The 136,843-nt window shown below is 40.1% G+C and overlaps 4 protein-coding genes across 9 annotated transcripts; 2 read left to right on the plus strand and 2 right to left on the minus strand.

The window, feature by feature from the left end:
- Positions 1-4,252: 4,252 nt before the first annotated feature.
- SLC25A29 (solute carrier family 25 member 29) lies at positions 4,253-13,760 on the minus strand. 4 transcript variants are annotated; one of them, XM_030950343.1, is made up of 5 exons: positions 13,594-13,760; positions 11,839-11,882; positions 9,835-9,869; positions 7,227-7,310; positions 4,253-6,607 (listed from the first exon to the last, which is right to left on the minus strand). In XM_030950343.1, exon 5 carries the CDS (start codon positions 6,572-6,574, stop codon positions 5,864-5,866), a length of 711 nt encoding a protein of 236 aa, XP_030806203.1. In that variant the 5' UTR covers positions 6,575-6,607; positions 7,227-7,310; positions 9,835-9,869; positions 11,839-11,882; positions 13,594-13,760; the 3' UTR covers positions 4,253-5,863. The 4 variants fall into 4 exon arrangements, with proteins under 4 accessions (XP_030806203.1, XP_030806206.1, XP_030806205.1 ...); XM_030950346.1 differs by lacking the exon at positions 9,835-9,869; XM_030950345.1 differs by lacking the exon at positions 13,594-13,760 and having other exon boundaries at positions 9,835-9,910; positions 11,839-11,855.
- Positions 13,761-27,722: 13,962 nt separating this feature from the next.
- On the plus strand, positions 27,723-36,713 carry SLC25A47 (solute carrier family 25 member 47). Of its 2 annotated transcripts, none has more exons than XM_030949927.1 (6): positions 27,723-27,756; positions 32,976-33,019; positions 33,294-33,365; positions 33,618-33,800; positions 35,424-35,694; positions 36,427-36,713. In XM_030949927.1, exons 1-6 carry the CDS (start codon positions 27,723-27,725, stop codon positions 36,711-36,713), a joined length of 891 nt encoding a protein of 296 aa, XP_030805787.1. The 2 variants fall into 2 exon arrangements, with proteins under 2 accessions (XP_030805787.1, XP_030805788.1); XM_030949928.1 differs by having other exon boundaries at positions 27,723-27,750.
- Positions 36,714-39,979: 3,266 nt separating this feature from the next.
- On the minus strand, positions 39,980-60,870 carry WARS1 (tryptophanyl-tRNA synthetase 1). 2 transcript variants are annotated; one of them, XM_030949849.1, is made up of 12 exons: positions 60,820-60,861; positions 60,107-60,129; positions 57,372-57,586; positions 56,078-56,285; positions 52,641-52,749; positions 51,681-51,800; positions 51,103-51,285; positions 50,339-50,439; positions 48,997-49,109; positions 47,762-47,935; positions 44,287-44,427; positions 39,980-42,151 (listed from the first exon to the last, which is right to left on the minus strand). In XM_030949849.1, the coding sequence occupies exons 3-12, from the start codon at positions 57,483-57,485 to the stop codon at positions 41,993-41,995; spliced, it is 1,422 nt and encodes a 473-aa protein (XP_030805709.1). In that variant the 5' UTR covers positions 57,486-57,586; positions 60,107-60,129; positions 60,820-60,861; the 3' UTR covers positions 39,980-41,992. The 2 variants fall into 2 exon arrangements, with proteins under 2 accessions (XP_030805709.1, XP_030805710.1); XM_030949850.1 differs by lacking the exon at positions 60,107-60,129 and having other exon boundaries at positions 60,820-60,870.
- Positions 60,871-61,130: 260 nt separating this feature from the next.
- WDR25 (WD repeat domain 25) lies at positions 61,131-120,583 on the plus strand. Its single transcript, XM_030950520.1, has 7 exons — positions 61,131-61,169; positions 64,269-65,032; positions 94,780-94,927; positions 103,713-103,843; positions 116,460-116,630; positions 118,797-118,937; positions 119,321-120,583. Exons 2-7 carry the CDS (start codon positions 64,328-64,330, stop codon positions 119,540-119,542), a joined length of 1,518 nt encoding a protein of 505 aa, XP_030806380.1. The 5' UTR covers positions 61,131-61,169; positions 64,269-64,327; the 3' UTR covers positions 119,543-120,583.
- Positions 120,584-136,843: the final 16,260 nt, after the last annotated feature.

The raw sequence follows: 136,843 nt of genomic DNA on the forward strand, positions 1-136,843 counted from the left end.
TTAACTGCTGGACCTGTAAAACATCACTGCTTCTCTCCAGCAGAGGCATCCTGAAAGGTCCAAGCTCTTCTGAGGCAGTTTGGGCCTTTGCTTCAGTCTGTTGCTGCTCATAATATGTGCAAGGCCATTGCAGAGATTGCACAACAGCACCCATGTTGCATTGGAGTCCTGCATTGCTGCTCTTTTGGGGATCAGAGATCTCAAGTAACCTGTTTTCCTCCCTGGAGCAGCCCCACAGAAAAGATGAATTTCAGAAGAATGTGAATAACTAATATTTTTGAGAGAAATGATAGAGCATGTGAAGACTGGCATATTATGTTCTGCTTGTTAAACAATGGCAAATCCAAACACAAAAGATCTTGGTGACCAGATAGGTCCTAATGTCCTTTGGCTAAAGCTCATCTTGGGGACCGGTTGCAAGAGAAATCTGTGGAAAACTGTTGGTTAGTGTTTTGATTTAAGGGCTCACAAAGTCAGGTGTCCTTCAGAGTTGCAAGGAAGGACCTCACTGACCTTGCCCATGCCAGTTCTGGCTTACAAAGGTTTTGACTGCCTCACACATGGGGCGTTATGTAGCTTATGCTTTGACTTGTTTTTCAACACATGTACTCTTTTCTCAGCAAAACAGAAGATTTGGCCTTTTGATATAGAATCCTTCAGTTTTCAGTCTTACCTGATGCTTTGACTGAGCCTCCAATGGATTTATGTGAATCCACTGACTCCCACAGCTTTATAGGGCATACAAATGTTTATGGTTTGAGAATGGATTGTAAGGAATACTTATGGGAGGTCTTTAGGTTTTCCTCTTGTGTGGTTGGTTGGTTTGCTTGTTTTTATTTTTTTCCTCCTGCATATGTTAGGGACAGGGGATTTCATCTCAATTTTTTCCAGAACGTGAAATGAAAATGTGTCCAGTCTCTTGGTTAAGAACTGGCAGGGAAGCAGGGAACTGCCTGGATTAATTTAAGGGTAGAAGTAGTTATTACATTTACCTCCTTTAACTGCAGTTAAAAAGTTTGAACTTCATTACTGGCCTGTTTGAAAGCACCTCTCATATATTCTTCCTAAGTGAAAATACCCCAGTTCACAAGGAAGAAGGTGTACGGGCTGGTGGATTGCAACACTGAAGTATTCCTAATCTACAGTAAATCTCTGCTTAAGATAATAGATCAGATCATAGAAGAAGAATATTCTGTTTTGAAATAAACACCAACTTTAATCTGGCCAAGTCAAATTACTTAGCAACACTTCTTTCTATTCTGATCTATATAAGAAATGGTGCAGACTTTGAGGTCAGGCTTCATTATGATTTTAGTATTTTATTGATTGACACATGGATGTGGCTAAAATGGTTCAAGTTTATTTTACTGTCAATAAAAATGCAGTTGTGCTTTTTTCAGTGAGAAAAACAGTCATAATAAATTATGATAGTGAATGACAACTAAGCAATTTGACTGTTAGTTGTTCCATTTTATAGACTCTAAGAATATTTTGTGAACATTAGAACTTGACATTCTTCCATTTATATCAATCTATAGGGCATTAGTGTACACTGCAGACCTTGCCTTGATTTCAGTTTATTTATTGATGAACCTGTACAGCTCAAAGTCATTTTCTAGGTCAACTCAGTTAAAACTAGTAATAAACTATAAGTAGAAAAGCTTTTACTGTATCTCTTATGTATTATTGTGCATATCATGTAACTTTTTTTTCTGTTGGTGATAACCACTTTTGCAATTATTGAGGACAACACTAATACAAAAATTGCAAAACAGTTGCACTGGGAAGATGAAAATGGCTCATTTTCCTCTGCTTGTCTCCCCTGGACACGCATGAATTCCTGAACATGGAAAGCAGCAGTTTGCTTCCCCTTGATATCAAAGGTTGTCTCCCTTGGGTTGGCCCAGCAAATTCTCTGCTTCCCTGCTCTCTTGCTGTGCCCCCAGAGTCCCTCAGATCTTTCATCTGTCTCCATGGCTGTGTTGTTTGATAGGGCATGTTGGCTTGGGTAACCTTCTATTTTCTCAGCTTGTTTTTGTGGGAGAAGAGGGGTTTAACTGCACATTCTGCTAATCTAATGGTGTTTGGCACACTTCTGGGTTTTAAATTGTTCTTTAACTATCCATGGATTAAATGTCAGCAGCTAACAGCAGCTAACATTAAACTGTTAACACCTGTTGTCCAGCATAATAATAAATACATTTCATTTCAAAGAACAAGCACCTCTTTTGTTTGCAAGGTCAACGTTTACATTTGTGTCTTAGTCTTTTCCCCAGCATGCTGCCAGTGCTGCACCTGCAAAGGACAGGTTTTCATCCCCTGAATGTCATGCTACCCCTTTACCTGAACTGTGTGGAAAGCTTTATCAGAGAATCCTAGGTTTGGGTTGGAAGCAGCCTTAAGGATTATCTAATTCCATCTAATTCCAGCACCCTCTGCCATGGTCAGGGACACTTTTCACTAGACCAGGTTGCTCAGACCCCCATCCAGCCTGGCCTTGGACACTTCCAGGGGTGGGGCACCCACAGCTTCTCTGGGCAACCTGTACCAGGGCCTCAGCACCCTCACAGTGAAGAATTTCTTCCTACTAGCCAATCTCCACCTGCCCTCTTTCAGCTAAAGGCCATTACCCCTTGTCCCATCACTGCAGATATGCAGAGAAAGACAAAGCAGAGAGGACAAAAATCTTGCCATGTTACAGATAAATAGATTTCACACTAGTTGTTCTACTACAGTAACTTAGTCAAGCAGTAGTACATGCTTGACATACAAAAGTACATGGGTACTTCTTTCCCCTCTTTTCCTTGCTGGACATGTTTGTGGCTGTAACTTCTAAAACTGGCATGACTCATCTAGTTCAAGAAAGAACAGGGCAGAGGAACTTGATAGTGAGTTCCATTTTCAATGATTTTTACCTTTTTAATCCCTTCAGTTATTTGAGAATTGCTTGATAATGGTGTGGAAATGAGGATCTGGGAAGGCAGAGCAGGTAGTTCTGTCTGAATTGGCTCACATCTCAAAAAACTATCAGGAAAAAGAACTGTATCATGATTTAAAAGGCTGAGGCTATTGTCTAGCTTGATTTAATAGTTAGAAGTCACATGGATTTCAAGCAAGTGACATCAGACTAGGCTGAAAGCTGACTTCAGCCTCTTCTCAGGCTTGTTGAGTAACATCCAGTGTCTGCTACTGATTATTTAAGTTCCAGATGGATGAATTTCTGGAAAGAACGCTTTAGTAAGCACTGCAAGTAAAACATTATATAGCCCTTTTGTGTTTTAATGATATCAGTCTTCTAAGGAGGCACTGTTTGCTTATTCCAGGTATTTGTTTCTGTTCCATAGTTCAATGTTGAACAAAATTGTTGTTCCTGCTGAGAGAACAAAAGGTACTTGACTGGAACTGACCCTGGCCATGGTCAGGTGGAGGAGGCCTTGCTGTTTTCAGAGGCAGGAAATGATGCTTGACAGGGTTTGTGTCAGCCACATGTAGCTGCCCTTTAAGATGAACTAGTGGAGCCAGTACCTGAAATAACCTCTGAAGAGGAGGACAGGAACCTACTGGAGTGAGTCCAGAGCAGGGACACAAGGATGGTCAGAGGGCTGGAGCAGCTCTCCTTTGAAGACAGGCTGGGAGAACGGGGCTGTTCAGCCTGGAGAGGAGAAGGCTGAACAGCCTTCCAGTACCTAAGACACCTGGGGAAACCTTCCAGTATCTAAAGGAGGCTAATAGGGAATGTGGAGAAGGACTTTTTCCAAGGGTGTGGAGTTACAAGGGATAACAGTTTCAAACTGAGATTAGGTATTGGGAGAGATTCTTTACTGTGAGAGTGGTGAGGTGCTGAACAGGCTGCCCAGAGAGGTTATTGATTTGGATGGGACCCTGCAGGGACCCAGGACTTGTCTCCACCAGTTGTGCAGCCTTGGTGCTGATCAGCACAGATTGAACCAAATAAATACAGAAGAGGAAGTGTCTAAGCATAGGGGTAGCTCTTTGGCTCTCAAAGTAGGATTGTTCTTTCAGAAGAGGAAAGGTCAGTTTAAAGAGGTGAGGTCAGGCAACTTCCTTTCTTTGGTGGAGCCTAAGCCAGAGCAAGGCCCTGCCCTTCTCAGTGGTGCACACAAGGCAGATACAGAGCAAGTTTTCCCTGGCAAAAACCAAAAACCCCATCCTCATGCAAGCTTGATTTAACACAAGGAAGCATCTGAGTAAAACATAAAAAAAAACCAAAACAATTTCAAACAATCAAAGGCAAAATTTTAAAAAAATTTATTCCCTCAATATATATACAAGAATTGACATACTTCTGTACAAAGGTGTAAATGGTCTTTGCTGTGATTTGTTGTGCATATGCAGCTCAGTAGACAGATTTAACATTCAATTTGAATCTCAGTGCAAGTAGGCACTAAAACATCCACCATACCTTCAAGGTATAAAAAGATACCAATTTTACAGGTTTCTCCAGCATATTTTGTTACAGTGCAAAATGCTATGAAACAACGCTTCTTTAGAAAATTCATATATATTAAACACATATTGCACTTGTCCCAACCAAAAGTGTAACAAGTTGTACTTACTGAACTAGTTTGATATGTTTGAAAACATTGCTCACACACATACAGTCCTTCCTCCTGGCTCTTTGTGCCAAATATGTGTAGCTTTTAGCTCAAATCTTAAATAACTGTTTGTAGCTCTTTGGCTAATTCAATTCTTCTTGAACAGACTGGTAAAAAAATACAGCAGATTAATGTAACAAGAAAATTCTCTAAGACCCTTTTCAGTCTTCTTTGCAGTAGCACTGTAACTAAATACATAAAAATCAGTATTGTTTAAATTCATAATGCAAGTGTATTGAACAGTAATCATTTCAGACACTTACACCTCTGTTTTCTGGAAAGGTATGAAACCTCCAGTCCTAGATATTTTATGTATTTCTAAGATACTTCAGGCTGCTAAGCTAACATTGCACCCACAAACATTTTGTGCAATACCACAGGCAGGACTTTGACTTCTGTACATCACTGGCTGCTATGGGGCATGTTGGGAGAAGTGGTGCAAAGTTGCATTAACTTCAGAGAACAAAGTCCACTAGACTGAACTACTCAATACAGTCCATGCACCCACCAAATGAGAAAGAGGTGAGGGCAAACAACACCAGTCCTACTAGATTTGAGTTTCCCTAAATCCTTACAAGCCTTGAGATTTGAGGAACAAGTGCATTTGAGTGCAGATGCTAACGTTGTGCTTAAGATATTTATTCAAAGCTGAAAGGTCAGGGAGTAACTTAGGTACAAATTTGTTTGTTTGTTTTTTACAAATCAGTATGAACAAAGTTGCTACTAAAACCCTTGACATATAAAAGCAAAGGAAAACTAAAACACAGGACTAGCTGAATGCTAGTCCATGCCTTTACAGTTCAGGGTTACCTGCAAAATGCCTCCACCACTAAACTTCTTCTCCCTTCTTCACCTTAGAGGAGTACACTGACTCCTGTCACATACAAAATGAGTATTTCTTTCATGAAAACATTTCTGCATTCAACTCAACTCAACTCAGTCATTCAGAACCTGAGAGAAAGAAAACTCGATTTCTGGTGCTAGAACACTCTCCAGAGCCTCTTCTGGAGCCACAACAGCAACTTTCTAAGGGCAGGTCCCCCTCTTACTTGAATACTACTAGATGTGGAGTCTTGAATAAGGCAAGATGCTGCTTATACAAGTAGTGAGATGAAATCCCAATTTGATACATTTAGGAATTCTTTATACAAATAGCATAAATCTACACTACCTGTGTGGGTCGAGTGTTCATGTTTCACAAAACCCAACCAGCTGGGCTTTGGATGGGGAGAACAAGGAGAGAAGGTTCACAAACTGGAAGGCTGAGGGATTACCGAGCCCGGCTCGCATTCGGGAAGGTTGTCCTCTGACTTCATGTACATCAGGAACACAGTGACAGTGGCAAAGGTAGCTGCATTGACAGGAAAAGCACGGAGGAGCGTGGAGGTGAGGCCCCTGGTGAACACCCTCCAGCCCTCCTCGCAGTAGCTCTTGCGGATGCAGTCCAGGATGCCGCTGTACTGCGTGATGCCCCCGACGCCGTCGGCCTGGAGCCGCGACTTGATCACATCCATGGGGTAGGTGGAGAGCCAGGACACAATGCCTGACATCCCCCCAGAAAACAGCAGCTTGGGAATAACATAGCTGTCCTCAGCCTCACAGCCCAAGTACCGAGTCATGCAGTCATAGGTGAGGAAGTAAAAGCCAAAGCTTGGAGTTTCTCTTATGAAGGTAGAGACCATGCCCCTGTTGATGCCCCTCAGCCCTTCCTTCTGGTAGATTTTGATCAAACAGTCCAGAGAATTTTTGTAGTTCTTCGTTTTCAGTTTGTACTCTCCCGTTCCTTGAAGCTGCATCCTTGTCTTTGCCAGCTCCATGGGGCAGCAGATGACACACTGGATGGCCCCTGCTGCTGAGCCTGCAATGAACTGGTTCAGAGGAGTGTCTTTGCCCAGAGCACGAAGGGTGTTGCCTTGCACACCGAACACCAGTGCATTAATGAATGTCAGTCCCATCATTGGTGACCCAATACCTTTATAGAGTCCAAAAGCCTAATGGAAGAAGGGAGGAAAAACCCTTTTTAGCAGTGGTGTGGATAACCTCCTTAAAGTGCAGAACACAGCCTTCCTGGCTCTCCCTTGTACCCCATCACAAACGTTTTGTAATAAGAATTTCATCTCTGCCTAGCACACAAACATCTAAGCAATTTAGCAGTACAAAAATATAGTTGAAGACATTCAGAAAATAATTTTACTCCACCCAGAGATCAGTTCTCTGGCAAATTTTATACTTTTTAAAATAGCTTACTTAAATCCTGAAACCAGCTTTTTAACAATGGTCTTAAAGTTTCAGCAGCAGCAAAAACACCTCACCAATTTCTTCACTCATTGCTTAAATTCTCAGAAAACTAGTTATTTAAATAACTACTTATTTTATTTAATAAGTTAGCCTCAAAAGACCATCTTCTTACTTAGTAATCTTCTTCCCAAAGTTTCTGGCAAAGTTCTGACTACAATATCTGCCCTAGGGTGAGGGGAGGTTCAGAGCATGCTTTATCTCTTGATCTTCAACATTTGCCAGCTTTGTTTTTAACAGCTTTCCCACCCTCCTGAGCCAAAATACACAAAAAGACTTTTAAAAAAATACACAAAGCATTAATTTTGTACTTACAGATTCTTGCTTTATGATGGACTGAAAGCAATGGAAAGTCCCGCGGTAGAGAGGTTTCTCTGCATTTTGAACTTGCAGACGGACCTATAAAAAGTTGTGTGAGATACCAGTTTGTACATCAGGAACAGCCTAAAGGGTAAGCTACTGTCTTGTACCTATGTGGAGATTTTCTATAGCAATGCATATGCAAGAGCACAGGCTGGACTCTGGAATGCCACATGTGGCACAATAATTTGAATAATCTTGTCTAAGTGTTTTGAATTAATTTAGGGAGTGAAAACGTGAGGGAAGAGGATCATTAACTTCTTGTAACTATTAGCAAACCAATAAGTGGAAGGGTACATTGACATCTAGAATTTCAAACAGATGCTTTCCAGTACAGGCTACAACAGGGACTTTCTTTACTTGCCAAGAATACTTCTGTTCACACTAAGGAATACCTGTGCAAACCTAAAGCAATTTAATTTAAAAATTATTTGCAAGTCAAGCATGAGATTAGGATAATTTTAAAGGGATGGAAACTTTCTACAATACCCATAGTGTTTCTAAATGCCAGATTTGGGACCATTCATTGAGATCTAATTTTTTTTTTTACCAGAGGGTAGCTGGGCAGTGGCTCTTAAAATGTGTACCTTTGCATAAGGGAAGGAGTAAAAAGCCATTTGTCCTTTTAAATTTCAGCCTGGTTTAGTTTTTTAGCCTGCTGAACGCAAGCAATTGGTGAGGGTGTAGCTGCTTCAAACCTTTAAATGTTAGCAGTCAATTAACTTTTCCAAAACTGAAGCAGTATGTTCTGCTGGAGAGATGAATGCTATTGTAGCTGCTGCTCTTAGGAGATCCCTTTTCTGGATGCTTTTTAACCCATAATGGAAAATTTCACTTCTGTTCTTTCATGCTTATTTGCCCTCAGCACACTTTAAAAGAGTCTTAGTTCTACCTAGCTCAGGCAAAGCTCTACACCCAGCAATGAAATAAGTTGATTTCACTAGACTGATGAAATTATAAATCTGTGTTTGATCTCCCACATGGAGGGACGGAATGATCTTCAGAAAAGAAGCTTATTAACCCTGTAATGCTGCTGCTGCTGCAACTCCAGGGCAAAAAAACTTCAGTCTCTTGTTCTGAGCAAAAGAAGAACATCTTTACATCTATGTGAAACATTCATGCATTTAATTTTTTTTCATGGTTGCCTAAAGTAATAAAAACCACCACCACAGCAATGAAAGACTGTAATCTGTGTGTCTAGCATATGATTTATGGAGGTGGTTTGTCCCAATGCTATACTCAGGTTAGCTTTCTTCAAAGCAAAAAGTAATTGACAGTTTCAATGGTTTTCCTACCACACATGTTATTTTATGCTTTGTAAATCAGAACTTTAGTTTTCAGTGTTGTTTTAGTATGTACATTAGCGTATGCTAGCCATAGTGGGAGGCTGAGATCACCTTGGGCCTTGCAACATCTCAGCATTAAAAGCAGGTTTACAGTAGGATTCAAAGAAAATAAATCCTCTGTCACTCCAAGTGACTTCTGGGGGTAGGCAGACTGTCAAAACCGTTAAAGAAGCAGGTCCACAAGCAAAGGCAAATCTTAGCAAGTTGTCACAATTGCACAAACAAAGGTTTTACTCCATTTAGAATTTACTGTTATTGTTTCAAACCTTGACTTCCACATGTAAGGGCTTTGGGGGATTTGCAGCTTAGAAACCTTCTTACTTTATCTTTTCTGCTTGTGCTTAATAGTTTAGAATTAGCCATATCTATGGGCTGAATTTCCTAGTGGTATACAGCTCCCTCTATTTTTGTCTAAATATTTTATGAAATATTAACCAATTAAGCTTTGCTGTAGGGTAGAATATTTAGAGTACTGACTACCCAGGTCTAAGAATGAAAATCCTCTTTCTCTTGAGCACAGTGCTGGTCACACAAGGGTACCCACATCAGCAAGCTGCCAGGTATGGCAATGAGCACACAAAAAGCTTGCATTTTCATGTGTGTTAATGCCATATTCAACAAGCTCCTTAGAGCTTGAACAACTACAGGAAAGATGAATCATGCGCAAAGTTTATCCACCTGTTCCCTTCATGGCCCATTTACCTAGCTTCCTTCTTATGGGAAAACACTGTTACTAAGGTTTTAGCTCCACTAACAACACCCAGTAATTTCACATCACTGAAGACTTGCATAAAGGCACTCAAGACTAAATAAAGAAACCCAAAGCACTACATCCTTAAAACAATCCAAGCATTCGATAATGTGGGAAATCAGTGACTTCAGAAGTATTTGAGCAATGAAAACATCATCCAAGAATATGTAGTGGATAAGTCTTCAACAGCAGTGTGCTTGAGATTTGGTTTTAGAGGCATTGTGTGTGGGAGTGTATACAGCCAGAAATGCATAGCAGAAAGAAGGTTCAGAATAAAACTACATTTAAAAAAAGGGATATTTAAACCCCGCTCCCTCCGTGCCATAGCTGTAGAAGAGGGACACATCAGTTTAAAATTAAAAAGGGAAAAAGCTTCATAAGTCTTTCAGTTCTTTACTTGAACTAATACATTTGGGAATAAATTAAGACTGAGAGAAACAGAAGTGTTCACCTGGGCTATACTTACTAGGTAACTCTCCCGTGATGAGGCTTATCTGTCATCTACAACAAAGTAACACTTTTGCTGTTAATGAAGACAGCCCCTAGCTCAGAAAGTAAAGGCAGTTAAAAGCAAAAAAGCAATTTTATACATTACATCAACAAACCAGGGATAAAGAGTTTGCCAGTTCTGAGATCTGCTCAGTTTCAGGTTTTGCAGGGTGACTTCACCAGCTTAATGTCTCCCTGTGTGTCCCACCATCCCCCTCCCAGCTCTGCGAAACACAAGCACCAGCCAAAAAAAAACCAAAAGAGCTTAAATGCCAAGGCAGATGTAAAACTTTGGCTTATCTAAGCAGCTTTCCCATTGTTCAGTTATATTAAAAATGCACAGTCTAAGGTGACTACCAGCTAGCCCTTTAAACACTGCAGAATAATAAAAAGTTAAGAATTAACACATATACATACACAAGTTATGCAATGTCTTTTTTTTTTTTTTCCTTAAAGGGTGGTTAGTTTTTCCACATACAGTGGTGGCTACGCCAGCTAATAATACAAACATTAGTATTTGTTTTAACAAAATAGAGATAAACACATACAATAACTTCTAAAGGATATGAAAATATAATGTGTCACATTAGATTTCATAAAATATTTAAAAACAAATTATTCGTTCTGTTGTGAAGTAAGATGCTTTTTTCCCAAGCTGATACATCTATTTTGCAATGATACATCTGCTGAAACCAGCAAGGGGGCCCCAGTTTCTACAGTTAAATGTTCAGCTTCATGCAATAGAAGCTGTTCCACTTTAAAAAGAAAAACAAAACAAACAAACCACCAACTAAAACCCACACATGGTTACCTTTAGTCTGAGCATAGAATTTTAGCAGTTTTACTGGATTCAATGAAATGATTGATCGCCTTCAGTTAAGCATGTAAAACTTGGCAGGATGGGAGAGAAAAAGACAGCTGGCCCTGTACCACCATAATAAAAATTGTGCGAGTCTGGATGATGCTATTCCTGAAAATATATTCTAGAATTCAGCTGAATTATTTAACTGTCAAATGTGCCACATTCTGAGCAACAAAAAGATTTTACTGCTTGAGCAGCTTGCAAGGAGGATCAGTATCCACTAAGTCAGGAATTCTGTATTGAACTAACCATGTGCTGGAATACAGATTGTGCTGGGGTCCTGGGTAACACTATCAGCCCACAGCCTTTGCATATCTAAATTCAGCAAGGTACAGGTGTTCCAAATATAGAACTACTACGTGGCATGCTGTCTGCTGCAGTCAAGTGACCTGATGGATTACTTGAGCAGGGAACGCACCGATATCCCTTCCATTCTGCACGGCAAGGCTTTGGATAAGGCTGCCAAAAGATGACTCAAATCGTCATTCTGTTCTGAAAAATGGGCTTGGGCTTCTGAGAGCCCTGGCTGAGGGACCCTCCAGGAGATCTCAAATCTTGTATTTATGGTAGCTGAAGTATGTGTAACACACACAACTAACCATCAGAAAACCAATTTTAACTTGGAAAGTTATAAAAATATATAATAATACTTGGAAGAAACAGCCCCCAGACAAGCTCCATACTGTGGATTTTTATTGACTTCCACCTAATGCTACAAATTAAGGAGTAATAGCAGAGCTTGAGGGGAAAACAGAACACCAACCTTTCAACACACTAACAAAGTGGGTTTGAGCTACAAGTGCAGGGAGAGGCAGTTTCAGCAGTTAGTGTTGAACAGCTGCAGAGAAGCAAGCTTAGAGCAAAATTTACTTCAATGCAAAGTTGTATTTCCAAATATGTAATTGTTACTGCACTGAATTTGCAGTTTAAGGCCAAGGTTTATGTTACTAAGTTTTCACTTCTGAAGAGCTGGAGATTGAAGAATCTAAACCAGTAGCTGTGGAGGGTTGCTCCAAGCTTTCCCACACAGATTTACATTCCTACAGCGTCTGGGGACTTTTTTGCTTGGAGAAACGAAGTTTTCTACTTAGAGATGAATATATTTCATAATGAACCCACCTTAACAGTGTCAAAGGGGTGTCCCACCAGCACACCAGCGGCACCTGAAATGAAATGAATGCCATGGTTGTTACTCTGAAGTTTCCTCCTGGCTCTGGAGCTACAGCAGGACCACCGGCCTGAGGTGTGAGTGCACAACATGGTTGGCAAACCAGTCAAAAGAGCACCAAGTCAGGAGATAAGAGATCTACAATTCAGTCCTCCAGGCCAGTACCAGGTGCCTTTATGCTTCCCAGGGAGGCTCTGAGCCCCAGGCAGGGGTTGAGCTGTGACCAGAGACTGTGCCACCATATGGAGTGTACAGCCATGACTCCTGGCCTCAGCTCAAGGCAAGTCCAGTGGGCAGAAAATGCAGGTTTCCTCTAAAACACAATATCCCATGTGCATATCGCTCTGTGCAGGCACAGAGAACATGTAAGCATCTCTGAAGGCAGCAGAGCATTAATGCTCTCTGCATTAATGGAATCTGGAACAGCCTTTCCAGCAGCACCTGCAGAGGGACCACACATTACTGAAAACCTTTGCTTTATTCTATCATCAAAGGACTTTTTAGAAGCCACATGCAGGCCTATTAGTTACACCAACCTGAACACAGGCATTTTGCACACACAGGCTGGAGCAATGAATCCTCTGTGACCCAGCAATCCCTACAATGACCGCTGGCAACAGCGAGAGCTACAGGAGCGTCCGCGCCCCTTCCCACATCCCTGAGGGAAGCAGAGCTGCCCTCCCTGCCCGGGGAACCCCTTCCCACATCCCTGAGGGAAGCAGAGCTGCCCTCCCTGCCCGGGGAACCCCTTCCCACATCCCTGAGGGAAGCAGAGCTGCCCTCCCTGCCCGGGGAACCCCTTCCCACATCCCTGAGGGAAGCAGAGCTGCGCTCCCTGCACAGGGCCTGCCCCAGGACAGTGCAGCCCAGGTTGGCCAGCACGGCAGCAACGCGGCCCAAGATAGAAAAGCAGCAATGTGCACGGTGTTGGGCACGGAAAGGCCAGCGGGGCGGCTGACCCCGAGGGAACCCTGGCAAGGCAAGGAGGGCTAGGATGAGATCAGAGAGACGCCGGAAAAAAGGAATTTCAAACATGCTCGCCAGGTTGGTAAGAAAAACAGCAAGCGCAAATACCCGAAGAGACGCGAGAATAAGTCTCCTAAGCACAATTTAACAACTGCTAAATATAGCAGGCGCAGGCCGGCCGCAGATGCGCGGGGAGCGCAGGACGCGTGTGCGTGTTCGCCCCTCTCCACCTTAACCCTGCCCGGGGTCGCTGTGCTCAGGTCGGGGTTCCCATCGCCCCGCTGCCCCTGTGCCCGCCCCACACCCCCGTCCCCATGGCCATGCCCCGCTCCTCCCGGCCCCGGCGCTGCGGCACTCGGGGGGCTCGGTGGGACCCGGCACCGGAACCCCGGGGCTGCCCCGGCCCGGGCTCGGCCCCCGCGGCAGCGGGGCCGCGCTCATCGCCGCGCACCATCCTGCGCTCCCAAAATAACAGCGCGGCGCCCGGCCCTCCCCGCCGACCTGCCTGCCCTTCTTCCGCATTTTAAAAACATTTCTCTCTATTCCCTTCTCCGCCTCTTCTCTATTTCCTACCTTTTCATTTTTCTCCCTTACTTCCCTTTTTCCTTTTAGCTATTTTTCTGCTTATTTTTATATTATTCTTTTTCTCTCATCCCCTTCTCCCTCTCTCTCCTTTCCCCTTTTTCTCCCCCTTCCCCACCATTTTTAATGATTATTTCCCCGCAGACGCCGGCACTCACCGCCGACGCATCCCGCCAGGAAATCCAGAGCCATGCCGGCGGCGTGGGCCCTGCGCTCCGGGCTCTGCCGCCGCGCCCCCCGCCCGGCCCTTTCTACCCTTGCGAGGTTCGGGCCGCGCCTCCGGGGGCGGGGGCCGAGGGACAACTCCCCCCGAGCCGCCCCCAGCACTGGCGGCCGCGCGGGGGCGGCTCCCGGCCAGCGACGGGATGGAGATGCCGGGAATGCCGAGACTGCGCTTCCCTCCGGCACCTCCCTCTCCCCCCGCCTTCAACCTGTCACTGCTCTCTCTGCGACAGCTGCGCAATGAACCAGAAGGAAAGGCTGGGGAAAAAATTGGGAGGCTGGGGAGGAGGTGGTGGTTGGAGGGGGAAGAGCATCCCTCTGGTGATGCATCAATGGCACCTCAGTTATTTTGGGGAGGGTGTCCTGGGGGGGTCTTGCTTCCTGGGAGAGGCTTGTGGTTAGAAAGCCTAAGGAGCTGATAGCATGAGGGCTTTGGAGAGGGTTCCCCTTTCAACAGGGGTAAAATACCTGCCAGACCTGTTACAGGGGAAGGCTGAGGGAGTCAGGAGTGTTCAGGCTGGAGAAGAGAAGGCTCCAGGGACATCTTCACAGAACATCTTGGGCTGGAAGGGACCACAGTGTTGGTTCTTGTGCAACCTTCCTGCTTAAGCAGGGTCACCCCAGAGCACGTGGCACAGGATTGCATCCAGATGGTTCTTGAATACCTTCCCTGAGGTATTCACCTTCACTCCAGGCCATTTCCGGGAAATCTGTTCTGCTCTGCAGTCACTGCACAGTAAAGGAGTTCTTCATATTCAGGTGGAACCTCCTGTGCATCGATTTCTGCCCATTGTCTGTTGCTCAGCACCACCAATAAGAGCCTGGGCCCATCTTCTCAACACCCTCCCTTCAGATGCTCACAGACATTGACTGAGTCCCTTCTCCATGGTTTCTCCTCAAGGCTGAACAGGCCCAGCTCCATCAGCCTGAGAGATGTGTTCCTGTTCCTGAATCAACTCTGTTGCCATTTGCTGACTCACTCCTGGAGCTCCTTGTCCCTCTTGTACTGAGCAGCCCAGAGCAGGACACAGCACTCCAGGGCTGAGTAGAGGGGCAGGATCACTCTCCTCATCCTGCTGGCAATGCTCTGGAACATGTCAGAGAAACTGTGGATGCCCCATCCCTGGAAGTGTTCAAGGCAAAATGGAATGGCATTTCAAGCCACCCGTTCTAGTGAGAGGTGTGTGTCCCTGCCCATGGCAGAGGGGCTGGAGCTGGGTGGTTTTTGAGGTCCCTTCCAACCCAAACCATTCTGTGATTCTGTTACCAGTCTCCTCCCCAGAATATCGTCCCAGAGAGGGGAGGAAGTGTTGCACCAGCAGATATGGGCCTTGTGCTGAATGCTGCCCCCATGGCACAATGGGAAGTGTGGGAATGAGACCCTGTCTTTGGTGGTCAAAGGCACAAACGAGTGGGGCTTTGCAGAGCCCTGGATCTCAGTGTTGCGCAGCACTGCTGCACTTCACCCTGCACAAGGGGGCCTCTCCCTCACCGCAGGCTTTTCTTGTTCTGCATTAATTCTGCTTTCCTGCTAACATTGCCTGGCTGCAGGGTGCCCTGATGCCAGAGTGCTTAAATGGGGAACTCAAGCTGTTGACAGTTTGAAAAGGGAGCCCTGTTTAAGCTGCTCGTTATTTCTGCAGGCAATGTCTGAGAAAGGGGAATACCAGTGGCCCAGAACAATAAGTAGCCTATTCCAGCTTTGCTTAGAGTAACAGGATCTTCTTCAGGGCCTGCACAGTCTAAATTAATTTTGGAGGGCAAATTCCAGAAGCAGAATGAAAAAGCAGATAGGTGGATTTTTATTCCTTTTTTTTTTATTTTTAATTACTTTCCATGGTGTGGCAGGTTTTTTTTTTTTAGGTGTACAATCTCCATAAAAAATCAATATGATCTTGCAGTGGAATAACACATTAAAAATCAATCCAGCTTTTACCTTCTGTGCAAAGAAAGCACCCAAACAAATCGACAAAGACAAGGATGCTTTCAAAGAGGTCTGAAACTACTAGTAGAACAAAAAAAATAAGAATCTGTCCCAGATTAAGCAGCTCTTGGACAATCATTACAATTAATAAGTAGACAAGATGTAAATGCAAAACATTCAATGAATCCCTGACATTACCCATATCTTCCAATCCAATGCTGATTTGATTTCCTTCTCATCTCTAAAAGCCATTAAATTGAATAAAGCACCAAGGTGTCTCTAGGATGATTTGAGTCCCCTCATTCACATACCTGCCCTACCTGGGTATGACCAGCTGGTACTAGAGAGCAGGTAGACGGGCTGGTCCTGCCCCTGACACAGCATCAGTGGCTTTGGGAGCTGCCCATCCTGCTCTATCACCCACCTCCCAACAGGAGCCTTAGATTTTACTGAACTCACACACCTACAGAAGGTGCTTGTGACCAGACAGAAATCCCTGACCAGTCGTTTTTCCTTAAGCATTGTATGCAAGTATAAGTGGAAACGATTTTCTGTGATTTGTATACCCTGGATCTATGGGGGAAGCTACAACCATGTGCAGAGTTTTGTAGGTGAAAATCTGGATGTCATAAGTCTCTGTGTTGTAGCACAAGACTTGGAAGGATCAGCTTTGCCTAAAAAGTTCCTGGCCAAACTGTTTTTAATCTGTTATTCAAATCCTCTGATCTCCCAAGCAGCCTGCCTCAGAGGAATGACCTTCTCTACCAGAGGTGGTTTTGTAATTCTAATGTTTGCTCACAGTTGTCAGGGAAAACATTTCCTCTCTCTTTGTAGACACTTCTAGGTTATCTGAAGATGGTTTCAGTCTTAGTCTTTTCTTCTCTGAATTATATTAATTAATAATTATCTTCTGATCTCTGAATCTTCTTAGACCCTTTCTTCAGCTGATGTAGAGTTCCTTGAACCAAGCCCTAAGGCCTTGCTGTGCTCTGGGAGATTACCCTGGGTACTTGCAGACAACACTCTTGTTCCTGTATCTGAATATGAGATCAGATATTCACAAGAGACATAACATAAAACATAACATATAACATATAACATGATATGATATTGCTCACTTATGGTCAGCCTGTGACATATGATGTGCTCCAGGTCCCTTCTGGTAGACCAGCTGCGTGCCACAATGCTCCCTACCTTGACCTTGACCTTCTGTCATCATTCCTAGCTGTTCATGCTAAATTGCTTTTTCCAGATTGTATTTCCAGTTTGTCAAGATCACTTGAATTCTAACCCTGCTGTTGATGTTTGTGCAGCCCCTCCCAGGTTGCTGCAATCTCCCAAGGCCTGTCTTGTTCCTGTATGCTTGAGCTGTTCCTAATAAGCTTTATTTAATTTTACAGAATGTTTTATTCAATGCTACTGAATGCCATTGGAGCAGGGCAGCGGGGTGGTGGCCACTTTAAGTACTGGTGCAGAGAACATCAAGGGCTCGTTGGTACAAAGTCTGAGATGTCCAGGGCTGGTTCACTAAGGCATGAGCATGGCTTTAGTCCCACTGGGGACTTTGTCCCTCGTTCTTTTTTTCTTGCTTGGGGTTTTGTTTTGTTTTCAGTTCAAGTTACACTTGTGAGGCAGCGCTGTGTGAATGTGGATGAGTTTATTGATCTTGTGCGTGGGTGGGACAGTGAGTCACTAGAGATGCTTGTATTTGTGTCATAAATGCAAGGAAGTATTAGGGCTCGTATAGCTGGGTAGTGTCACAGACATTTCTTTTATGAAAAATCCTCTCTTAGGATTTTCCTGCTGAAGCTGAGAAGTTCAGCAACCAGACATAAACAATAGGTTATCTGCTGCTGTGGAATGTAACAGGTCTGCCTGGATTGGTCCAGTTTGGATGTTTGGAGTTGGTGACCAATCCAGAACTGAGATCTCTCAGACACAGTCCGAGAGAGCTGGTTTGTTATTCATTCTTTACTTTTCTTAGGTAGCTAGCAGCTTCTGGAAACTCTCCTTTTCTTTTTCTTTTAGTATAGTTTAAATAGATGTTTATATCATAACGTAATAAATCAAGCCTTCTGATCATGGAGCCCATCTCGTCTTTTCCTTCACCCCAAAACCCTTGTGACAACCGTCAACAGGGTAGTATTTCTTAGGTCAAGTATTTTGAATATTCATCCAGGGCCATATATGTGCAGTACAGATATGGTTTTGGAGAGGACACCTAGCCTGACACAGAAGGAAAACAGATTTAGTCATTCTCCTCTTCTCTCAGGCTGTTTTCCTAGATTTTTCAGAAGCTGTGTCTGATCTTGTGTCTGCTTTGTTGATGTGCAATGCCTCTGGCTCAGAGTGTGACTCAGATGCCTGTTGGGACCTTTGTGCCCTCCAGGCTCCATGGATTGGGCTCAGCTGTGACTGCCTTCCTTCTCATTCTGCTGAGGCTGTTCCAAACACGACTTGCAACTGCTGGGATGCATCCCCTGGAAGGCTGGAGTGAGGGGTTGTGCTTTTCCTGCTTTCTCCTTCTTTGGGAGCACTGGGCTTCCTCACTTCATGGCAAAGCGTGGGCTCTCAAATAAAACAGGCAGAAAAGAAAGAGCCCAGAGCAGCTTGGGGAACATAGAGTCTACCAGCTGCACTGCCATGTGTCTGAGAGAAAAAGTTATAACTTAATCTAACCCTTCAAAAAACTTCTTACCTTTGTCCCTTTGTCTTTTAGGTGGAAGAGGCTTTGCAGAGGATGCTGGAGGGGTGAGATAGCAGAGGGAATTTCTCCTCATTCCTGTGTCAAGGAGTGACCTTGTTGGCTGTCTGCTGTCCTCAGTGGCACACAGGGGAAATCTGTGAGATGGTGCCACCAAACTGAAACCTGCTCAGGGGCATCAGGAGATTAGGGAATTGAACAGAAAAAGGCTGAGAGCAAGCAGTGTGACAGAATAAACACTGCAGGTAAGTGTAACATGAAACAGTGGGGCACAATGAAGTAGGAAATGAATAAAAATGTGGAGTTGTGATGAACTCGTGGAAATTCTGGTAGCAGTGGCATGCAATAAAATATACATTGTTGACTCAGGTGTTTCAAAATCTTTCTGTTTGCTTGTGAATTTGGCATCAACAATTGGTCATATCCCAGTAGAAAGGTCCCACTACAATGTGGAGGGTGGTGGATGAGGGAGCCTCCTCTTTGCTCCCTAGAGCTTTGCTGAGGCTTGGCCAGCTCTGGGACTACCTTGATGGGAATTCTCTTTCATGCAGCCTGCTGCCCTCAGACCCTTCCTTAACTTCTAAGGTTAACTGCTGCATCATCACAGCTTCAGCTGTCATCGTGTTACCCATAAAAATGCATCAGTTCCTCTTTCTATTTTGAGCTGTGACTGGATTTTGTTCTTCCTAGCACATTTTTTGCTTTCCTAAATCACTCTTCGAAGTCTCTTTGGGGCAGCAGCTGTGTGCCCCATGATATATGAATGTGGGTGGCCTTCAGACCATGTGCAATGTGGAACAACGCATTAAAAATCAATCCAGTGCATTTAATGCAAAAATCAATCCAGTGCATTTACAGCACTAAACTGCTTTGAAGGAAAACCTTGCATTTCCCAGAAGCTGCAGTCCAGCACAACCAGGCTTGATGATAGAGTCCTTTACAGAGTGGCTGGCATCCAAAGCACTGGCAAATAAATCCAAGTGGTGAAATGAGAGAAACACTGGGGCACATTGCACCTAGGAAGACAGCACCTTTGTCTGAAAAATAATCTTCTCCAGGTGAATTCACTGGGTCCCTTTGTGTGGATTCATTTTCCTTGTCCATTTTCTTTGTTTTCCTAAACATTCCTGTGTTTGCTGCCCTCCTTGTTGTTTGCATTGTCCCACTTGATGTTATGTTATTGAGTCAGATCAGTGGGAAACTCCAGAACCTCTGGATGCAGCTGTATTTGAAGGCAGAGCAGCTAAGACATTATTCTCAGGGGACTAGATGCCTTTATTATCCATTAACTTTATGACCTTGGGTGGCTTTAGGGTATTCTCTGATGTCATTATCCCACTGGCTTCAAAGGTACTGTATGCCGTGTCGAAACTTCCCAACCTGATAAAGTCCCTTGATAAGACTGGAGCTTCAAAGCATGAAATGCAGCTGGTGCAGCTGTACAGGAGCTGAGTGCTGCTGAGACAGAGTGCCTTGCTTACAGATCTGCTGATGGCTGGAGGCTTTGTGAGCCCCCAAATTGTCCTGGTCAGGGTCCCAGCATGTAAGGCCTCTTCTGTTCCCAGGGAAACCATGGCAGACAAACACCTGCCTTGGCTAATACCTGAAATGGAGCTTACCTGAAATGCTGAGCTTGTGAGGAGCAGAGGCAGAGGTGCTGGGGGACTGGGGTGGCTTAGCATGCTCTAAGTTGTAAGGTGCCCTGAAAAGTTCAGTCTAGCTCCAACTTTCTCTGCTTTATCCTGGTAAAATGGAGACATTTTTATTACAGGGAACACATGCCTCCTGGAAAGCCTGCCCCTCTCCAGTTTAAGCAGAATTGGCCAAGTTCTGACATGCACCTTCTGCTGTTTGTCTCAGCCTCTGCTACACGTGTATGTGGATTACTGTGGGCTGCTGGTGTGTTGGAGAAGAGAAAGAAGCATAACCTGCACACTGAACAGTCCACACCATTTGTGTTCATTCTGAGGAGGAATCTATCCCTGTTCATAGTCAGTTGGTTTGTGCTTTGTTTGAAATACAAAACCACAGCAAACCTCTGGGTGCTTCCCTAGAAGCAGATGAGAAATGAACAGACCAAAAATCAGAAAAAGCTGCCTATAGGCATTAGTCCAAGGTCTCTTTTGGCATTGTCTTTGTTTTCAAGGATCATACAGACTTTGGGGTTTTTTTTAAACTAAACTGTTGAGTTTTCTCCTTTTCTGTCATTTTTGTGGTCAGCAAGAAGGCTCCAAGAGGGCTGGCTACACATGCCCATGCTGAGTCTTGTCTCCTCTTATTACAGGTCCCATCTTTGTCTCTGGCCTGTGATAGTACTAGGATGGCTAAGAAATTATAATTTCTTTTTTATTGTGTATTTGGGTAAGGACCTGAGTCCAAAGTACTTGAAGTATTACAAGGACTATGTTCTCTTATATTTGCTGCAGGTGGAGCAGGTTTCTTAGCTGCTGGCTTTCCTTGGAGAAGGCCAGAAGACTCTGCATGCCCATGCAACCAGGGATGCTGAGAGCATGTCTCCAGCAGAACCCAGATGTTATTTAGCATCTCAGTTGGAAGATGCCAGGGACCACGAAGAGGCATGCTGACATGAGAGTGGGCACTGAGTGCAGTCACCTGAGCTAATAACTCTCTACCAGCACAGCAGCTTTACCCATCTTTCCTCTGCAAGTTACTCAGTCACTCAGCAAATGCTCTTGTGATTGGTGACAGTGGGCAAAAACTGTTGGGAAATCATTCAGGAAAGGAAGATAAAAGCTCAGTAACTGGCATCTTTATAGCATTTTTCCAGCCTGAATTTGCACACAGTATAACCTAAGCCTCAGGGTGTTTCTGTGAGGTAAAAAGGTGCAATTATGTCTATTTCATAGATAAGAAAGCTGGTAATACTGATTTAGCCCAGGGGAACAGGAGGCAGAACTAGGAGAACAATCTCCTTTGCCTGCCTTATGGCTTTGTTTTTAAGTTACCCTGTTCTTACAGGACCCTTTCTGTGAGGCTAATGGCTTTTCACTGCCAACAGATATAAAAATATACTTTCAACATCACGTATTTGAAATCCTCTGGCACAAGCTGTATTCACATGCAAAGCCAGTGACTGGGAGACTAGGTGTCCAGCTAAATCTAAATCTATGCTAGGCTATTTACCAGAGTGGGCACACAGCCACTAAGGTTTATGTCTGGACCATTTTTCAATATGTTGGCCTGTCTTCAAGGCTACTTCCCGCTGGGTCATTTGTGGGCTTCCAACTGTTACGTGGAGCGCTTGTTGTTACAACAGCCTTATAGTAAAGACACCCATTTCTTGTAAACTGAAAGAACAGGCTTGGCAGGATGACCATTGTGCCTCTACAGAAACTCCCCATAAACTCTGGAAGTGGATACTCCTATGGCTCCCGAACAAATAAGGCAGGTGAAAAGTGAGACTGTGCACTTCCTATGATACTCAGAGCCTGGTACTGTTAGTACTGGTGTCTGAGTATTCTTTGTTAAGGTTGAGAGTGCTCCTGAAAAAAAAGCTATGGAAACTTCTGGCTTAAATTTTAATTTTTCTCCTGGTCGGGCCAATGGAAAAAGTCAGGTTAATGTTGGAGGCATAGGACTGAACACTTGCTGCTGAAATGGGTCTATATCTGCACTAGGACAGTGCACACAGACAGAGATCCCTGAATTAGTATTGATCAAGTTAGGATGGGTATCAGAGGCTGTTTGCCCCCTTACCCCCAACAACAATGTGGGGTTCTGCTCCAGCATTAAACTTGCTTTGTAGCAGTATTTTTAAGGGACATACTTTGCTTTTCAGTTGTTTTCTATTTCTGCAAGATAAAATTCCTCTGTATATATCCCCTCTCAACATAAGCCCATTATAACACTGGCATTTAGAAAAAGTTCTCTTTTCTGCACTCTTTGGTGCCAGGTTTTTCAGTTAAGTAACCCTTTCCCATGTGACTTTAGCACCTGATCTCAAAGTCTCAGACAATAATGCCTTATAGTTCTAGAGCTGGGTTTTCTTTCTAATTTCCAAGTAGCTCTGAGGTTGTCAAGTCATATAAAATCAGCTAGTTATAAAGGAAGAAGACCATTGGCTAGTCAACAGTGTAGCATCTCATAGATTTTTCACTGGTGTAAAGCAGAGGTCTCAAGGAGACACAGTTTGGGAATATTGCAAAAAAAGATACAGGAACACAGACTCTGGAGAGAGCATGGATGGTGCACCAGCAACATCAGTAAATAGATTGGGAGCTTGTCTCTGTTCCTACTACAAGAGCTGTGTTTTACTGTCTAACACCTGAGGTGCCTCTGCTGAAAGGGTAGAAGCTTGCACATTAATATCAGCATTAAATAAAGAGTGCTTTATTACTTGGTGGTAGGCCAGGAAGGTGTGTGCCTCCCTCTGCTCCTGGCTCTCCCAGCCTGCTGCCAAGCCACTGACTACATCCTCTGTTCATTAAAGTGCAGAAAATGTGCAAGAGGTTGGAAGGCAACTCAAAAAGCAGTCAGAAAGTCAAAACAGTCCTGACATCCCCTCCATCTAAGCAAGGAGTTCTTTTGCAATGCTAGCAATGTAGGCTGGCAAAAAATCCTTCCTGAGAGCTTGCTGGGGTGGTGCACTGTCAGACTTCCTCTTTTAACTGTGCATCCCAGGGTGATGTAATCAGGGCCTTCCAGTGGCTGAAGGGAGCCTGCAAAAAAGAGGGGGAGGGACTGCTTACAAGGACATGGGGCAGCAGGTCACAGGGCAATGGATCCAAGCTGGAAGGGAGTAGGTTTGGGTTAGATATTAGAATGAAGTTCTTTGCTGTGAGGGTGGTGAGGCACTGGCACAGACTGCCCCATCCTTGGAAGTGTTCAAGGCCAGGCTGGATGGAGCCCTCATAAGCCTGGTCTAGAGTGAGGTGTCCTTGTCCACAGCATGAAGATTGGAACCAGGTGATCTTTAAAGTCCCTTGCAACCTAAACCTGATTCTATGGTTGTGTGATTCTATGATTTTGGGGAAAGATCTATGCAACACTTTAAATTTTCAATATATACATAATTTCACAGGGGTGTTTTTGTAGGATGGGCGCTAATATTGTTCCTTCCACCTTTTCCCATTATTTACTCCCAAGTGTCTGGATCCTTGCAGTGTCTTCATGGCAGTGGACACACCAGTTATGCTGATGAGAAGATTAGGTATAGGGAGATGGAATGATTTGCCCAAAGCCAGAAAATCTGTGACTTCTTAAATTACTGTGATCATCTTCAGTCTTGGAAATGTATTTTCCCTCCCCTTGGGAATGTGTGTAGAAACATTGAAACCTCATTTCAGCTTTCCAGAGGTGAAACCACGTATCATTTATATCTGATGCACTTACCAACGCTCAGAGTGCTTTCCTTACTGCCTCTGTTTGTTTTGCTGTGAGATTCCTGCTGTGAGTTCTCGAGTCCTTGGAATTATTGGTTTTCCTTTAGTACTTGAGATAAAGGACAATGAGCTGCTTTGATTTGAAAATCCATAACACAGCTGGAGCCAGGAGTTTCTACCTCCCCATCCCACCCGTGGCACTGGAGCCAAGGGCCAGGCCCTGCCAGCTCAGCACGGCTGGTATCACTGGTGTCACTCTTTCCTGCTCTGCAATGTGCAAACAGCCCGGGGACGGAGCAGGCGACGCTGTTTGAACAGTCCCTCCAGTCAAGGACTTTTCCAAAAGAAATTGGACAGGAGTTAATGGATGTGCATGTGAGTGCAGCGTTGCACAGTGCAGGTGGGGTGGAAAATGCAAAATATTGTGGCAGGAGGTGAGGAAGGAGCGTTTTCTCACCAAACCTGGCTGGATGAGCTGGCAGGTGGTGGCAGAGCAGAAAGAGGACAGGCTTTGCAGGATGGATGGAGTTGGTAAAATCCCGTGAGTGAGCTGTGGAAGAAGACTGTAAAAGGAGGCCTCTGCTATTTTGTCTCATCTGTATGATGCTATTTTGTTGTCATCTTATTGCAGGGGTTCCATACTGTTGTCTCCTTATCACCAAAATTTCATACCTTCTTGGTGTTTCTCATGGGCAGCTCCTCAGAGCACTGACTCTTCTTCATAAAGTAACCAACCAACTCCAGTTCCCTTCTCAACCAGCCACCCCACACTTTTATAGCACTCTGCTTCTCATTGGTTACAGCTGTGGCCTGTTAAAGTCACGCCTGTTCCTAATCTTTGGTAATTGGCCCAGCTGCAACACCTTAGGAGTAAGATTACTTTCTACACTATCTTTATTTTCTTATATTCTATCTCCCTACACTATTTAACGCTGACTGCCTGCCTGCAGGCTCCTTTCCTACCTTTTTTTTTGCTCCATCATTTGTTCCTGTCCTCTAGACCCTCTGCCACTTTGCTGTGGAGCAGTTCTCTCTGCCTGGGTGGGCAGACAGCTGCCTCCTCCTGTGAAGCAGAGTGTTTCATCCGTCACACACTGGGAAAAATTAGGGCCTTACTCCATTTTAATCACTCAGTTTCACAATTTCCTGCAGATTACTTCATATTGTCAGATCTGTGGTTTTATCTGACAGCAACTTCCATGCTCTGTTTTCTCACCCCCCCGCCCCTGTGAAACTGGCCCATTTTGAGCAAATCACTCTTGAACAGTTTGCTATTGGAGGAAAGAAGTAATGGCTTATTTCTCGTGGAATGCTATCCCTTGTGGAGGCTCAAAACATGTTTGGTGTGCGATTTCCTAGGCCCTGCTTTGAGAAGACCACCTGGGTTAGGACCAGCACTTTCTCTCCTCCCTGCATAGATGTGAACCATGGTGTTTATTTGCAAGCTAGACTAGCAGTGATCTTTGGATCTGCAGTCCTTGGACACTGTGTCAAAGTGGGACAGGAATGATTAATATTTCATCTTGGAGAAATGCCTGATAACTCAAGATTTCATTAGGTTGGATTTTCTGGACTGTCTCTACTGACCTATATAGCACTGGGTTCTGGTAAATTAATGAGGCTGGAAAATCTCTGAAATCTAGGGAAGAGAGGATGGAGGAGGAAGCTCCTTCAGAAGAAGAAGAGTGAGACTTCAAGGACTCCATCTCTGGGAGGAGTCCTGGTAGGGGAAGTTGAATTGCTGCTGTGGAAGAGGGTCCCTCTCTGCCATCATGAGGTGGCCAGGCTGAGCTTGGCAGTGGATCCTCTTTTCCCCCAGGTTCTGACTGCCCCCCAGGAGCAGAGAGTACTGTAGTGGTGTTTGCTGAGGCTCATGTTACTCTGCTAAGCCCTGGCTGAGGCAGATGTCCCTGAAGCACCTCTATGTGTGCATTGCTCCTGGGCTGGCTGTCCCAGGGATACCTTCATGGGGCAAGGTGAAATGGTTCAAGCCCCAAAATATTCTTCTTTCTTATGGACACCTTCTGAATGACCTCTGTTTGTAAAGCAACTCCAGTCAAATGGAAAACCTGACCTTTCCTGGTACACCCCATTGAAGGGACCAAAACCATTATCAAAACATTATGGAGTCAGATTCCTGCTATATAAAGCAAATGACATTTTGCTAGAAGCATTGGTGTGAATGGATGTTAAAAAAATAAACAAAGGATTCATTTTCTTTCACAAAAGAAAGGGAGTTGGGTTGGTTGGGTTTTTTTTTTACTATCTCAGGTGATTTCATGAGGAAGATTCCCTTTGAGCTGTTCAGCTCAGGTAAAGAAGGTTGGAATTTTGCTTGGTCTTTTGATATTTCATGTAAAATACTAATTAGTATTAGTATTAGATGCTTTAGTCAGCCAGAGTGAAATGCCAGCCAGCCTCTATTTTCTCACTGATATGGCTCCAGTCACTGCAATGTGTAGAAAGATCCCACCCCCCATGTGCTTCCAGGCTGCCCCTCCACAGGGGTCTGTGTCCTTGTCCCTGCGTGTCACTGACACAACAGGTCCCATCTCTGCTCTGCAAGGACAGCAGCAGAATGGGATGATGGGAGAAGAGGAAACAACAGATTTCCCTGCACTTGGCGTGCACAGACTGTTGATTAACCGTTAACAACTCCTGTATGGACACCAGGTATAACAAGGAAGAGCTACTAAATAACCCAGTGTGTTTTTGCAGCTACATTGCTACCTCTCTAGATAATATTTTACTTGTGGTTTTAAGTTTTTTGCTGTCCTTGCATGATGTTAAACTGGAATAATCTGTTCTCTTCAGAACAGAAAGCATTCAGGGAAGGACGCATAAGAAATCACAGGAAGCAAGTTAATAAAAATACTTTCATTTTCAATTCCCAGAAACCCTGCCCTCACACAGAGCTGTTCTGTCGCTGCCACAGCAGCCCCAAAACACATGCTTCAGTGAGAAATATGTTCCTGGAAAATGTGCAGGAAATGGCACTGGGTACTGAAGTGCTCAGCTCCCCTGTAAAGCTGACCCAGGGGGCAGCAGCCATGAAATTTTCTTTTTCCTTTGCTGCCAATGTACCTTGGCTCTGACCCGGGAAAACCTCCACAAGAGGGGTAAAATTCAGGTCACAGCTTGGCAAGCCCTTCATTGCATCAGGACTATGGTTTCCAGGGTCTCTCTGGGCAAAGCTTAACCTCCCACACGTAGATGAGGCACTCTTTTGTAATGGGACTGTTGTGCAAAACCAGGCAATATGACATTTCCTTGAACTCCTGGCTCCCTTTGATCAGCAGGTTCTCTACAAGGAGCTGACATTGGAAAGTGGGTTAGGAATCCGAGCAAGAAATGAAGAAGAGCTGCTCCAGGGGCTGGGAAAACTATGCTGCTGCTATCTGAAATAGAAGCAAATACTCTGGATGTGGTTAGATTAATTACTGGGGTTCACAATTTGTATAAGTAGTGAGTGGGTAATAATCTGTGGGGATATAGAAGTTGGGGTCAGCTTCATGCATCAGGAAAATCAAGAAAAATGGCTTGGTAAAGGCAGAAGGAATTTCCATTAATGGAAAGGGTGTGTGGTCCATCAGAAGGAGAAAGAGTGGGTTGGGATAGGGGAAGGAGGAATCCTGCAAATGGCCACAAATGCAGCATCTCCATGGTACAGGCCAGCAGTGTCCTCTGGCAAACGAGTGTGCAAAGCTGTCTTTGGGGCTAGTAACAACAGCAGGGCATGGTCCCCTCAGAGCCAGCCTTACCCTGAGAGCCACCCCCCCTTGGGACTTTCCAGGCAAAAGGGCACAGGGAACAGCAGCCCTGGTGCAGCACTTCAGGGCTTCACGGGATTATTTATTCACTGTGTTCCTGGAACACTTCCAGGCTTCCCAGCTCTGCCACCAGCCTACAAATTCATCCAGTACCCGCAAGGCTCACAATCCCCAGAGGCAAGGGCAGACTGTAGGAAGGTGGTTCCTGACACAAACCAGTGTTTCTGGAGGACTGGCAGGGCTCTGGGAAGACTGAACTGGATCCTGGTCCCCTCCTTTCCTGCCCAGCGCTCTCGGGGTGGTTTCGGCGGCAGCCGCGCTCTGCATGGATTTCATTGCTGGGGCCATCGGAGGTAAATGCATGAACTGCTGCTTGCTGGCCAAAGCAGATAGCTGTGTTTCCTTCTTGTTCAGCTGAGGAGCAGGTCTCAATAGCAGAGCTGAGAGTCTTAATGGGGGGCTGCTTATTAAAAATGTGTTCTTCCTTATGAAGTGGGAAACATGACCAGAGCAGGCTCACAGAGCTGCTGGAGAGGCAGCGCTGCAGCTTGGTCAGCTGAGGTCATTGCCTGCAATCTCCTCCACTCTGATTGCACTGGGACAGGGTAAAACTAATAGGAAGAGACAGAGTGTAATAGGTTTTGTGCAGATACAAACCAGCTTGTATAGCTCTGGCAGTGAAACCCTCACGTGTCTGGCATCCAGGGGTCCCAGCAGGCTGCTGGGATGGCGGCTCTGGGGGGCTGAGGATGTGATTTGTGAGACAGGAGGGGAGGAAGCACACTGCTCTTACTGCATTCAGAATGTTTGGATGAACAACCTTTGCATTAACTTGGGTTAAGATGCATTTGCAGTTGTGATGGTGATGTCAGTGCAGGCAAGCCAGGCAGCAGGCTTTGATCTGGGAGAAAGTAGGTTAGCTGTATATAAAAAAAGTAACAGGAGAGAAGTGTGATTAAATTCTAGACATTCTTAGAGCATGTACTGCTCAAACTCATCTTTGTTTTAAATGACAAAATGTACCCATTGGTCTCAGTTCTTTGCTGATATCTTGTTAGATTTAGTGGAGTATACAAGATAATATATACCTATATATATATATATATATATATATATATAAAATACACCAATAAATACCACAAGAAAAGCCTTTGGGTCACCACTGACAGAAAGGCCAGGTGAACCTACCAGGTGGCTGAGACATCCAGCCCAAGCCTGCATGTCAGATCTCATTTTGACATTTGCTGAAATTTGGCATTTTCCCCTCACCAGGAACAGCCTATGGTCCTGCTGCAGATGTGTTTGTCCTGGGAAGGACCATGCTGAGTCTTACCCTGCCCACTAATTGCTCATCATGTGCAAGTGGGGAGAGGTTTGGCATCTCAGCAGCATCCAGCCCTGGAGGTGCCTGTTGTGCCCATGCTTGGGGTGCTGGTCTTCCAGGGGTGTTGGGAGAGCCTTCCTGGGAGAGGAGGATATAACCAGCCCCACCATGATAACTTGCCTTTCTCCTCCTGTGTCCCTTCTGACTTCAGAGCACCCTGTGGAGAAGGAAGCCCTGTCCTAGGGCTGGCAGTGGGATGTCCATCCCAGAAGGATTAACCAAACCTCCCCTCAGACTTCATGTTCATGGTGGGGCAGAGATGATTGCATTTGTTGCTTGGACTCCTTTGCTTTTTTAGCACAGTTTGAGACAGATCACTTAAGGACAAGCTTCTTTTGCAAGGGAACATGAAGAGCTGAAAACAGAGTTTGAACATGGCCATTCACCTTAGTTTTCTGCCCTGGCTCCCAAGCAAAGCCAGGGTTTGTGCTGTGACCCCCTGTCCAGGCTCCAGCATCGTGTTCTGCCCAGCCATGCAGCAAGAATCTCCTCTGTGTGCCCTGGACACAGGCTCAGCCTGAGGGGATGCAGGCTGTGAGGATCCAGCTGGGACGAGAAAAGTCCCTGCTTGTTGTAAGGCACTTCACTGACCTCAGCCTCACAGAGAGCAAGATTTGCCATCCTGTCCTCTATGTCCAGCTCAGAGCTTTTCTAGGAGGGATGCTGCAACTTCTTACTGGCTGCAGAGGTGGAGCTTTCCCATAGACACGTGGGAGGTACCTGGCAGGGCTTCTGGGGCCATCATCCTCCCCTCACATAGGGCAGCTCCTGGGGTTGGACATCTGTCCTGCAAGAACTGGGATGGTTTTGGTGCTGAGCTTGTTTTGGGGTTTATGTTTGCTGGAGCTGAAGCAGTTTTCATGTTCCTAAAGAGTCTGTGAACCCAGCTAAAGAACATCAAGCAAGTTGAGGCAACATAAAAAATAAGAGTTTCTGTTTAGTAAATTACACTCTAGTGACCTAGATCTATTTTCAGAGTGTCTTGGAGAAAGCATGGTTTAAGCACCTCTGAAAAACAGCAGAGGTCATGCCCATTCAAATTCCAGCCTCTGCACAAATACTGTGCATCACCTCTGGGCAATGAATTCTGTGGCAATGAGATAAAAACTCAGCGTCTTCAGCCCAAGAAACAGTGATCTGCTCTGGCTCCAGGTAGAAAAAAAATGAGAGAAACATGCTTAGGAGACTTTCTGTAACCAGCAAACGTGGCTGGATGTTTTAGGAAGCAGTCCTTCCTGGCCAGTAAAAATTGACCAGGAGGTTGGACTAGAGACCTCCTGAGGTCCCTTCTGACTTGAATTTTCCCATGCACACTTTCTAGCCCTGCTGCAGCTGCAGCAGGGGATGGGGATTGATGGCTGGGGCTGGTGATGGCTGCAGGGTGAGGATGACTTGACTCTTATGTCAGGAGTAAAGATCTGGGGAGGCAAAGCCGAGGTTTACCCAGTGGTGGTAGTGCAGCAGGGTCTGCAGCAGGACTGGGCTTTTCCACAGCTGGCAGGTTACATGCAGTCCAAGGAAAGATAAAATAATCCCCCTCTAGCAGGAACATGCTGTCTCCTTACAGATAAAGCAGCTCCTGCTTGGGTCATGTGGCTGAATGAAGCTCAGCTCGCTTAGGGTCTGTGCACTGATGTTCCCCACTCTGCACAAAACAAAGGCCTTTGAAAGCCACTGTCTGCCCATCCAGTGCACGGACAATGATCCCTGCTTCTCCCTGGCTGTCTCAGCCAAGGTTTGCCATCAGCTCAGGGCTGTTGCAGCCTGGTGGGCTCTGTACAGCTGCCACTTGCTCCCTCGTGATTGCCACCCCACCAGAATCTCTCCTTATTTGAGTTGCTTGCCCAGAGTGACCTGACTTGTGTAGGGACTGTGAGTGATCCATTCTGTGCACTCTGTGTGTGTAGGGGATGCTGCAAGCTCTGCTCAATTCCTGGCAATATTTCAGATAAAGGAGGCATAAAAATGGCTCACTAAAACCAAAAAAGGTAATTCCCTTAGTTTTGCTATTTATTTTGGTCACAGCTGATGCAGGGTTACTCAGCAGAAGTCCCACAGGAACCCTCTCTTGTATGCCCACTGTTCATTGCTGGCCTTCTTTGATTTTGCTGTGCAAACACGGCATGTGTGGGTCATGCTGTCTTAGTGCCAGGCTATTTATATCGTGTGAGAATGTGCAGAGCCCTCATTCCTCAGCCTTTGGTAGACTTGGCTGAGCTCCTCAGCTCTGACAACTGCTTGGAGTGCTTTGTGCCCCTAAGTAGCACGGTTCATGGCAGGTTGGGTTATTTGGAGGTTTGGGGGATTCACATCTTTGCTGGGAGCAGTGAAAAATTTGCTTTTATGGTCTCCTCCCAAGTGGAGATGTTTGATCCTTACTGGAACCAAGTTGATGGGGAGCCTTTAGGGCTGAAAGAGACTGTTTAGGGCAACCTGCAACCTGCTGGGTTGCTGTCTTTGTATCTTCTCATGTGAACAGGGTGATTTCTCCAGAAGGGCAGTCAGTTCTTGTCAAACACTGACCCAAATCATCCTTGGTGTGTGATTCTGCATGAAGCAAAGCTCCTACCTTCCTCATCCAGTGGAGTGAGCCAGGGCTTAGCTGTGCATGGTGCCCCTGTGTCCCCAGCATCTGCTCAGCCCATGCCCATCTCCTCTAAGGTTCAGGAACTCTGAAAAGGATGAGATGTGTCAAAACCTCCCAGCTGAGGTGGGGTGCATGGCCTGGGGACTGCAGCTGTGAGGTCAGCACTGCCCTCCTGGCAGTGGCCCATGTGCTGCCCTTCCCTGGCTGCCAGTGTCCCTGATTACTCTGGCCAGGAGCCTGGGACAGCACAGGTGTCCCCAGATGACTTTGTGCATTGTCACTCTCTGCTTGGACCTAAGCCAGTGCTTCTCCAAGCCATATTATTGCCTGTGTATTCCCCCTTGCCCTCTCTCTTCCATCACTGTCTCTCTTCCATCTAGGCCCTTTCTCCCTCTTCATTGCTGTTTATCTGGTGTCAGATTTGATAGATGCTTTTGAAGAACAAACCTCAATTTCCTGCAAGAAAGATGCTGTTGGTTGTTTTCCTCTGAGTAATGCACTTTGGGATCGTCTCCTGGTGACTCACAACAGCAGCTGCTGCTTTTCTCCAGAACATGGGAGAGATTTCCAGAGCTCTCAAGCAGCCATGTAATCAGAGGTGAACATGCCCACACCAACAACACATTTTTAAGTAGCTTGGGCTTTAATTTTTCTTTTTTTAAAGAAGAACTCAGTGAGAGGCAGTTTTCAACAGGTGAGCCACTAGATGTGTCCTGTATCTCTGAATGCCTGGCTGCCTGATGGGATCATCCAGCAGTTCTATGAACTTGATCTCTGTCTAAATAACTCACGTGGACCCAGCTCCATTGTTCTCCAGCCTCATTTCCTCTCAGGTGCCTAGGCAGGTGGTGTACTGGGAGGCAGTTTGCTGGTCAGCACCTTTGTTACCTGCTAGCGCTTAGAGCTGAGAAATGCAGTGAGGTGAGATCTATTTATTGCTGCAACAGAGAGAAATCCGTGTGGGAGCTCTTTAGCTCTCCTTACTTGCCATTAAGCTTTGTCTCAAGGGATTAATGCATATCCAGGGGCTATTTTAAGGCTCTAGGAGTGAGCTCCAGGGGTTTTTCAGGAGGATTGACAGCGGCCCGGGGCTAGACGCGCTGCCACGGCATGTGATGCTGCGCTGGGCGGGCTCGGCTGCCGCTGGACACTCCCAGCGCTAATCCCTCCCTGCCCCAAATCCCGCCGAGCCCTGGAAAACAAAATTGCTCCGGACTCTGTGAGTGGGGATGCTTGGTCATAGTTCAAAGATGCTGTAGTGCCTAAGCTGAGAGGGGAAACAAGCACAGCCCAGTGTCCTCCCTCCATCCTTCGTGGGGCAGCGCTCTCAGTGTCCCTCCCTGTCTCATCTTCCTCAGTCTCGTTGCTCCTGATAAATTTCCCATACTCTGTTTCCTCCTCTGGGTGAGCCTTGGTCACACAGAAATTTGCATTTTTCTCTGTCATTCATGGCTCAAACGTCATTACTGGAGCTCGAGAAGTCTGGTGCCAGGCACAGCTGGGCTCTGGAGCTGTTTTCTGCTATTCCCCAGTGCCCTTCTGTGATGGGTGAAAAGGTCTGCTGTGACATGTGCTGTTAACCATCTCCTACATATTCTCTGTTTCAGGTGGTCTAAGCACAGCCGTGGGTTATCCACTGGACACAGTAAAGGTACCTGTTGGAGCTTTATTTCTTGACTATAGAACAAAAACGCCCTTTTGTTTTCCCCCTTGTTTTCAGAAAAATAATCCCATGATAATACTTTATCTGCATTACATCTCCATATCTCACTGTATTTTGTTGTGTTTGCCTCTAAAAAAATAATTAAATTGTTTGGTCATGTTATTTATAATTTTGTTAATTATCTGGTTCGCTGCTACGGCATTTGTTGTTTTATTTATTTTAATATTATATCTGCATTTTAAAGTTGTCCCTGTATTCCTAGGTGAGAATTCAGACTGAGAACCACTACAGAGGATTTTGGCACTGTGTTCAGGAAACGTACAGGACAGAAAAGGTGGGTGTCTCTCAGCAGCATTGCAGGTGCCTTGTTTCAGAGCAGCAGAGCTGCCTCTGCCAGTTTGGGGACGATGGGCACCAGTTGCATGCCAGTATCAGCTGGGAGAGCCCTCAGGGTGAAATTTAGCTTTGCTGATGAGCTGTAAGGTGGGATTTTGTTTTGACTCAGCGATGCACAGCCAGTGCTTTTGAGCAGATGCTTTCCCATGCCATTCACCCTTAAAAGTCGCCTTTCTTCTGTTTCCCACAGGTCCGGGGGTTTTACAAAGGGGTGACTGCCTCAGCCCTCGCTGTATCAGTGGTTTCCTCAGTTTCCTTTGGCACATACAAGAACTTCCTCGGCGCCCTCTGCAAGCTGCGTTACGGGGCTGCAGATGCCAAGCCTTCCAAGCTGGATGTTTCCCTGGCTGGAGCTGCTGCTGGCGCTGCCCGGGTAGGTAAACACCCTTGCTAAAAATGCCAGTCACTTGTTTTTCAAATTTTAAAAGTTTAATAGTAATAAAATGGTTATAAAAATAGTAATGCAATTAGAGTGATAATAATTTGGACAAATTGAATTAGGACAATATGAGATAATAAAGAAAAAGAGTTACAAATGTCTGGGTACCTCTTTCTGGGCAGCATGAGCCCGAAAAAGGACACCAGTTAACAAAGGATTAACCCTTAAAAACAATAGCTTGTTGCATATTCATACACTTCATACATGATGCATAAATTCAATTCAAACACAGGATTCTGTCTGGTCGTCATCAACTTCTTCCTTCTAATCCTAACAGCGCCTTCGAGGTGGGAAGAAGTTCATTGCTTCTGATAAGAGGGCAATAAATTCCTTTTCTCTGAAAAATTTAGGTGTCCTGTGACTGCTATCTGGTGCAAGTGCCGCATTCCTTTCTTAAAAAAATCCCACTAACATAGTTCTTATTTTAACTACAAAAGTCACATTTTAATTACAAGACTACATTTATTATTAAAATGTTAATACAGCACTACTAATCAATATATCAAAATACATATGGTAAATATCTGTGTAGAGCCATATAATATGCACTCTTCACACCCTGCAGGGAAAGCACAACGAGAGATCTTGTTCACAAGCACAGGTGGCTGGAAAAGCAGGGAATGTTTTTTCAGCCCGGGAGGCCGCAGGGCAGCCTGCAACACGTCTGGTGGGTTTGTTTTTGCAGGGGAGGTCATGCTCTGCCCTCGCTGCCCCTTCAGTCCTGCTGGGCAGCTCGTGCTGGATTCGGTTTGGAGCGCCAGGATGCTTAAGGACGTGCCATTAACATGACACAGACCTTGGCAGCAAACGCAGGACGAGGAAGAAAACACAGCATAGGCAGCAAACTCCCCCAGTGGCTGCGACGGTGTGTTTGTGTAAGACAGACAGACAGACAGAACTCGGAATGAAAGCACAGGCAGAGCACAGCGCTGCCTTGCCAGGATTTAAACTCAGTGGGTATCCCTGGGAAGTGATGCTGCCTGGCAAACCTGCAGGATCCTCGGGCAGGGCCAAGGCTGGGTCCAGGAGTAGTTTCCCACAAGCAGATGAGGGTGAGCATCCACAGGTGCTGTGAATGTGGTAGAGCTCATCCCATCACAGTGATGGCATGCTGGGCAGAAACGTGTGCCTGGCCACAATCCTCTTACAGAGCACTCCAGATGGTCAGGCTTCTAGGTGCTTCCTACGGAGAGTGACTCAACATGGCTTACATTTTTATAGCCTGGATGGTCTTGGTTCAAATACATGTACAAATAAGAGCCCTGATGTGTGCTTCCCTATGGCTGAGGACATCCCTCTTTCCACACCCATCTAGTTTAGCAAGTAGTTACAGGTATTTAATATCCTGTGTTGATTCTGCCTTGCCTTCCTCTCTGCTCACACACGTGTCCTGCTGCTGCTGGGTGGAGCAGCACAGACAGAGGGGAGGAGGCTGGAGCTTGCTGGAGCTCCCAGACAAGATTATTGCCTGAAAAGCTGGGAGACAAGAATTTACAGGAGGGAGCTCAAAACACTGTTTAACTGTGAGGGTTAAAATGCCATTCTCTGGTGTTGCAGGTTGTGCTGACAAACCCTAGTGAGGTGGCTAAAGTTCGGATGCAGACTCAGAGGAACCCATGCCCTTCCACCACACATCAGCCTGTTTCCAAGCCAAAATACCAAGGGTCTTTGCACTGTCTGAAGGTTATCATCAAGGAGGAAGGTTTTGGTGGTCTCTACAAGGGCTGTTCTGCATTACTCTGCAGGGATTGCTCTGCTTCTGCAGTATATTTCCTTTCCTATTCTGCTCTGTGCGACTGGCTCACACCAGATGGGAGAAATAAACCAGGTGGGTATTGGAAAGCATCTGGCATTAGCTGCAAAAATGGCTTATTTAGGCCCACACTAAGAGGGAAACCAGGCTCTGGGCAAACATCACCCAGTACCCATAAAACCTCACCCAGATCCTCATGAGGGGTTGCTCTGTGTGTGCTGGCTTTGGCCCCAGCCCTAGTGCCAGCAGCCTGCATGTGAGGGCTTCACTGTCCCCACCTTGTCCCTAAGCAGCTCCTCCTCCTCCTGCAGGAGGGGTTCTTACCACACACTCTGGTGCCTTGAATGTGGGTGTGAAATCCTGTTAATGTGAAAACAGGGTAACAAGAAATTAAACATGGACAAAGCTCCTGGGAGCCATCATGGAACTCAGACAAGGGTTAGCCCAGAGCTTGAATATGAAGTCCAGGTGGACAAAGTAAAGACACTTCAGGTTCTTAGTTGTGATTTGGCTCCAAAAAGCAACTATCCACTTTGAGAAAAGATTGAATAGGTAAGATTCATCAAAAGAGCATCTCCCCAAGAATTTTAAAAATTAGATTCATCTGAAGGAGATGTGAGTGCTCTCAGGCTGTACCACATCTAGTTGCAAAAATTCTCCGAGATCTGGAAACACACAACTGCAAGAGCTGCACAAAATAACTCCCGAAAAACACGAAAGTTACCAAAGTTTATTGTCAAATCTGAGATGGCTGTAGCTGAACGAGATGCAAGTGAACTGCCCTTCTCCCTTCACTCTCTCCTGCAGGTTTCCTTGTTGTGCTGCTTTCTGGTGGTTTTGCTGGAGTCCTGGCCTGGGGATTTGGTACTCCCATGGATGTCATCAAATCACGCATGCAAATAGATGAATCGGACCAGCACAAGTACAAAGGCCTGATCCACTGTGTGAGGGAAAGTGTGAGAAAGGAGGGGGTTAAAGTGCTTTTCAAAGGACTGGGTTTAAACTGCATTCGTGCCTTTCCCGTGAACATGGTAGTGTTTGTAACGTATGAAGGTGTACTGAGATTTACAGATCATTATATAAACAAAAAATAGCTTGTTCCACTCTGTCCAAAGTGTATTTTATTTATTTATTCATTTTGTAAGACAACATCCACAAACAACCGTTGAATTGATGGACAGCATAAGAAGCATGGACATTTCAGCCCAAAGCTGACAATTGATGGCTTTGTTTTATTCTTATAGGATTATAAACTCATCAGGGAGCCTTGGCTTCATATAAAACCTCTCTTTTATCTCATTAAGGTATTTAGACTGAAGCCACTGCTTAGGCCCTTGAAGCATTTGCGAATTTTAATGTTCTAATAATTTGTTTGTCTGAGCAGGGGTTTTGGTAAATCGAGTAATTTTGTTCTACTGGCACAGAGAATGATCCTCCCAACCAAAGGAAGAGCCGGGGGGGGGGGTGTAAGATTTAACACTCTCCAGCGTGTGCTCTATACATGCTATGCCTGCACTGCATTCAGCGAGTGACTCACATATTTGTGCTCCAGGCTGCAACATCCCCCTCCCAGCAGTAATTTTCCCAAAGCACTCTCCAATTATATTCCCTTGGCAGGAGCTGAAGCAGCAATGTCCTTTCTTTTCCCTGCTGCTCTGTATGAGTGGTAGCCATGCTCTGTTTACATAACTGTGCTAATGGTCTGGCTGCAGAGCCAGGCAGGCTGTGGGATTTTCTCCCTGAGCCCCACAGCATTAGCCCTCTCCCCAGGCCATGGAGCAGCAGCTCTCCATGGCACAGCCTCTCTTGGCACAGCTTTGGAGGCAGTCTATTCTCATCCTGGAGTGAGGGCAGGGATGGATGCAAAGCCTCTTTGCTTGGCAGTGGAAAGGCTGCCATGAAACCCGTGCACTGCCGGGATTAGGCAAGTTCGAAGAGAGCTGCAAAGTTGTAATAATAATCAAGATTCCCAGCTTTTAAAAGTGTATACTCTTCTTCCTTTAAATGGTGCTGTTAGGAGCAGCTAAATGTATTTTGCCAAAGGCGCATTTTGAAAGAATTTCACACTTTTCTATTACTTCTTTCTCATCTTCCTGCTACTTATTTTTCTTTACTTTTTCCTACTTTTTTTTTCCCATGAAAAAGACAGTTGAAAAACCAGTGTCAGTGCCATGCTATTGCTTCAGAAGGAAAATCCCTAAACCCAGAAATGTTAGTTTGCTCACTCTTCCTCATGGGCAACATATATGCTTCTGGTTTAATCCCTGGATGACAACACTTGAAGTATTCTGGATCCAACCTCTCAGATTCTGCTAAAAATGCATTGATTGGAGGGAAAGGGGAATACTGTATTTTAAAAGGAGTTCTTATATTTAGGACCCTTCTAGTCAGCAGTCACTGTCACCAGTTGATGACATGGTTTTACTACACTGGCTGCAGTTTTGCAGCAGACAGGACTTGCCAGCTGCCTTTGACATACAGAAAGAACTACAAGAAGTTTAAAGAATTCAGGTGCTCCTAGACAAGAATAAAGGGAACCTCTTCTACCTCACAGAGACCATTAAAAAGCTCCACAACTCCTTCTGAAATCTAAGCCTTCAACTGGCCTTTAAAACACATTCACAGCCATGCTATCATGTCAAACAAGCACCTGAATTCTTTCAAGGGTCCACTCACCTCTTGCAGCTGGTCCAAGAGCAGGGTGAAGACACCAGGCTGGTGCACACTATGTCACCTTAAGGGGAGTGAAATGAAAGATCCAACACTAAACTGGATTCTCTCCAAAATGCTTATGGCCTCGGCAACCTACCACACTGGTGACAGCTTTGGGTGTCAGCCCCAAACTTCCTTTAGTCAGAAAGTCCTTAAAACAGAAGATGTAACCATTTCCTTGAGGTTTGGAATTTCTCTTAAGAGTCTACTACCCTTACCTCTTTCTACAAGGGATACATTTAACTGGGTAGTGATTTACCCCTGCTCTGCCTGGATGTTTGGAACCATAACTCCTTTATGCCATGTTATTCTCAGCCAACCTTGTTCTCAGGCATTACACTTTCTGAACTGAGACACTGAAAGAATGCCTGTAAAACAGACTAAACAACCTTTTTGCTAGGCAGCACTGATACCATTCATGGTCAGCCCAAGGTTTGAATATTAAACAGCCCATCTTTCCCAGTACACTCATGCACTCAGATAACTAAAAATGTCTCCTCCTGTGGGTGTAACTGAAATACAGCTGATCCCAAGGGAGAGAAATTACAGAGCAACTGCAAAAATGATTGGAATTAACTGCAGAAGCCAGTGCAAGGGGCTGAGAACTCTGTCTTGGGGTGTTCAGCACCACGTATAAGCAGGCTCTTATGTGGTCTGAACAAATGCTACACGAGAAGCAAATTGTATTTCTAGGCAGCTTCTCTCAGGAAGGGAAGGGCTTCATAATCCTGAGAAAAAAAACCTCTACACAGTGTCTGTGTGACAACCTGAGTAAGAACTCACACCTGATACAAACAGCAACAGGTACAGGAACTGTGGGAGTTCTGTAAACACAGGCGCATGAATTTAAACCAATTTTTGTTTACTGACAGGACACATATTATGTACTTCACTACACACATCTCAACACACCTGGGTGTTCAGCTTCTGGTTTTCAGCACTTGACTACTTTATTTTCTGCTTTGTATTATCTTGACCTTTAGCTACTGTAATGATCACAGAACTATTTATTTTGATAAACCAGCCAGCTGAAGGCCAGCCAACAGAAAGAAGGTACCACATTTGCTGTGCTGGGTTTGCTTTGCTATATTGACTGCAGCTTGTCACATAGATAATTTCTTTCAGCAACAAAGTTGGTGGCCTTGAGGGAAAAAAAACTCTTAGAAGTCACACCAGGATCAGGTTCCATGTTGCTGACAGTTCCTGTTTGCTCTGACAATGCTCATGAATATCCAGGCAGGTTTCAGCTTTCCTCTTGGAGATTGTGGAAGCTCTGTGGGAAGCTATTCAGGATCTGTGCTTTTGCATAGAAATGGTGAGCACTGTGTTTCCACTCAAGCACCAGTTTACACCAAAGCCACTGAGGTGTCACTGTAAACATCCCAGAGCTGGCTGCTGTGCACAGGGACATGAACATCCAGTTTGGCTGGGGACCAGGTCATCTCTGACAACTGACCTTTTACTGGATCAGTCTGGGAGCAGTCTGAAGTCTATCTGGAAGGAGGCTCTAAGGCACCCTGTTCCAACACTTCCAAACAAGGACCAGCTATATCAGGTGACAAATCAACACATAAAAAGGTAAGAAGAGAGGTCAAAACCAAAGCAACAGTAATTTAAGGCTTAAAAAAAAAGTAAAACAAAAGTAGACTTTTATCTACATTTTTATTACAGTGAGATGGACAAAATGAGCAAATTGAGGAAAACGTAATGAACGATGTCTGGTAACATTTCAGAGTGTTTTTGAAAGCTGCCTTGTCTTGACCTTTAAAATGACTCCTGGGACATAAACCATAATTACAATAGAGTCAGGAATTCATCAAGGCTCCTCTGAGAAACTGTACCATCTCAGAAGCATGTTGGTACAAGTTCCTCAGAGGACTTGAAAACAGTGGCTGTTCAGTAAACAAATACTTTTCCTATCACCTTCCTATCTAGAACTTTCAAAACATATTTCAATTGTTATAAAATAATCCATCTGCTTATCTAGAATAGAACACAGCACTGTTTCTCCTACAGCATATTTCCCTTTGGTGAATAACAAAATAAATTCTAAGCTAATGAAATAAATCTAGCAGAACAAATCTGCATATATTTTAAACAATATATTTTCATTATAAGTCTCTAAAAGCACTTTTAAAGTCAATTTAAGGCTTATCTTTTATGTATGGCTAAAGAAGACAAAGAGCAGACTGCAAGAACAGGAAGGTCATCCTTAAAGTCCAAAGTAATTAAGACTTAGCTTATTTATTACTGGATTTAAGCAGCTGCTTCTTCCCCCTAAGAATTGCTCCACTACTTCTAGAAAAAAAAAAAAAAGTTTTTCTACTCATTGTTAAGCCCTTGCGGGCACTGAGATGTTTTGCCTGTGGGTTATGAAAACAGTCTCTGGGAAACATTTTCACTAATTCACTGAAGTCAATGGCATTAGATTAGAAATGTCAGCTCACATAAACTGTAAAGAAAAAGACAAAAGCTAAGCCTTGCTATTTCCAGCACAAGTTTGAAACTCGTGTAATATACCTAGGTTTGCCTTGCACTTCTGCCTTTTCCTTGGCTCCTGGAACAAACATAACCAGGTTAACCCATCTGGGTTATCCACATCAAATAAAATCATTTTTGCTAGACTATACCTGGGCTAGCAATTTTCTGTTCTATACAAGACAGATCTAACAGCTTGCACTCAGCACTGCTCAGATCAAAACAAATAACTTATAATTTGGATTTTTCTTCCAGGAATCATAGTGAAGACATTGAAGTTCTTTTGAAGAAAGGAGATAATTAAATATTACATGAGGTATTTTAACAAAGTGTATTTTCTCACTGGCATACATCCTAAAATAAATATCCCTAGTTTAAACCTCCTGGTGCAGTGAAAGGGAACAGACAGTACTAAAACTATCCCTGTGTCCAGTGTGACTTCAATTTTCACATCATGATTTAACACTTGTTATTTATACTTAGAAACTAAAATTTGCATTTCTATACTATCTTCCACCTGAGAATATGAAGGACCTGACAGCTTCCTGATGACCTCCTCTTTCCAGAGGCACTCAGGTAAAAAGCTCCAGAAAAAAAGTACAGTGAGATTTCTGCAACTTGCCCAATGTCAAAGAGGAAGGTGACAGCAAGACAAGTCTGATATTCTTTCTCCAGTGTTCAACTCACAGATGTCCACTCTTTCTGTACTGATCCCACTTTGTAACATTCACTACTTTTTTGTGTGCAGCATGTTCTCAGCAGCCCAAGAAGACATACAATCTAGTAAACCAAGGTACAGAGTACAAAAGAAAATGGAGCTACTATTTATTACTTTTGAGATATGACCTCTTACCAACATATTTAAAGCAATTTCCAAGTTAGCCTTTATCATCAAATGGAAATTTTATTTATATTTTCAACATGAAATACATTAAAATACAATGTTGGGCTGACATACATGCTTTTCTGCAAGAGGGATCAATTCTGTCTTGCATATTCTGATTTTAAATAGATACAAGTTGTATTTTAAACTTTTTCTGTACTCTCCTGTTCATGATAATTTACTCATTATTTATAAAGCACCGATTACAGGCTGTACATAACTAGGGAGTGATGACACACAACAGAAGACAACAATTACTTGGCTGTGGATTATGAAGTGCTAAGTTACATACACATTTCTTCAAAATTCAAAAGCCAGCTTCCTTGGAGTCATGAACTGCTTCACAATTTCATCTGTGACCTGCTTCCTTCTCTCTTGATGAGCTGCTACCAAGGGCTGCATTGTTTCAATAAGTACCTTCTTCAGCTCCCCCGTGAGCAACTCCCCACTGGTGTAGGCCTGTCAAGAAAGTGTTGGTTGCTGAACATAGTGACATTCACAAAAAGACTCAGTGATCAGTATTTCTTTAAAAGACAGATCTGGATTACTTAAAAGTAAGTACATGCCTTAGAAAATTATCTGGTATCACTCTGAAAATGAAACTTGTAGAGTTGCTTGTTGCCTGTTAAAACATTAAGGTAGCTGGCCAACTTTGTATGTGACAAGTTATTATAAGGACTAAATAAACTACATTCACTAGTGTAACTAGGAAATCCTGTAATTATTTGCAGGAAATTGCAATTTTCCTCCCCAGAATCCTAGTTCAAATAAACAGTTTAAGCCATAATAATAGGTACAAATTCTCATATTTTCTTCTCATTGCATTTGGTAAGAGACTAGATGTGATTAAAATATCCTTTTTATAGCAAAGACACTCAGAATCTATGTTCACACTGTAGTCATAGTCACAGTTGGTAATCCATTCCATTGCTCAATACTGAAATGCTTTAGCTTAGAAGCACAGGCCAAGTTTATTGGTTCAGCCACATTTAGCAACCATGGCTGGGACAGTTCAGTATATATGATTACCTCCCCTCATCATCAAGCCATTTGTAACACCTGCTCAAGGTGTAAATGCTGCTGATGTTCACTGATCAAGAGTAAAATACATTAACAAGAACGAACGGAATTGCAATTTCAGGGTGTGGTTTGAGGTCAGGATGTTTGAGGTCTGTATGGGGGTGTTTAGCCTGGAGAAAAGGAGACTCAGAGGTGACCTTATCACTCTCTGCAACTTCCTGGAAGGTAGTTGTAGTCAGGTTGGGGCTGGTCTCTTTCACTAGGCAGCAACTGACAGAACAAGAGGACAGTCTCAAGCTGCATCAAGGGAAATATAGGTTGGATATTAGGAAGAAGTTTTTTAAAGAAAGGATGATAAAGTACTGGAATAGTCTGCCCAGGGAGGTGGCGGAGTCACCATCCCTGGATGTGTTTAAGAAAAGACTGGATGTGGCCCTCAGTGCCATGGTTTAGTTGAGGTGCTAGGGCTGGGTTGGACTCGATGATCTTTAACATCTATTTCAATCTAGTCCTTCTGTGAATTCTGTTATTTTTTTGCTTGTTAGTTTGTTATAAAAACACCAATGTTACTTTCTCTGGAAGTGTCCTCTGGTGCTAGAGGTGAAGCAGCTGCACTGAGGCTGCTACAGTGGGTGAGTTCATGTTTTCTACCCAGGTTCTGAGGCACCTCTGCAGTGTTTCCTGCAAGCTGTGGGCCAGGCTTTGTGCTCTGCAGCACAATCAGGCTGACACTCCTGCAGTGAATGGAGATCAATGAAAAAAATCTCTTTAAGTCAAATGCGCTTCAGGTTTCCATAAGGAATTTACAACAGCACAGAAAAGAGTAGCTATCCAACCCTGCTCTTGTGTGGGAAGGAGTAGAGGGCTGGAGAAGAATCTGCAGGTCTTGATTTCCTTGCAGCTGTTCCCAGCAGGAGAAAGCTGATAAACCAATGTGACGTGGGTGTTATCTACTGCAGCTCCCGCCTTCCAGAGAAAACACACCACCTATTATTGGTGAGGAAAGGAAGGGAAGTGGCCTGCTACCACTCCTGGGGACAGAAGTCTGCCAGACAGGCTTAAAGAAAAAGCAACATATATGAAGCAGTTTTCGCCTGGGATCAATGAATCAATTCCTCAGAGCTATTACATTTCTTTTGACGATGATAAAAAACCAAAAAGCAGCAAGCTTTAGACATGAGCTTTTGTAGTTTTGCAGAATGTTTAGGTACTTTACAATAAGGAACATCCAGAGTGTATTATACAATTAAAACAACACCAATCCCAAGGTGACCTCATTTGAAAGGTAGGGAAGATACTGTCCCACAGAGTGTGGGAGATTCCTGTGAAAACACTGGGGATTTTTTATTTTAAATGAGACAGATTGGCCTGTGAGAAAGAACACTGCAAAGAAACAAAAACTGAGATACTAATACTGAAACTTGAAAGGGATGGAAGGCATGAGAATAACACCAAAATTACCTTCCTGGAGAAGATCCTCAGGAGGATGGAGCTACATCTCTGTGGAGGGCTGAGGCACAGCTTTGTCCTCAGAGCAGGGAATGAATAACCCTGTGAGCAGTTTGGTTACTCACCTGCTTCAGCTGCTCGAGCCTGTCATCATCTTCCAGGAAGAAAGTCAGGTACATAAAGGACACGTCAACATCACAGTTGCCTCCGTACTTCCTGTGCTCCTCAATGGTGTCCCTGCCTCCCGAGAAGGCGTGCTTGTTAATCTGAAACAGCAACAGGAGCTTGTTAATCTGAAACAACACCAGCAGCTTGTGAAAATGAAATAACACCAAGAGCTTCTAATCTGAAACAACACCAGCAGTTTGTTCATCTCAAACAACACCAGAAGCTTCTAATCTGAAACAACATCAGCATCTTGTTAATCTGAAACAATACCAGCAGCTCCTGCTGTAATTCCCACCACAATCAGGATTACTTCATTGCAAACAGAGATGTGTCATGATCCTCCAAATTCTTTACTTAGGATTAGCTGAGGAATGAGTGGGACAAGTTAAAGCAGAGCCTCAGGACTGAAAAAAGGAGGTCATTAGAACCCAGCAGGGAAAAAGGGCTGTACACATACTCCTCAGACTGCATAATCAGAATAAAAATAAGTGAAAATTAAAAATAATCTACCCAAGACCCAGGAAAAAAAGTTTTAAGTCCCTTTTGCTGAAGGTGTTGGATAGAATTTGTGCTTACAGAAAATGTACTTCATGTAACAAAAATTAAGATATTCACTTTATCAAGAAATTAATTTTAGAAGAGATGAAGAAGGCATGGAAAATCCTGCAGAAATCCTTGAGATAACCTTATCCCTTCTTGTGGAAAAGAAAAACATGAGAAAGCAAAGTTAACATTACAAAAGTCTGTCTAGAATGCTTAAAATCAGACCAATGCTCAATTGTTCAGTCTAAAAATGGAGTATTTGCTGACAGCCTCCCTCTTTTTAAGCATAGTTTCCTATAGGCTGATGAACTACTGAACAGATGTAATTGCTAATCCCATTCCCAATAAATTCAGAAGCCACTGGCCTATTTTGAGCATTTATACATATGTAGAACTCTCTGAGGATGCTAATCTTCCCACAAATTTAAAGAAAATAAATTGCTAAGAGGAGGAAAAAAAATTTCTTAACCATATGCTGAGCTTCCATTTAGCTCCTGTATCTTTTGAGATACTGTTATCAACCTGCCAAGAGACACATTTGCATATGAAGTAGGGTTTTTTTAGTTCTGGTATCCAGGAGCTGTTGTATATTTACAATTTATGAACATTCCTATTATCTGTATAGACTGTCTAGTGCTTTTTTGAATCTCTCCAACCACCAAGTTACAGATGAAGTCTTGTGGCAACGAACTACAATCAGAAATCAGGCACTGACGAATATTTTAAGGCAATGAACTGCCATCTGCCACACACATCTATTCTTATATTGTAGGGCAGCCTGAATAGCTGTAAAATGAAGTTTTTACATACTCTTCTGCACTGACCTTCCTCAGTACTAGATTTTGCAAGCCTGTGTGAAATTTTTTCAAAGCCTTTTATCTCTACAGTTTGTGGTTCTTCCTAAACAGAGAAGGATTAAATAAATACAACACCAACAACAATGTCAGGTGAAAGCAATTTTTTGTTGAAACACAAAATGATTCCTTTCCTAATCTCAAATTCATTTTTTTACATATTCTGGCATTTACTAATTAACTGAGGGTTTCAGTGACCCATCCATAGTGATGCACTGATCTTTTTCCCCCTGAACTTCTCTGAATCCCTCAATATGTCTGTAGACATAAAATCTAACTAACACTTTATAGGAAAACAAATAACTGAGTTGTAATTTGCTGATAGGTACAATAAGAAGAGTTTATTGAAATGCTGTCACTCATCTCATTAGATTACTCAGAATTCTTTTAGCCATTCCCTATACATAGTAATTTTTTATCTTCTGTAAGTTTTGAACCTCATTAATTAGCAATGCATCAATAATTTGAAAAATGCTGTAAGCAGTAATTTTTTTTGTCCAGCGTAGCATTTTCTTTTTAACCTTCATTCATGACCAGAAGTCACCTTTCCTAATATTTTTTTTTATTTATTTGCTATAACAGTATTTGGTCTTTCTCTAAAGCTGTATTTCCAAAAATACTTGTTTCTGATGGGCTTCAGAAGCTGAAATAAATCTCAGCTTGTCCTCCATTACTCAACACTTTACGTCATGTTCAGATTCTCCTTTATGCCTTTTATATTCCAAGTACTAGAATTATTTTTTTATTTTTTCAAGTAGTTTAAAGACAGTAGAATTAGGACTTATGAATGTGGATCTCATTGCAGATCACAAGTTACTTGCCAGGAAAAAAACATGGAAGAACGTTACCAGTATTGCCATTAACCATGTATTCTCTATTCTGAAATTACAGCTTTTTTTTTAAAGCAGCTCTGTAACTGTGCAAGTTAACTGGAATTATTGTAATCCAAACACATGAAGAATTCCAATTCTTCAAAACAGCACTGCTTAATCAGTTTCTACAAGAGAATGAAGCATTCTGGGGTGGCTGTCAAAGAGAATTAATCCAAGCCTGCCCAATAGAAACATTAACATGTTTTCTTCTTGTTTGAACATTTATTTAATGCCTGGTTTCATGCCTTCAAATTCCTTCCCAAGGACTGACTTTCATTTTCTTTAAATACCACAACACAGGTGAACTTTTGCAAAACTACATCATCTGACACCAGATAAAAGCAATCTTCCTTTGAACTTAGAAACAAACTAGGAACATACTCAGAAGAAAATACCCCTTCTGAGTTGAAATTCATCATAATGTTTATTTGGAAATTGGAGTGAGCAGATTTCTTGGTGAATTGGCAGCAACAGATTCTCAAGCAGCAGGAAAGGTCTCACCTGTGTTGTAACTAACACCATGCAATGTTTGGTGCACCCAGCAAGGAGAGGCAGTCAAGAGAAAGAGTTGTGTATTAGGTTTACATCATGGCCTGTCAGATTGCAAAACTATGCAACATAATATTTATTTTAATAGCACGAGCCTCCACAGCTCTTATTCTTACACCACTGCTTTCCAGGTATCAGAAAAACAAACATGTTTTGTACACTATCCTAGCTAATATTTGTACTGTCAGACTAGCTGGTAAGGCAAAAGATCATATTTGATAGTTCAGCTAAATTTGCATAACTCAGTCAATTTCTGAAGATGCTTTGCCATGAAATGTATGGAAAACCCAATTCACACATGTTCAAGGAAAACACTAAAAACTGTCACTGTAACCACAAGGACCTCTGAAGGCAGTGCCAGACAGCTGAGGGGGAATCAAAGGAGTGTCAGGTGGAGCTGTGGGCCAACCTCTGCAGCACTTTCTGATGAAGCTGGAGACTACACTACCAATATGGTACCTGTAGACATGGCTCAGTGGTGGACTTGGCAGGGATAGGTTTATGGTTGAACTCCACAATCTTAAGGCTCTTTCCTGACCCAAATGACTCTATGACTCCATGACCTCTCCTTTTTGTTGCAAAGCTTCATTCTATCAGGTTTCACAGGTCCTTACCTTTGTCTTGATTTGCTTGGGTGTATCAGTGAGGAAGATGGAGGAGTTTGGGTCACTAGCACTCATTTTGGTCTGTGCTCCTTGTAGGGCTGGGAAGAAGACTGAGTGGAGTAAGGCTGGTTTAGGCTGTCCAATTCTTGGTGCTACATCGCGGGTCATTCTAAAATAAGGATCCTAAAACAACCAATAAAAGCACAGAATAAAGTTGAAAAGTGTGATTTGAAATAAATTCTGATTGATGCTGACTCATTCATGCCATAAGAAGTGATGCCAAAAAACCAAAAACTGAAAAAAGCAAACCATGAAATATTCCAGAACCTACTTTCAATCCAGTTAATTCAGAACACCAACAAACAAAATCCCCTTTTTTTTTCCTTTTCCATAGTGTTGTACACTCTGATTCCCTTAAGTAATAGGCATATTTACAAAATTTTACATTAATTCAAATAGTTGCTAAAACTATGCTTAATATGCCTGGAGATGGATGCAGCCTAAGATGAAAGCTTTCTCCCAAAGCATTTGAACAACCAGCAGAGAATCTGAACTAAATCAGCAAGCAAGCTGGCAGTGCTGTGCTAATGACGTGACTTAAACCAAAGTGAAATTTTACTTCATAATATTGTGGCTGATTAATTTGATTACATCATCTTCCAGTGTCTGTCCCTGTGACTAAAATAGCCAAAGATTCAGACAGTGCAGGATGTGATTCCTAGAAATACCACTTATTTAAAGACAAGACCCTATTACTCTCATTTGAATCTGATGTTCTTTCAGTTCTCTAAATCTGAATTGTTAAGGTTCTGCAGCCTTTCTGGCAAACTATTTCAGTGCTTCTTTATTCTTACTGAGAGAGGGTTTTTCCCCATGGTTCAACAGAAATCTCTTGTGCTGCAAGTTGAGCTCATTCCATCTTGTCCAAGTTACCATGGAGATGGCCAAAAGTTTCTTCCTCCCCTCATGTCAGTGGGCTTTTGTATAGATGTTACAGTCCTTGCTTTCCTAGATGTCAGCTCAGTGTGAATGGAGTTGAGATCAAGAGAGATGCAAAACTGGATGAATACATGATTGCTGGGTTAAGCCTTCATCTTTTCATCTTTTAGGTCTTTCAGTTTCTACCCCAGAAAGGTGCCTGCAGGAATGTTTTACAGATGCCTTGAGACACCACCATGAAGCCTGAATGGAACAATATAAAACCAAATCCAGGAAAAACAAGTTAAGCAATATGATTTTCTTACCTGGTCAATAGCACATGGGATAAGACACTGAATATTCTCCTTGCCATTGAATATCTGTGGAAATGATGAACTGAAGGATGGAGCAGCTTGGATAGCAGGAAAGCTGATCTTACCTAAAAAACATGTTTGGAAAAGCTAAGCAATCAACAGAAGCAGTGATAAATAGAGAGAATTTTTTGCAATATGTAAAATGCACAAGTGAATTATCCAAATACTTAGCTGAAGACCAAGCTCTATCTTTATCAAGCTCTGCTGCCTTATCTGAGGAAACCTTTTCACCTTTACCTTCTGCAATGTCAACAAACCTTCAACTGACATAGAAAAGACAAGCTGGGACCACACTGACTTCAGAAGTAGTTCATCACTGCATAATCTCTTGATCATTGAACTATTTACCCTTTCCAGGAACAGAACTGACTAAGCTTTCCATTTTTTTCTTTTCTTTTATTTTTTTTTGTGAGAGAATTGCTACAGCCATCACATAAGCTTCCCTCTAAGATCTTCAATCACTGCTATAATCATTTTGTATACTCATGGAGCATCTCAGATTGCCCAGTTTTCTTTTTCATACAGGGCTTAATCCCAGTGTGGCCAACCTGGAGCTGATCAAAATCCTATTGGAACAGACAGCAAGTGCTGGACTTTTACACATATGTGATGAAGTCATAATCACAATACCATCCTTTATCAGAGCACTGCTAAAGCAAGTGGAAACCTGTTCCTTGGTTGCAGTGAAGGCTAAAGTTGTCACTGGCTTAATTATTGGATGAAGAATGATGATAATGCTCAGAAACATCCAGGATTTAATGTCATTTTTACACAGAATCTTTTCTCTTGGCCATGTAACAGAAACTGCAATTGCAGTGAAGTATATGGGAGACTTGAGTTACCCAGCACCCTGATAATTTAGGCTATTCAGCACCCAACTTTTTTCATATATGTAAATGCCTATGTGTATTAATGCAACCTTTTCTGGCAAGTTTCTTTACAAATTTGGCATAGAACTTTCTAGGAGGTAAGATTGCCTATAGCTCCAATCACTGTAACAAAATAAAAAAGAAAATATAAGAAAGTCGTTCTCTGTTTTGGACTCCTTAATGTTTGTGTTTTGTACTTTGTTCTTACTTAAGTCAAAAAGGTAGAAGTTATGCTAGAAATTTCATTGTAAAGTATGTTCTATTCTGAAGGAACATCAATAACATCAGAATCTGCCTAGAAACATAATCCTGCTTTTTCTGCCTGTTTCATGAGTGGCACACTAATCTCTTTGAACTCTTATTTAAAATAGCTCAAGTGAAAGTGAAAGCAAGCATTGTTTCTTGTAACTAGCACAATTTCCTACCAATGCAATCACTGTCTGTGAAGCCAAAGATTCCTTTCACTTGGTTAAATGTGACATGCTTCTGAACTTTGACAATGTTTTTGTAGAATCCAGCACTTGTCCTGTGAGGAAAAAAAAAAGTGGAAAAATAAAATGAGAAGAGGAGGAGAGTGTATGTACAAACTTTGACTGCAAAAGCTGAGAACATCAAAAAACTTGGATTAAGTCTCACAGTTTCAGACTTTTTGTGGCCCATTGAGATGATAATTAGAGAATCATTCAAAAACAGGAATTTTATGCCTTGAAAGTTTAATTTATTCTTCCCTTCCCCCAGTAATCACTACAAACATTCTTCTTTAAACTTCACTCAATGCTGTATTATTAAAATAATTGACCAAAACAAGTTGCTGCAATGCCTTCTGTTAAAGCCAATAAACTGTAAACACATCTGAAAGATTTTGATACCATCTTAAGCAAATCAATCAGGAAGTTTCTTGGTGGTTTAGGTATTTTTACATTTCAGTTGGTTTAATATATTTTTCATCATTTACACATTGCACACACAAGTACTTGTTCATATGTTATACAGAGAATGACAATAATAGATATAAAATGTTAGATAGTATAAAAAATAATATGCTTCCATTTCAAGTACTACAAAACTTGTCCTGAAGCTTTCAAATTTAGACACACTTATTTATAAGTGTAGTCAAAGTTAGAGGAAAAATACATGGAAAATATAGACACTTTTTTCACTATACTGCTCAAAAGAAATTCATACTTACCCTAAATAGTCTAAATCCGAAAATATAAAGGTTTTATTGATGTCAAAACCACATGCAATGATGTCTTTTGCATTTTCTCTAGCATATTCATATGCCTTCTCAATTGTCATGTCCTTCCAAAGGTATTTCTCATCATCAGTTAACTGTATTACCAAGGGAACATCAAATACTTCTTGAAGCCACCTAATAGAAGCAGACACGTTTTATCCTAAATTAAGTTAAAATGAAGATGTAAATCACGCAGCTAAAATATTTTTATATAGTTAAACAGTATGTGGAGAGGTCTGCTCTTTTCTTTGTATGCATATGCAATTATATTTAGGTGAAGAGCTGTTTTTAGGGACAGTAGAAATTCTAAGGAGTGCCACATGGCTAAGAGAGTAAGGAAAAGGGCTTTATGGTGATGCAGGGATTGTGATCATTTCAGTGAAAAGGTAAGACTGAATTAAGTTCATTAATATTCACTTCACATAATCAGATCTCTTTGCAATGTATCATTTTGGCAGTTTCACAAGCCATATTTAATGTTTCTTTTGAAAAAAATGCTTTGATGAATACAACTGGTAGAAACAGCTTACTTTGTGAACAAAAATGGGATGAGATGACCAACATGCATTGCCTGAGAGGATGGCCCTCTGCCTGTATAAAGGTAAAAGGGCTTCTTGTTTTCATAAGCATCAAGTACTTGGTCCATATCTCTAGAGAAAAAAACAGAGAAAACAAGATACAACTCTTTAGCAAGAAATATCTACAGTAAAATGCCTTTATTCAAAATCTGAGTGTTTTTAAAGCCAAAAGTATTGATAAATAAATTACAGTATGTTAAAGGTCCTAGAAATAAGAAAGTTCTTGTTAATTTAAGAAAAGCATGGTCTCCTTCAGTCTTCATGGGGGAAAAAAACTCAAAGAAAAATTAAATCAAAAGTGAAAATTTGATGTTGAAATTGTGCAGCTTTTAAAATTACTTCACTGGATAATAATCTCCAGAGCCTAGCAAAACAGCCAGGGATAGGTTCTCAAACAGGTTCAACCAAGCAGCTTAGCTGACTCTGGTGGAGGTCATGCCCTCAGCCATGCTCAGGCCCTTCTGTGCAAGCTGCTGGTGCCACAGCCCAAAAGGCCCTGTGTGCTAGCATTAAACTGTGAAGGTCACTGGCAAGCTCATGCTTAGGATTACTCCCTGAGCCCTTTCTGCACCACAAACAGATGCATGGGAGCCCTGCTGAAACCAACAGTGGCACCTGGAGTTCTCTGCCAGGCCACTGCCTCTGGCTGCTGACAGAGAGACAACATGAGCCTGCACTCTGAGCACATTTCTTCAGTTTGGGGTTCCTGAGGACACATCACAAACCCACGCAATCAAGAGTTTCAAGTGTTGCCAGGGAAAATCTGCAAGAGTTGCTAATTTCAAATGGCACAGTTGGTTTGCCTTGGCATAAAAGCACATGGTTTTTGCTAGTTACAGGCTTCTCCCAATAATTCTTGCAGGAAGTCTGCCCAACAGAACCTTTTGAAGTTTAATAAAAGAAAAAACTCACCTGTGGGAAAAAAAGATTCCTCTACGTAGAAAGTGGTGAGGTTTTTGCCCAATGGCTCTTTCTATTCGATTTATCAGATCTGTGTCAATTTTACTGCTGCCAAAGCGAACTATAATCATAAAATGTTAAAAAAAAATTAAAATAAGCACAGCATAGCTACAACCAGATGTTGGAATACCAAGAACATACCAATGCAGGCTAAGACATCTTCAAGTCAAAAAATCAAAGTCAATTTTCCTGATTCTTGCCTGAAGACCCAGCAGTCACCCCCAGTATTATCTCTATGCTAGGAGGCTCAACTCACTAAAACATGCAGTATTTCTCCATCCACAAATTACTGTAATTGCAGTCTCCTTACAGCAGAAGCATTGATATTCCAAGCAAAACACAAGAAACACATTCAGATCACCAACTTGGCCTAAGCCATACAATAAAAATGTACAATAAAAAGAGGCTCTGAATGTTTCTCTTTTGATGTCCAAATTTTGTGCTGTCAGCCAACATCTTTTGCTTTCACTCAAATGACATCACCAAACCCAAATACTCTTCTGCAAACTTAATTCTTCTTTAATATGTATATGATTACAGACACTGCTCCCCTCAAGAGGCTTGAAAAGGAAATGCATAATGTTCTTCATGGCAATCACTAAGACTTATGACTTGGTGGTTTAGGAAAGGCTGTGATAGAGTAAAATAGCAGTATTTTCCCCATTCCCAGTAATTTTGGAATTTTAACAATCAGGCCAGTGCTCTATAATTTAAATTTGTTTGAAAAAAATCTGTCTAATAATCTACTGCTTGCTACTATTCTGCTCTATTCAATACTAGAATTATTCAGCATTGCACTAATGAAATGCAAAATGCATCACAAAATGGCAAATAATAATCTGAAAGAATGCTGAAAAGAGACCAAATGAGCATGAAAATGATTCAGCACATCAACAGCAACTGGCAAGAGGCTAATCTGACATCAAAAGAAAACATGAAAATGCCCTGGATTAACTGGGACTGGCTACCCTAGAAATATTTGTGTATTGTCACAGAAAGTGATTAGAAAAGCTCTCTGGGGTATAGAACACTTCACTGGAAATGCCTGAAGATCTTTATTAAACATTTACAGGTTGCACAACTCCCTTTTCTTTGCCCATGTTCACCTTTTCTGTTAAAATACAGATAATTTTTCCCTACCTATTTCCCCTTATTTGAATGTTCAGAACATCTTAGGCTGTCTGCTCACAAAGAACCTGCCTGTCCAAACAGCTTCTGACAAAGTCTCTGCTCCTAAACAAGCTTTAAAAAAATTCCCAGTGTGCTGTTCATCACTGGTCTTCTAGCTTTTACCAAAATACAGCTTTCAACTCACTGTGCAGAAGTCCTGAGAACTGCCATTTTTGCAGTTCTTCATGCACAGCATATTTGCATTTGTTGAAAATTCATTGTGTACTTTTCCTCCTTGCCACTGCCCTGTTATAACTACATAGAGAAATATATACTCCAATATTTGTCACACAGTAACTCTGGTGACCAGGCCAGTCTCAATGATCTCTCAACAGTCATGACAACAGGGAGAGGCTCCTGGAGGCTGGAAGAATGCAAATGCCAATCCTACCTTAAAGAAGGGCTAGAAGAAGGAATTGTGGAATTGAGGTGGACAGGCCAGTCCACCTCACCTCAATCTGAAGCAAATAATCCTGGAAATCATTCCCAATCATTACATTTCTAGGGATGTTCATATCTAGTACTTAGCTGACAGAACCCTTCTTCCCAGAATATCTTCAGGCTGTTTTGTTGTGCCACCATACACTTAAGTGCACATCTAGGACAAGCATTTGAGAAGGAGACCTCTTTCAATTCACACACTGCTTTCATTTTTTCTGTGTTTGATTAAACATAAGCACAGTGGCAATTTTCTCAGGTACCACTAGTAACAGATTATAGTGGCACAAAAATTTCCCTTAGGGTAGGAGCTATCCAATGTAACAACACCTTTAATTGTTATTTTTAAAAAGGGAAGGAAAAGAAGGAAGCTTATCAATAACAACCAGCTACTGCTTCATATCCTGAAGTGGCTAGGCTAGCATTCTGCTCTGAAACATTTCCAACACAGCACTTAGAACAAGCAAAATGACTAATTTATCAAATTCACTAATCTGAGAGTAGTGTAAAGAAGTAAAAACCTGTTAGGCTAACCCACACTCTGAGGAAGATGAAAGGTCTTATGTACAGAGTTACAAGAAAAAAAGGGCATGAACTGATTTATGGTAAGTACTTTTTAGGAAGATCCTGAGATTGTGCCATCACAATTGTGCAATTCTTCCTTTTCTAAAATGCTCAGGACCTCTCCGTCCAAGAAAAAGAATCCCAAATCACTTCTCTGTAACTCTTATGCAAGTAACAAGATTATGAGAGATCTTTTCCATTTCCAGATTCTAATAAATATATATTTTTCCTTCTCTCACCCTGACCTATATTTTTCTTTGCACACTTCTCCCTTTCCCATTTTCTCTCTCCTGTTACTTCCTGCAGACTCAGCTAATGTGTGCATACATTTGACACAATCTCTCAGTAACATCACAAAGAATTAAAATAATGCTGACACAAGCAACTGTCCCAAAAGCAAATATGATTACTGCAACATAAGGGTGTATGCTCTACTGTGAGCAAAAACTACTAAGCAGACCTCAGCAATGTAAACTGAGGTACTAAACATGAATTGAAGATTGACAATAATAAAAAAGGAAAAACAGAGAAATTAATGAATAGTTCTCTCATTTGTTTCTATGCTAGACTCAAACAAGTTATTAAAACAGCAAACTGTAAAACCAATAAGGAAATTACCTTGACCTCTGTTTCCTAAACTACAAAACTTTGCAAGTTTTGTAATAACCCCATCTGAAACATTCTCCATTACACTACATGTTTTTGAATGAGCTGCAACTCCTTCACTGCAGCCAGCACTTGGCTGCCTGTAAGTGTGCCTTTGTAAGAAATTACTAGACTTAACAGATTTCTGCATTAGTTTTGGACCATTCCTGCCCTCTTTAATCTATAAGTGATGTGAGGAGTGGGTAGGAAGAATCCTTCAGGCTGGTGAAAATGCTCTTCTGCATGCCAGTCACTGAATACTCAGTCACAGTGTCTTCATTAGTGTAATTTCTAATAACAGTCCTTACACAAAAAAAGAAACCACAGTAAAACTTAGACTTTGAACTTAAAGGTTCCTTGCAAAGTATTTAAGTCTTTCATAGGAAATCTCCACCTGGGACATTTTCATCTCTTACAGCAAATTCTTTAGACATGGAAATGCTAAGATTAGACATAAATTAAATGTTACCTATGATGTTTTGATCTGGATTTGTTATGATGCCTTGCTGTTTCTGTGGTCATTAGGATCACTTTACATAAATTCCTTAGTAGCAGTGAAGGAAGAGTTATACCTATGAGCTTGTCATAATCCACGCCTTTAGCATTTGATGTCTGCACATTCCAGGGATCCACTAAATCCTCATCCTCTTCTTTAGTTGTACCATTGTTTATTAATACAAGATCTTTTGGAGGCAAGCCTGCCTGATAATCTTGTCCTGTTGTTGTTTTATATGACAGTTTTAATGATAAGAGCATCCTCACTGCTGCATCAATTTCATCCTGAATAAAGGAAAAAACCCAAACAACTGTTTGCCTTAATGTACTTAAAATAGACAATTACATTAATGTCCCAACCTTTCAAAATCCCACATCCATGCTTTGATCTGAATTGCATCATTAATAAACCCTAAACTATATTTTATTTAAATGTTTTCAGCATCAATGTCAAGCGTAGAAGAAAAGCAAATACTTATTCATTAGAATATAAATCATCACCATTGGCAAGAGATCTAAAGCACCTCTGTCTTGCTTTTCAATTTCTGCCTAGGAAAAAATTGCTTGCTTGCCTTTCAGAGGTATAACAAGCTTAGCACTTTTACCATAAATTTCTAAAGGTATATAAATAAAATATAAATTATTATCTAATTTACTTTACAATGCTTTTAGTGGCTCACCTTAAAACAATTTATTCATTACAATTCATTGACAGACTGGAAGATACACTAGAACAAGAAGTTATGGTTATAACTTCTCTAATATAAAGCTATTGTAAAATCTCATGCAAGCAATAAATAGAACAACACTTTATTTGACTCCCAGTTTTCAAGGCTCTCTCCCACAGGCAATACATTAAGAAAGCCCATTTTAAAACTGAGCTTTCCTTGCCAAAATACTGATGACACAATAGGGAACCTGAAATAAATGGCAAATTACTAAATTATTTAAGGGAGTTTAAGAAGGAACTGTCAGTACAGTTACAGGAAGACATATTTGATAATGTCTACAATAGTGCCTGGAGAAAAAGATTTTCATGAACTATCTAAAGCCAGGGAAGAATGCAAGTGACATAAATTTACTTGAGAAATAAATGCCTTGGATCCTGTCACATGGTATGGCAACTGGAGGAAGCAGATTTCAAAGTCTAGGGTTCTTGTTCTTCAAGAATAAAAACTTCAGTCTTGCCAGTGACTACCTGGCTTCAGGTATGCCACAGTTCAACAGTTCACAAAATGGACATGAACAGTTTTTAACAAGGGTTTTTCTCATTACAATGCAAAATAGATCTCAGAATGATAAAATTCTTCAGCTCTCAAAGACACACCTAAACTGAAAAAAAAATGGGCTCAAAATGTGAAATGCAAATACCTTTGGTGCTTTTCCTGCTTTCAGCGCTCTGACTTTCTCTCCTTGTTCAGTCACTCTTTCAAACAGCTGAAGTGGACTCAGAGACTTCAAATCACAGTTGGGGCTGTCAGCCATTTTGCCAGACTGTACAAAGATCTGTTTAGGTACAACTCAACTGAATTTATCCTCTTCCAGCTCTTTGGCTTGGAGATTCAAAACAGCAGCAACAAACAGAACTGCAGGGCAAACAGTAGTATGTTTTACTCTTTAGTGTAAGTCTTCAAGATTAGGTGAACAGAATAAGAAAAAAAAAACGATACTGATCCCTAAAACATTCTATTCATATCAAATTGATAAATGTGGAGACGTTACACAGTGAGCTTCAGTTTCACATAAAAATGGACAGAGACTGACAAGAGCACCAGGTAAATTTAGACCTTACTGTCTGTGTTGTCTGTCTACACATTTAACACTAGAACACCTTTTCAAAATCAAATTCCTGGCAAAAGAAAAAGAATTAAATATGTGTATATATAATTCAGAGCATCTCAAAACAACTGGTAGAGGCTATCTGATTCCTGATTAATGTTCCTGCACTGATACCCTGTCAAATTCTGGATGATGAGACTTCCATAACTACAACATGGAATTTTGTCTTAGCATTTTTAATAGAGTACTTCAGCCCAAAGAAAGATACACAAGAGCAAAGCTTAGTCATCATCTTTATGGTTTTCCTCCACAAGTTACAAAACACATTGATCATTGGTGAGAAATGTTGCTTTCCAAAGAATCCTTGGGTCAGCAGTAAGCTATAAATTTGCCTGTGTTTCTCAGAACTATGCAGGAGAAGTAACAGGAGATGGTTTAAGATGAGGAGATGGCTGAGATTAAGAACACAGCAGTCTGCCCAAGCACGCTCTGCCATGCTGTGCCCGTGTGAAAAACTCCTGACTTGCAAAGGTCTTGTCTCTCTGGAGAGTCTCCTTAGAAAATTCCTGATCCACTGCAGTGCATGGAGCACAGACTGAGTGTTGGCAAAAATTCATGTTCCTTTGGCTCCCTTTTCCCAGAATTAAAACAAACAAAAAACCCAACCAAATGAAAACCCACTAATGTAACAGCTGCATTAGCTGTTCAGCAGTATTTCAAAGCCTTCCTTCAACAAAATAATCAGTCTAATCACAACCTTGGCTATATGTACATAGTGCTTATTTAAGCTGCTACTGTAAAAAGCTTTCACCTGCCTAGCAAGCTTTGAAGGTTGATTTGGTAACCAGGTGGCTACCAAACCACATCTATCATTCCAGCTTTGTTTGCCAGCCAGCTGCAGTATTCCCACATTTCAGCTTCAGCAGAATACCCTGAAAAAGTAACTGAGAAGTGGATACATCCACTTGTTAAAGTAATTTGTTTACTCTGTTAACCCTTGGATTACCAGACTTAGATTACAAAATAATACTTAAGCTTTTAACCCAATTTGATCCCTTATAACTTGACTTTTTGCAGTTCTAAAGTGTGATTTTAAAAAAACCTAATTTGAAGCAGATCAAACAATTTTTTGATGCATTCCTGCAATTTAATTACATAGTTTTATTTAGATATTGCCTTCCTCTTCTTCATGAGTGGAGAATATTTTAAGTGTTGAAGTATAGAATAAATGCATATGAGAAAATGTTTATGAACATTAACACACACCCTTTCTGTAGGAACATGCCATTTATATTTACAGGCTTCAAATTTCACAAAATAATAAAGGCATAAATAAGAATCTTCTTCGGTGTAGAACAAATTGTGACTTGTTGTTTTAACTTAATTCCTTACAGTACAGTCTTACTGATGGATTGCCTCCATTCAGAAGGGCTGAAACAACAGCTAACACTTGGCACATATACTGGAAAGCAGCAAACCAGACTCCTTAAAATGTTTGGAATATTATGGATTTAAGCTGAAAAGAGAATCTCAAATGAAGGTGCATCTTCATTAAGAAGTAGCAAAAGTAGTGGTGCAACAAGACATGAGGATATAGTGACTATAAAATGCAAAACATAGGGACTGCTGCCTAAAGGTTATCTCTATTTACCTCAGCACTGCCCCTATTTCCTAGTGGAATCCAAGCCAGGAATTAAGTGATGTGGAACACAGGTCTCTACCTTTGGAAATTCATTAATGCAATTGTGAACCACTGAAAAAAAAAAGTCTGGATATTCTACTATTTATCAGGATTTTTTTCCTTGCTTTCTTATTGGTATTATAAAAATTAACAGTCCTAGACAGATTACACACCCTGGGCAAACAGATCTGAAGGAAAAAAATGGTGGGAATTGAAGAATGAAGTATTAGGATATTTAGGACCAGAGTCTAGAATGAGCCAGTGTGAACTTGAAAGCCAAGATATGTGTGCTTTTTCTACCTATGAAATGCAGGGAACTTATAATGAGTACTGCTCCTGTGTCCATTCCAAAATATTAAATTGCTATGAGACAAAGCTCAAAAATAATCCTTGGCAAAGGTATCAGAAAACTACTGCATCTTTCTCCCTTTCCAACTGGCTGACCATCACAGATCTATGATTATTTTCACTCTCTGCAGTCTGACTGGGTAAGTCAGAGACCTGAGAATGAAAAAAACAGGGTTTCACACTAAGTGTAGAAGACAAACATTGCATGGAAGTACATTATGACTTTCAGAGATAACAGACCAGAACACGCTTTCATGAGCAAATGAAAGAATGTGAGACTAAGTCTAAAAGCACTTACATTCCTGAAAACTGTTTTTCCTCCTGTAAAACAAATCAAAATAAAAAAAAAAGAAAAATTAAAGTAGGTAGAAAATAAGAACTGAGGATCCACAGAGATATCATGTGAAACAGGCCTTGAGAGGCGCTCAGCAGACCTACCTTCCCAGTCATGGCAAACTTCAATTCATGCACGGAATTACAATAAAAAACTGCAAGACGATTTCCCGAGATGACAGATAACATGACCATTCAAAGAATGAGGACGGACCAGCACATGAATCCTGGCTGTACTGCAGCTGTATGAGAGCAAAGCCCCCGTGCAAGGACCGGCCGTGCCCAGAATTGCTGCCCACAATGACTCCTCATCCCCGCGCTCCCCGAGCCTGGCGTCTGCAGCGCTGCTGCCCCGCCCTGCCCGGGCACGGCCACCGGCCAGCTCTGCCCTTCCATGCGTTCTGCAGTGCCCGGGACACCGCGCTGCCCTCCCCAGAGAAAAGGGCACTTTCACCTGACCCTCTGGCGAGGCGGCCCCGCAGGGAATGGAGGAAAAGCCTCGAGTGCATCACCTCAAGGGAAGGAGAAAACGTGCCCGGCAGAGATCCTCCACACCCGGCGCCTCGCACCGCTCACGGGGGCGGCAGTGACCACCCAGCCAGCCCCTGTCCCGCCCGCTGGGGTCCCACCCCGGTGCCCATCCCGGTGCCCATCCCGGCCCGTCCCGGCGCTCCTCACCCGCCGCTCCTCTGTCACCACCATTGCATCACCCCAGCCGGCACGGCCGGCGCGCCTCCCGGCTGGGAAACACAACCGCCCCGGAACCATCGCCTCACGCGGTCCTCCCTCCTGCTCCAGTCCCCAGCCCAAGGGAGCGCTCTCCATTCCACTCGTAGAGCAGACGAGGAGCTCCTTCCCGCTCCAGAAGCCGCGGTCTGACCCCGCACTTCCCAACACGCGGCTCCAGCGCGGGGGCTACAACACGCGGAACTGTTTGAGCGCGGTGCATTATTTTCAGCCGGCGCGTGTTTAGAAGCGGCGCGGCGGCGGCCGGCAGGTGAGTTCCGGGCGCGCTGCCGGGAGCGCAGGTACCGCGGGGGTGGCACCGGGAATGGGGAATCGGCGCCGGGAATCGGCACCGGGAATCGGCACCGGGATGGGAACCGGGAATCGGAACAGGGAATCGGGACCGGAACGGGGCCGGGCGATGTTGTCCCAGCAGCACAGGTGGCCTCGGCGCCTGGGGACGTTGTCCCGGCAGCAGGGGTGGCCTCGGCGCCCGGGGCTCTGGGGAGAGGCGAGGGCTCTGCGGGAGAGGGAAGGAGCCGGCCTCAGTTGCCGGGGCCCTCCCGGGACCCCCTTCCTCGGGTGTTCGCAGCAGCGTGGGGCTGGAAGGGCGCTCTGGAGGTTATCCAGGCCAGCCCTGCGCCCAGGCAGCGTCACCCGGAGCGGGTTACACGGTAACGCACCCGGGTGCGTGCTGGATGTCCCCGGACAGGGAAATCCACGCCTGCACTGAGCAGCGTGTCTCAGTGCTCTGCCACCCTCCGTGAAAAGAAATGATTTCTCGGCTTGGGGTGGAACTCTTGTGTTTTAGTTTCTGGCCATTGTTCCTCGTCCTGTGACTGGGCACCACGGAACAGAGCCTGGCACCATCCTCTGGGCACCTGCCTTTGGGACATTTGTGTGAATTGATGCGATCCCCTCTGTTCTCCAGGCTAAACGCGTCTCCCACGGTCTCTCATAGGAGAGATGCTCCAGACCCCTCACCAGCTTTGTGGCCTCCACCGAACCCTCTCCAGTAGCTCGTTCTTTGCCCCTCGGGGCTGTGGAGGGGCCCGGGGAGGGCTGTGCCCCCGTCCGACCACCCCGGCCCCGCCCGGAGCGACCCGCGGGGCTCTGTGCCTTGTCCCAGCTCTGCTGGCATTGCTGTGCCCCGCGAGCTGGACACTCTTCTTCAGTGCCTTCAGATAAATCAGTCTTGTGGAAGCCGAGGAAAACCAAAATACTGCAAACTTTTCTTTTAGCTCAATACATTGCACATCACATCCTGAATAAATTCACAGTCTAGTTACAGGATAGTTCCAGTCAAGTGGTTCCCCCTGACCCCCCATTTTTCTTTGGTTAGGGCAGTGGTTCTGGGTGGTGTTTCTTTAAAAACAGAAGTTGATGGGAAGTGTTTAGACAGAGAGATGCTTTGTTGTTACAAAAATACTGAGGTTTATGGGTGATGGAATGGATTTATGCTGACCAAATCTAATGGGACAGTTTCTTTCCAGTATCTCATGAGAAACATTTTTAACCTTGCGTTTGCAAGGCACTATCTAACACTTCTGAATCTCAGCTTGGGGTTGTTTTGTGTTAAAACAAACTAAAGTAGCTCTGTAAGTCTAACCCAATCCACTTGTGTATCTTAGTTTGTAGCTTTTAGCCAGAGGTCAGTTTCTTACTATATTTGTTCTTTGGACATGATGCATTTAGCTGGGAAATGTGTTTAGCACTGCAGTACAAACAGTAACCACTTGATACAATTACTGAAGTGAAGCCCTTCAAAGCTCCTATTTTTTGATGTTTCAATTTACTGCTAGGAACTTCAGTTTACTGGTTTTAAATTGAATTGTTAGTTAAGTTTTCATGAAACACTACTTTTTTTCCCCTTGACATTGTTTAAATGAAATATTGTAATAAATGAAGCTGTATTATTAAAAAAAGATTTTTTCCCTTGCTCTTCTTTGCTGTCACTTATAGCTGTCTTAAACTTCACATACTGACAAAATGTCCTCTAGAGGGAGATCTTGTTGCTTTTGTGTGCTGAAATGTTGGTCACCTTGTTCCAGTTAAAAGTCTTATCACTTATCTTGGGAAGGATCTGCGATGATGAATGTGTGTATATTAATAAGTGCCCATCCTCTGCATCTGTGCTTAGAAATTTGATGTCAGAATCTAGAGTCATGTAGCACCTCTGTAGGTTATGTGAAACACAGTTGTTTTAATTCAACTAGATATAATTCTGAAGTTAAATGAATAATCTTTGCAGGTTCCAGATTCCTACTCCTCCAGAAGTATTTGTGGTGTCCCTGCTTTTGTGCTGTCAATTCTGCAAATGCTCATGGAGATAACTGATGACTTTCATGTGTTCCCTGTTGCCATCAAGATGCTTTTGAGGGCAGTTTCTTTGCTGACCTGAACCAAGAATTTCAGCAGCCTGTCTGAAAGTGTTGTGGGTTAAATCTCTTCAGTGTAATGAGTGCTAACAGCTTGGCAAGGAAACAAAGCAGTAATAAAATGTCACATTTAATCAGTCATACCAGTACTTCTTGCCTATAAACAGCAGAAGTTGAAATATTACTTTGCAGACACGTTGGTTGTTTGAATGTAGTTAACTCTATACTCCACATACTCCATACAAATTGTGGGAAAAATCTTGGTGGGATTATTATGAGGGTGAGTTATTCTACATGTTACATATGCAGTCTTGACAGTCTTTCTCTTAGACACATTGAAAAAAACTCATTTCACAGTTGAGGGATCTATGCTCTCATTTTTCTGTAAGTAAATGCAAATAGTGAATTCAGTGTAGCTTCTGGCATATCTGATCTGTAAAACACATGTTCCATATGTGGAACATGCTCTGTGCATATAGTTGGAAAATTTCCTTGTACTGCAAGGCTGCTGAAGGGGTCAAAAATGTGTTTACACTTTAACTGCCAGTTGAACCTCTCCACAACTTCTTTCAAGTCATCTGTAATATTAAGAAACAGATACTGTTAGACTGATTCCAAAACAGTTGTAGTTGTATTCTTATAAATGTACATACAAAACCACTACATAATTAATTAATTTCTTCTGTGTGTGTGTGTGTGGATGTAATGCTGGAAGTAAGGCAAAGCAATTTGCTGTATTTATATTGTAAGGTTGTTTTTCTTTTCATCCTCATTGTCATTGTTTTGTGGTATGCATGTACACCTCTGCAGTGCATTAAAAATGTATGCAAAGGGCTTGGAGGCAAATTGTGGGGCTTAATAGAATGTACAGTGTGTTGTAATAGAGGAATAAATTCCATTAATAAACAGAAATAAGAGTTTTGAAATTCTTTTTTTTAAGAAAGGGATATTTATATCCCTAAGTTACTCAGATTGTAGACTCTGTAATTAATTGTGCTCTGAATGATCAATTCTTTATTTTAGATCATAATTTTGGAGGATTGCAGCACTGAGATCTCTGGAGTCTGCTGTGTCTAGCCATAATGAGTTTGGTTGCTTATGAAGATTCAGACTCCGAGACAGAAGCTGAAAAGACTGAAGCCCCTGATGCTTCTGGCAGACAAACAAACCAGCTGAGTTCTTCTGTGAGTTGTGTTCAGCACTTTGCACCTGGTAGTACAAAATCTGCACATGAAATGCACCCTGCTGGGAGCACTGGCAGATCTGGCTGGAGCAGGGTTTGTGAAGATCCCCCTGAGCATTATGCACGGAATAGCAACACTGACTTGGCACCTTCCTATTGTCAGAGGGTTTACTCTGGCCATGCTGCAATATCTGTGGCTTACAGAAACTATGAACAGGCTTCAAGCTCTTCAACAAATTCTGGAAATGGCGTTTCCCAGAAGAGAGCACATAAAGACAGCACTCCTACCCTAAAAGGAATTAGACCATATATCCCTAAACGATTGCGTCAGGAAAATTCCAGTAAGCCTGAAAAAGAAGAATCTGACCAGAGAGGTAGCTCAGACTGTGATGTTAAGTTAGGTGGATCAGGAGAGCAGGCTTTGAGAAAGATCTCTGAACTTATTAAGCCATATTTGGGATCTAAATATAAAGTAACTGAAGTTCCCAAAAGCTTAATATTTTACATGTCTAAACACAGCGGCCCTGTTAATGAAATCCAATGGTGTCCTGTACTGGAACAAAGTCACATGCTCCTCTCAGCTTCTATGGACAAAACAGTCAAGGTAATGTAAAGGAAGATGCTTTGTGGCTCAATCATCATGTTGTATTAAACAATGCTCTTCTGGAAATAACATCCTTGCTTGTGTGTATTTAACAGTTCAAACTGTTAGTAGTAGTACTACTAAATTCTGAGTAGTGCTACTACTCAAATTCTGTAGTACTCAGAATTTGAGGAGATGCTTTATAAGATTATTATAAACTTGCAGCCTAATCCTTCACTCTACCCACAGTTAGTTCCATTAGCTTGGAATTTGGTGGGGTTTTTTATTTTTTAAATTTTTTAAAAATTATTTTTAGGTTTTTTTTTATTTTAGTCATGTCAGTGTTTTAGACCTTAAGAAGTTAGATTTCTGCTAGGTCATTTCTCATGATTTCTATCAGTGTTTTATCACAATGGCCATGAGCACTAGGGTATGCACACAGATTCTGCCATGAGTCATTAAGCAACTAACTGCCAACACTGGAATAATATTTTTAATTCTTCTGACAAGCCTGTGTGACATCTGCTGGAGGAGGTAGATCAGATCGGGTGGATTTTGCATCTCAGAACTGTCTAGTCATGATCTAAGGGGTCTTCCCACTTTTATTTCTTTCAAGGGTTAATTGCTCAATACTCAGAGTGAGTTTTCCTCCTAGCTTTAATGAATTTGTCTTCAGTCCTTTGGTAATTTAGTCAGTCCAATGAGGCTCTTGTTTTTAAAATGGGTAATGGGTATATGCTTTCCCAGATATAGGGCTGATTGTGCCTCTGGGTTCAAATAATAGTCTCCTGAAGTGGCTTTGCATAGGAGCATACCTTTGATGGGAGTGCACAAAAAGTGTCCTTTCTGGTGGGAGACATGCTTTATTGCATCTAACATGCATTTACCGTGGCAGGCACAATTATTTTCCTGCTTCTAAAATTTAGGACTTTAGTAAATCTTAAGAAGAACATCCCTTGTACCAGAATACCAACATAGCTCCTTCATCTTCTTTACGAGATTTTGAAACCTCTTTTTCTTAAACATTAAATGTAGAGGGAAAAGTACCTTTATTTCTCCTTTCAGGTAATCTTTAGTATATTTGTTATATCTTGGCTTTTGCTTGAAGAACAGACTTAGAAGGAAAAGGCTAAGATATGCAAAAAGTGCCGATGGATGTTTCTCTTAAGTAGCAATGTAAATTTATATTGTACAATACTGACCTCTGGATGTCTGAATTTGACCTTTTGTCTGAAACTGTCACATCATCTGCTTTATGTTTGTTGACTATTCCAGAGCCTCATTTTTATTGACAATTGAAGTTAGGGATGTGTTGAATTTGGTATAAAAATCTAAAATCTGAGTTATTACTGCAATATAAAATTATTAAAAAGTTGAAATAATGGCCAGTCTGGTTTGTCTTCTGAGCGTAAAGAAAAATTATTTTTCTGAATCATTGTTACCATGCCTGCTTGGAATCAGTCATTAACAGTAAAGCCAGTTTTTGAAGAAATCTGACTATTTTAGGTCCCCCAAACCTTGGAAATTCAATATAAATAAAGTATACTAGTGTTGGCAACACTTCAGAGCATGCAGATCTAAAAAATTAATGATGGAATAACGTAACTCTTAGGAAGTCTGTGAAAGCACAGTTGTGTTCTGGAGGGCAGCTCGCAGGGAGCAGCAGCTGTGGATGCTGTGGATGCTGTGGATGCTGTGGATGCTGTTTCTCAGGGAACAGCGTCGCTGTCGCGCCCTTACACGCTGGCTGTCCTGGGCAGCAGAGGGCGCGGTGACACCGAGGATTCGAGGATTCACTTGGTGTTAGGCTCCCAAACTCCCTCCCTTTCTGGGATCACGAGCGCATAAATCCCTGGTGACGGTGGCAGCTCTGCTTTACCTTCTGGGAGTTGATTTTGGCTGTCGGCTGTTGCCTGAAGTTGTCAATTTTCTGGTATAGGCAAAAACAACTGATTGAAAATGCAGGTCAACTCTTCTTTTTCCTCATCCTTTTAACTTCACCCAGATTGTATATTTTTTTTCCCCCAAAAAACACCTGCTTGGGCTTGCTCATTTAAATCCAGGCAGTGGATGTGTGTCCTCTTTCCCTCTAATGGGAATATGCAGACACTCAGGATGTTTGCATGATTTACTTTCAACATCTGATTTGGGTAAAACTCAAAGCACACTTAAAAGCCTAAAATCTCTACATGATCAGAGAGAAGAGGCAATTCAGACCCTAGAAACTCTGTACTTTCAGTTAGTCACAGGAGTAACTGTGACTGTTTTTAAGAGTAAATGTCTTGGATTCAGTCCTTACACCCAGCCTATGCATTAAGACATTTGTATTTTGAAGAGTCCAGTATTTAGTGGGGATTCTCAGAGCAGAGTGTTCAAAGTTGAGATGACTGTGGTAGCTTAAGTGGTGCTTGAACCAGAGCTCTTACTCAATTTGTATATTTTGTCTGTTCTTATAATTTCCTCTTAATAACTTCCTCTTTCATCACAAACTAAGAATTTTCCTTTGTGGGAAAGGATTTTCTTTTTTTTTTTTAACTTGGCATGGAGAAGGAAGAAACACTTACTTTACTTACCTTAGTAATCATAATTTTTTTTTATTTCTGTCTAAATTATGATGACTAAGTCATTCATATCACACAGATGAATGTCTAAAATGTGTCTATGGAACTGATTATGTGGTTTTTTTACTTTTTAAGTATGTGTATGTATCCTGTTTAGATCAGGAGAAAAGTATAGTCTTCCATTTATGTTCTCTCTGGTTGAAATATGCACTTTAACACCTTTATGAATCAATGTGAGTTGTGCTAAAGTGTTTACAATAAATGAGTTGATGTTTTCAGTTTCTGTTGTCTGAAGAATAACCTAGAGCTGGAAGATCATCGGAAGCATAACTTGCATAGTTAGGAATGAATGAACCGTGTTTCTGTGCATTTTATGGTTTTCTTTAGAAGTATTGGATCTGATTTCTTTTGTATTGCTGCATTTAAAACACCTCAAACAGTTATCAGGTGGTGAAGTTGGAAAAAGTATCAGTTTTCAGTTTGGGGCAGAATTCTTTAGAGTAACGCTCATGCCAGCAGATGGGGCACCTCAGCGTGTTAGAAAGGGATGGGAACTAAACTGCCTCTGGATGAGGACTCAAAGATTTTAATATTTGCCTCTATGTTGTATGTTGAAAGGCCCAAGTTGCAGGTTTATGCATGTGTTGCTAAATCTATAAGAAAACCCCTGAGTTTTCAGAGAGACCTGAAAATAAGATAGAACCCCATCTGGGAAGTGATAGGTATTGCAAATTATCCATGGTTCTTCAAATCTGGAGCATTAATAGAAGAATATGTAATGCTAGATTTTGAATTTGTAGGGAATGGGGAACTCTTACTGTGGCAGTGCTGCTCTTCATGGTTACACTGTAACACTATTGTGAGTAGCTTATGTTTTTAGCCTAGGTATGTATTTTAAGAACTGTGAAATGTTGTCTGAACTGGTTAAATTTCTTTTATTTGAATAACCCTTCTCTACTTTCTGTTTGAATAGCTGCTGTAAATGTATTTTAGGCATCTACTGCCATTTTTGGATTTTCCTACTTAAACACCAAAATAGTGTTAATTATTTTAATATCTCATCTACTGTCTTTCTTTTTTTGGCATAAATTTTGAGAGTTATCACTGTTAAAGGTGCCTGGTTCCCATAATGTGGATATTCAATGCTTTCTGAGCATGAGACCTTGTTTAGGTATTTCTAGTTTAGAACCCCAAATACAGAATCCAGAATCACAGATTACCATTGAATACAGCTTTTTTTGTCTTTGGTAGCAGAGAACATTAAAAAGTTGTGTCTTTATCAATTGCAGAAACCACAATGCTGAATTCACATTGTCAGTGTCTTTTATTTGGAAGATCTTGTCATTACACAGAGCCACACAGATGTTAACATTTTCACTAGTTACTGATGCTGGACTTAGCTTTTTAACAATTGTTCATAACTTCAGCATCCTATGCCTTTGTTCTGTATTTCCTAGTTTACCTTAAAATTAACTCAAGGTAACATCTTTATATAATCATTTGCTAGCTGTTAATTTTGTGTTTCTCATATTTTATTTAAAGCATCACAGCAGGTGTTATGTTCGTTGCAGAGGATTTCTTAATTTTCAGCACTTTCACTCCATTGTTAAACAAGATCAAGGAACGAAAGTGCTGCAATTCTTGAGTATGCAAAATGTATATTAATAGCACTTTGTATTCTAATACATTGTTGCAAGTTTTTCTTATATATTTTGTTCCCTACAGGCCTAGCTGCATAGTCATTTAGTCACAGCTCTATCAATACAAGTAAAGTAAAAGTTTTTTAAATGAGTTTAATAATGTAAGCCTCTTGAACAGGGGCATTGCTGACTTCCCATGATTAAGAACAGAACAACCATCCTGGTTCAGACCAGGGGTCAGTCTCTGAGTGGATGAGTAAAGAAGAACAAGTCAAAGGTTTGTGGTCCCTTTAAGTCCTCTTCTGGTCTGTGCTTATTTTCAAGTTGGGATTTCTGAGCTCCTAAGTAGTTAATCTTTGTAACTTGCTACCCAAAGAGATTTCTTCCAGATACTTCTCCAATCTTCTGAGACTCTTTTGTGATCATTAGATTTAGAGTGGTATGTTACTCATACCCATTAGATTTAATGTACAGATTTTGGTTCCTGGAGTGTGTCAAATGCCGCAAGAAATACAATTTTCAATTATACTTTCAAAGTATTTTATTATTTTGTGATTTTGTGTCTGTTAGGAGAAAGATAGCACAGTAGTATATTCCAGGAATTTTGTTATTCTTGATCCTGTTGTATTGGGCTGAATGATAGAAGATGATAGCCTCAATCCATAAACTGTGTGGCACAGATAGTGCAACACAAATTTCCTAGATATTGTCCGTTACCCTGTCTCAGAGTAACAAAATCTAGTATTTTTGCTTTCAACCATTCTGTACACAATTCACTTGGAATAGGTAGTGTTTCTTGTTGTTCTGTCACAGATGTGTCTGTTTATTAAATTTAAGCTGCCAGCATATTTCCTGTACACTCAGGCATGGCTTTCAGAGGGCTGTAGCCCTATCACAGCTTGGCTGGATTCAAACTCTTCACTAAGCACAATTAGCTATCATGCTGCTAGTACCTCAAGTAGGGCAACTCTTAGATTGATTTTTAAAATCTAATTGTGGCAACATTCCTTTAACTGTAGGTGACAAATTAGGAAGTCATCCTGTTTGATACATATGTTCTTTATTTGAAATGTTTTGAAGACCTCTGTTGATACATTTTTAATACTGTATGTTAAAAATAACAAGTAGTTCTCCCTGTTATCTTGGAAGTGGCAAGGAAATGCTAATATTCTGGATATTGTGTGCTGCTTACCTAGATGTGGGAAAACACCCATTGTTTTCTTGTTGAAAAGGCTTCTAAATATTAGCAGAAATACTGAAGCAAAACTCTCTTTATGAAGATCTAGCCTTTTCTCTTCTCTTCTCTTCTCTTCTCTTCTCTTCTCTTCTCTTCTCTTCTCTTCTCTTCTCTTCTCTTCTCTTCTCTTCTCTTCTCTTCTCTTCTCTTCTCTTCTCTTCTCTTCTCATTTAGAACTGTGCATGTTTTTTCCAGTGACTTTAAGGTTGCTATTAAGATGGCAGTACACTTACATGATAGGCACATGCATGGTAATACCAGCCTTTTTTGTATACCTTGATCATCTTGTAACAAAATTATTTCATACACTTCAATGAGAAGTATCCTCCATCATGCTTATTTTTGTAAGAAAAGGAACATCATGCAGGAAGGAATGGACTTGGCCATCAGGGAAAGCTTCTGGCTGTGCCATGGGTAGACGATAATCCAGGTCAGGATGTAATGGATAGCTCTCACAATTGTTCTGCAAAAGCTGGTGACATGTATCAGCAAAGAACAGTTCATCAAAGTGGTGAATTTTGGTCTCTTCATCCCAAAAGTTTGTGTGGGTAAGAGTTGTTTCATATTTGGTATTTTAGTACCTTGATAATGTTTAGAGAGTGCTGTTAGAGAGATATATTTTTTTAATTATTTCCTTGTTTCCAGTGATGCAGTTGTCAAGGAAACAGAAATCCTTGTAATGCCTTTGTTCACTTTTTCAGAATCCACAGCTGGAGATGACTTGTATAGTTTTATTATGTTCTGAGTGTTTGACACACTCTTAGGCCTCAAAGGATTTTTTCAAAGGAGTATGTTTCTTTGAGTATAAATAGCACCATCCTCATCTCTGTAGGGTTTGATAAGCCATTGTTTCTTTCCTTCTGCACTAACAGGAGCTAAATTCAGTACTGCTTTGGATTAGAATTTATCTTAACACTTGTATGAAGACTGACATTTGAGGAAAAGGGGGAGGGCAAAAATGCAGTGAACCTCAGCTTCTGGGTGAGGTTTTTAGCTTTGTGATGTCATGAGTTTTTTTCCGCTTGGAAATGACTCCTGACTTAGGATTTCCTTAAAGAATGCAGGAGTGATACCCCCAGTGTTCTTGTGAAACATTTTTTGACTGCTTTATGGCTGTGTGAGAGGATGTGGCAGTGGGGGAGAAGAGTGGGATGGATATTTCACAGCGTAGCTAGTTTGCCTGTGTTCCCCCTCACCCCTGCAAAAATAAATTGGGAATTATTTAAAGAAAAATTTTGAAAATAAAAGTTCTTCCAAGAGCGGGGAAGTTACTGAAGCCTGTCTGTATTTTGAGTCTGACTACAAATCATCTTCAATTTCTTTCTCTGGAGCTTCTGCAGTGTCTTTTATTCAGCTGCTTAGCATGATTAAGCCTTGAGGGAAAAACACTGAGGCCTTCTGTGAAATTTGGTTGACACTGATCAACAGGTGCAAAGTGGCCACAGGTGAGGTGCACAGGATAGCATGGAGTGACAGTATTATTTCACAAACCTTTTTTTCTGTAGAAATCCAAAATTATGGAGACTGACTTCTAAATATCCTTAACAGTGATATGGAAGAGAGTTATGAAATGTTAGCTAGAAAGGGTTTTGGTTACTTGTATCATTATTTGCAGAAGTACGAGGAATTTAAAATGTTTGTCTGACTTTTTTCCTAGCAGCCCATCCGTCCCGAATGGGTGGGCTCTGCATTTCCTTTCTGCTGGGAGCTCTTCCAGTTGTTTCCTGTGTCTCTGAAGCAGCAGAGGAGAAAGCATCTTTGTGCTCCTGCCAGGGCAGAGTCAGGGCCAGGGATGGCAGTGGGGCAGTGCCTCTAATGCAGCTGAACTGGGAATGCCCAAGGGGAGCTCTCCAGTTACACCCAGCACCTGTGTGGGCAGCTGCTGGGCAGGCCAAAGGCAGAATGTCAGCTGAGATGGGACAGATGAATGATGGTTTGTCCCCATTCTGGCTGTGTCAGTGAGATTGCTGGTGAAACAGTCAAGATTTTGGTACTGGGGAAAAAAATGAGCTAAAGTAGTTTTAAGTTCTTAAGTGGCTATAATACATTATGGGAGTATAATTTTTTTGTAACAGTTAAGAAATTCTGAATATTTTTGCTGTTTGAAAATATAAATAAAACCAATCTAACTTTGCTTCTTTTCTAGAAATTTGGCTTTACAGCTGCATCTTGCATACTGCTATATATTTAAAAAAATCTGCTAACAAACCACAAGGCATCTTATGACTTTGATTCCTTACCCTTCTTGGTTTGTCAATGTTGTCAAGGAAACAACTTTTTGAGAAATTTTGCTCTACTTTTTCAGGTTCTATAGAGAGATTACTTGTGTAGGATTTATCTGGCATCTGGGCTAGAAAGAGTTTTCCTGAAGTTTCTATTATTTTCACTTGCTCTTTTTAAAGCAGGTTTTATTTTTAGCATGTGTCATATAGCTGCATCTTCAAGGTCATAATACCAGTGAATGTACCAAGGATTGCTAACACTTGATCTTTGGATGAAGCCTCATAGAAAGAATTTAATTGATGCCTTTGCTATATATTTGTTCTATAAAAACAACTGTTAGTTATAAATTCCCTTTAAATTACAGGAGAAAGAAACATTAGAAAACCCCTTGTTCATCAAAGAACTTGCTTCATTACTATGGAACTAATGATACATTCCTTTATCATACATATCATGTTTCATTGCAGTAATTATGTCTCTTCAAAGAAAAAGCTGGTGTGGAATTTTGTTTGGTTTGTCTTCCAGCTCCTGTGTGCTGGGTGACAGGCTGGTTAGATTGTTAAGGCTGACATTTACCTTCACTGTGCTTGTGGAGGCTTTATTTTATATTCTTTTAAATAAAACTGTTGTTTTTCTTCTAGGACATACCTGAAAATGTTATAAAAACTTCTGCCTTTCTCAGATGTTTCTGTTGGTTGGTGGATTAAGAACACTGGGCATGATAGTGAAGACTTCATGTGCTTGTGTGTTGTGCCTGTGCCAGCTGTGTAACACCTTGCTTCCTGAAGTCAGAACTAGGAATCTGTCCTTTTCTCTGGTCTCCTTGCCTCTTTCCAAATGATAATTTACTCTTTAAAAGAATTGTTCTCATTCTGAACATTGTGACTAGTGCATGGAATTTTGTATTTTTATCTACTGAGGGAGAGCTGGTTTTCTATGGAAAGGATGGGAGTTAGGGGTGCAGGTGGTTAGGGCTGACATAGTCATATAAACATGTTAAAGCTAGTACTATGCTAACAATGCAGAAGAAATTAAAATTAATTAGGTAGTTCAATCTTACTCTGCTTGCTGGTACTGAAATGGTGCTAGTTAAAATGTCCTCATTGCTAGCAAAACACGTAGCTGCTTGACATAATTAATAGTTTATTTCCATAATTAAATAACTAGTTTTCATGTTTAATACTGGGTTATGTCACTGACATCAGAGGGATTAGGATTGCATCTGTATTTTCCAGAGAAGAGGATCTTTAATATTTTGATTTTTTTGGTTTTTATCTTTGTTTGTGTTTGTTTTTTTTTTTCCCCAGTTATTAACATTCTCAATAGCCTTGGGAATAATAAATGGTTTATTTTTTAGTTGAAAGAATGAAGTCGTAAAGAAAATGAAACTAGCCCGGGCTGACTGATAAATGCAAGGTTCATTATAGCTCAGGTTTTCAGATAACTGTTTTAAATCACTGACTGTACTGCCTCAGATATTACTCCAAATCAGGGTGGTTAGTAAGACTCCAAAACCTACTTCTTAAAATAAGAAAATCACCTAGTTAACATTGGGGATGGACAGAAATTACTTGTGAATTTGGATTAGGTAATTTCTTCTCAATAGAAATTAGTCTCTAAGTACAACTGTCTACCATTACTTTAAGTTTTAGACCTGCTGCAGTGATGGGTTACTCTGTGCCATTGCACAAATACCCTGTCAGTGGGTGCACAGCTGGCAGTGTCCAGCTCTGCTGTGCTGATGAACAGCCACCACTCATCTGATGGTTGGGTCACCAGAACTTGTCCATAGCTGTTGTCCCTGCTGTGCCAGGTGCTCCCCGTGGATGATGTGCAAGAAGGAGACAGGTTTATTTGCTGCTTTGTTTGTACTTTGTTTTATTGACTGTGTGAAGAAGATGGTGTCTGATGGTATCTGATTTTATATATGTACATAAATCAATATAAAGCTGTAAAGCACATGAGTAGCCTTAGCTGATTGGCACTTTTATATTAAAAAGTATGATAGTGTTGAGGTACAGTACAAACAGCTATGATTTGAATTTTAATAGCTACTGTTTGACTGAAGCTTAAGATAAAAATCCATAAAACTAAAAGGAGTTTGTCTATGGTGGTTTTCTCTCTCTTGTTTTCAGAAATAAGTCCCAGGCCAGCAGGAGTTGACACACAGTGTTTCAGAGACTGGGAAAGCAGTTGCTAAGACTTGTGTTGTGAATAGAACAGTGCTTCTTACACCAATAGTGGATGCTCCAAATCTGTGGGATGCAGGTGTCTGTGGGATATGCTTGTGAAAGTAGCCAGTCCTTCCTTACCTGTAGGAACTGAGGATACTTGAAGCAATTTGCCTCCCAAGTCTGTTAGTCTGAAACTGAGGTGTCTAGCACTTATGAGGAATCCCTGCTTTTAATAGAGCATAAATGTTTGTGACTTGAAGAAGTGATTGATGCTAATGAATATGATTCATAGAGATGAAGGGGAAACCAGATTATTTAATAAATGGCTATAGTAATTTAGCTAATTATCTCCTGGAGAGCTGCAGTACATTTGAAGTTCTCCTTTGACTGCTGGTAAGATCTTGATTGCTGAAGTGTTTTCTGGGCACGAGTACTGTCTGCTAGGAACCACTAGTGGGTTTGTGCTTTTAGGTGATGTGAGCACCATGTGCTATTCTTAACACACTACTACACACACTAGACTGCATTCTGAAGCTGATGAGAAGCTGCCACATTTATGCCATGTTTTTCTCCCACATAGGGGCAGCAGTAGGGAATTTAGTGGTTTAAAAGTAATTCTTAATAGCTACCTGTCATTAAATGTATGTTTCTCTTTAATTACTTGATTATGTGCATCAAACTGCTCTGCTTGAACCATATCATCCCAAACACACCCACTGCTGTGTGTGGAGTAGCTGATGTATCTGAAGTACATTTCTGTGGATATGTAATGTTCAGCAGAGGTGGGGATTTAAGTATCTTCGCTATACTTAGCTTTGTCTTAGGCTAAAATAATTCTGATTTTTCATATTTTAGAACAAACTGAATCACTAGCTGATGTGTAAGGAAATTGTAACTTTTCACTTCTGCGTTTTCCAGGAACTTGCCATTTGAAGAACATCCACAGGGTTAGCCATAGTGCAGTGATTAGTCACAAAACACTTAAAGGTTAACTGCAAACTACATGGGAATTCTTCGCTTTGTTTCGGTGTGTGTGGGAAGTTACACTCTTGCACTGTCTGCCCAGCATGAATGTACAATTGCTATTTTGTAGCTATTTTGTAGTCACTCTCATAACTTTTAGCTGGCTGAGAATGTGATCTCTATGAGCATATTCCTTAGAGTCAATGGTTTATGGAAAACTTGTGATTAGCTTCAGGTGTAATTGTTCCAGAATCTTTCTGCACAATAAAGAACGTGCTATGTTAAAGGATGAGAATTGATGGCATGATAGACACACTTTGCTCTTGGGAAGGATAGAGTCCTCGATAACTAATGATTTTAAATATCTGAATGTATACACTTACTTACAAATTGCTTTTTTTTTGGTGAGCATTGTAATGTAAAAGTTGCCTGTCTTCAGAATAAAAAATAGTGGTTCTCTTCTCATTTTCCTATCTTCTCTCTTTTCTCTCCTTGTCATCTTGCTGTGTTACTCAGCATTTGGTAAGCCCATGTCTCTTGTAAATAGTGGGAAGTAGCTAAAAAAGATTGATTGATACAGATGACTAAAATGTCAAACAAAGTCTCTGTTGGTATGAATCTTGCTGTTTGGTCTGACTTTGCTCAACTATTTGATATTTTTTCTGAGAATTTCTGATTTTTCATTTGGGCTACCTAATACATAGGTATTATGTGTTAATTTCTAGGCTTCTTTGGTACAAATCTCTGCAATTCACAGGATACTTAATTTGGATTTTAGAATGGTTTCAGAAAATACAATAATCTATGTGTTATGGTGCATATGGTCTAATACCATCATGCCAGCTCTGTAGAGCAGATGAATTCAATTGAAAAACATGTTTTAAGCTGTTGCTTTCCTCTTAATTTGCTGTAAATTCAGTGATGAGCATCAGAAACCTACATATTTATTCCCCTGAAATGTCTGAAGACATTATTTTGTCATGCTTACAAATATAATAGGAGAAAATACCAATGGCATAGTTTTCCTTTTTACTTATTCCTTCTATTCCTTGGTTGTCCAGTAGCTTTGAGAACGTGCACTGGAGCAGCTGGCCTTCAATTAATGTCAGTTTAGCAACCTGGCTTGCCTTAGGGCCAACCTGTTACACTTGGTGATAGTAATGTTGGTGTAGCAGTGTTTAGTGTACTCTAACCTCTCACAGCCTATTTTATTTTGCTGACCACTTTATATAGGAACAGAATAATTCCTCATGAAACTTGCCAAAGGTCACTACTAAATGACTGTAAGAAAGTGTTTCAACAGCATTCCAGTGTTCTTGCACAGAATAAGGAAAGGGAAAGGAAGATCTCTAGTAAGTTTTACTCTTCTCCTGTATGTCTTCTTTTGGATAATCCTGAGTAGGTTGCTTTTCTCTGAAAGCACTTGGAAGAGAATGGCAACTATGATTTTATTGTTTAGTTAGGTTGAAGATCACTTTTATCTGAAGTCATGTCTTTAGTGGGAGTGCAGCAACATGTTCGTAATACTCTCTGTTGTTCATCTCCAGAGACTGTAGAACATTTTTTTTTCTTCTTGTTTTCTCAGTCTATTTATAGTTTAAAAAAACAGATCTTGGGGAAGGTGGGTAAGATTTAGATCTCTTGAGGAGGTTCTTTGCAAGCCTGGAATTGGTTGTGTGAGGTGTTTGCTGTGTTTGGGGTCAGGTGTTCTCCTTTCACTGCTGAGAATGGACCAACACTTTCCTGGAGGATGACACCCCCCTGGGTGATGTCCAGCTGGCTGCTGGTATGAGCAGGGTGCTGGCTGGGGTTAGTGACCTGTGGCACAGAATGTCTCATCCCCTCTGTTCTCCTGGCAGTTGGCATTTCCTGTGCTTGCAATGGACTTTGAAGTAGAACAGTGAATCTACACTTAATGCAGCCAAGCAGCAGCAGGAACTGGCTTTTAGACAAGGTCAGGAGTTTCTTGGCACTATGCACCTTAAGAACATTTCATTTTTCTTTTTTTAGAAAGATTTTGCCTTATTTTACTCTTCAAACATAATCCTTGATAAAAGTTTGATCGAGAAAGAGTTTTCTGGTGTTGAAAAAAACTGCTATTCAAACTGGGCTGAGAGATACAGACCGGTAGGACATCCTTAGAGTACATAATAACTCACACTGTTGTTTTGACTGATTAAAAATCCTCTATGTCAAATAATTGGAGAGCAATAGAGTAAATTTAACCTTTTGTACTTTAGAACGTTGTGTAAATGTTTCTTCTCCATCTTGGAGCACATTATTCATCAATCTCTTTTCTAGTGGAAAGAAGCTGTCTTTACTCTTAAAAGAACAAAGAAGAAAACACCAAGTCATGACTCTTCTGACATTCTATTCTTGGGGTCATTTTTTTGCTATTTTCAGAGTTTATTTCTCCAAGAAGGTCTTGATCAAGACCAAGATCAGAGTTGATGAACAAAGACTCCTTCTGCCTCTGAAGAGTAATGGTTAAAACTTTTTTTCCAAGAGAATGAAGTCAGTGCCTTTTCTGATTTTCACTTTTTTACATTGTATTTCATCCTTGAATTAGGTTGCATTTTTCTTTTTGTAAAGAAATGGATCTAGCTGTAAAGAAGATGGAAGAAAGTGTGCAACTTAACATGAATAGTATCCTCAGTATGTGCATTGGGGGTACCTTTCACTTGATGATGAAGATTTTCAGTCAAGTATGGCTCACATGAGTCTTGTGATCTTGAGTTTAGCTAGGGAAACACAGAAATTTTTGGTTTTGTTTCCATCTGATGGTGTCAGGAATTAATTTTTAATGGTCCCTTCTGAGAAGGCGATCAGAATTAGTGGTTTGTTTCTCCTCAGCGTTTGCCTGAAGGAGAGTTTCTTCTCAAAAGCCATGTCCTGGCATTTGAATACATATCCCAATATTAGCAGGTAAGCAAAGGTATGCAATTTTCCTGAGCAACAAAATACTTGATTACAGGTCTAATGATAATTTAAGAGGTGTTTTCAGATGCGCTGAAATCAAGGACTTGAAGCAGATGAGCTTAATTATCTTTGTGAATATTCACAATCACATTATGTGCTTTAAATGTCACATTTGGAAATAGTGCCTCATTGCTAGTTAATTAACAATAATTACTCAAGGTAGTACTTATGTTTCTGGAATCTCTTACCTACTGTGAAAAATGTATTTTGCTTCTAAAGGTTTCTCAGTATAAATCCAGATTTTATTTAAATTATTCTGAAATTGTTGCAGTTACTTAGGCCCTCTGTACTCTTTACCTGTATCACTGCAGCACAGATAATCAGTTATTTCATTCCATTTGGTTTTTAACACCTGAACTGTGATGTGTGTAATATTTTTTTTTTTATTAGAAAAAGCAATCAGTTGATTTTTTTTTCCCTAGGCAGAATAAGAAAAGAGAAGAAGTAGCAAATTAGACTGGCAGGCTAGATCCATCATGAGGTGTTACAAAGGTGTGTTGACATCTTCAGCTAAAGAAATATGGCTTAAGATAATACCAGAAGGGTTTTTTTCAGTCATAGCACTTATGCTCTGTATGCTTTTCTCTCTCTAAGGATGTTTTTTCTTGGCAGAGAGCATTCCACAGCCCAAGAAAGCTTACACTGCAACCAAAAAAAGCCCCTCATAGGTTCTAGAAAATCCTCCCTGTATTCTAGTTTCCAGGTTCCCTCTTCCATCTTTCTTCTCTGCTTTTCAGGTAGGAATTTAACAGAATTATGCAAGGATTCTCTTCAAAGTTTTTCCATTAAAATAAATCTTCAATATTGAATCATTCTTTTGACTTGTTTGCAGCAGTGCACTTTATGTGTGCTTATGTGTATATGTGCATGTATATTGAAAATATATATATTTAGATATATATAAACAGCCTTACATTAGCAGAAAACCTCTATTGTCAACTACTTTTACTTACAAACTGCATATTCTCTTTGCCTGCACATATCATGAACCTGTATGAATGGAGATTCTGTTGAAATCCTTGTAATAACCTGTAGCTTACATTTCAGAATAATAATTTTCTATATAGTACATTAAATACTTTCAAGTTTTTAATTCGGGACAGCACTTACAACATGCTAAGCAGATGTTTGATCTCTCAGACATCAATTTCAAACTAGTTTGGAGAACAGGAAGAAAGGCTACTAAATTTAAGAAATAATCATGAAGATTAATTAAACTAATTATCTTTGTGCAGTGGGAGTGGATATAACTGCAAGTACAGGAAGGCATAACTAAGGGGAATGATGAATATTTTTTCAAGTAGTAAAAGTGTTTTAGTGATGGCAACACAAATGGAGGAGACATTGAGTAACAGGAAGCTAAAATAATAAAGTTAATCTGATTTTGGAAGAGTCTTCAACATGTTTTGTGAAAATAGTATTGAAATTGGTAAGGACTTCACTGGGGAAACTTCCCAATGATAATTTTTCATCTGTAGAATGACTTGGAAAAAAAAAGCTTTTCACAACCAGCAGGTTTTGACTTTTAAGTATTTAGGTAATGTCATAGACCATTCTGACTGAATGGTCTAGTACTGATGTCAAAAAGCTTTCACCCATGTGTCTGCTATGCCAAATGGGTTGGAACAAAACATTTTTTGCTTACTTTTTTCTTCTGCCTTTATACATGAAGAGCTTTTTTCTTCTTTGAGAAATCTGCTCTTGGGTATCTCAGTATAGAGTCTGGGTTATCAAAAAGTTGATATTCACCTGCTGACATTCCTTGTTTCTTTTAGAAATTATTCAAAATTATGTGCTTAAATAGATTTAAATACTCTTGAAAAAGTTGGCCAAAACTGTCACTAGTGTCTTTAAATTTTTGCTAGTAGATAGTAGCCTACAGTGCTACTAGAATTTTCAAGTAAGCCAAACCCCAAATATTTGCATTAACTTTGAATTTTGAAATTCTTCATTCTGTAAGTCTGCAGTGGCAGTGAAGTAAATGCAGGGAAATATTTTTAGGTGAAGTAACTCTTCCTGTAGGTGTGTTGTATAGTAAATCAGGGCAACCCCTGGGGGAGAAAGTGATGGATCTGACTCCATTGATATCAGAGGGCTAATTAATTACTTTATTATACTATATTATTCTAGATTATACTACATTGCATCTAAACTGAATCTGCACAAGCACCCAACTCAACTGCCCAGAATCTCGTGACTGTTTGCTGACTGACAGAATACACACGTGCTTGGCCATGATAGGCCAGGGAAACAAAACACCATCACTTTGGGTAAACAATCTCCATATTGCATTCTACTTTGGCACAACACAGGAGCAGCAAATGAGATAAGATTTGTTTTGATCATTCTTTTCTCTCCTTCTCTCCCTGCTTCTCTCAGGTTCAGAGGATGTGAATCCCACAGTGTTGTACTGCTGCTGCAGTGAGAAATGCTGAACCCGAGGCTGCATTGTTGAAATGTTTGTGTTGCACTGGTGTCAAGGAGCTGAGCTCTCTGGGACCTGTGCTGGACCTTTGGGTTTATGTGCATGTTCAGGGCTGTGCTGCCCAGAGCAATTGAGCCAGCTGGGTGGCAGAGCTGCTCAGCAGGGCTGGTGAGATGCTCTGCTGGGATACACAGCTATTTCCCTGGGCTGAGTTTAACTGGGATTTCTCATGGTACCACTGCACCAACGTGCCAATCAAGTAGGTTTGCACTATGGGAATGTAACCAGAGGCTGCCCCTACCTGATAGAATACCACAGTTATGCATTATTGCTTGCTGTGTTCATCAGCTTTTAGAGCAAAACAGGGGAAGGCAGTGGTGTGTAGTTTTCAACAACTAAATATTACATTTACTTCTCTAGTTAAAAATAACTTAATTGGGTCCTGTGTAAATGCCAGGCAATGTTTGCAAGTGTCAGTATGTTCATATCTGCTCCTTGATAATTCTGTCATTAATTCATAGTTTCAAGTCAACGTCCACGGAGGAGAAAGTTAGTTTTTAATCTGCTCCTAGGGTTTTAGCTATTATTTTCATTTCCAGTTGCAAAAGCATGCTCTCACACCAGCTGTAAAATGAAAGTTAGTGATACAATCTCCACAATATGACAAAATCACAAGAAATATGCAAACTTGTTACCTTATTTCTAAACTATTGTTGGAGAGCATAGTAGATACTTTTTAACATGTGAAGTTCTGAGTATTTATAGATGCTTCCACCCACACTTGTGTAGCAGTAATTCTCATTTGAGCTGTACTCCTAGTTAAATTTAAAAGGTTGGTTACATCTGGAAACTAGCTTTGAAACATTTGGACTACAGTAATAATCTCTCTTTCAGGTACAGCTTCTTGTGTCTTAAATTGCTGTAGTTTTTCTTTGGCTTATGATATCTAGGTAAAACAAGTACAAAATTTTTATATGCTTATTGGCTTTAAGAAAAAAAAATCCTGTATTTTTAGAATGAATATTATGTCTGTGTTAATGTTTTTGAATTTATTGTTGAAATAAACAGCCCCCAACCTATTAATAAAGAAAAACCTATTTACCAAAGTCTTGTGCAGAATGTGAAAAAAGTAAGTAGTTGTTCTTTTAAGGTTATTTTTTGAATCTTAAAATTTGATGTAAACTGTTGTAATTTGTATTGATGAAAAACATATTCAAAGATCTCTTGTTCAGCTTCAGGGGGGCTGTATCACTGTGCTACATTGTAGGAATGTAAGTTAGCATTGAAAACCCTCTGCTGACTAGATGTACATTAGGTTTGCAAATTACCTACCAATGCCCTTTGGGACAAAGCTCTTCATGAAATCATTGTCAATAACTTTCTGTTGGGTTGACTTATGGAATAGGTTGTTCTTCGAGATTTCACAGGAGAGAGATTAAATGTTATAAAGTACAAAGTACAGAAGCTCCGTAGGGCAATCTAAATGATGTTATAGGAACTGAACTATATTACAAAGAATATTAAACATATTTGCAATCTTCTGCTATTTGTCACAGGAATTTTGTCTAGTGGTTTGCATAGATATGCAAAGGAGAAATAACAAAAGCTGGTCAGTTTTGTTTTATGTGAAGCTGTTAATGTGTAGATACTTGAGTTCCCTAAAAGAAAAAAATAAAAATCTGAGTATTCTAATGATGCATGTTGATGCTTGTTGAAGAGGAGCTGCTGTATTCAGTTCATTTAAAAAAGGACTATACTTGAAAATAGCATGACAGAGCCAATGTTGTTTATCTGTGCTAAAATTAGTGTGAATTAGTCAAGTTTCAGTGTACCTGAGACAGCTGGAGTAATGCTGGTGGGAGAAACAAATCCAAACCATCCCCCTCTTTAGTGTAGAGACACATGGATATGAAGGGTGGGAATGGGTGGGAAATGCTGGAGATAAATGTAGAAGTGAAATATATTTATTATGAGCAACATAACATGTGGGGGAGCTGGAAGGGAAGGTGAAGCTCCTCTTGGTACAGTAACCATGACATGGTGACAGCCCTGCACTGTGCCTGGCCCCGTGTCAGGGCCAAGGCTGGGTTATGGTGATGGCTGTGCTGAGTGAACAAAACTGAACTGTGCTGTGAGCTTGGAGGGAAACTGCAGAAACAACAACCAATGAAAAGGGGAAAGTTGTTTTAGAACTTTTCTAGATAACTGTGTCAGAGCAGGATTTTTTCCATTACATTTAAAAGTCAGGACTTTGCTGAGGGTTAATGTGTGTGCTGCTGCACACTAGATGACCATCCCCATCTTTGGGGCAAACTGTTCTGTTTGAGTCAGCAGATCTTATGGGAGGCACTGAATATCCTGGGAGTCAAATGTGTAACTTTGAGAAATCCTGATGTGTTTGAGGTATCTGCCTCCTACGCTCCTCGTGAGTGGCCAGGAAATGCAAATATCCTTAATATAATAAATCACTTGAATCTCACCATGTTAGTCATTCTTTGATGCTCCTCAGCTTTCAAGGCTTAACAGTATTTTTCACAGACTTCATACTAGATAAAATCCATCTTCACACATCCAGTGGAGACCCACCTGGGCAGGAATTCCTGCTGCAGAGATTTGGACCTTGTTGAGATCTCCCTGTGAGGAATTGTCATTGAGGATTATGGGAGGCAGCCTTGTGTTAGGAGCTGTTAGAGGCTCTTTAATTTCCATAGGAAGCAGCACTTCCCATTCCCATGCAGCAACTGGATGTGTATGTTAGAAGGCAGAACACTGACAGCACAAGGAACAGTTTGTTCCAGGGGAAGCAGGAGACCAAACCTTGCACTGAGAGACCTTTGTCACTTGCACCCTAAACTTGTATGTTTTTCCCATTATTTTCCCCAGTGCTTAGAGACACATAAGCATCATAATAACTCAGTAATGGCTCAAACAATCGTAGTAAAGCAAAATGTTTTCCTCAAGAAAAAATGGAAAAATTCTCAGTTTCAGTGACCCTAATGTAACTAGAACAAGTGGAGGTCCCTATATTGTACATCATCCTGCTAAATAACATCTTATGCAGAAAAATCTTGAGAAGACCTCAGCCAAAGTTTATCCCTGCAGCCTTCAGGCTAGGTGTATTCTTCAAAGCAATTAAAAATTATTCAGTTTAATTAAAAAAACCTATCCAAATAAATTACCTATTTTTTTGATGCTCTCTTGTTGTTCTGGTTAACCTGATTTCAGTACAAAGTCATGTCTGCTACACAACTAAAATTTAGCATTATCCTCAGTGTCACTTAAATAATCAAACTGCTTGTATTTATCAAAATGTATTCTGCTCTGGGTAAGGAAAATAATTGCTCTTACTTCACGACCTTTACCGCAACAACTTAATTGAACAGTGGGCTTGCAGCCATCTTTTCTCTCCACCCCTGTTTCTGAACTACAGGATAAGGCTATTTCTGTGGAAACAAATCAACATGCTAAAGTTGTACAGCTGCCAGAGGGGGCTCCGATGTTTCTTCTTCTGAAGGTAAAAACGACTCCAGCTTATTTGTAATTGTGTGATATAGCTTCAGTAAGACATACCACAAGCTGTTGTGGGCAGCTCTGCATTATTGATTCATTTGGACATTAAAATATGTAGCCAAAGTCAAATGTAACATAACATGGTCCTACACCTTAATAGATGTTCAGATTTTTGCAGTTCTCAGTGTGTGTAAATTAGTGTAGTTTTCAGAGGTTGAATCTTCCAGGCCTTTTAGAAGGATTAACAAGTGTTGTGTGTAAAGTGACTGATTCATTCATCTCCACTTGAGCTCTTGGTACTGCAGAGTTTGTGCTGAAGCCAGGAGTGAAGGGAGGTGCCAGTACAGAGGATGCTAAACTGACACCTCTGTCCAAGGGTGTTTGCTGCCAGCTCTGCTGCTGTCCCACAACTCTTGTGGGCTTTTAAAGGACTCTTAGGCAGCAGGGTTCTACTTAGAGTAGTCTCATATCAATGAAAAGTAAAGTGTTTCTCCAGATCTTAGAATAGAGGAAAGAATACTGCTCTTAACACCTATTGCATCTCCATTCCTTTGGAGTTTTTCGTTTTTAAGAACAAAGGAGGAGTGGGAAAAATCGCTGTCTGCCAGAATAAAAGTCAAAAGAATGATCAGTGTGTTTAGAGATCTTGATCTCATTTAGTGAAAACTCTATTCTGTGAATGTCTGCAGTGTTCTGGTGTCTTTTAAAATGATACATGTGGTCTAAAACATTCCAACAAGCAAATCTGTGCTTTGTAGAAGGAATCAATGTGTTTTGAAAGTCTAACGGTGTAATTTATTTCCCTGAAGTTTTTAAAGGAAAATAAAATGGTTTCAGGAGAATTTTCTTATTAATGATATTTTGGTTCCAAGGAGGGAAGCTAGAACTATGAAGATTTCACTTGCCAATGTAGAAATAAAATACATAAAAGTATTGAAAATAGGCATGTCAGTTTACTTGCAACTTAATACTGTCAAGAAATGTAACTAATAAAAAATGCCAGCAACTGTATGATGGCTGTGTTTGAACAGTTTTATACTGTAGGTTCTAAATGACATTTTAATTAAAGCTCTAATACTTATTACCAGAAACTAGCTTGCTTTTTCCCATCCCTCTGTGTCTTTGCCAACTTGATTATAGTTGACAAAGTTGACAAAATTTGATAGTTCTTAGGTTCTTCAGCATGTCTCCACAGTTTTTGGTTTACATTCCCCTGCTGCTGTGGCAGTAATTCCTGTAGAGAAATTCAGATGATATCTGAATAGGAACTCTGAGTTTTGTTAGTACTTCTCTTCAGTTGCCCACTTTCCTGGAAGTATTTTTAGTGGCAAGATCGTTTTACTGATCTTGTTTCAATATTTTTTTATTTTAGTGGTGGTGAACCTGTGCTGCTGGTACTGTTCATTAAACAAGTAAGATATATAGCTCCTGCTGATTTTAATTTGTTTAAAGTGGTTTTGCTGCTTTGTAATGTGTTCTTGTCACAATACAAACGTGCCTTGTATTACATTGTGATACTAAAAATAAATGCATATTTGAAACTTGTAACCCTCATCTCTGTTTAGAAAAACCAACTTCTCTGCCAAACATACTGCACTGCAACAAACCTTGTGCTCCTAAAACTCAAAGCTTGATGCCAAATCTTAACTAGACATTCACTGGAAATGCTACAAAACAATGAAACAGCCCATGATTGTGGCACATTTATAAAAATGTGCTCCATGATGGAGCACATTTATAAAAAGCCAAAACCAACCAACAAACAAACAAAAAAGCCCCACCCAAAACCCCCTCTAACATGGTTTTTAAGATTTCACCCTGAACTAGTTCAACAGTATTTCAGGTCTTATCCTAGAGATATTAATTTTAGGTAAACATTCTTTATAAACAAACTTATTCTAATCTCTAGCTTCAGTTTATAAGAGCAGCAGGACTTACTTCTGAATAATTATATAATATTCTAGCACTTATATACTTTATTCAAGTGTTTGAATATGTTACTAGTATTTTGCTAGTCTGTGTTACTGTATCCATGCATGTGTTACTCATGAGTGTTTAGCAGCATTTTATCCTGCACCAGCTGTGTGTAGGGGCTGTGCAACCCCTGCCTGTGCTGGCCTCTCTCTGAGAGGGGGGTGAAATGCTGGAGGATTGAGCTTGTTTGTCCAGAAACTGCAGATAATTAACAGGGAAAGAATATTGAAACCACTGAATGGAAATAAGGTCTCAGCTATCCATTTTATCTTTCTGCCTGTAATTCCAGCATGAATTGTGGCTGTTGTATTAAGGATGGGGGAATGGAGGGACACACAGACTCCTATGTCTTCAGAAGGCAAAGCTGAGTTTATTAGACCCACATCCTTCTTACAGACAGTTATGATAAAGCTGGACCTGGTTGGTCCTTAATCAATATCCCTCACACCATTGGCTAATTAGGAACAACATCCTCTTGTACACTTCTTCCAAGTAAACAACACCTTCAAAACACCAGCTGCAAAGATTGGAGATTGTTTTAATTCTTTCTCTGAACTTTCCCAAAACTTCCCAGAGCAATGCCTGGGAATGTTTATCTGACTTTCTTCTCTGACCAGTTCTCAGCATTCACAACAAATGACATCCAAGAAATAGGAATTCACCAGAGTCCAAGTTTTCTTTACTTTTTCCATTTCTGAATCAAAAGGTTAAAAAAAGAGTTTTCAGAGACGAGATTAGTGTGTCCTGAGGACACTTTTGATACAATGGGAATATATAATTTGCAAATTCTTTAATAGAAATGTCTATGAAATATTTATGTCAGTGTTGTTCAGTGTCTTACTGTTACCATTTTTAAAATATAATTTACTTCTTTCGGAAGAGTTCTGTTTGCCAGTTTTGACTTGAAAGGTTCCTGTGTAGGCAACATAAATTATTTATCCTGGCAAAACCCCAGATAGTTTGTATACTTTAAAATTATTTATGTCTTCATTTTGCCTTGGTTGATTAGATTTTCCTCATGATACAGGTTAACTTTTGAAGTAGGGAATGGTTAGGTCTATTTAAATGAGGTGTGATAGCTCTTGTTAAAGCGTTACCAAGAATATTTCTTTATTGTGTGTAATCAAATGCGCTAATCTTGCTACAGTGGTGTGGAGTTTTTGTTTCCTTTTTACAGAATTTTATTTTCTTTGTCTTGCCCCTCCTTTGCCAACTGAAAATGTCAATGTTTTATCTTCTTCCATTAGTGTTTTCTTAAAATCATTTTATAGGATGCTGGCAGCTCGAAGTGCACTTTTGATTGGGTTTTTATTTTCCTATTAATGGGTAAGCCACCCAAACAAAGCTTCACAACTAACAATTATGGAGCCTTCCTTGGGGAAAGGGCTGCTGAGTTTCTGTGGGAGGGAAGATTAAAATAAAACACCAAATAATTGGAAATGTGTTTCATTGGCTTGGTCGGCATTAAGCTCATGTAGTGCTTTTACTTAACCTCTACTGGATTTTCTAGGATTAAAGCTTTTTGACATGTGTGCAAATCAGTTTTCACATCACTGAGTAGTTTCTAGTAGTAGTGCCAACTAGTATGCCACAAGTATTATAACTTAAAATGCTTCTGCCTGAATAAAGCCCCCTACAAAATTAGAACTATCTTATGTCTAATATGCTGGGTTATTTTTGGGTTTAGTTTGATTTTGTTTCTGGGGTTTTTGTTTGTTTGTTTGGTTTTGTTTGTTTTTGTTTTCATTTTTTCTTTTTTGTAAAAGAGAAGATTTTATACCTCATTACCTAGATTTGATTAATACACTTGCGACATTTAATATTAAATTTTTTAAGGGAAAAATAACAAATTTAGACCTTATGCTGGCTGTCTCAGCTAATTGAATTTATTATATTTTTCTACTTTCCATTCTCCTTGTTTCTACAGTAGTAAGGATTGTCTAGTAATAAGCTATCCAAATCCAAATTCTTATTCTCTTATTCAGATATTAAAACAATAATAAAGTTTTTTCTTCCCTTCAGATTAGTAAGATAATTGCATTTTGAGTTACAACTGCTGCAAGAAGAAAACTAGTGGAAATCTGTAAATGTTCAAATGACAGCATTGATATATACTTCTTACACCATGTCTAGATTAGGAAGAGGGATGTCATTTAAAATATGTTCCCTAGAACGCTTTAAACATTCCTGAAACAAGTGTTCAACACATCTGAAAATGTGTTAGCTTTATGTAGCTATACAGAATCCTGCAGAAAATCTCTTTTTTGGGACAGTTGGTTTAAAAATTAAGCTGGTGTGTTCAAAATGTCATCACTCATAGTCCATATAACAATCTGAACATCTATTTACATCCTTCATAACTGTTTGAAAATAAGTTTATTAGCACTTGAAGGTTATACACAAAGTGACCTTAGCTCACAGGGGTTTTTTGAGCTTAATTTCGTTTTCACACTGTTTAACTGTGGGTTTAAACAAAAGAGTTCAAGAGTTCAAGTCTTCCATAGTTCTTTCAACAAATTTTGCTTTGCATTACAACAGTATTATTTAGCTCAATATTTTAAGAAGACATGAATTGAAATAAGCATAAAATATTCTAAATATTCCTGTAGTTACTTTAGGAATTTATATATATTGCATGCAAGATCAAACATTTTTGTAAGTCACCCAATGGCTTGAGAGGCTTAGGCACACCTAGCAATTCTAATGTTTGGCTCTTTATTGCTTCCCTTCCTGGCACTCTCTTGTCTCAGTTCTATGAACAAAAGAATGTACCTACCTCCTTATCTAGCCCCTTATCTTATTGCTGTGTGTTAGAGATAACCAAGGGGCACTTTTAGCTCTTGCAGTCCTGCCCAAAGCTGCACCTCATCCAACTGGGGAGTCTGAAGTAGTAACAGCAGGAGATACCTTTTTATAATTTTTCCATGAGACTGTTTCTGCCCTCTGGCCCATTGATTTTCAAAGAACCTTTTAAAGTACAGATCAGAGATCAGAGCCTGCTTTGAAAACTGGAAAAGACGCTTTATGTAGATAGTTTGGGGCTTCCTTCTCTACTTCATTTGTTAGAAATTGCATGTTAGCAGATATGGCATATCTTTCAGTTCTGAATTCAGTTAAAAAACAAAGTAAAAAAATGAATCAGTTTTGTCTCCCTGAGACATGTCAGGGAGCAGTGCTGTTCCAAAAAAAGGACAGGAGAGGCTCATGTCTTCTTAGATTCAGAAGTCTATGGAGCAGCCTGAGTGCGCTGTGGAATGGAACAGAGTCTATTCTAGTCAAAGCATGGTAATTTCTTCATGCATCCTGTAACTCAGTACTATCCCACATCATCCTTGAACAGGGCTGTTTCTTAAATGCCACATTTATATTTATAGCAATTGACAAGTATGAAATTTTTTCTTGCTGTGGTTCACTAGGAGCCATTGACAGAGGAAGTTGGTAACACAACTTGGCTAAATTGAGGGAGGAAGAATTCTTTTAGAATGGATGTTATATTGGAATTAACATGGATCCATCCATTACAAAACTTTTTAATTCTGGTAGTACACATGCTCCAGAAATTGATTTATTATTTAGTATTCTTGACTGGCTCTGCTGTAGTTCCTCTATGCATGCAAATTCAAAATGCATACAACTTAATTCCTCACTTGCTTCCAACCTCTAATTTATCACAATTGAATCATTGTTCTCAGGTTCACTGTGCAATTACTGACTGCCTGCTTGAATAGATGCACCTTTCTCTTTCTAAAAGTCAGGCTGCTGTGTTTTCTTTTCTGCAATCTAAGTTGGAAGCAAGTGCATCATGGATAATCATAGCATGGCAATGAAAGAGATGTGCTCAATTCCTAATTTATCACTCTTGGTCTGCTTGATGAGTTCTCATATTATTTTGGTTCCTCTGCTTATGTTGCTGTGTAGTTTTTTTCTGGGAATGAATCCCTAGTTTGTATGATCAGTAAGATGAAAGCTTTTCTCTTGTGCCTTATGAGCTGGTTGATTGTGCAGCAGACCCCAGAGCATTATTCTGTGACTGCTGTTTACTTGAGTATCAAGTGCTTACCCTCTCCTGCTTCCTGCTGTGACTTACCAAGACTTTTTATCTTCAACCAAACTGCTTTATTTTCCAAGGCTGTTTTCCTGAAAGCAGAAAATAGGATCTGGAAACGTATCTATAATAAATTTCATCTCTTACATTGTGTAGTTGCTTATGTGCTTTGTGCACTTCCAATCTCAAGGGCAAGGAGGTCTGGTTATGTTGCTTCAAATACATGTTACAGTATTTTCCTAGCATTTCTAGGCTATACAGGAAAGCAAACAACTTCTGAAGCCTTTATTTCCAAATACTATGGAGAATGTGAAAGAGCAATTGAATTACAATGTGCCTCAGAGAAAGTAAAAGGAAAATTGCTTTTGTAAAGAAATCACTAGTATAATTTTGTCACTTTGCTGTTTGTACCTGCCATTTTGGCCCCATACAATAATCCTAGGAGAAAACTATGTAATCACCATAATTTATATAATGGGAGAGGAAATCAAATGAAAACAATTTATGGAAAAGAAATGGAAATGCAGTATTATAAATAGTGAAGCCCAGAAGAGTAAGAAATAGTAGTGAAAGATGAACCAATTTGGTAATTTAAAATAAATTTAAATAAAATTGGAAAAAATAAAATTAAAGTTTTCATGATACCTTTATGCCAGAAATGAGTATTGGCTGTTTATTTCTTTCAAGTTCTGTACAATTAATTAGTTAATAATTTTAGATTTAGAGGAGGCAATATGATAATATGTGTTATTTTTCTAATAACAGTTGCATATTTCATTGTTTTTGTGATTCTTATAAAGGGAAAGGATGGATTGATTGTTTTTTTATAATGTATAACATTATTGCTTGAGAGTGTGGCAGAAAATTAGTATTTTCAGAGTAGCAGGATGAAATGTGTGCTTTTAACTTTTTACCTCAGCAATTAAAATCACAATGGTCATCACAAGATAAAAGAGCAATGTCAGGTTTAATGAGAATTTAGTATTTCATCTAGAAATAATACTGAGTTTCTGTGAGAGCTGAGTTTTGAAGTCAAGCTACAACACTTAAAGCAGTTGATCTCTTGGTAAAAATAATTTCATATAAATGTGTCTTGCTTTGGCAGATGTATAATAATTTCTAGTCTTAGAATACTTGATACATGTGTTCCAATGCCTGTGAATGAAGATTTATATATATCTCAGTCTCTGTATTTTTCAGTGAACTGTTTCCCATGCCCAAGTAATTCTGTACTAAATATGATCTTTTTCATGTAAATATCAGAGTTTATTCTACAAATGCTACTTGTAAAGGTATTTATTACCACGTTAAAGTTTAGCATCTTTTAGTATTTTAAATGAAATTTTTAAATAGTTCTAAGACAATTTATTTAAAAAATATTTTGAAATTCTTGAAACCATGACTTCTTAGATTACAGTGTTATGGCTTTTATCTTCAGCGTTAGACTGGTTTTGGAAACAAATCCTTTTTTCAGGTTCATGTATAGATGCCACTCAGAAGAATATGTTTGGGATCCTCTTCTGGTAAAGAGGTTGTAATTCATGTTCCTTTTTTGCCAAAGGAGGCAAGATTCACAACATCAGTCACTTGAAATAGGAAGCTTTAAGGGCCCTAGTTCCTAGAATTTGGAAGAAGTGAGGAAAGAAAGACTAGAAAGGCCTTTATTTCCACACAGTTATTTTTGACACACTTGACTCTCTCAGTTGAAATTGGAACCCTGAAATTCCCATCACCCTGGAGAATCTGCTGCTCTGATATCTGACATCTGAGTCTTGGGCAGAGAGGTGCAAACTCAAATGCAGGGGACTCATCCTTTTTCAACCTCTCCTTTTTTCACTGGTGGTGGCTGCCTGTATGGAGCAGGCACCAGCAGCTGAGCAGAATTCCTCTCCAGCTTTGGACAGAGTACAGTGGAACTCTCTTTCCCATAAGCTGCACTGTTTTCACTTACCACAGGTTAAACAGTGGAAATACACAGGAATGGGGAAGCGCATAAGTGGCTCCCTAAGGAAATGCAGACATGATGGTGGCTTTGCAGCGATCCTCTGATAGGATCTGAAGCCTTTTCCTTTGTAATGAAATAGAGAAGATTCTCCATTTGTGCATATAACATGGTTAACATCTCTATCCCTTGGAGGCACAGCCTGGTGCTTGTAACCCGAGGCAGACACTTCTGTTACAGCTGAGCATTCACTGCTTGGCTGAGCATTTCACCATGATGCCCAGGGAAAACTGATGGAGCTGGGTAGGAGCAGGGGGAGAAGCACTGGACTGAAGTGGGATCTGACAGGGCAAGATGCTCCCTTAAGTTCTTGTTTAACTCTTGGTCTGTTGTCGCAGACATCTCTTTGTGAAAAGCCTTTCCTTTAGGATTTTTCGTTCTGAGAAGCTGTGGCCTCAGAACCAGACGTAAACAATAGGTTATCTGCTGCCGTGGAATGCAACAGGTCCGTCTGGATTGGGCCATCTTGGATGTTTATAGTTAATGGCCAATCCAGGATGGAGCTCTCTCGGACAGAGTCCGGGAGAGCGGCTTTTGTTATCATTCTTTCTTTCCTATTCTTAGCTAAGCAAGCTTCTGGAAACCTCTCCCTTCTTTTTTTTTAGTATAGTTATAGTATATGTATATATCATAAAATAATAAATCAAGCCTTCTGAAATATGGAGTAAGATCTACATCTCTTCCCTCATCCTGAAAACCCCTGTGACCACTGCCACAGTCTGTTTTCCTCAAAACCTGGTTCTGTAATTAAAAGTTTACATTAATGGGCGCTAAACTAAGTGAATTTCCTCAGTCAAAACTGCCTTGCCCATGCAACTCTAATTTCAGAAAACATTGCAACACCACCATTACCTGGGCAAAAAAGAGCTGATGGAAAGTAAAACAGTGGAGAGAAATGTGTTACCTGGTGAATTGTCCCCTGGGTGTCATCAGTGATCTCATCCACAAGAGTGGATCACTTGTTCCAATTCATATAATGGAGGGAAATGTGCAGCTTTAAGGATGTGCTATTTCCAATTATGTAGCTTTTTTTAAAATGAAGCATAAACTCAAAAGTGCTGTCAGACTTGCTTTACTTTACCTTTCTTGTGAAAATTGAGTTTTTGTACTTAATCTTGAAACATGACAGAAAATATTGGAAGCATGTACCACCTGTTTTTCCTTTCATCCTGATTCATTCATTAGCTTCCTCATACCAAAAGCCCTCCAAGACATAATTAACCCTTTTTTGATACTGTGAAACTTGAATCATTAAAACTCATTAAAAGAGAGAAACTTACTTTCAAAAGCACTGTCATAAAATTTCCCTGATTTTTTAAACTTGTGATTAGGGTGGAATACTAAGGGTATGGCCCTCATGGTTTCAGTCTTTACTGGCTAGTCAAGTAATTAATGATAATTGGTTGCTTTGCATTGCAGAACTGTGCTTCGTGATAGAAAATCTTTTGATAAAATAATTTTCTTTAATGGAATGTTGTCTTCTGAGTATGCATTATGTAATGATACTGTCAGCAAGTCCTTTTTGTCTAGTAAGAAGAAAATATAATTGAAGATAAAAATACATTATCCAAAGTCTTGCTTTTTTCCTCCCTTTTCATGTTTTAAGCTCCATAGGTATTATATTGTACAACCATAGGAGTAATAATACAGTTTATAATCCAGTTTTTACTGAAGAGGAACATTTACAAGAAAATAGTTTTGATGTTTAGCCTTCTGTCACAGATCTGATCATACTGGGTTTTTATATGGGTCAGTTGTTGCTAAACTTCCAGTTTTATCTTAAAACTGTGGCAAAAATAGAACCATGAAAAGCATATGCTTTTAATTTTTTGTCAACTGTACTTGGTAACTGAAGTCATAGTTGTATTTTCTCAAATATATTACTTGGAAATAAGTAACAAGTTGTATCAAGTTACCAACTTCATACAACTTCAGAATGCAAAGCTTTCTTAACTACAATAATTTGCTGTACCAAATTATTATTGAAAAAAAAAAAGTGATTCTTTGTAAAGGCGTCCTTATCCTTCTTTTTAAGGTTTGGGATGCTGTAGATACAGGCTGCTGTTTAAAAACCTTCTCCTGTCACTCCTGTGCTGTTCGAGCTGCCCGGTGGTCATCCTGTGGAAGAAGGATCCTCAGTGGGGGCTTTGATTCCATGCTGCATTTAACAGATGTAGAAACAGGTAAAGGCCATGAAGAATGCATTATAGCTGTTTCTTTATTGTGTACAGATAACTTGGGATCTTGCTAGCTTTACTCTTTCTTCTAAAATATAGACAAATCCATAGGTGAAATTTAGAATTCTTGAAATGTGACCTTACTTAAAAAATGTGTTTTGGCAATTAAGAGTAGTTGGAGAAGTTTGAGAAAACTGAAATATCTTGCAGTTGACAATCACATGTAATTTATGTTGTCAGATACTACAGATGAATGAAATGAAATGTGGTTTTTTATGCTCTGTCACCATAATTCATTAAAGTGCTTGAGCAGCCTCTTAAGACTGACCTCAGTAACATTTATACATATATTTAGTTTAAACATAAGCTTGTATCTCATTCTCTGTTGGGTTGAAGTTTGTGCTTGAAGTTAATTAGGTGATTTTTTCTTTTTTCTCAATAGGACCTTAATTAGGAGTATAGAAACTTAAATTCTGGCATGCAACCTTGAGACTGAACTTGTGTTCCTTTGATGCATTTTTGAATTTGATTTGGGATTTGATTGTTGTAACCTTAACAACTAATTTCCTGGATGCTGTGTCTCCTCATGTCTCCTTCACAGCCTAAAGTGCTTCTGTCAGCTATATTCCTTCTCTCCTTAATCTATGTTTCCAGCATCAGCAGCATTCACTGGGATTCTGCATAATAGGACATCTCTGTGTGTAATATATGGATTAGATCCAAAATGGGACATTGTCAAGGGAAGAGATACAATTTTACATTTCCCACTTAGTTGATTTTTAAGTGTTTAACTCCTGCAAAGGTGCAATATTTTTTGTAAGACTACAATAAAAATCCTTACAAAAATTACAAGAGGTTTTTGTCTAGGAGGATTTTCTCTTGCATAAAAGCAAGAACTACATTGTATGTGAATATCTGGAAAGCAGAAATCCCATTCAGAGGAACTGAGAAAGCAGCCAAGAAAATTTTAAAATATTGTTCACATGAGAAAAGGGTTCTTTTTCATGCTCCAAGAATTTATTTTTCTCAACAATAGTTGTACCAGAAGTATTTGAATACAATGATGGCTGGAAGGGAGCTGTTGCAGTGTAGGAATGTAAATATGTTACAGAATACTGATGTTTTGAGATATTCAGCTTTTTAAATGAGGAAAGGAGCTTTATATACTTGGTGTAACAGTACAGGAGGTTAATATACCAAGTATTTAATTTGTCAGACTTCTACAGCAACCTTTTTAGTCCCACAAATAACTGAATCTTACTAATCCAAGTAGATTTACTTTTGTTGGTAATGCTTAAAAATTCTAAATGGAATGGCTATCTTCATAATGGGATTTATAGCAGCTGAATAGATTTTGTGTGTCTGAGTCGCTTTTCCCTAATCTGGGAAAAATCTCGTAAAATCGTAGGGAAAATTCCAAAGATACATAATTTAAATAATATGCTTTAATTTCCAACATCTCTTCAGCTTAACTAACCATTAATGGGACAGAAGTCTGGATTAAGTTGATTGTAGTGATTCATTTATACTTCTCTAGGAAATGACAACAAGAGCGAAATATATTTAGTAAGTGTCAAAGCAGATAAATTTGTAAATGGTTCTTTCCTTACTGACTTGCTGACTTACTGAGTTATAGTATTTCTAGCTACTTAAATAAATTGTATGTGTGAAATGAATGCTTATATACTTGGAAATATCAGGTATTCATTACTGTCTTATTTAAAGAACACAGAATTCCTTGTAGTTCCTCTGAACTGCAGTTGTGATTGGACCTTTCACACCGCATTTGGAAAAGCATAATACTGATCAGAATTTTAGTCTGATTTCCTATGTATGCAAGCCAGTTTCTGAGCTCCTTCCCTGTTGTAAAGTTACTCTTCTTTTCATACATTTCAGTCAGTTCTGTTCAGAGAGACAGGGCAAGCAATTGCCTCTGGAATCCAAATCAATTTGATATAAAAAGCCTCATTTCCATTTGAAAAACACTAAGGCATCAATAAGATTTTGATTTACATTAGTTCACTGAATCATTCATTCCTCCTCACTCTTCATCAGTGCTGAGATGATTTCTTCTTTGATTAACTTCAGATAGATGTTAGAACTGTTCCTTCACATTGGACTTTCATATACTTTTTTGGACTTCAGTCCTAATTACTTTCCATTGCTAGTGTGAACTAACTACCAGTGTGTTTAAATGTAGTAAATGCATGCCAGTGGGATTTTATAAATAATAATGCTCTCTTTCAGGCTCTATGCTTTTGTATATTTTGTTCTGGGTCAACATTTTCCAGTAGTTTCCTAAAATCTAATCTTTCTTGTCTTTGTTTTCAGTATATGTTTTATATATTACATCTGTGTTATAAAATTGCTACATGTCCTTCACTAAAAGAAACCTAATGGTCTATAAGGAATGACTTAAAAAGTTTAAAAAAGGTTGCAAATACGGCTTAGTACATGCATGGTATTGAGCTGCTGCATTGTAGGGGATTTTTTGTCATTTTCTGTTGGTTTTCTGTTGAGAACATAGTTTCTGCCCTACTAAATTGAAATTGTAGTCTAGCTAATTGTTCTGGGTCTGATGAAGGTTAGTTATGATAATTCTCAAAGGAATGTGTCAGCAATTTTTTAACAAACAGCACTAGAATAAATTCTTCAGGAAATTTTCTTTCCTAGATTGGGTATCCCATGTGCTAATATATTGCATCTTCTGGAGTCTTTTTTTTTCTACCTTTATGATCTGAACAACATCAGAATAGAAGCAAACACTGAAAACTCATTAATCATGAAACAGAATTTTTGCTGTTGGCAGAGAAATCCTGGTATAAGGCTAGAAGGCACATCCATGAAATCTCATGCTGCAGTTTCATACCATCAAACCCCTTGCCCTTGTCACGTGTATGAAATGAAAGTTCTTACATATAAAAAGACCTAAGATACTGCAAGCATAAAAAATGAGCTGATAGGAATCTCAGGAAGTTCAACAAGGACATGCATCTGGAGTGGAGTAATCCTGTGCAACAGAACAGACTGATGTTGAACTGGTTAGAATGAAAAGAAACCTGGAGGTTCTGGTGCTGGATGTGAATCAGCAGTGTTCTCAGCAGCGGAGAAGGTCAACATCATTCCAGGCCAGTGCAGGAAGTATTTACCTAGCTTGTAGAGAAAATGATACCAGGCTCTTCTCAGAGACGTGCAGTGAAAGGATGAGAGGCAAAGGAACAATGCAGGAACACAGGAACTTGTTGGCTCAGCTCAAGGGTGATCAAATACTAAACCAGGCTGTCCAGAGAAGCTGTGGAGTCTGTACTTGGAGATTCCCAGAACTTCAGTGGACAGACCGCTAAGTAATCTGCTGCAGCTGGACATAATTTGAGTAGGGATTCAGACTAGATGATGCCTGGAGGTCCAACCTACAGGATACTGTGATGAAGAACAGGACAAGAGAAGAATTCATGTTAATGAGGTACAAGGAGTTCTCTTACTGTGGTCTGGATAAGAGATAATAGATCTTGCTGTGCAAGTCTTTTTTGAATGCAATTTTTGTTGATCATCATTTATTATCTCCAAGGGCCATCCAGTGCCTTAACACCAGGATGTGAAGCTAAGACTCTCCACAAATATGGTGTTCTTAAAAGCTGTTGTACACATTCAGTATGGGTTGGACCCAAAATATGCATTAATTTTTAAAGAACTCAAGGTTATGCATGAGTCATTCACGAGTGGTTCTGTGATCAGTTGCAGTTTGCATCAGGCAAGTTCAGTACTGCACTATGGAGAGTCATAAATATTGGTAGATCCAAAACCTGCAGATCTACTGCCTGTTACTGGCTAATATATTTTTTATTGTCCTATTTTAAATATACTATTTCTTTATAAAAATAAAGCCTTTTGAACATTTTCACAGATATGATAATAATGCAGCACTCTGAGACTCCCTGGTTTTTTCTCTTATAACACACAGTCGTTTTCTGTTACTGGTAGTTCAGACACGTTATTTACAGAGTATTAAATAGTGCTATATTCTGAGAGCACTGAAAAAAATGCTTTTAAAACATTCTAGGTCAAATAAATTTGACATTTAACTTCTGTTATGTCCAGATGCAATGGAGGTGCTCTACCAACTTTGGAAGGGTAATTGTATTTTTAGAATTTATTTATAACTGTTTTATTTTTGGAATGCATGTTTTATTAATCAGTAGATTTTTCATTAGTCACAAATGAATTGGTATAATAGCACAGGCAGAACATTGGCTGGGTTTTTTACTATTTGCATATTGTAGATACTTTTCATTTCTTTAATATTATGACAGAGGGAATGTTCCAAGAAATTCTGGCACATTTCCTAAGTTGCCAAATGCTGCAGTTGTATTTTAGTTCATGGACTAATCTTGCTTTCAAATATAATTTCCTCAGAGTTATAATGAGAGAGAGTTTCTTAATGGAACATTTTGTACCTACCCAGAAAATTTTCTTTTTTATGTATTTTTTTCTGTTCTAATTTGATAGTCCTATAGATATAGCATTACTATTTTTAATGTACTCATATTTGTTCACATAGGAGTTCTAGTTCTCTTACCTAAACATCACCCCAGGAAAGCTGTGGCATTCCTCTGTTCCTCCTTTTCTCTCCCTGTAGTATTTAGAGAATATGTTTTAATATGCAGAAAGCTTTTATATGGCACCTCAGAAAAAAAAGCCCAGTTGGTTGATACTGTTTTTGTTTGCTTGTTTATTTTTTTCTTTTGAGTGTATGCAGGCACCTTAGATGTGAGGTCAAAGGTTTCCCCCAAGATTCAGCAGTTTTATGAAATAAGTTGAACATAGCACTCTCCAGCTAGGAGGTAACAGCATTTTACTTTTTATGCTCACTGCTGTAAAGCCTTGCTGAAAAGTATTATGGGGATGTTTCAAAAGTTAAAAGAGAAAATTATTTAATATTTCAAACATCTGCACTTGCTGTGGACTTGTGAACATGTAGGGACAAAAATTAGGAAAAAACATGTAATCAATATAACTTTGGTTCTTGAGAAAATAATAAGGCCAATTGTAAGCACACCAAGAATGGAGCAATAACAGACAGCATTGACTTCTTAAGAACAAATGATGTCTAATCAATCTGTTTTCTCACTATTGTGCATGAGAGGGACTGTGACTGTAATGAAATATTTTTGTATATGTTGCTTTATGTCTTTTTCTAAACAGAGAGGGAAATCCATTTTGCTAAGCAAGGTTGCTCTTGTGTCCTTGTAAGTCTCAGGCTTCACCTTTCTTGGCAGAAAGACAGATCACAGATTAGAGTAAGGAAGTAAATGTTTTAGGGTTATGCAGGTAGGTGTGTGAACCTAAGGGCCACTAAGCACAGTTACAGAAACATCCTGTTCTGAGCAACTGTGCTGATGTTCTGTGAAAAATTCAGAATGTTAAATAGCCTTTAAAACATCTGATTTCATGGCTGGGCAGTTTCACAGTAGGCTGATGCATAAAGAAGCAGAAACATATATTCAATATATTTTAATTTTTTTTTTCCATATTGTGCATGTTATTATTATGTTACTGGCAAGCCTTTAATGCTTGGAGAATTTAATTAAAGCCTTTAAAGAACATAAAACATGCTGCAAAAGATATAGTAGATATTGTTACTGAAATTGTGAAAATTAAGGATTAGAGAAACATTTGATTTCTGCTTTGGAATAACAACCCCTTATAAAGGAAAATGATATGTGGTATGCATTTTCCCTCAATTAGCCAAAGACATTTTCAAAAGGCCTAATTTTCTAGTCTATGAGTTGGTTATGCTGCCTTTAGGAACTAAAATGCAATAAATATATACAAAATAAAGGTATATGCAAGCATGCTGAGTTATACCTGTTATGGATAAGGGGGTTTTCTTCTCAAAGGCTATAATCTTTTTCAATATATAAAGTAAGACTCTCCCCCCAAAGGTGAATATTTAATTTAGTAAAGTGAATAATTGTAGAGAAAAAGATGGGTAACTGAAAAAAAAGATTTTTTTGGAATGGAATTCGTGTGTGCATCTACAAACACCAAACTCTCCAGAACACTGCTTGCTCAATTCCCAAAAAGAGATGTTTGATTGAATTTCACTTTGGGGAGGCAACGAGAGAGGGAAGGTTGTCTTGCAAAGTGTTAATTGGAGAGCCTGAGCTTTTAGTATTAGTTTATTGTGATTGTTTCTGACTTAAGTAAAAAAAATTGTTAATACCTGCATCAAATCATAAGTTGGCAGCTTAAATTAAGAAAAAGAATGAGGTTAAAGAATATAGAGGTGAATAAGATGCTCCAGTTGTTTGCATTAATTTTATTTGTTATTACATTGTAATGTAGAGTTCATAACACTGAGATTATTATGGTTTAATTATGTTAGTGACTGTCACTGAGAGCTTTGGATAAATTGCAGCCTCTAGAAGACAAGAAAAGGGCAAATTCAGTGCCCACTTCTCTATCAAATAGGGAGAGACAGAGTACGGAATGTAGAGCATTTTAGTTTCTGAAGAAAATATCAGGCAAATTATTAAATTACTTGGAAGCAGTTGGGAATGAGATGGAAAAATTGACTAATTAATAACAAATTATGTTAAATCAATCTTTCTGTGGGAAAGGTAACAGATCTTGTAGTTAGTAGATGAAATGCATCTTGAACTAAATGCACATCGTTTTTGCCTGTGTTTTACCTGACTTTCTCATGTCATAGGCTAAAGAACACAAGTATTTATTATAGAAAAAACAATTTTGAGAAGTCTTGTGGAGGTAAACATATAGCAAAGCCAGTAGTTGCCAAAATGAACACTTCTACTGAATCAGTTATGGATATGTCGAATGCCATTTGGACAACACTTTGTGGAGAACAGTGATCTCTTGCTGTGTCCTTTATAAAGCTGTGTGACAGGATTAGTACAGGTAGGCTGCACTTTTGCTAATTTCTGGCTGCAGTCCCATTGAAAACTTGTTGAATATACTCCCAGAGTTTTTATTAAGCATGGAACTAGTAAGAAGAAAATTCCTTTGGGAGTAAAGTGCTATTAAATTGAGTAGTGAGCCTCCATGGGGTAATTCAGTATTTTCCCAAGTGCTGGGGGTAAGATGCCTGTGTATGTGGCTTTTTTAAAGCCCCCCGAAATGATACCTGGTAGTGGTGTACATGAGAGTAATATCTTGTTGCTCCTATAACTGATGAGTTTAATACTTTCTTCCTTCCCTGTGGAGCTTTTTGGTTTTTTCCCCTGTAGCTGTTGGGGTTCTGAAAGCTCCCATGGCAAGGGATGGTCACAGATATGACTTGTGGAGAAAATCTCTGCTGCCCTGATGACTTTTTTGTCCTTTTGGGGAAGGAACTCATGGACAAAATTAAGTGTTTCACTTAGTAGTGACAGAGAGGCCCTTTAGATTTGCACTGGCAATTTGAAGGGTGGCAAGTCATTTAAAAAAAGGACAAAAATCCCCTACAAATACCAGAATTCACGTAGAACAACACTCACCCCTCATTTAGGCTCTCTGTAATCTTTTTCCCTGTCTTTTCCCTTGATAAGCATGTGTGATAAAGTAAAACCTTTCTCTTCTTTAAACTGAATAAATAAGTAATTTTACAAGTCTTATCCTATTGACTGTGTAAGTTGAGTTCAGCAGATGAGGAAAATGGAAGTGATGATAAAATCAAATAAATCAGCCCCAGAGAATGAAATGAGCATAAAAAAATCTGTGTGAATGATTTTCCGTACTGTACACCTAACTGCAAGTGTTTACATCTGTCAGTAATGTTTTTAGCTGAAAGTATTTTCAGTTGTTTAAAAAAGCTTGTTTTAAGATAATCCTCACTTGCATAAAATGCAAATTAAAGAATATTTTAAGAAGCTTTTCTCACAGTATTTTAAAGGATTTTTTTGTTTTAGTTCTGCAGTACCTCCTTCACTGTTGCTCACAGCAGTAACTTGATTTAATGTAGATCCTTACATGGGATATGTAGAATATAAATCACAGTTGTTATTGTGAAAGTGAGCAGATATATTTATCTTGGTTCATACTGCTGTTCCAAAAATTTTATTTCAGTGAATGTACAGTAATGTAATGAATTTGTTAGGATGAAAGGAAGCAGCGAAGTGTGGAAAAGTCCTATAAATTAACCTAGCTGAATTCTGTTGTGTTCCAAAGTGCAGGCAATCCAATTGATACTAACCACAGGATCCTGTGGAGATTAGTGTGTACAATTAAATGTTGGCAACAGTGTATCCATGGGAACAGCTATTGCCTTCATATGGTGGTTTGCAAATTATTACCTACTTTCAAGATGAAGTTTCACTCCTACCTTTGCTGAAAGTTAAGTAAACAACTCAAGATTTGTAATATAGATTGGGATGTAGTATTTCTGTACAGACAATGTTTTATTCAAGTTATTTTTGTCTCACTTTAAAAAAAAAAGACTGGCTTCTCAGTAGGGAAACATTCAACCATTAGATTTGGAGATTTCTTCCTGTGTGTTGTCTGAACTGTGGCCTCACTGGAGCTCCTTTTCTCTGTGTGGGAGCCACTTGTTGTCTCCTTTCAGCGGCAAGCAGTCAGTGGTGCAGAGGCCCATGAGCACAAGCAGTTTCAAGTGGATAGAAATTAGTGAGTTGTTTTTTATTTTCATTAAATTAGACTAGCTCCAGATATTTGATTATTTAATTATAAGCACGTTCACTTTTAGCAACCTTGATATTTTTGAAACTAAGTTGAAATGAATAACATATTTCATTTTCTGCTCAAATTTTAATGTCCACTTGTCACTTGATTTTAGGGAAGCAGATATTTAGCAGCAAAACAGAATTTAGGATCAGTGCACTGAAGTTCCACCCCACAGAGTCAAATGTTTTTCTTTGTGGAGGATTCAGCCCAGAAGTTAAAGCATGGGATTTAAGGACTTCTAAGGTAAAGCAAATCTTTTTTCCCTTTCTCTTTCCAAATGTTCCCTAGGTTGTGTGTGCTGTGTGTTATCAAGGTGCTAGATGTACTTACTGGTCTTTCATTAAAATGTTCTTGTGAGGTCTTTTGCTTTTTCGCTGTGTTCCTATTCATTGATATGAACCTCTGTTATGTGTTTTAAGTGCTATGAGGAACTGTACAGAAAAATAATATTTTTTCTTTCTGTAGATGTAAGTTACATCTAGTTGAAAAAAAACAAAGCCAATAGCTCATTTGAGGATTGTGAAAAGCAAAGAAACAGTACAGCTAATTTGCTCCTCAAGCTCTTACATGTGGGTCAGGATGTGTACCTTATGCCTGTACCTTTTGTACAGAAGCCTGGAGCAATGTTTACATTCTTGAAGGGCCACAGACGTGTGAAATGCCTCTGCTTTTACTTTGTCATGAACCACAAAGAGTGATGTGCTCCCAGCTGCCATTGAGAGCTCAGGTAAGACCAGAGCTTTACTCTGCCAGTGGAAGTGGAAGGTAAACAATATCCTCATGCACAGAACAGCTCAAAGAGAAGCAGGGACTGAAAAGTGATTAGTTCTTTGTTTTCCTTTGAATTTCTCTGTGGGTAGATCCTACTCATCATAGTTTGCCATCTGTTTGCTCTTGAGGATGGCAGAAGGGACCTGAAAAAGATGAGATAGCATAGCCACACCTTGTCCCTGTCTGTGATGTACTAAGAATAATAGATATGAGGTAAAAGGAGATGCATTTCAGGTATGAGGGCTCAACAGGAGAGCTCTGAAATAATTGTGAGAGTTGCTCTGTTGAGGAAACAGAGTATTCTTGTGCAATTAACAATCAAGTTCCTGTGCTGCAGTTGCATTTGTCACTGATTTTTGAGGAAAGCATTTAATTATGTAGGATCTCTACCAGATGAATAAGTTCTTGAAAGAAAAACATTAGTAAATACATATTGTGACTGCCACATCTGAGGCTACTCTGAAAATAAAATTACTGTGAGTTTCAGAGTTACAGTGTAGTATGAAAACCTTTGTAAAAGTGGATGGGATTCATTGCATCCATCATACTTGTATGATGGATAGTTTTCCTTCATAGGGATGTGAAGAGGTTCTCGAAGCATAGGTCTGTGAAGGAAGCTTTCTAATTTTAAATTGCAAAAATATAAATGCATTTGTTAAAAAATACCTACGTAACTTTTTAAAAAAGGAAATTAGATTTTCCATTTTCACTGTTCCTCCTGGCAGGAAACTGAAGAAGAAGGACTAATAGAAGTCTTTACTCCTGAAGAGAAGGATCAGTGTTTTCACAGCGTAGAAATGACATAGCAAATACAGTTTTTCTTTCTTGACATTCTCATAACAGTAGAACTTAATTGTGGGGAGGAAGTGCAGTCTGTAATTGAATCCTTCAATGACCTTTTTAACATAGAGAACCCATTGTCATGGTATGCTGAACTGCCTTTAAAGGTGCTTCAGGAGCTAAATGGGTGTCATCTTTTTAAGGCTTAAATATTGTTGATTGTTATGTCAAATTTGAGGTCTTTGATTGTAGTCAAGGAGAAGATGGCAGGTGTAGGTGACAAAACATTCTTTCAGAGATTTTCTGATTTGGTCCAATAATCTTTTCTGGAAATGATACTGTAGTTATACAAAAGCCAAGTGGTAGTCTGGCTATGTATAAAGCCAGAGACATTCTTTCACCCCGTGTCATTTCTTTATGATGAATTTTGCACCTGTGCCTATCCTTGAGCAACCATCTATGAGAATCTGTGAAGATGATTTTTCTCTAGATTTGAAATCAATTGTGATTGATGAGCATGGTCATGCCAAAACTGGCAACACCTTCAGCTTGTGTGTGTCTAGAGTGCCCAGTCTTTTCAAATGAAAATGATAACTGATTCTGTTCTACAGTAACAAATGCCTGAAGGCACATGTTGCACAATGTTGTGTATGGTTGTGGAGGAATATGTTACAAATTTTTCACAGGTGGTAGGACACAATCTCAAATATTGACAATGGAGAAGGCACTTCCGTTTCAAGGAAATAGAAGATTCATTTACAATGGATATTTACAATCCAAGACTTATGCTTGAGTAAAACATTTTTTTTTCAGCAATTCTGATACCAGTGATTTTGATGACAAGATCTGAAGACTGCAAAATTGGCATTAACTCAAGTAGAGCTAAGGGGCTAGAGAACAGATGTTAGTGCTTGGGATAGATAGATTAGTTTTGAGTTGTCTCCTGAGTCTGCTACTCTTCTGTTGTCACTATCTCTGCCAATCTGCAGTAGTTTTATCTTTGAACAGTGTTATAGTGTCATCAAGACAAATGGCTTGAAAAATGCTGTTCTTGGGCCTTTTCCTCCCCTTGTGAATTGTCTGGTACCAAGGGAAAGCACTACTGAAACTCTGACAAGGTATCAAACAGTACTGTATTCCAAGCAATGATGACAATAAATGTGTTTGTCTCTTAAAGCAGCTCCTTCCTTTTAGGTTTTAAATTCTGATGGTGCCTCAGTTTAACCACAGCTGAACTGTCAGTTGATATTTCTGGCAAACCTGATTAAAGATCAGACCTGCATTAAGGTAGATTCAGAAAGCAGTTCCTTGTGAAGAGGAGCATGTGATGCTTAACCGGGACAGAGCCATCAAAGCACCACCAGCATCCCAGGCTGTGATTGCCAAATAGTGCCAGCCACCTCAGCCTGATGTTCCACAGAAGGTGCCTCCTACAGAAATATGTGCATCTCTGTGGACTGGAAAGTGTTCTCAGTGAAACTGTTTGTGAAAACTGGCAGGAGAGAAGAAGCATGTCCTTCACCAATGAACAGTGTAGCTGCAACAGGGACAAGGCAAACAGAGAGGGATAGCACCCAGTTTACATGAGGCAGTAAGGAGGAGCAGACAAACATCTGAGGTGGAGGTTAGTCTCACCTGTGCATCATTACTGCAAAATATTGTAGTTACATTTCAAACTCTCAGGTGTAGAAGGAAATGTTGGTTAGGCATGAATTATCAGTGTCATCAGTATGTCATGTCTGCCACTTCCTAGTTTTGGGGGTTTTCAATGGATTCTTCAGGTATTCCTGCTTTCAGTTTATATTTCTGTCCTTATTCACATATCTTTTCCATCTTACACAGTTATTGCCATAGTTAAAACTGAAGAGTGTCCTAGCCAATATTTTGAAATTTGTCCTGTTCTAATAAGTGCCATTTTCTCTTAACTGAAATAGATGTCTGAGACCTCATGCCACTTTTGTTTCGATTTTGACACAAATAACCTTTCTATCTTTCAAGTTCTTTCATCCTAATTAATTACAAGATTTTCCTGTTTTGCCTGTTCTTTCAAGTGTGTTAATCTGTCATTCGGTTTGGAATGATGTGTGGGTGAACTAATGATTCTTTTTGTTCCTATCATCATACTCCTGATAGCCTTTTCAGGCTTTGCAGCATATTTTGTCAATAGAGAAAACACCCTAAATCAGGCACAAATGAACAAATGAATCTTGTTATTCATTGCATGCTGAAAACTCAATTTCAGCATGTGCTGGTAATTCAATTTCAGGGGTCATTCTTTAGGATGTACTCCTGTGTTTTAACAAGCTATCCTCTTGCACAACTTAAAATTAACTGTGAGGCAAAATGATAATTTTATCAGGAAATAAGGGGATTTTTTCCTGGAAATTCAGAGCAAAACATTAAACATAACAGAGAGAATAAGAAATTTCAAAAGTGTTGTCCAATTACACATACATGCAGTGGTTTAAATGAACTGCTTTGTGGCAGTGTGCCACATTGATGCTTTCTGCTGATGGAAAATGACATAGAGTAGCTCATATTGGTATTTTTAAAAATTAGTACTTCTGACCAGGACCATGAATTTGTGAGCATGAATTACTCATATTTATTCATGATTTGAATGTGGTACAAAAATTGGATTTGCAAGTCCCAGAGAAAATGTATCAAGTTGGTTTGAGGCATCCTCTCAGCTACTAAAACACTGAAAAATTTTAGGGGAGCTAATAGCATCCCTGCTTTACACAATGCAAACATTGGTGACGTGTATAAAACAATCTCTTCAATTCGTTTTGACAGTTCACTCGTAGTACAGGGGAAGTGGGTGAATGGCTGCATGGTCCTTAGTTGCTGGCTGGGTTTAAACTGTGACAGAAATGTGCAGTAGGCCATTAATTAGAGAGGCAGATATTAAAAAAAAGAAAAAGAAAGGGGTATGTTGAAAGATACTTATTGCTATCCCTGTTCTGTTGAGCAAATAGGCAAAATAATTTCAAATGTAGCATTGGGTATTAAGCAAGACAAAGAATGAAAGAGCAATAAGGGAGTTTAAATCTTTAAGATAGAGCTAAACAATATACTTCAGAGAAATGAATGGATGGGACAGCTTGTTAACCTCTCAATGAAATGTAAAGTATACAGGGATCTCAAAATTAGAGACACAAGTAATCAAAGCCTGAAAAAAAAAATAGAAGAGGCAGCTGAATAGCCTGTGGAGATTTATTATAGTGGTATTGCTTTCTGTTTGTGTTAAACCCAGTTTTGTCTCTCTGGTAAAGAGATTATTCTGGAGATTTTATATTATTGTATAATAGATTGATTAAACTTATGAAAAATTTGGAGAATGTTTATAGAGGTTTTATGAAAAGACCAGAAAACCTGGAAGTGAGGTGCTGTGTTTTAAAAAATAAAACAATCTGCAATGTCAACCAAGGAGGGAGCATCATATTGAAAAGCCCCCATGGGATCTTTGGACCTTTGAGCTGAACCTAGATAAACCCCATAAAACCCTGCAAAAAGAAATGTGCAATAACCCCAAGACCTTAAAGTAGTTATGTATTTTAGAAGTATTTCCTTTCTCTGAGCCGTGGAAGAATTTTGCAAGATGTTCAGCACAAGCCAGCACAGTCACCCTTCATTTTGGCTGATCTACATTAGCTTTTCAGAGAGGATACAGTATCTATTCCAACCCCTTATTCTACCTGAAGTTTTAGTATTCCTTGAAATACCAAAGAGAAGAAAAGGTTGAGACTTTTATCCTTTAACCCAGAAATAAGGACCTTATTGTGTTCATTAAAGTAAATATGACTACAGATGGGTTTTGTTTTTTTGCTTTTTAATTTGGGTTTCTAAGCTTACACAGATGTACTATCAGAGGAGGACTTTTACTGTAGCTATCTAAAACTGGTAATACTTTTAAAGGAGCTGAAGTTCATGATATGGTGAATGGTCAAACTGCATTGAATGATGTATTTACATGTGTCAGCAAGGGTTGCCTGGTGTAGAGCAGGGGTGCTGTTAGCTCTGCTGAAAGGACGTACAGCAGTCAAAGCTTACATCTGAATGTACTCATTAAAGTTTCTAAATGTATCCATTTAATTATTTTTGAGATTTGCATATTTTATTTTTATTTATATTCTGCTTTAATGCAACTCAATGTTTTGTAAGCATTCAGGAACTGGTTCCTTACTGTGTCCGTACAGAAATGTGGGGGCTGGGTAAGTGGAGATCACTAACAACATTTTTTTGGACTTTATTAAAATTAGAGGAATAATTTACCCAGCTGTTGGATATAGTCTCTCTTTGATCTCTTGTCTCTTGATGCTCACGTGTCCAGTGTCACGAGCTGGTGAGGTTTGTTGGAGCTTTGGCAAGGGCTATTTGTGATCACTGCCAGAACAGCAAGTCCTGATGAAGCACCACATATAATCTGGAGAGGGAATAAGTGGAAGGTGACAGGGCTGTGGCTCTGATCCTAAAGCATTATCTGAAGCTCTTAGACCTCCATAAATGCAAATCCACTGATTATGTTAAACAAGGAGGGAAAGAGAGGAAGGGCATCAGGTAGAGGAGACCTAGTAAAATACAACTGGACAGCCACAGAACAGACTTTGAAGAAAAGATTAGTTACAGATATAGAAAGAAAAGACATTTAAAATATAATGTATTTAAAAATATAATATATTTAAGGGAAGGTTGATTGTGTGAAGTTTGCTTGATGTCACTTTATGATGTTGGACTTGGATAGAGCAATGGGAGAAGCTGGGGAAGGCAGGAATTAACCTAGGTAATGTATAATGAGAAAACTGGCTAAAAGGGATGTCTCAAAAAAGGAAACTGGCTTGGAGGAATTTAATGAAGTGCTTCAGGCATGACACTAAATGGAGCAAAAATATGTTATTTTATTTTTGGAAAATGTTTGTTGCAGAAATTCTCGTGCTAGCACAATCAATTAAAAAAAGCAATGGGATATTATGCAGGAAAAATAGCAACAACTTAATAGAAATTGAAAGTGTACAAAGAAATAGAAAGGTTAAAATATTTGGAATTAATAATTAACAAAATTTTGTCATGGAAAGTTTGAAAAAAGATTAGTGTAAAGTCAAGGCAAATTTAAGGAAAATATAGATTTGAAGATATATACAGAATGTCCCATGTAAAAAATTGAGATCTTATAAGATATAGAACAAATTAACTAACAAAAAATGATGGAAGCTCCTATTTGAAGCTTTTAAAATGTCTTGAAATGAACTGTAAAAATTTTATTAACAGCAGAGTTCAAGGCAGAGTAACAACAGGTTTTTCCCCCTCCCCCCATCTTTGTTTATTACTCTGAACATTACTTAGTTACAAAATTGCAACTATCATCTACAACTTTATGCTTAAAAAGAAAAAAATTGAAGAGATGCTTTTTATGTTGGTAAGCTATTTCTCCATACTTGAGTTTATAAAGAAAGAAGCCCAAGCTGTTAAAGCACAGTTAAAAAAATTAATAGGGGCAAATGCACTGCATTTGTTTCCGTGGAAACATTCTATTGCAATTTCTTTCAGATGAGATGCAGTCATTTTAAGTAGCATGTATTTAGGAGACCCTAATGAATTTGTCTCTGGATAGCATATAAATATGAAAAAAGGCTGTAGAAACTGGTGGAGCTGCTTGCACTTCTGGTTTCTATAGAAACAGCCAATACATTGTCACGTACTGGTGGTATTAGGAAGAACAAGGTAATTAAAATAAGATGATTTATGCAGTGCTTTAGAAAACTCAAGTTATTCTTCTCAGAGAAATCCTTCTTGAATCCATGGACAAATGTTCAAAGAAATATGGTAGGGGTATATTTGCACTTGCACAGTGACATCTGATTTTAATTGTTACCATTCGGGGTCCTTTCTGAGTGTGAAGGCACGTGTTTTGTGTCTGTGGCACAGGTGAGCAGTCTGCTGTGTTTATTTGGGAGCCTCATTTGGTGGCATTGCAGATGAAAATCCTACCCCTGTCTGTGCAAGACATCACTCCTGTGCTCCCAGAGGGACTGAAATGAGCCAGGAACGAAGCATTCCTTCTTTTGGAGTGGGAGTGCTCACGTGAGGCTGTCAGGGAGTGGCTGTTCCAGTTTCAGTCCATTTCTAGGCATGTTTTACACCCCCAGCAGTGACCAATACGCTTTTGAAGAACAAGAATAGAAAAGCACAGCAAACATCTTCATCACAAACCCCAGCAATGGTTACCTTGGCCCCTCTAACTTAGAGTCTGGGGGCTTCCTGCCTCTTTGTCCTTCTTGGATCACTTTGAGTTTTCACACTCTGGAATTGGTTTTCTTAGTCTTTTTACATCTGCAACTTCCTTTAGCAAGGAACTCAGTTCAAATATGTAGTGTTTGAAGCAGCATCTTGTTCTGTGCATTTTGAAGCTGCCTTTGCTCATTTGCTGTCTGAAGTCTTATAATGGAGGAAACCACTTGCATTCTCTATGCTGCTCAGACTTTATTTGCAATTCTTTCAGATTCCCCTCAGTCATCTCATTTCTGTACTAAGAATTCCTTGTTTTTGTACTAAAAACTTTCTATGAGTTCCTCACAAAAAGCCATTCTGTATCTTTCTTATATGTGGATTTCACTTCTTATCGTATTTGAGATGGGGAGATAAGTTTAAATAAAACAATATGATGGGGAAATAATTTTTTCTTATAAATGATTGATGATTTCCATCACTAGATTCTTGTGCCTTTTCAAGTGATGTAAAATTGATTTTAAAAAAGCCAGTGTACATTGTTCAAATCTGAAATCTTAGAGATTAATATCAGATTAAAGTTAACCACTTCTTCATCTTAAAAAGGAATTCTTTCCTTTTAATTATTCTCAAGATCTCTTGAAAATGTTGAGCTTTATCTCTGAAAACAGAGCAGTTACAAATGGGAAAAAAATTAAATAGTAAAAATAATGTTTTTTAACTGCGTGAAGAGAAATACAATAGATTGACACAAATGGTTTGCACTACAACAGATAAAAAACCCCTTCTATTTTGTGAAAGAGTAAGCTTTTATTTAAATTAAAATGTACTTTTTGTTACTGTTAATGGTGTAGTACTGTTTCACAGGGAAATTTCATCAGTCTTCCATTGAACCAATTACCCAGCATGTCAGTAGGAAGAGGCAGGTCCATGCCAAATCATACAATCTAAAAAGATAGGACAAGAAATGAAAGAAAAAATATGCCATATTTTACCAGTTGGAAGCCCTGGATCTAACTAAGGAATTTTTTTTGATGACCAGCCATATTGCCTGTAGTGCTATTAGATTTGTCCTCTCTTGATGGCCCAGGACAATGAATATAAAAGCAGATTTCTTTCTCAACACTAGTATAAAACTTGAGGTGCTTTTTATAAAATGCATTGCACACAGCATACAAGTGACCAGCACAGGCTTGGGGCAAATAGCACCTTCTGAATTGCTCATGTGGAGTCTTTGAGATTTCTTGACAGAATGCCAGTATGTGCATGGTATGTGCTTAATGGAGAGAAGTATTACAGAACACCCATCTGAAATATATGCCTTGAATTCAGCATCACAGCTTCCTTTTCAAATCACCAGAACCATAAGAACCTGTTTGAAACTGATTTCATTTGCTTAAATTACCTTTCTTTTTGAATTCCTGCAGCCATGAGCTCCTGCCTTATTGAAGAAGTTTTGTTGTTATGTTGGATTGTGGTGACACCAGAAATGATTAGGCTTTCCTTTGAAATGAATTATTTTATGCCCATAAAATTCTTAGATTGAAGAAGTGAACTGTGGTTTTCCAGTGCTTATAGGTGATAAATCTGCAAGTAGGAAAAGAGCAGAAGTTGTTATTAACAAACTACAGCCAGCAGGGTAGGCAAACCTGTGCTTTCCCCAGACAAGTTCCTCAGGCATGTCATGAATGAATTGCCTAAGGTAGAACAAAGCAGGTTTAATTATGAGTACTTTCCTGAGCAGGGATGTTGCAATTAGTTATTTTTGAAAGCTGTCTTTACGGGGCAATTGAAATACTATGTATATCAAGTTCCCAGCTGCTATTCAAAGTGTTAATTTACTGTTCCCTAAGCAGTTCCTACTGTGTGGCTTGAAGATAAAACATTATAGTTTTTCTGAGGTATGTAACAAACATATAGAAAAAGAAGGTATTTTGTGCTTTTTTTGATAGGCAGTTTCCTGTTGCAAAGGTAAGGTACACAGGTAATTTGGTTAAATATTCTATTAAATAACAGACAAACAAATATTGTTTAATGATTAGTGGTGAATGTTTAAATTGATAGTAGCAGTTTTTGTAAGAGCCCAACAGGTTTTCAGCAAACATTAAAAGTATTTGCACATTACCAACTTCACAGTGTCTTCTTTTTCCTTACCAAGAGGTGTCTGTTGCTCCAAAAACTGTTAAAAGCAAGTCCAAAACCTAAACCCTTTATAATGATGGACACAACATATGGCTGGATATATACCCACATTTCACAAGTTTGGGGCTTTTTTTAGATGATGAAGATGTAAACAGTATGTCTGTGATTTTCACCTTTAAAATAAGAAAATATTAAAAATCACTACCATGAGTATCCATTTGGAAGTTTGTTGTCATTTATTGCTCTATTTTGTTGTTCTTCATCTCCCAGCACTAACTGGCCTTTGTTTCTGGCTCTTTGTCCCTGTTTTTACACTTGTGCTGCTCCATGCTCTTGCTCCTGCTGACTCTCTGGTTGGACTTGTCACTTCTGAGAAGGTGCCTGCTGCTAAGGAGCTGCCTCCTCAGTCTGTCAGGGTGGTTCTGCCTTTTGTGTCCACTCCCCTCAATTTGACTTCATTCTTCTCCTGCAGTTCCTACAGCTGTCAGGTTTCTGTATGGTTTTCCATTTCTCATTCCAGGCAGCTATTATATTTTGTGAGGTTTTTTTTTTTTTCAGTTTGAGGTTTTATTTTTCATTTTTGCTTCTACAAAACAGCTTCATTTTCTACTTTACTAATGAACTATAGACTTCCTTTTATAACTCTGTGAAGAAATATGCATGGTGATTTCTCCATAGAGAAAGTGGAGGATATAAATATGGAAATATCCCTTTTGGCTTTACAAAGTTTAATTGCTTTGTATATTATGCAGATTCTCAGGCTGTAAAATCTGATGAGAGCAAGAAACACATTTGTATATTCACTATTTAAAAAAGCAGGCAGATTGCTGAGAAATGTGCAGTTTTTGAGTGCGCAGGTTTGCATCTTGTTGCTGTTATTACAGGGTGTGTAGGGTGCTTGCGTGGCTAAGGTTCTTCACCAAACGCAAACATGATGTGTCTAAATTGTGTATTTCACAAAACCTGTGAAAAGCAACTGGGACAGCTGTGCTGCCATCCTTCTACATGCTGAGATCACAGGAAGCAGAGCAGGAAGGGACCTCAGGACATCCACAAGCAGATCCACCCTAAAGCAGGATCAGCTTTCTGAACATTTTCCCAACAGCCATAGATTTTGGAGTTTGAGGCAAGAAATCAAGAAGTTCTCATGCTGTGTTTGGTACTTGACATGATTTTTCTTTTATTGGTGAAAGTATAAAATAGGGGTATAATTTAGGATATTTCACTGTGACACCTGAAAATTGTTTGTTTGGTGGTTATTTAAAAAAATGTATCTGTAAATGGTCTGGGCCCTGAAGTCAGTAGTCACTAGGTATGTAAGGGGTATCAGGTAGGCACTGAAATGCCTCACAAAGTTGGAGTCATTTCAGGATAATGCTTCAAGCACTTTCTCCACTCTATTGGTATTCTAGTGACATTAGAAGAAGGACTAACCTCTGAATACACTTTGGAAGTGCAGGCAGCTATGTTTTTAGCTATCTTGGAGAGAGAGAGATTCAGATATTAATAACTAGGAGTCTTCCCATGTCCTAGTTTCAAGGATCACCATATTTAGAGAGATGGTTTGCTTTGATCTGGCCACTTGCCTTGAAGTTTCTCTTCACTGGAGGCAATCAGAGAAAAAAGAAAGCAAAAGTATTGATTTGCAAAATTCAAATTAGACAACAGAGATACAGAATTTCATGAAGAAAGATGGAAAGAAAGGACATTCAAATTGTTCATGTGTTCCTTAGAATAATTTAAAATATCTTACTTTTTAAGATCCAGCTTACAGGCTGTTAAAATATTCAGAATCCTGTGGCTGATACCCATTTCTGCATGGATCTAACCCACTTTTTCTGTACAGTCAAAGTCTCCCCAGGTGAAACTTGCACCAATTACCCCTCCTCTTTTCCACGTTACTCTTTGTAAGAAGGGAGTTTCCATCATCTCTGTAAGCACCCTTCAAATACTGGAACTTGGTCTCCCCTAAACCTTTTTTTCTCAAGGCTGAGCAAGCTCAGTTCTCTCTGAGAACTTTCATTATGTAGCAGCTTCTCAGTCTTTTGAGCATCTTCACTGCCCTTTTCTGGTCTCTCTTCAGCCTGTCCTGATGTCTTTTGTATAGCATGGGCAAAACTGAACACAATGTGCCAGGTGTGACTTTAAAAGAGCTGATGAGAGTGGGACAATGACAATCTCTGCCAGTGATGCCCTTGTTGATGTGCCCCAGCACCCAGCTGGATTTCTTTGCTGTTCACTCATGTTGAGCTTGTCCATGAGGATCCTCAGGTCCCTTTCACTTTCTGGCTGGGCACACAGCTCCATCTCCTCCTGGTTGTTCCCAGGCTGTGTGTGTTGATATGCAGACACCTGAGGTGGTTGCTCTGCTAGTTTTCATCTTGGGAGGCAGCTAAGGAACATTTGTTGCTGCTCTGGTTGGCCTGGCTTGTCCCCAGGGGTTGCAATGATGTGTTTAGTGTTGCCACTTTGGACACCCCAAACTCCCTGAGTCCTTAATTTTAAAGCCTGGCTCACTGAGTGGGACACCTTGCTGCCAAGGTTTCTTTTGCTTCTTCTAGGGAATCTAGAAGAGTTCCTAATATTAAAGGGAGTTTGCGTAGACCCAGCTTCACATTGTGTTGTCTAAAGCTCTTTCTGCATCTTACTCTAATTCCTAGGTAATTTACAACAGACTCTTACGTACATATAAATATAACATAGAAATTGTACAAACTGATGCTTTTAAAAATATATAATTTAATTTTCCTGTATATTGATTCTTTATATTCATTGACCAAGCTATTGAAAAACACTAGTATGTCAACATTTTATGTTGTTTAAAATATGATGTTTAAAAATAATATGTAATTTGATGGATATAATTATTAATACAAAGAGGGAAAACATCGGTGATCATGTTCTAATCTGTCAAAAAATAACAAACTCTTTTGTCCACTAGGTGTTGAGAGTGTACAAAGCTGCAGTACAACAGACTTTGGATATACTCTTCCTCCCTGAAGGAAGAGAATTTCTTACCAGCACGGACGCAGTGAGCCGGGACTCAGCTGATCGCACCATTGTTGCGTGGGACTTCCAGAGTGCTGCAAAAATCTCCAATCAGATTTTTCATGTAAGATCAACAAATACTGTTGTTCAGGTCATGATTTAATATTTCATACTTGTCAGTGGAGTAAAAAAAGCATTTGATTTTCAATAAAGTCTTGGGATGTATATGATGCCTTTCATGTAAGTTGATGACTTTCTTTGTTTTCACACTTAACGTTTAATTGTTATTAAAAAATAACCTTGAAGACTGAGAGGTCTCCTTGTGTTTAAAATATTTACATTTCAGTGCTAATTCATTGACATCTAAGCTATATTTAGGCAAGGACTCTGCAGTGTCATTGTGGTTTGCCAGTGGTGCATGGCAGTAGCTGCTATAGTGCAATGTTTCTTTTCCCACACTTTTTCGTACATTTGTCATCAGCTGCACTGAGGGCTATTGACAAATTGAGTTTAATATTCACAAAGTAATAGCAACCTGATATGTGCATATAGATACCTAATACAGACTAGTCACAGAGGCAAAATTTGCATTTATCAGTGCAGGTGCAGTATTTCTCAGTCATCTAACCAAGCAAGACATTTAATGGACTAAATTGTCTCGAAAGGCTGACAGCTTCAAAGGAGATTACCAAGGCAGTTAATAGAAAATTTCAACTCTCTGGGTCTTTTTAGAAAACCCAAGTCGCATATCATATGTAATATAATATGATTGGATTGTATATAGGTGCTTTTTGGCTGAAAATGAACAGTACTCTGCTGACAAGAGCACATAGTTGATAATTTAATGGGATTTTTTAGTGTTTAATTTCCAGAATTGTCTTTGTACTCTACTGGATCTATCAATACCTTGGATAGACAATAGGAAAGGAAAAAAGAAATAACTGTGAATATAAATATTACAGACCAGAAAGATTCAGCATCAGGGAGTAACAAACAAACATGACTACAACATCTCTGAGATGGACTTTCTCCCCCTCCACCCCTGCCTTTCTGCACTCTGAATAAACAAAATGTGGTGATGACTTTGCAAACTCTGCTTCACTTTTCTGAATTTTACCTTTGAAACGTTTGAGGTGGGAGTGAAACCCACAGGTCTCCAAACAGATTAGATTCCAACAGGACTTGTTCTATTGCTTGTCTGCATTAACAAATGAATAGTTAACAGCTCTAAAATAACCCATCACTACAACACACCCAGCATGACAGCAGCATGCTCCTGCAGGTTGTGTTGTGCTTTCTAGTCCCACACTTCCAGACCCAGTTTCTCTGGAGAAACACACAGTTGCACTGTGCCCAATACTTTACACTACCCAGAACTTCCTTCCCAGTCCTTCACTTCCAAATCACAAAACAAAACCAATCTGATGTTCTTCCTGCTCTACCTCACAGCCCATGGTGTCCAGTGGTCACTGTTATCCTGGTGTTCTTCACATGCAGATGGATCCTACAGCACAAGCTCTCATGGCATCAAAACTCGGCAGTCTTTAGGTCAGGCTGAAACTAGAAGAGGTTTGGACCTGGTGGAAGCCTTGTGAGAGCAGTTGATTTCTGAGGGAGTCACCATGCAGAGTTTTGAAAGTAATCTTAATTCAGTCTTAAATAGGAACTGTACAGTAAAGACAAGTCTTACTAATTACTGCAGATATTTATGAACTTGCAGCCAGCAGCAGCCCACATCACTGTCATGAGGAGGCTAATAATGAGCCTTTATTTTTTTCTTCTTCTTCTTTTTTATGAGAGTGGGATGAGGAAAGGTGTCTGTTTCAATCAGATGTTTTCTGTTCCTGTCAGTCTGGCCAGAACTGGAAGGATGGAGGATTTGAGAACTGTACAAAGTAACATGGAAAGCACAGTGTGGCTATGGAGGAAGGGATATGGGAGAAGAAGATTCACTTCCACATCCAGACTTTGGGTTTCCTTGGGCAAAAGATGATGATGGAGAACCATCTGATTGGAATTACCTTTCTGCAGCTGTTCTGCAGTATAATTATTGCTCAGATGGGTAGGGGATTTTGGTAAATATCTAGGAAAACAAGGTGGAGGTTTGATTTAGCATTTGTCCTGATGTAAGGTTCATAGTGATTTAAGTATCTTTATGTACTGTGTATATGGAGATGACTTGTCCTTACCTTGTCCTTCATGGGCTCTCAAAAATGTCAAGAGATAACTTGAATCATTTGAACTAATCTTCTGTTTGATTCAATAAAACTTCCTTTAAAATCCTTTTCAGGAGCGTTACACTTGCCCAAGTCTGAGCCTGCACCCAAAGGAGTCTGTGTTTGTTGCTCAGACCAACGGGAACTACCTGGCTCTGTTTTCTGCCCAGCGACCCTACCGAATCAACAAAAAGAAAAGATACGAAGGACACAAGGTATCCTTCCCCACCAGGAGCTCAGTATCCAAGTTTAAAAGGAAGATTGATAGCAAAGCACCTCTACTTTTTAATATGTCTGCTATTAGTGTTTTATTATAAATCAGTGATAGATATTAATTGGCTTCATTTGCTTTCCCATGTGCCGGTCTATTTTGAATCATATGCACTCTGAATAAAATAGTTATTAGAAGACTTTATGAATGTTTAATGTCTTGATTAAAAAAGTTTTTGCTATGGCTGTGTCTTAGTAAAGACCTGGAGAAATCTTCAGTGTATATTTATTTAAAGGCATGCAGGTTTTGTACTATATTAATTTTCAGTGTACCACAATGAACTTTTCTAATCAGCATCAAGAGTTACCCTGTTATTGTTTTTCACAGGTGGAAGGATTTGCAGTGGGCTGTGAGTTTTCTCCAGATGGAACACTTTTGGTGACAGGAAGTTCAGATGGCAAAGTGTTTTTCTACAACTATCATACTTCAAGGATTATTCGCACTCTGTCTGCACATAAAGAAGCTTGTGTGAGTGCAACATTTCACCCTGTCTTGCCATCACTCCTTGCAACATGTGATTGGGCTGGAGAAATCAAGATCTGGCAATAACAACCAGAGTTACTTTTTAGGATGTCTCTCTCCTGTTAGTCTGTCAGAGGCTTAGGAAATAAGCCGGAGTATGGAATGTGAAATTCTGTTGGGATGTGTTGTAAGCAAGAGAGAGACTGTTGTCTTTTCTTCTATGACCTCTATGTTTATGCTTTCATAATGCAGTTAAGATGGTTTTGTGGTTAGCTGTTGAGCAAAGAAATGGTCCTACTCTCTCCCTCAACCCTGGAGACAATTTTTTAACCCTTTTGTGTCAATCTTCTGTTGTTCATCCAGTCCTATTCTGCTTTGAGTGAGTACCTAAATTTAAGGAAATTATTCCTCTTTTTATGCATGTTTTCAATGCAGCTTTTTTAGACCAGGGTTTATCGCAGAATCATAGAATCATTTAGGTTGGAAAAGACCTTTAAAATCACTGAGTCAAAGCTTTAACCCAGTAGAGCCAAGCCACGGCTAAACCATGTCCCACAGTGCCACATCTGCAAATCTTTTAGAGACCTCCAAGGATGGTGATTCCACCACTTCCCTGGGCAGCCTGCTCCAATGCCTGACAACCCTTTGGCGGAAGAAGTTTTTTCTATTATCTAATCTAAACCTCCTCTGTCAGGAGGAGACTGTTTCCTCTTGTCCTCACCAAAAGTCGAGGACATACTATTTGACAGATGATGATGTTCAGATCAGTTAATATCTATTCCATCTTCCTGAGATTTTTTCCCCACTTTTTTGAACTGGTTTAGCTCCCTGACCTGATCACTGGAGGGTTAGAGAAGTAATACTGTAGTTCAAGGCAAAACAGCTTCTATGCACAAGAAGGGGGAAGGTCACAGGGCAGGTGGGACTGCTTGTTCTGAAAATGGATGGTCTATTATCAGCTCAGCTTACTGTAAAATGCCTCTGAGACTTCCAGAGAAAGGTGTGACAGATAGCTTGAACCTAATTTTGAAGTCAATACATTTGTGGTTTTGAAATCTTGATGTTTAAACTTGAGTTTTAAACTTACTTTTCTGACTGTATAAAAAGAATAAGAAACTGTGTATAAATATTTTTAAGGAAGAAATAAACATTTTTTAAATACATGCTATCTTTGTTTACTCCTATTATTCTTGACAAGATAGTACACAAGCTTATAATGGAATTGATGCTTGGGGGTGATAACAATTAACATTAATTTATTGCAAACACATATGCATTTCTCCACAGTTCTTGATGTTGCTTGGACACAGAAAATTTTCATCATGCTATTCAGTGCAGGGGAGGTTCTTCAGCACTCAAACAGGAGCTGGGCTATTCTTCAGATATAAAGTTTATTAGGCCATTACTATGTATTTGCATACATAGAGATTGTTTGTAAGTGTACTTTAAATTTTTGTTCCCTGCAATTGTATTACTTGGTTCTAGAAAATATTTATTTGTGCATGTGTGTGTATATGTATGAAAAATTATATGTCTGTTCACCACATAAACCATATGTACTCCTAATCATGACTCCATATGATTATATGTATTTATATGCTTATATGTATTATCTTGTATATAAACATTTATATGTTTATATGTATTATCTTGTAGTGAGTGCTGTAAGCTTGTCTTGTCTTTGGTCTGGTTAGTCTCTAAAGGTGTTTTAACATACACAGGATAATTGTGCTGAGTAAATTGTCTCTATCATGGAATCCAGAAACTGTATGGTAGCAACTTCTCCTCTGTAGCATATTTTTATTCTTCTGATTTTTCATATTGGCACAAATGCAAGGGGTTTCTATCCACTTTTTTGCATGCTCAGTAAAAAATGCTTTTTCAGAGAAAAATTTTCAGAGCATCCCTGTGAACAGCAGATTTTAATTATTAATGAGCATAATGTACTCCATTGGTTTGTAGTTTATGTTCCTTATGCCTGTAGTAAGACATAAGCCTGTACTAAGGCTGTGGGTCCAGTTTGAAGTCTGGACCAAGATTTTATGGCTGCATGGTTTTAATCACCTTACCAACAGCTATGACAGGTTTTAACATAGGGAATTAAATTTAAGTGAGCCTTGCCATGAAAAAGCAACTTTTTCTTTGTTTCCCAGAATGCCCTTTATTTCTTGCTTCCTTGTTCAGCAATGAGCTGTTTAACAGGAGCCTGAAGTTTGCACTTTTCCTCACTATGCCTCTAGTATACAAGCCAGCTGTACCTTTAAATAGAAACTTGTTTGGTGGTTTTGAGTTACTCCTAATTCAAGCTGTGGGATCCTCATAAAAGTCAGGAGGAGGTCAGCTGGAAGTGAAGTAGCCCTTGCCTGTTGCTAGGCAGGCTGAATCCCAACTGCACAGCATTTTCCAAGGGGGTGGCTCTGTGTTCTTCCCTCCTGGTGTTTTAATTCAAAATGTACTATTACCACTTAAAAACTGGGCAGCCAGGTGTGTCTTATGTGAATGATGGGCAGCACTGTAATTGTTCCTGTTACAACCTGGTAACAGGAATCTCATGGGAGATTATCTGTTATTTTGTTAAGTACAGCCTTGAGAAAGGCCTCTAAAATACATGTGAGCTCATGGTAGAAATGCTTTTTTGGAAGAGGCCTGAGTTGATGTCAATACTTCCCTCTATGTGAGTGAGCCCTGAGCACACTCAGCATCAGTGAGAGCACATCTGGATAGAGGGAAGGTCCTGAGGGAGCAGTCTTTAGGAATCATTGCCAAGAAAAGTAACTGCATTTTATATGATTACTCACGTTGTTGCTTAAGTTTAACTCGTGTTAATGTGTGATTTAACTTGTGTTAAGGTGTGATTCTGGAGTCTAGAATTTATTCCTCCTCAAATTATCTTGCAGGTGTAAACTATTTTAGGGGTGGAGAGGGAGGGAAAAGCTTAAATTTGATTAAAGGTAGTACAGAAAATTATAAAAGAAACTTGAAACTGTATAATCTTGAAGAATATTGAAGTTAGGATTGCATTTGAGTCAGATTTCCAAGATGGCTGGAGTTTAATTACTTAGAAGATCCAGTCAAAGGTTTTATAATGCAATGATATTATTTTCACAGCATCATCTTGTTAAAATCTCTTTCTAATATAAAACTGATTAAGACACAGACTGAAATTTAGTCATTGAAAATACTTCAGATGAGTGATGTCAATTAAGTTTTCATTATGATTCAAACACAAATTCTTCCTTGTTATCTTATGTAAGAACTGTAATCAAAAAATATCCACATTATTCCATCACTCTGCAATTACCAAATACTATTTGGGCTGCATACAAGGATTATTATGGTCAGATGAAGCTTTTGGAATGTAATAAATTGTTGGTTAATTAATTTTATTCATAAAATTGTAATGTATAAATTTTTGCATCTTGCTTTAGGAGAAATTCTCTTAGATTTATATAAAGGTCTCTAGGGTATCATATGTTAGAGCCAAGGCAGATTTTTCCAGCATTTTGAAATGGTCTAGACTGTGTAGATAAACAAGCCAGATTAATTTTAATCTATTTTGTACTGTACCAAAAAGTAATAATGCCAGTCTCTACCACTTTATTATTTGCTACTGGAGCATTATTAATTTGGGGTGTCAGAGGATGCAAGCTATTCAACTGTCTTTATCTCAAAAACCTGCTAATTAGCAGACAGTTACTAGAATCATTGTGTTCACTCAGCTGAAATACTGTTGGTGAGTCACTATATTTCAGCTATTGGCTTCATCATAAAAATAAGGTATGGCATTAAAATGGGATTGCTTGTTCTGTAGGGGACAGGCAAATGTAAAGGTACAATACTACAGCAGCACAGAACAAAGCAGGCAGATCAAAAAATTGTGGGAACTCATATTACCCATTATCCTTACATAAGGGTTTGGCCTGCACTCAACTGAAAATATTTGCTCTTCTTTCTTCAGCTAGCCTTGATCTCAGTCTCTGAATCCCAGCTCCTCCTAGTCACTGCTTGCATCCTCACCATTTAATTTTCATTTTTTCTGTCCTTGTCTCAGCACCTTGTCTTCTGCATTTAAAGGTATAGCAGTCTATGTGCTTACACTACATTCATCTTCTCTTTTTTATTTTTACTGTGTTCTGACTTGAGACTTTCAGGCTTTCATTTTAGCTGTCATTAGAAAGGCAGGCAGAAATCCCAGAGCACTCTGCACTCGATTCTTGCCTGTTTTCCAGTTTTAATGAGGCTTATTATTTTTGGAGAGTCTCCCCTTTTCTTAGCCTCTCCTCTGTCTGCTTCTCTTTCTACCTTTGATTACTGCTCTACTGTCTTGCAGATCCTTTTTATTATATCAGTTCCTACAAGGTTTACCTTGTCAGGAGTGCACTTTTGTGGAAAAAAAAACCAACAAAAAAACCAAAGAAATCTCACTCACCAAGTCTCAGAGTTATTGCCACTTACAGTGCTTTAGCTCACAGAGTGTGCAAACTGTGTTGCCCACAAATGAATTTAAATGAGAAGATGTGCTCTAAGACCATATTTAATATGTCCCAGCTGGTGGGACTAAACTGGGGATAGTTCAGAGTATCCCCTACTCCCCCAAATGCTTGTAGGTTAGATACTATGATTTCAGAAGTGAAACAAACTACACATTTACTCCTTTGGGCCTTCCTACTTGCAAACATGAATGTAAGCCTCAGGAGCTTCAAAGAGTCTTTGGTGTTTTCCCCTTTCTTTGATAAATTTCTCACTGCTCTCTTCATTACTCACCTCTCTGTGCAGAGTGGCCACAGTCTGATGTTTTTACACTTCAAAGAATTGAAATGCAGGGAGTTAGTTTATGAGGGGGGGAAAAAAGCAATTTTAGAGGTGCTTGATCTCCAGTAAGTTGAGCTGGTCCTGGCCCAGAGCTTGATGAATCCTTCCACATGTGCAGAATGACCCAGCTGGGACAGAGCAGCCTGGCATGGATGGGGATGATGGGTCTCTGGAGGAGGTAGGACTCCCTGTACTGGATTTGGGTGGAGGTTAAAAGGAACTCAGCTGATTCACCTCCCTTTCCCAGTCCCTGGGTATCCTACATAAGCTTATTTAGAAGCCTACCAGAAAGTACCTGGGCACTGCACAGAGATGATAAAGTTTCATCCAAAGGTAATTCTCACTACATTTTCACAATTTTGCATAAGTGCCTCTTAAAATCAATCTAAAAACTTTTTCAGGAAGACTTTGGAGAAGGTTGAAGTTCACCAAGGTTGAAAGTGCCTGAAGTTATGCTCCAGACAGTTTCAGCTAGATCCGTTTATCTCCAATTTCCATCAGCAGGGCAGCAAAACTCAGGTATCATTCTCAGGAAGATTTCTACTGAGAAACTGTTTGAAGTGCATCCTTAGGAGAGCAGCTTATGTAACAACTTGTGTTTAAGTGTACCTTCTCTGGTACAAACCAGCTTACATTGAGAAAGCAATTTCCCTATGTTCAGATTAGTATCACTTGTTTATATGCAAGTAGCAAAGAATTGCTTCTGAATATAATTTAGCTATATTTCACCATGAACTATGTTATTTTTATGTTTTATTGTGTAACCACCTGCTTTGTTGGCTTGCCACTAAGAGTTGTAAGTAAATTCCAGAGCTCTTCCACTTCATGGTCCATAGGAAATTATTTAAGTTGAATATGAGGGAAAAAATGTCATAGCTTACACATATGTTATAATTTATATATATAATAGAGCAAATAAAATATTTTGATTAATTCCCTTTCCTTGCTTTTTTAATCCTTGCTAAGGCAAGTTCTTGTTTTTAAAAATACTTTCTTATAAATCAAGATAAAAGATCTGGATGGTTGTTTGCAGTCCGGATGGTTAGTTTGCACATATTTCCTATTTGTTTTAATGCATGGAACTGCTTGAAATGCAGACATTAGTTCAAATCACGTATTGCTTTCAGTACAAAATTGAAAATTGGTTATTATGCCATTAATATGAAACATGCAATCTGTGAACTGTAGGCATGTCATGGACTAATTTTTCTTTGTTGTAACCTCAAACAGGTAATGTTTTGACCAGATATGTGCCTCAGAATCTGGGCAAAGCCATGAAGTGAAATCATATCCAAAATCTCATCTTTACCCTTCTCTGGGCAGCAGCCTGGCTGGACTGTGGGGTGACGTGAGCAGAGCTTCCGCATGTCAAAGTGTCCCATCATCATCCAGGGGTAACTTCATGGTCCATTTCAGATGGGGGAACCTTTCTGCACTCATCCTGTGACCTTGCCAGAGCTGTGAAGCTGCAAGGTGGGACTGGGACAGGCTCTAGCTGATGAACCTGCCTCTCAGCTGTGTAATTTGCTCAGGCTGCATTGCCATGCTACCCACAGCCAAGAGCTTTTCTTTGGCCTGTACTGCACTTCTAAAAACCAACAGAAATTTGCTGTAATTTGTGGCTGAGCTTGCAGGACAAGCTCTCAGCACTTTAGTGTTCAGTTTTTAACTCTGGCACTGCTGCAGCAGTCTGGTCACAGCTGCTTCATTGACAGGTGAATTGCAAAATTCACCTGAGAAGCTGTGTACTTCCTTGGATAATTGGCATTTTGGAGCTTTACAGAGAAGGCAGTGGAGACAACATGTCATTATTAAAATAAAGACAATGCTTTTGGCACTCCAGATTCTGGTATAATTTACATTTGGACCTCTGGTCTCTACTTCAGAAGAGCAATTTTAAGCAATCTTTTTATTAATGAAGTAGACAATGTTTTCCTTGTTTTTCAACATCATAGCTGAACTACCACATTAATTATGCATCTTTGGGGATTTTTGTTATTTGGTGCATTTTGAATGCCCTTCAGGGAGAGGGAGGTTTGCAAGTCTGGCAAGGTTTCTCTGAGGGAATAAGAAGTTGCTCCTCATATTTTTCCAGTTGCTTATAATAAGTGGAATGCTGTCTTTGGTGCAATTGAACTAAATCCACTGGAGCAACAGAAATGTGTCCTTTTTTTACAAAAGACAAGTGTTACCTGGACCTGGGCTTAAATGCTTGCATTTTGGCCAACAGTTATGAATCAACACTTTGTTCATACAAAATCCTGCATTCAGATTTGGATGTGCTCACAGAAAAGAGTCAGGGGAGGCTTAGTTTAGATATCAGGAAAAGGTTTTTCACCCGGAGGCTGGTCAAGCACTGGAACAGACTCCCCAGGGAAGTGGTCACAGCACCAAGCCTACCAGAGTTGCAGGAGTGTCTGGACAATGCTCTCAGGCCCGTGGTGTGACTCTTGGGGTGTCCTGCCAGGAGCTGGACTTGGTGATCATGATGGGTCCCTTCCAACTCAGAATATTCTGTGACTCTCTGATTCTGTGTGATACTTGGCATGTGAAGTGGCTCCTGGACTTGATGTTCCACCAAATGAAAACTCCTCCTTTCCTGGTTTGATGAGGCTGGGCCTTGGCACTGCAGAGATTGCTTTGCTCTTCGCCTTATGTTGCTGCAGGAACACGTAACAGGGAGCCCTGAGCCTCCCCTCCCGCCCTGTTCTCTACCCTCACATTTTCCATATATTTTAAAGGATGTTTAAGCATTCCCTTGGGAACTGCAGTGCTAAAAAATGAGGATAATGACCTTTTCATTGTGTTTTAAACTGCCTTTTACTTAGGTGTCTGTCAAGGGAGTAATTTCAGAGAAATTGTATTCTTCATAATCTGCCCTGAGACCTGATGGTACCATTTTAATTTGAGTTAGGAAGCTTAGCTGTACTTAGCTTTTCACCAAACTCCTCTAGTTTAATAAACTCACATTTAGTTTTGCATTAATTATTCCTGAACCTGAGATCTTCTTGAAAGGTGACAACTGAATGAACAAATACAAAACAGTTTCATGAGAGAATTTATCAGAGGAAAATTTTGGCAGTAATTGGAGTAAATTATAGAAAAAATATCAATGGATTCTTGAGATATTTTCTAGAGGGATGTTATTTTTTTCCATAACATAAGGACTCATCATTTGTTTCTGAAATTAATAGCTCTGTTTTTATTTTTAACATTCATAATTAGACATTAATTTGCTCTCTGAATGCTTACGTTTCAAATTCTACAATCATTCCCTTTTGAACAAGTACTACTCTGAATCTCTGGGAGAAAAATTCATGAAGATTAAGTATATTTGAAGTGTTACAACATTATCTGGGTGATTTATTTTTACATTCACGTGGGACACAGTCCCATCCACGAAGTCACTGTAAGAGTGCAGGAATTCCAATAAAGGCTTCCACAGAACGTCACTGTGCAGGTCTAACCCTCACAACATCCTACACTAACCTCTTCTTTCTGCTTTTAAATATAGCTTTTGCAATACATCTCAAGAACTGTTTTTCATTGCCTCATCTTTCCTTGGGTGTTTTTCCCCTCTGCTTGTTCTATTTTTGGTCTGTCATTCCTCAGTTACTCCTCAGGACAATGATTCAGGACATCTTTGAATGCCTGTGGTGCACCTTTCCCTTCATGGGCACAACCACAAAGAAACCTGAAAGGCTTTCAGCCATCAGCTTTTTTCTGGCCTGTAGAGAGCATGCTGAAGTGTGGTGGAAGTATTTGTGGCTGGAACATTGTTAAGTACATATCAACATGAGAGCAGCATCCTTGATCCCTCTGTTTGGAATGCCATCTCCCATCAAACAAATAACATGATGCTGCTTTTTGAAGCAGGCATACATGAAATGCATTCTTTCAGGTTCCTACAGGTGTGGTGCCTAGTTTTTCAGAAAGTAGTCTGTCATCCAGGCAGCTTTTTAGAAACATTTTCTAGTGTTATGACATGTGCAACCAGTGAGATGATAAACTTGATTTCTCTTTAATACCTCTGCTACCTATTGGTGCATCTAGGATGTAGGTGGTAGGCTTGAACCTCTTCTGCTTTATCCCTGTAACACCCTGTAAAGGTAAAAAAAATGTATTTTTTTAATTGGAATGATTATAGAATAAGAGGTTCTGAAGTCTTGCCCACAGGACACCACAGGAGAAGGTATCAGGGTGAGAAAATCATAATGCATTTGCCACTCATCTCTGCAGCTTCCCATCTGTGGGGTTTCATTTCAGATCTCTCATGCTGGAAGGCTGAGTGCCAGAGCAGTGTCCTCCTGACAGCAGAGCCAGCTCTGTCTGAGCAATCTGCTGTGCCAGGACAGCTCTCACAGGGCTCCTCAGCACTGTGCAGGGGGAAGCAGGAACCAGAGGAGGCTGCAAGGTGAAAGTTTGAGTGCTCAGCCCCCTCCTGTGCCATTAGGCAGCTGAAATACCCTTGGGGTGCCTGCAGGGGAGACCCTCCACTGGGCTGGCCATAGGTGTTTGCAATGGAAAGTCACTGCTGCATTTGCATGGGATTTCTCAGGCTTACTTTGGAAATTGTTCTTACAAGGTTTTGGAGAATTGCAGAAAGGTTTGGGTTGGAAGGGACCTTAAAAGCCCATGTAGTTCCATCCCCCCTGCTATGGGCAGGGACACTTTCCATGAGACCAGATTGCTCAAGGCTCCATCCAGCCTGGCCTTGAGCACTTCCAGGGATGGGGCATTCACAACTTCTCTGGGCAACTTCTTCCTGTGCCTCACCACCCTCACCCTCTAGTAAAGACTTTATTCCTAACATCTAATCTAAATAGCTCATCTTTCACTTTAAAACCCTTATTCCTTCTTGTCCTATCACTGTAAAAAATGTTGTTCTCCCTCTCTTATATAAGACCCCTGTAAGCATTGGAGGGTCACACAGATCTCCATGGAGCCTTCTCTTCTCCAACCTGAACAGCTCCTGCTTTCTTAACCTTTCCTCAGGGGCTCCAGCCCTTGGAGAATCTTCATGGCTGTCCCCTGGATCCACTTTAACAGGTCCCTGTCTCTTGTGCTGAAACCAGGACAAACTCCCCACTAATTGTGTAGTCTACATGGTCCCAAGGCACAGGCACAGGGTGAGGTGTTTATTTACACACTTTTATCCAAGATTCATCTAACCTGTGACAAAAACTGTGCCTCTGCAGAAATGCTGGGAAGCAGAAAAAAAAGTACTATTTGGAGAAGGAAAGGAAGCTGCTATACACTTTTGCAGTGCAGTACTGTTTTCAGGAAGTGTTTTAAACACTGTAGTGCAATAATTAAAAGAAATAGAGCTAATAGGTTGCCTTGAACCTCTGTTGTGAAGAGGGAAATAATAAGCAGATCTCATATTCCAGGAGGCTGAGCACATCAGATGTCAGCCTGACATAATGACATCTCTGCTGTGGGCTGCACTGTCTGAGGCAGGAGTGCCTCCTACAAAGACAGCAGCATCCAGGGGAGCCAGTTCTTCATCTTTCAAGGAATTACACTGTTTAACAGACACATTTGTTTCCCACTGTAGTGTTATTGTAGTTTCTGTACTGATTATTTTTGGTGTTTAAATTGGGCTTTTATCTGTGTGTTAGCTGTCTGAATGTAATGTCTCTTCTGTGCCTGGGGTAAGAAGTGTATACCTTGCTTTTATAATGCAGCCAATTCACCTCTCAGGTTTCAGACCAAATGCTCTTGCTGGAGGATTGGAACTCATCTAAATTACTTATAAAACAATTTCAATCAAAATGAAATTGTCATAATTTAATTATATAATAATATGTATGTATAACTATTGGGAATAATTTATATACATTTGTGAGCTGTATGGTGGGAAATATCTTCCTCCCATTAAAGATGTGGGCACACATGCAAAGATGAATGACTGGCCCAGCAAAAATCTCTGCTGTTTTTCTAGGCAAAAAATCCCAACACAGCAGTCCAAGGGAAAATCATTTATTAAATGGAATTTATTAAATGGAATGCTGACAAGAATCAAGATCAGTAGTATATCTATAGTTTGTATTCCAATTTGTCTAAATTCCTGAATAATTTCAATGTGATTCAAATGTGTAAGGCATTTAAATGTCACAGTTCTATAGCCAGAAAGCACAGTCTGTGTGTCTTCAGTAGGTTTAAAATGTGCCCTAAAGCCTGTATAAGGCTTGGTGTGTGGGAAGTCTCTAGAATGGCTAGGGGCATGAATTGAATGTACTGTAAATAAACTGTGGCACGAAAACTTTCACTAGTGCTCAGGGAGGAGAGAAAATGCTGATGAATGTTGAAACCATAAGATTTGAATGCAGTGGGTAGCTCCTGCCTGACACACACAGGGCTGGAGCAGAGAAAAATTGATTAATTCAGCCAGCACAATGAGGGAGAAGCCTGACTCTGACATTTCCATTAAATAGGAAAAATTTTGACAGGTAAGTCAAGTTATGCTATATGGTTTTTTAATCACTGTTGTACATTTCTGAGGAGCTGCTGTCCTGCTGCCTGCTCTGCAGGTGTGGTTCTGCAACATCAGGGACACCAGGATTTTCTCAGGTCTGCCCTGTGAGCCCACTGGAAAACAGAATCCTCTCCTGACTTCAGTCTCTATTTCTTGGACGACAAGGAAGCAATAATAATGGCAAACTGTAGCCTTGATCCTGGAGGTCTGGGAGGTTCCCAGGCTTGGTTTCTGTTTCTCCCTTATTTTCTGATGGGTCTGACTTCATTCTGTTGTCTGTTTCTCGCTGTGCAATGCTAGGCTAGGGTTGTGTACCCCAAGACATGAAATGGAGACATGCCCCTCTCTCTCTCTTGTATTCTCGCCTTACATTTTACCTCCTCTCACCCCATTAAGTATTCACATCTGTCCTTTGCACTTTGCATGCCACAAATTTCAAAACCTGTACAGGCAGCCCATGGAATTTCCATCACTGATGTAATGAGGGAATGCTGCTGTGTGGGTACAACTATTCCTACAGCATCTGTATAGCAACTGAGAGCCTTAAAGGCATCATCTGAGACTTGTGCTGGTTCAGATGGGATCCAAATCTGGCTGTCACCAGCCTCTGAAAGAGTAGCTGAGAAAGAGACCTTGCTCTAGATGCTGTCTGCCAGCAATGTTGAAGTCATGAGGCTTCTCCCAGGCTCTTCCAGCTGTGCAGCTCTGCAGAGAGTGAGTTTGCTCTGCAATGAAGTGGAAAGCCTTCCTCAGGTGGGGGAGAAAGGCTCCCTTATCACCTCCCTGGCAGCTGCACCAGTCCAGTCCAATGGGCTCTCTAAACAGTCCTGCTTCTTTGAAGTCTTCCCTGTTTTGTTGTTTGCTTGGGTTATTTTTCTCCAGTAAGAGCTTTTTCTTCCAAGAGCTGTGTGAAGCTTTATCTGCTCAGCAGGAGAATATCCAGAGCAATTCCTTAGTATCAGTGTCAAGCTAGTGTGGATGGCACTAATGGAAGAAGGTGCTGATGTGCCAAGGAAGTTTGTGGCCAGGATGCCTTTTTTTGAATAGAACTTTTTTGTGTGAATAGATAAACAGCTTTGGCTTGCAAGTGAGTATAAATATAAACTGCAGAGTGTTAAGAAATATGATACATGCAGTGTCAGTGTGTGTGGAAAAATGAGGTGGATCCCAGCTGTTCTGTAGTGATTTCCAAATACTGTATGCTGAGGCTTTTGCTCTTTCAGTGTAAGAAGCTTTGCAAGGAGAAAGGCCTAGCAAGGGAAAGGGAGAGCCCAGGGTAATGGACTTTCTTCAAATACTGGTAGTTCAAATAGTTCCCTTCATTTCTCTATGAGCTATACATAGGTATGAGGTGAGGTATTGTATTGGAGCCCAGGTTCTGACCTGGGAATAGGAAATGTTAATTTTCACATCCAAAGGGGAAAAAAATATAAGGGTAAGGAAATATGGTATTTGGTAATGGTAGGCAATGCAATATGCATGGCCTATGCAATTATAATCAAGGGACTATTCTGTCAAGTACTGTATAATCAAATAATAAGAGATATTCCATCCTTCATAAGACTAAAGGATAAAATGATAGAAGAATTATCCTAGCTTTTTATAAGGATAAAATACAAATGTTGGACAAATGACCTATTTGGAAGGGCTTGGGAGCTGTGTGTGCATTTCCATGAGTTGGAAGTTAGGTTGTTTGAGTGGGAACAACACTTTCTCTCTAAACAAAGCAGAAATTTAAAGCTCAAAATAAAGTAGTCTTAGAAGTCAGAGACAAGTGGAGTTATGAGCTGAAGCAAGAAATCAAGTTTAATTGGTGTCATCTAGAGTGCCAAAAAGTGCATTTCATCTTTATTATCAATAGAGAATGAAAGAAAAGTAAAAGGCAATCCAAACCTATTTTAAATAAAATAATTGTTTGGGGTCTTTGCAAAGTGTGACTTCACTGGATTTGTTGTGTTCCCACACCTCGGCATTCTGGACTCTGAAATCTCAGTAATGAGCTGTTTACTGACATTCTTTTCAATTAGGCCATTTCTCCTCGAGTAGCAAATGTTATTCTGTTAAACTGATTTCATTTCAGAATTGTTTTTCCCTACTGACACAAGTCAGGTGTTTATAGGCAGGACTGACAGCTCTAGTGAAAACCCCCATATCACTGCAGCTGCAAAACATGATTTTTCTTTTTCTCTTTAAAAAGAGGTGGGGAAAAAGGCAAAATTGGATTGAAAGAAAACAGCCTGTTTCTAAAAGCCTTTTCCTGGGACTTTTTCATTATGTACCCTAAAAATCAGGGGAATACAGTAAATGTTGTGACTGGACAGTTTTACTGCATTTTGTGCTGACAGAGCAGTCATCCTTGCTCTGCCTCCATTCCCCTATGTATCCTTCCAGCCTCTCAGGAAAATCCAAGTTGGTTCCAAACAGCAAGATGCAAGTTCTCAGCTCAGTTGCATACTTTCTTTGGCAGTGTATGTATTCTCGGGGTAAAATATGGAAAAAAACCCCAGTTTTATTGTAGACAAGCATGCTGTCTTAGAAGTAATTTGGCCTTTTAATAGTTTGGATGCACAGATTAAATTTTGAGTTTTGTTTCTTTCAGTGTCGGCTCTTTCCTTCCTCACCTTCAGGCTATTGTGGACTCTGAAAGCACAGGTAAGTGGGGATGAATCAGAAAACAATGATTCAGTTCCTGAGCTAAGGCTGAGCTTGAGAAATTGAGCTTTTCTTCTTAACTTTCCTTCTCAAGTTATAGCATGAGCAAAAGGCCAAGAGCCTTAAAATCTGCTAAAACTAAAATAGCTAACTCCTTACTATCTCTCTGGGATTAGGCATGTCATCTTAGTGTAACTCCCAGGGCTTTGAGGATAAGAGCATTTCCCTCATTTTGGGAAGATAAAGACTGTGAAATGCTGAAGGTCCATTGAAGTAAATTGACAAATTTAAGTCAAGTGAGCATAAATCCGGATTTAACTCCTTGCCAAAAATAATCCCACCAGAGTCAATACTCATGATTTATCAGTTAGAAGTGCTGCTGCTGTTGTCTCCAACTTCCTCAGGTTGGTGGCACAGTGGTTTCTTGAGGTGAGAGGTTTTGTGCTGTCCGAACATTCAGTGTAGGTCTCCCTCCTCATGTCACCCCTCACAACTGGTCTTCAGATTAAGAGGATTTCTACTGTAACAATAAAAGCTCTACTTTAACAAAACCTCTTGAGTGGGAACCTACTGAAATTTATAACCCTTATGTGCTGAGGATGCTTTTATTCCTTGTGATCTGTTTTTCAATGTCACATGTGAAAACCTGGAATGGGAAAGGACGCTGGCTGATATTGGCATTAGAAATTTAATTATTCTGGGATTTGCTGCTGTTTCTCTTCTTCTCAATCATAGAGCTGTTGTTGCTTGGCTGGGTGTAGTAAATAGTGCTGTGGCTCTGCAGCTCGTGCATGTCTGCTCTGACTCATAAATTGCAAAGCAAAAATTGAAATGGGTGAATATATTTAAATATTCATTCATTAGAGCTAACTTTAAAAATTAGAATTTTTCTGAATAATCACAGTTAAAATATTAATGTGTATCTATCATGATGGGTGTGTTGATGAGGAGGCACTTAATTCTCATCAGGGATATTTTCCAACAGTTACATCTTGTATCTACGCACCTTGTTTTGGCCCTTGCAGATGGAGTTGTTCTCCCTGCTCTGGATACTCTGGAACTGTCTGCAGGGACGATGCTCGCCTCAGCAAGGAGGGGTGGGAGGGGCTTTACCTCTCCCCACAGGTGTGGGATGTGGGGCTGGCAACATCCTTAAGGGGCTCCTATCTGGCAGAAAGCAGAGTGCCCTTCTCTGCACAGGGGCTGCAGGAACCTGGGGCAGAGAGAGCTCAGGGGCTTGGAACAGCAGCATTCCAAAACCTTGGTGCCTTGGGCAGTAAGCTGGTGCCTAAGACCTTGTGGGGTACAGAAGGAGCAAAACCTTTCATTGCATGAATATTCAAATGACTCTTTTTAACTGCAGCTAAACAAACCCTCTCAATTACTAAAATACAGTAAAAAGAAAATACCAAAGAGAAAACAATGTGGGAGACACTGGAATGAGTGACAGGTTGTCAAAGAATAACTGAATCGCCAGAGCTGTTTCTACCAATGAAGTTTGTTTTCAAAGACTTGGAGGAAAGATTGGGAAAACAATGAAAAACTTCTGGTAATGTTGATATAAGCCCATGTAGACAACATGCCATGGTTTGATGCACACAGATCAGCAGGGAGGGTCAATAAAAGCTGCTCTAATCTGTGCAGGCTCACCTTTCCTTCAACTGCACTTTTGTACAGGGGGTTGGAACAGCTCACTGCTCATTGTAAAATGTTGTGGTGCTCAGCAGCAGAAAGGTGAGGAGGATGTTCCTTGAAGAGAATAAGAAGCAGTTAGTGTCCTGAAAGGAGTGTCTTCCAAGAGAAAATTCTCAGATGACCACATCCACACAATTTAAGCAATATTTAAGGAGACTTATAAAAATAGCCTGTAAAGGTTACAAGGTTGCAAACATGAACAGAGGGTAAGAATTTTATATGAAAGGCCAAAGGATGTCAATCAGTACTTTAAAATTAAACAAGGGGAAATTAATCTAAGTAGCTGCATAATCATGCTCTGTGATAGATTATGGATTCTTTTTAATTAAAAGTGCTGGAAGGGGAAAGAATTAGTTTGATTAATTTTCTAGTTTGGGTGAAGAAGTTAGAAACTGTTGAGTTGGAAATGACCTGTGTTATGTCTTGCCATGATTTAAACTTAAAAATTTGAGCTATTTCTAGACTTCTAAAAAGCTTAAGAAAAGTGACCTGCATTACTCATAATGATTGAGATTTTGCACAGTTTCATAAGAATTGGGAGTGAAAAAACATCTCAAAAATCCATTTTCTTTCCATGACTTCATAATAGTTTTGCACTGTTATTCCTGGTGAATTATAACCCATATCCCTAGTAACATTTTTGTATTCTTTTCTGTTTTGATATGTGATTCAATATGCCTGACTCTGATCTCTTCCAGCCCCCTTTGTTTCCCCTTGGTCAGTGTTGTGTGTCATATTCATTCTGCTTTTGGTTTTCATCATTAAAATGACATTTTGCATCTTCTGCTTCACTGCACTGTTAGGGACTTGCCACGTCTTTTACTCGCCCTTTCTGTTCTTACTCATGGCAAATGAAATAATTAATCAAATAAGAATTCCTGCCATTGTTATCTACAAATCCTGCATATGAAATTTGATTTGGGAAAGTGAGGTTTTGTGGCAGCATGGAGCCACCTTGGCATTCTTATAATGCTTGAGAGAAAATTGAACATTTTCCCATTCCCATGTCCTTGGGAAAAGGTATTTCATGGCAAATTCTCAGCCACTGGAGTGGAGGGGTCTGTGGCACTTTGGCTGAAGATCTGTTGTTTTACTTTCTGGAGACGCTTGTAATTAAATGAACATAAGAGTAGAGTTTATCAAATCACATCTAATTGAATGAAAAAGTCAGCTCTTCTGAAAAGGATTTTTCAGGTGCTGTTTTCTGTCAGAAATGTCCTACAGAACGTAAGTTCTCTGAGGAACTTGGTGGCAGACAGATCTACTACCCCTTTTATCTGAGTTCAGGCTTATTCTCTGCCTTTTCCTCTTTTTAACAAGGATCAATCTCCTAAAATCTCAGTGCCTGTAAGTCTGTACAAACCAGTTGTCTGATGGCACAGCAGAACTCTGTTGGCTGCTCTCAATATCTCCAATGACATACTCCAAAACTCATCATGATTTTTCTGCATTACTTCCTCCTGGTGTGAAAACTGAAGGCAAGAAAAAATTAAGACACTACCACAAAGAAAATTTGAATCTCTTATGAAAACACCTATCATCATTCTGTTCTTATGCTTCAGATCTCTCCCTGTGGTTGTCTCGATAAATCTAAACTTATTGTGGCAAAATTAACCCCAAAATCCCAGAAAGAAATCCTTTATTATAATATTTCAAAGTTATTTTTTAACAATTAAGCTAAGCCATAGTATATCTGTAAATATGAGGGAATTTTGGTGAAATATTGGAACTTTTTCTCATGTTCATAGGAA

Source organism: Camarhynchus parvulus, chromosome 5 (assembly GCF_901933205.1).
Source record: "Camarhynchus parvulus chromosome 5, STF_HiC, whole genome shotgun sequence".
Classification (NCBI taxonomy): domain Eukaryota; kingdom Metazoa; phylum Chordata; class Aves; order Passeriformes; family Thraupidae; genus Camarhynchus; species Camarhynchus parvulus.

What these genes read in the sequence shown, in the direction of transcription:
- SLC25A47 (XM_030949927.1), top strand. Translation starts at nt 27,723, where the DNA reads ATGGATTTCATTGCTGGGGCCATCGGAGGTAAAT. An exon ending in TGGGGCCATCGGAGGTAAAT is followed by an intron (nt 27,757 to 32,975) that starts GCATGAACTGCT and finishes TCTCTGTTTCAG; the next exon opens with GTGGTCTAAGCACAGCCGTG. An exon ending in ATCCACTGGACACAGTAAAG is followed by an intron (nt 33,020 to 33,293) that starts GTACCTGTTGGA and finishes CTGTATTCCTAG; the next exon opens with GTGAGAATTCAGACTGAGAA.
- SLC25A29 (XM_030950346.1), bottom strand. Translation starts at nt 13,627, where the DNA reads ATGGCTCTGGATTTCCTGGCGGGATGCGTCGGCG. An exon ending in CCTGGCGGGATGCGTCGGCG is followed by an intron (nt 11,883 to 13,593) that starts GTGAGTGCCGGC and finishes ATTTCATTTCAG; the next exon opens with GTGCCGCTGGTGTGCTGGTG. An exon ending in ACCCCTTTGACACTGTTAAG is followed by an intron (nt 7,311 to 11,838) that starts GTGGGTTCATTA and finishes AACTTTTTATAG; the next exon opens with GTCCGTCTGCAAGTTCAAAA.
- WARS1 (XM_030949850.1), bottom strand. Translation starts at nt 57,485, where the DNA reads ATGGCTGACAGCCCCAACTGTGATTTGAAGTCTCTGAGTCCACTTCAG. An exon ending in ATCCCATTTTTGTTCACAAA is followed by an intron (nt 51,286 to 51,680) that starts GTAAGCTGTTTC and finishes TGCTTCTATTAG; the next exon opens with GTGGCTTCAAGAAGTATTTG. An exon ending in GGCTCGAGCAGCTGAAGCAG is followed by an intron (nt 42,152 to 44,286) that starts GTGAGTAACCAA and finishes CTTTCTTGACAG; the next exon opens with GCCTACACCAGTGGGGAGTT.
- WDR25 (XM_030950520.1), top strand. Translation starts at nt 64,328, where the DNA reads ATGAGTTTGGTTGCTTATGAAGATTCAGACTCCGAGACAGAAGCTGAA. An exon ending in GGGATTTAAGGACTTCTAAG is followed by an intron (nt 103,844 to 116,459) that starts GTAAAGCAAATC and finishes TTTGTCCACTAG; the next exon opens with GTGTTGAGAGTGTACAAAGC. An exon ending in TCTCCAATCAGATTTTTCAT is followed by an intron (nt 116,631 to 118,796) that starts GTAAGATCAACA and finishes AATCCTTTTCAG; the next exon opens with GAGCGTTACACTTGCCCAAG.